At 41.3% G+C, this 110302-nt stretch overlaps 1 protein-coding gene across 1 annotated transcript; it reads right to left on the bottom strand.

Annotated features, from left to right (window-relative positions):
* Window positions 1-33182: 33182 nt before the first annotated feature.
* LOC124551137 (1,5-anhydro-D-fructose reductase-like) lies at window positions 33183-96427 on the bottom strand. The gene is made up of 7 exons (XM_047126099.1): window positions 96288-96427; window positions 82134-82301; window positions 70743-70931; window positions 52863-53122; window positions 45888-46047; window positions 37036-37130; window positions 33183-33906 (listed from the first exon to the last, which is right to left on the bottom strand). The coding sequence occupies exons 1-7, from the start codon at window positions 96360-96362 to the stop codon at window positions 33864-33866; spliced, it is 990 nt and encodes a 329-aa protein (XP_046982055.1). The 5' UTR covers window positions 96363-96427; the 3' UTR covers window positions 33183-33863.
* Window positions 96428-110302: the final 13875 nt, after the last annotated feature.

Here is a 110302-nt window from a genome sequence, read left to right as displayed (position 1 = left end):
CAAAAAGTATGAGCAAATGATGAACGTAGCCGTGAAGCCGGACCACACTGTGACACGTCCACCATACAAAGGAACGTCACGCACAGTGCTGGAAGTGAAGATCCCCACACTGGGCAATTCTGTGTGTTCAACTCAGCCGTCAGAGACAAATGATCTTCGTCTGTCCATAGGATGGTCCAGGGCCAGCCCTCGTCAACTTCAGTCCAAGCGAGAAAGTGGAGATCGAAGTCAAGACGTCGTTGTGCGTCCTGTGTTGCAAGCTGCTGTACAATATGGATCTTGCACGGATCCCATTTCAGAGTGGTTCGAAGCACCGGCCATGGGATGTTCAATTTACGTGACACAGCACGTGCACTGCCTGACGATCTGGAATCGCGCGCAGCGTTGTCTGCCATAGCAACGGCCACTTCCTCAACCAGCTGTGGTGCAACTGGTAGTCGGCATCTTCCCGGTGCGACGCCCAGTTCTCCAGCTGGTGGAGAAAGAGGTCCCTTTCATACTCCTTTCAGCCGGTGATATTCTCGAAGAGCAGCTGCAACATTACTGTTGTTTTGCTAACAGATCTTCACCAACAATGCCCTGCTCCTTTTGTCCAAGCTGATGTTGACACGTCAATTAGCGCACTGCGACTGGTCGGGTGTGTGAGACTGTGAATCACGATGATTGACCACGACACCTGGTGGCCAAGGTTGGAACTGTACGGTGGTACTGGCTGAAGATCATGCACTCCATACTCTGGACATTAATGCTACCAAGTTTGGTACTCGTACGGTAATTAGTTTCCGTGTTATAATGTGTTAAATAGGGAAAGTTTAATTATAACCACCCGGTATTTTTGAAGAAGTGTTTCCTTTATTTGATTGCAAGTTGTGTTCAAAGCAATTAAAATTTAAAGAAAATGGACAATAACAACACAATGCTATAATATCAGTCATTAAAATGAAGCCTCGACCAAATTTTTTTATAGCTTAGGAGGAAACAAAGGAAGAAGCCATGCCACTGAGACCACCACTTCAAGACCAGTAAAATCAGTAAAACTTTATGAAGCTTATTCCCCTATAAACTACACTATTTCCTTATAAACTAACGTGTAGTTTGTCGCAAAGTAAGTGTGAGCATTAACATCCATTAATGTAAGTGAACGATAATAACGAAAATGCATCATAGTAGCAAGCACATTACATTACAAGCTCTGCTGTTCCACAGTAACAAAATAATGTGATCTCGTCTGTTTATCATTTGTCTAGTGCATTCTGAAGGTCATTCGTAATATCAAAGAGCTTCCAGAGAAGAGATGCGTTTCACGGTAGCTTAGATGCACAAGTGTTCAGAGCTCTTATGGTATTCATTTGGAGCCCATGAGTTCTGGACTTTTCCCTTGTTTTGGTCCATACTGCTACCTCTGAAAATACGGAAAACTTTTGTGAAAAAAACACTGTATATAAATAGCGACACATTGTTGGGATCACTACCGTTCGACACTGCAGTTCAGCTCTAGTTGGAGCCACGAACGATGGCAGTTGACTTTAGCCTTGTTCCGCACACCTACGTCACGCGCGTCACGAGCCTTCAGTAGTGTTTTGAGCGCTCTGCTGCGAGTGATGTGTGCGATGCGAGCATTCTAAGCGATCGAAGTGAGTTATTTAGTGAATTTTTATTCAATTTGTTGGAACCTCTCGTGGCTGATGTTGGTGGTGGTGTTCGACAAATTCCACACAAGCAAAAGAGAGACCTAATTTGCTGGATACACGCTTTCATCAGACGCAAAGCACGTTCACGCGCGTACCGCAACTGTCGCTTCGAACCGGCAACAATGCAATCCCCGTCCTTGTCTCGACCTGCGAGAACCGCCATCGTTCGTGGATCGGACTATAGTGCCCTACGGTTGTGCCAGCGTTGATGGACTTTTTTTTTTTTTTTTCAGCGGCATGATCTGAAGGAACGAGGTCACACTACTGAAAAGAGCGCCCCGACTCATCTTGCAGTCGAGCACAAAAATGTGTGCCGGGAGCCTTTTCTCTCGAGGGCAGCGTGGAGGCAAGATTAATGAGGCCAGACTCCGTATAGGCGCACTCGAGCGCCGCATGATGGATGGAGCCGCGCCGCGCCGGCTCCCACGTAAGAAGTGGGCCAGCCACACACCGTATGCTGGCGCCAGGTTGGGCACTCCGTACAGCGCGTACCGTAATTAGTGACGGAAGCTACACCACACGTTTCCAGACTGTTTTCTCTCCTAGAGCACGTAGAACATTTTTCCCGATTTGTGTGGACCCCCTGCCTCTAGTATACGAGGCGTGTGAGAACAGACAATGACGACACTGCGAGCGATCTGGCAACGCTGTGTTGTTCTGCCTCTGTAGACCGGTGCGTTCATCCCTTCCAGACGCTCAGTCCGAGTTCCAGCTCCGTACAGCCATCACGTGATTTTTGTGAGCGGCATCAGTGCAGTTGAGTTTTTGTTGTGTGTTACGAAAATGGAACAGCGGACTAGAGCAACGTTATGCCATCACGTTTTGTGTTAAATGTGGGGAATCTGCGATTGTGACATTTGAAAAGTTAGCCCTAACATTCCTTGTCCGAGCACATGTTTTTTGCAGGTACAAATTGTGGTGTCACCGCCAGACACCACACTTGCTAGGTGGTAGCCTTTAAATCGGCCGCGGTCCGTTAGTATACGTCGGACCCGCGTGTCGCCACTGTCAGTGATTGCAGACCGAGCGCCGCCACACGGCAGGTCTAGAGGGACTCCCTAGCACTCGCCCCAGTTGTACAGCCGACTTTGCTAGCGATGGTTCACTGACAAATTACGCTCTCATGTGCCATGACGATAGTTAGCATAGCCTTCAGCTATGTCATTTGCTACGACCTAGCAAGGCGCCATTATCATTTGTTATTTATCTTGTGATGCATGTACCGTCAGACCGATGTTTACCAATTATGGATTAAAGTTAAGTATTCCAGAAGCTACGTACCTTTTTTTGCTAGTCTCTATTCCTTTAACTGTTCCAGACCTCACGCCAGCCTGCGTGAGCTTAAACGCGTGCCTTTCGGCTTCCTCTCATAGTGGCTTGGCTGTCTTGCCAAGTCACAACACAAATCATTTTTGGAAAGCGGAGAACACGTTGAAGACGAACTTCGCTTACAAAAACGTCGAACATGTGCGTGCTCTTGTGAGACCAGACCTACAGGACAAACTGCCAGTCTCGTGTTTTACAAACATGTCCTAGAAAGGCTCAGGAACAGGACGAATCGAGTGGGACCGGACACTGGAGACAAGTAGACACTGCGTGATGACAACGCCCAATGTCACACGGCAACTCCCATCGCGCAATTTTTTACCTCAAAAGGAATTCCTGTTGTGCCTCAGCCACCCTTTTCGCTTGATGAAAGTCCTTGTGACTTTTTTCTTTTCCCGAAATTGAAAAAATGTCTTAAAGGGACGTCATTTTAGAAGTCTGGAGAACATTAAAACTAACGTGGCTCTATCTGTTGAAGCCTCCCAGCGCTGTTACCAAGATTGGGAACAAGACGTCCGCCGGTGTACAGCTGCCGAAGGTAGTTTCTTTGAAGGCGACAATACTGTTGTAAAAAAAAAGGGAAACATTTGGTGGATAAAACATCAGTCTCATTACTTTTATCACACACTTCGCATCGAATTTTTACAAACTCTGCAACTTCAAATTCGTTTCTGATAGCCGATGTGGTACTACTCACTTTGATTTGTTTACCTCTAGAAGTGTAGAGGGGAAATACTTCAGAAAATCCTGCTAAGTTTTGTGTGTTTAATAGGGAACCCTGAAACACTTCGGAACTGCTAAATATGCACAAAACGGCTCTCAGCACTATGAGACTTCACTTCTGAGGTCGTCAGTCCCCTAGAACTACTTAAACCTAACTAACCTAAGGACATCACACACATCCATGACCGAGGCAGGATTCGAACCTGCGACCGTAGCGGCCGCGCGGTTCCAGACTGTAGCGCCTAGAACCGCTCGGCCACCTCGCCGGCAAATATGCACAGGAATCGTATGTACATCCTAAGCGAGGCTACATCCGGCAGTTGTGTCACGACGCAAATTTCAGCCCCTCTTCGCGACTTTGTCCACTCTGCAAGTATTGAACTCGAAATTATGGTAAATCGTGTAGAATAAAAATGAAAAAGCTCCTTTGTTTTCGTTTTTTGTGTTTTTGGTACTCAACACAATTGCAAAACTTCAGATTATATGACACTTTACAGTTTTCGTGTACTGTTTGGTAAGAGTATGGATTGGGTTTTTGAACTACCAGTTCGTTAAAGGGCAATATACAACCGACCACGCGCGACAAACTCTAATCGCAAATCAATTGCAACATACCTGAGTGTCCGACCTTAATCCCTCTTAATTGTTTCTGGAAACATAACCTTGATTAACTTAAGTTGAATGGGTAATTTGGGTGGAAACATTGGTTTACATAGTATGTGGGTGACCTCTCTCGCTGCTGGATCTGCTTGGATAATTGCTTGAGTGACACAGTTACGCCTAGTTTTAATCTCTAAACAAAGATGTACAAGTTTCAGATTTCGTGGTGGTATTCTAATCACAAGCCGATAAGCCACTTTATCTTTCTTCAAAAAACCTTTTCATCCTCTACTCCAAGGAGTTGGAGCGGTCTGTTCGATATCCAGCTCATTATATAACCACAGTTTTGTTCAGCCAAGTATCAGATGAGCTCATAGTATACAACTATCCTAATAAATAGGTTTTCTGTTAAAACCGATTAGAGGAAGGATAGAAAACCACACATTTTTATATCACAGCCAGCATTTTCTTTCTCGTAGTTGAAGAATTTATACAGCACTTGTGAATTTGAATGTTTCATAAAAATTTGAAGGAAATCGGTGAAGAAGTTTTTGAGATTTTTTGGAAACAGCGTTACCCCTTTACATATTTGACACTGATTGCTTTGAACGGCGAAAACTGGTAATCTTGTAAAATTAATACATAAATGTTTTCAAAAGGGGGGGATGAGCCTGATGATTCATTAGCAAATTTTCAATATTTGATTTCGTTTTAGTTAGGTTTCACCTTATATCTCCTCGGTCTGTGATGTCCGACCTGTTGTTTTTACTTTTTTATTTTTTGAATAATATAGACAACCACAACGAATGCCTTCTCCACGACGTAGTAACAGGTAAATGGCATAAACAGCACGAAAAAATAGTTTGCTTACTTGCACTCCCAAACAATAAGACATTGATTCACTTTAGCCACGGTGTGTTCACACAGAGATGAACGAGGATACCCTAGTTCAGAATCGGCACAATTCAATCGACTTCATCGTGCTCAGGTTTTGTGTCCGACCACTGCCAACCTCAGAGATGTAACACAGGATCTGGCGTATGTAGTCAATGTGAAGTGATTGTTGTGTTGTGTCGCAAATTAGTAGTTACTTGATGAGTGACGTAGCGGCTCCTGGCCCATCACAGCCAGCGCCAGATACTCTTACCAGTCCTTGGAAAAGGGCAACAGGTAGTACAGGATCTGGCAGAATGAGGAGTGCGATATAAAAAGGCTAGAACCTCGAAAGAAAGTGACAAATTTATCGAAACACACGTTGAACTCAAAGAAAAATACATGCCATTACATATAGTATAGATGGTTTACTTGGTTTTGAATATAGCACCATACCAATGTTCGGCATCATGTTCTGTTCATTACTTTATGTGGTGAACGAAAGAATGGGATCTCTCCACAGGTATAAATATCCTTTCCTTGAGTTCAGGCACAGTATCGCCGGCCCGCGTGGCCGAGCGGTTCTAGGAGCTTCAATCTGGAACCGTGCGACCGCTACGGTCGCAGGTTCGAATCCTGCCTCGGGCTTGGATGTGTGTGATGTCCTTAGGTTAGTTAGGTTTAAATAGTTCTAAGGGATTGATGAGCTCAGATGTTAAGTCCCATAGTGCTCAGAGCCATCTGAACCAGCCACGGCATGTGGACATTTAGTGCACACTTGAATCTTCCAATATCCCCCAAGAAGAAGCCAGCGGCAGTCAAATCGGGCGATCGTGTTGGCTAGTGAATGTCTCCAAAACTGGAACTGAACTGGTCAGGAAAATGAAACCCCGAGACGTTCATGGACTGGTGGGCTGTATGAGATTTTGCCCTGTCCTGTTGGAACAGTACGTCACTGTTCAGTCTTGGAAAGAGGAGATCATTTAACAGATGGACATAGGATTCACTAGTAACCATTACTGCATGCCCATGAAGGTCCTCAAAGAAATATGGGCCGACCATACCAAAAGAGGCCACACAGAAGCAAGCAGTCTCATGTTGACACCACACGGGCTCCTCACGCAGCCGACGATGATCACGTTGTGCTGCAATTCTGCGAAAGGACCATCCCGCCACAATTTGACCACTTTTGAATCTGCTCATTTGGCTGTAGTGTGCATGAGTGTGTCTCCTTGGAATGGTTGCCTGCTTGCTTCACGGGTTTGCACCGCTCTGAGCATTCTGACTGTGAGCATTCCTGTCGAAGGGTAGACACAGATGGCGCCTTAGTAACTATGAGACGACGCTATCTGCTGGCGGACGACTTTGAAACCATTATCAAGTGAAACGACTATCCCTCAGGTGGTATAGACCCTCATCGGATCAAAATCGACGTCGTCTTTCCACTTTACCAGTAGCGTCGTTACTCGCTACCTGCCGAGGACTACTGCAGACATATGTGAGCCCTGCAGTGTCACGTGCTGTGACGTACGCGCCTCGGCCCGTCGTTCTTGTGGGCTGTCGTCGTACTCGCGTTTACGAAACGAGCGACCGCGGTCAACCAAACAAACCGACCGAGTTAATCGTAGCAGTGAATATTCTAAGAAGCGGCGGGGGTGGCACCCACTTCGACAGCGTGGCCGGACCGGACATGTGTGACATACAATTAAAAGTTGTGTCAGATACTTTGTTTTAAATCACTTACTGGAGGCAGAACTGAGTAATAAAGTAACTGAGTATGCGAGTAGTTTGCTTCTTGCTACTGAAAAATGCAAGGCCCGCTGTCACCTACAAGAGAACAACGTACCTGAACATTTTACTTAGTGAGAAAAACTTTATTACGTTCGAAGTTTACCGTGTACTTTGTTATACCTTTTTCTACGTGAACCTTTTAAGTTGTAAGACAAATGTGTGCGTGTATGAAAGTAGTTCAAAGCGACTGACAGTTTTCTCAGTCGGACAATGACAGCAGAACACCCCATGAGGGGTGTTACCCAATTGCATACCCCGAATCTTTAAAAATTAAAGGACTTTATCATCAAAAGGACTTAAAGAACTACGACAGTAGGAATCTTCACGCGTTCCGAGAGACTGTAAATATTTACATTTTAAATACCTTGTATTTTCAAATTTTTTTATATGTGACATAAACGGACATGATCTGGACTAGGAGAAATGCTAACTGTTTTTTGGAAACGAAGCAATATCTAATACCTTTCTTCTCCTTGTACAGACATTTGCGTTTTACTGTATTAGGATTAAACTTGGTCCAAAATTAGCGATTTTCACTTACGTGAAGTAAATTACTGCTGTTCACGAATGAATAAAATATGGTGGAAGAGTGGAGAGGTAATCAGTTACGATTTGCAAACAATGTCTTTGTGAATAAGTAACCACACCTCATGTGTGAATAACTGTCTTAATGTTTCTTGAAGAAAGTTATTTGCTCTAACTGCACTAATAAATTCCATGACCATCTAACGTATATAGACAGACAGAATTATATTGAAAAACACTTCGCGTGCGGCTAGTCGTTATAAAGTCATTGAACCTTAGTGATTCAAAAATGAAAAGAAATCATTCACGCGACGTACATGAACCGAGTCACGCGATAACTTAACAAAATAACGGTGTGATTGTATGTCAGTCATATCATGCCTGTCTACTCATGTACAGATGTAGATACGCAAGATATACATTTTAGTAATAAATTGTGATAAACCCAAAACAAAATTATTTCTTAATTTTATCCATTGTTTATCAGTGCTTCTTCCGCGACTGTTTTACTTTCGTAAAATGAAGAACAAACCGCCTTCAGTCACAAGTTGCGTTTATTTACTGCACTATGCATTTCAAGCCCTGGAGGCTCATCTTCAGGTGCTTTTTAGTGATTTACATCAGGTTTTTTAGTTGTTTTCCTGTTGAGATTACATTTTTGTGTTACAACATGGTATATTGTAGATATAAGTTTAACAGCGTTAATAATATGAAACTAACTTATAGTTTATTAACGCTGTTAAACTTGTATCTACAATAAACCATGTTGTAACACAAAAATCAAAAATGTAATATCAACAGGAAAACAATTAAAAAACCTGATGTAAATCACTAAAAAGCACCTGAAGATGAGCCTCCAGGGCTCGAAATGCATAATTCAGTAAATAAACGCAACTTGTGACTGAAGGAGGTTTGTTCTTCATTTTACGAAAATTATTTCTTGAATTAATTATGCTAAGTGCTGTATGTTCTCATGATTTTCAGAAAATTTACTTTGATTCTTAAGATTTTGAATGGATTAGCCAATTATTTTATTTGTAAATAACATTGTGCTAGATATAACCGACGATCGTGGTTTAATCAAAACATGTTCAAAAATGTCCCGCGGAGGTTCAAGTCCTCCCTCGGGCATGGGTGTGTGTGTTTGTCCTTAGGATAATTTAGGTTAAGTAGTGTGTAAGCTTAGGGACTGATGACATTAGCAGTTAAGTCCCATAAGATTTCACACGCATCTGAACATTTTTTTGTTAAAAAATGGCTCTGATCTCTATGGGACTTAACTTCTGAGGTCATCAGTCTCCTAGAACTTAGGACTACTTAAGCCTAACTAACCTAACGACATCACACACATCCATGCCCGAGGCAGGATACAAACCTGCGACCGTAGCGGTCGCTCGGTTCCAGACTGTAGCGCCTAGAACCGCTCGGCCACCCCGGCCGGCTCAAAACATGTTGCTTCATAACTTTAGGACAGTATTTCTCTCTTTTATTCATGCTGTTTGGTGCATGTTTCCTTCAGCGAACGGGAATTTGCTAGGCTTAAACTTGTTCTCTTTTCCGACACGTGGTTAGGTACTGGGATGTTGCTTTTCACTCGCAAAGGTAGAAAAATGGTAACCACGGTATGATGTACACAACGCCATTGAGTATAAAATGATTTCGTCTGTAATAAGTATCAGGCCACGGAGTATCACATCCACAAACACGGCCGAATATTTGATAAAAAAACTGTAGACGTAAACACAATCTTGCGAACACTATACATGCAGATTCAGTTCCGTATTGTAAGAAAGCTATTTACGCTCCAGTGGACATGGAAACACTACCTGGTCCTGAGTGAAAATAACTGCAAATGACTTTCGGTTAGAATGGAGTGCTAAACGGAGTAACGCTTAATTACCGCATGAAGCTTAGAGGATCCAATGCGTTTGCTGATACGTTGCAATGTGCAAACATTCAAAACATATGAAAACAGACAGTGCAATGGCACTCACCTCCGGTGGACTGGATGCTGGATGCAGCTACGTGGATAATTCGTGATCGACGCACATCTTCTGTCTCCAGCAGATTCTGCTGGAGGTGCTATATCCACAAACACCTACGCAGACGTTAGAGAGCAGTGAACCGCGGTCACGAACTAAACCAGCGCTTTGTCAGTGAAACCCGAGAAGGCGACACCACAGTTGTTATTATCTTCGCGCGCTTAGCTCTTGAGTTTGTGCGAGACGTGCCGAGGGCAAAATCCAGTATTCTACGAGACTGCAGTGACATTTCTTCACTGCCTGTGGCGGGTGTTTACGTAAATACTGTTGCGGTGAACACCAAATATGAAACACGAGAACGGCGCGGTTTGAGCTAAGACAGCAAGGCAGGCCACAGCCTTCAGAGTAACCAACTTCAGATTGGTGAAAAATACGTTTCGCCAACTGTCTCGGATCGTACGAACATTTAAATATACGAATTCCGTGTATGTTATAAAATAAATGCACTGCTCTGACTTTATGGTAGGGCAGCTTCTCATTTCAAATCATTACGTAACATTGATGCAGCTCGCCCAAGTTTTTCATGTGCTCCCGAGATGGGAATGTTGATCATTCATGTCTGCCAGCTAACCGTCGCTTTTCCAGCACGGTCACAGCGCATGCGTGAACCAGGACAACACGGCAACGAGGTTCGCCAACCGGCGCCGTCTAACACGCCACAGCATTACTCGCCGGCGAACGCCGAGTAAAGCTCCCTGATGTACACGCCTCGTCCTTTTAAGAACAAATAGCAATCAAAATGTTTTGAAGGAGCTTCATGAGTTACTCAGAGACATGATTTTATTGTGGCCACGAACACAAACTTTTTTTTTTTTTTTTTTTTTTTTTTTTACGCCATGTGTAATGTGTGTGATCTCTGCAGAACGTGTAGTGCCTTCGACAAATTTTTTGGTCGTTGTTAACCCTCCATTACTTGCGCCGATGACACTTGTCACCAACTTAATTTTACGCGCTCTGTTTTGTTTGACTGGGGTGGATTGAGTACGCCCCTTTATCAGTACCTTTCCGTTAACTCTCCGTCCGTTAGCCTCAGCCATTTTTGTCTTTCAGTTAGGCAAGATACATCGTTTATGAAACATTATTACAGCCCGGAGGATATTGGTCATCCGAGCGAGCTCTGGTGTTACAGTCTGAGACAAAGAAAGTGTATGTTAGTTTATTTTTTTCCTAGATTCAATCCAGTTTTCATGTGTACGCATATCGAAACTAATTATAATTAATTTGCATTTTACCTACAATAATTACCTCAAAAAAGTAAATATTTTCTTTACTTTTAGTTTGTGGAATAACTGTCAAAGGTAGAACAGCTTTTAGCACAGATCCTGACGCATAGCTGGAACAGGATCTTGTGATATTAATACGCATGTAACTGGAACCAAAAATGAAGCACGTGTAACAAAGGTAGAAGCAGATATTCTGAAGTTATTCTTGGATGAAAATATAATTCGTATTACTGCGAAATGTACCAATATTTACATCAAGTTCGTGGTATTTTTTTGAAGGAACGGGATGGTAAAGAAACAGGTATTATAGAGATCTGAGCTCTCATTGGTTAATTCTGAGACGCTCTACAAAGAATTCATAGAAGTTGTGGGGTAAATGATAGGAACATGTCTGAAGGAACTTTGCATCGTTCTTATTAACAACACGGGCACTGCTCTATCGTATTCATCCGCCTTTACCAGGCAGCGACTTCCAATTAAAATGTCCTCCCCTGTACGGCAATTTAATGTGCGTAGGGGTACAGGTTGCGACGTAGAAACGACGGCATATGGAAGTTTGCGTCTGATCGTGAGTTGCGCAAGGATAGCCAAAATACTGAAGGAGACAGCTCGCGTAAAGCGAGGTTCGAGTCGCGGTCCGTCATAGATTTTCTCTGTCGTCATTCCTTTACATAGCTGATGGTTGTTCGTATTCGCAACTGCGAATACATTGCAACGTTCTTCTTAACAACACTACTCTGCCCCCTTAATGCTGCTGAATGCTTGTAGAGTATGCTGTTACCGCAGTAACTCCAAGCATTCAAGGGGGCTATAAAAATTACCTTTGGAATAAATTGCGATTTGTATCGATTCATAATTTCAGTAATGGATTTTTGTAAAGTTTTTCCTTCTTGATCGAGAGATGAGAAGTTTGTGTTATTTTTATCGACTCATGTTTGTATATAATATATGTGTTAGCTTTGTACGTTCATCACGAAAAAGAATGAACATCCGCTCTTCTGCTGTCTAAGTTTCATCTTTCTTCCAGAATGAGATTTTCAATCTGCAGCGGAGTGTGCGCTGATATGAAACCTCCTGGCAGATTAAAACTGTGTGCCCGACCGAGACTCGAACTCGGGACCTTTGCCTTTCGCGGGCAAGTGCTCTACCAACTGAGCTACCGAAGCACGACTCACGCCCGGTACTCACAGCTGTACTTCTGCCAGTACCTCGTCTCCTACCTTCCAAACTTTACAGAAGCTCTCCTGCGAACCTCCCCAAGGTCCCGAGTTCGAGTCTCGGTCGGGCACACAGTTTTAATCTGCCAGGAAGTTTCATCTTTCTTGTTGCTCAAGTTCTGTAAGCTATGTATTAAATTCGGTATCCTAGTTAGTCGAATAATTAATGTTATCATCATCTATACTGCCGCGTCTCACTTCAGGTCTCTCACCTAACAAAGCCCTTCTATGGTTTTATTTATTTATTTATAGAAACTAATTTCGGGCTTAAAACCGGAGAGGCGTAAAACGGCAAATGACCAAAAGCGTATCGCTTTCTACCGTGGCATATTTGTTTAAATGAAGTTAAAGTATCCCTAAGACATTTCGTGCCGATCAGTTTTCGATAGTTTAGGTAATATTGTTATAAGAATTGCAGTAAGTTGATCGGTCACTCGCAGTCTAACAAGGGCGTGAACCAATTTGCTCACTGGTCTGACACGAAAGCAGAGGAATGGGGCGTCTTTGAAGTAAAAAAGTGCAAAATGAATGTTGTACTACATCATTCGCACTGAATTGTAATGTCTATTAAATTATATTTCTGGCCCCATCTTCACTGAAGCTTGCTTCCTCGTAAAAGACAAAGGATCTTAACAATGGGTAGCGGTTCAACTTGAGATTCCAGAACGCCTCACACCGCAAATTAAACGTTCGTTACCTCGATAGTTAAAACGTTGTCAGCCCTACCTGTGCCACAATTTTGTTTTAAACGGCTAACTTAAATTAGACAACGAAACACTACATAAACATGTGCAGGTAGCTAACCAGTGAGGGGTTGGGCTGTCTTGTTACCTGAGTACACTGCTCTCCGAGTTCGGGTAAGGGTTCAACTATTTTCGGCAGAATTCCTGGGGTGCTATCCAGAACTGTGATCATAACTGTTTTTTATGTAGTGAAATTGCGTCCCTCATTATTGCATTTATCTCATAATCCATTATCTGCACAAAAAATATCATTAGGGTGTCCTGTATCTTTCTTTCCCAAATTCGGCAGAACTATTCAAGTTTTGTGCTGAGATCTCTCGAAAGAAGGGTGCCAACTTCACATATTTTCAGCTATTCAAAATTGTGATCATAATTTTTTTTCGCGAAATTCTACAGAACTATTCAAAATTTTTATGGAAGACTATAGAACTACAGCACAACTATCAATAACTTTGAAGAAATTATACGTTTCTCGAAAGTATGGTGCCAGCTTCGCAAGTACTGAAAATGAGTCACTCATTATCGCAATTATCTCATTAACTATTATCTACAGAAGAAATCTTCGAGAGACATTCAGGATTGTCGTAATTATTTTTTCGTAAATTTGGCAATTAAGTTTTTATAAGATTAAAATTCTCTCGAGTACTATTGTTTCTTTCGCGAAATTCTGCAGAACTATTCAAATTTTGTGGTTGGTTGGTTGTTTCGGGGAAGGAGACCAGACAGCGAGGTCATCGGCCTCATCGGATTAGGGAAGGACGGGAAAGGAAGTCGGCCGTGCCCTTTGAAAGGAACCATCCCGGCATTTGCCTGGAGCGATTTAGGGAAATCACGGAAAACCTAAATCAGGATGGCCGGATGCGGGATTGAACCGTCGTCCTCCCGAATGCGAGTCCAGTGTCTAACCACTGCGCCACCTCGCTCGGTCAAATTTTGTGTTCAGAACTCTAGAACTATAGCATATCTAATAGGTTCGCAGGAGATCTTCTGTAAAGTTTGGAAGGTAGGAGACGAGGTACTGGCAGAAGTAAAGCTGTGAGGACGGGGCGTGAGTCGTGCTTGGGTAGCTCAGTTGGTAGAGCATTTGCCCGCGAAAGGCAAAGGGTCCGAGTTTGAGTCTCGGTCCGGCACACAGTTTTAATCTGCCAGGAAGTTTCATATCAGCGCACACTCCGCTGCAGCGTGAAAAACCTCATTCTGGTATAGCATATCTATCAAGAATTCTGAGAAAAATGTATTTTTCCCGAAAGTTAGTTGCCAACTTCACCAGAGTGTTGTATGGGTGTGGCGAGACAAGATCCTCCAGCCTAGTGCCTGGTCCCACAGTCAAAGTTTAGGCTTCGGTGACAGGTCCTTCTTTCAGGACAATAATGCATGGCGCCTGTCTCCTGAAAGTCTTCCTCCACAATACGGGAACCAACCTATTGGAATGGACTGCAGTATCTGCTGTCATGAACCAGCCTGTGGTCCCCTGGGACCGTGTGAGACTTGCAGGGCATCGTTGCAGGAACCCTGCCCACATGCTGCATGACGTAACGAGGACTCTCGTTGAAGAGTGGGAAAGGTTCGAGTGCCGCCTTGTGGACGGCATGCTGAGCAGGATACAAGCATGTTATATTGCACTGGCTGGGACTATCGCGTTCACGAAATAGGCTTGTTGCCCAGTGGAAAGATGACAGGAAGACGAACCTCTACCACAGAAAGTAGTCATACGTACTGAGATAGCTTATTATGCACACAACTAATCAGCTCTGTCATATAACAGATTAGGTAGGAAGAGACAGCACAGGTAAGTAATACGTAATACAATTTATTAGCAGAATTTTGCGTAATACTTAACTGCAGTACAAAGGTGAGGCATGGCCATGTGATTAAAAGTACACTCCAGAAAACGATGACAAACAATGCTGTATTGTGGGCCTGCCCCTACTCGGACAGCAACCCACAATACAGCCAAGCTAAGTAAGTAGCCGTCTTCCCAGTTGGCGACACACGACTTTGGTTAATCGTTCACGTGGGCCTTATTTCATGAGGTACTATGGGCTTATACAATAAACTGAACTATGAACTAGCAGTATGCTAAGCCTGCTGGCAATGACAGTGAGTGCACACCGCGGCACTGTCCGTCACAGCGACTCAGACTCTGGAGTCAATGCTTGTGGATGGAGCCGTGCGTCCGCTTCAGTCCGCGGTCAGCGGGCGAATGTTTGTTTGCGAACCGTTTGCGTGATTTCAGGTGGAAGCAGGACATAGTCCCTGCTATGCGCGGCCACTGCAGCATCAGACCCTTAACTTTGGCGGCCGGATAGGACTATTTCAGTGACGTATGGCGGAAGCAATAACGTAGTCCATTAAGTGCGTTCTCTAGGGCGTCAGACCATAGTTATGTGGCGTCACACCGGTGACTTGCCTTCCCATGTAGTACCCTCTCTACGTATGTCTGTTTATTGTATGTAACGGAAGACACAGCAGCAAGAACACCGTATCGAATGTTACCCAGCAGAAAATGGGCATTTCACATGTGTGCAAGGATATGTACGGATAAAATCTTGTCACGTGATCAGCCGAGCTGACACTACAGCGTCACCACGGGGCTGATCACCCAGAATATTTCATCACTGGAATACTCAGAGAAAGCCCACAGTAACAAAGATGTACTCTATGGAAAGGATTGCCTTCATTTTGGTTATTGTTCTGCTTTTAGGCCTATTTCACAGTTACTTTTCTTTATTTCACAAGGCCAGTTCTTTCACTTCCTGCTCGCCTTCAGATTTAGTCGATACGCTTTCTGGGATATGCAGGTCGTTCGAAAGTTTTGGAGCAGTTTACGAACTCTGCATTCTGATCAACGTAAGAGTGTTGCCCACGGTATACACCGATCTGAAAACCAGCACTTTTTTCGCAAGTTAAATGACGCACCCTTCGGTCAAAATAATAAAATACGGTCTGTGAAACCCGGAACTGCCGGCAGCACTCCACCCCGAGACAGCACGCCTTCTCCCCTCCACAAGAGTCCGCGATCGACTCCCAGATTTCGCGAGTTAAGAGCAACTTCCGACATTTCTTAAACATTTAGGCATCTTAACCGATCTACATTTACATCTGCACTGAAGCGCTAAAGCAACTGGTGCAGGCATGCCTATTCAAATACAGAGATACGTAAACAGGCAGATTACGCCGCTGCGGTCGGCAACGTCTATACAAGACTGCAAGTGTTTGGCGCAGTTGTTAGATCGGTTACTGCTGCTACAGTGGCATGTTATCAGGATTTGAGTGAGTTTGAACGTGGTGTTATAGTCGGCGCACGAGCGATGGGACACAGCATCTCCGAGGTAGCGATGAAGTGGGAATTTTCCCGTACGATCATTTCATGAGCGTTCCGTGAATATCAGGAATCCGGTAAAACATCAAATCTAAGACATCACTGCGGCCGGAAAAATATCCTACAAGAATGAGTCGACTGAAAAGTATCCTTCAACATGACAGAAGTGCAACCCTTCTGCAAACTGCTGCAGATTTCAATGCTGGGACATCATCAAGTGTTAGCGGACGAAACATTCAACGAAATCTCATCGATATGGGCTTTCGGAGCTGAAGGCCCACTCGCGTACCCTTGATGACTGCACGGCACAAACCTTTACGGCTCGCCTGGGCCTGTCAGCACCGACATTGGACTGATGATGACTGGAAACACGTTGCCTGGTCGGACGAGTCTCGTTTTAAGTTGTATCGAGCGGATGGGAGTGTACGGGTATGGAGAGAACCTCATGAATCCATGGACCCTGGTCCGCAGCTCGTGGTCGTGCGGTAGCGTACTCGCTTCCCACGCCCGGGTTCCCGGGTTCGATTCCCGGCGGGGTAAGGGATTTTCTCTGCCTCGTGATGACTGGGTGTTGTGTGATGTCCTTAGGTTAGTTAGGTTTAAGTAGTTCTAAGTTCTAGGGGACTGATGACCATAGCTGTTAAGTCCCATAGTGCTCAGAGCCATTTGAACCATTAATTTATGTGGTATATATCTCTCAATTGCCGTGGATGCTACCTCTTTGAAGTCATCCACATATTTTCTACGCTTACGTGATCAGATCGGAAGGAGTGGAGACTGTCTCTTAAAAAGGCTTTATGAGCATTTTCATCAGCTTTTTTATACAGAAGTACTTTGCGATTCTTTTTGATGGTTGTGGGTGTTACAGCATTCAGCCTAACAGCAACTGCCTAGTGGTCGCCAATCCCTGTATTCGTCATGATACTCCCTATTTGTCCAGGATTATATGTTGCTAAGACGTCAAGTATGCTTTCGCAACCATTTACGCTTCGAGTAGGCTCATGAACTAATTGTTCAAAATAATTTTATGAGAGAGCATTCAGTACAATTTCGGACGGTTTTTATGCGTGCCGGTGGCTTGAAACGTATAATTTCTTCAGCATATCGAGGGTAGAGTGAAGTCGCCACCGACTACAATTGTATGAGTGGGGTACCTCTCTGAAATCAGACTCAAGTTTCTTTGAACTATTCAGCAACCGTGTCTTCTGACACGGGGTGTCCGTAAAATGATACAATTAATAGTTAAGTCCGATTGTCAAGTATGACCTCTACCCATACTATTTCGCAGGAACTATCGACTTCAAAAAAATTGTTCAAATGACTCTGAGCACTATGGGACTTAACTTCTGAGGTCATCAGTCCCCTAGAACTTAGAACTAGTTAAACCTAACTAACCTAAGGACATCACACACATCCACGTCCGAGGCAGGATTCGAACCTGCGACCGTAGCGGTCGTGCGGTTCCAGACTGTAGCGCCTAGAACCGCTCGGCCACTCCGGCCGGCTATCGACTTCAATTTCACTACAAGTCAAACTACTTCTGAGAGCAATAAATACTCCACCACCAATTGTATTTAATCTATCCTTTCTGAACACTGTTAGATCGTTTGAAAAATTTCGGCTGAACTTATTTCCGGCTTTAGCCAGCTTTTTGTGCCTATCACTAATTGAGCTTCAGTGGTTTCTATTAGGGCTTGGATCTCTGGTTCTTTCCTAACACAGCTACGACTATTTACAACTACAATACCGATCGTTTCTACTACTACCTTACTGTGTTTTACCTGCCCCCTTTTAGACGGACGCCCTTTCGGTGGTTTCCTGAGGCCCTCTAACCCAAAAAAACCGCCCAGTCGCTTCCACACAGCGCCCGCTACCCGTGTAGCCGCCTCCTGTGTGTAGTGGACACCTGACCTATTAAGCGGAGCCCGGAATCCCACCACCCGACGGTGCAAGTCAAGGAATCTGCAGCCTACACGGTCACAGAACCGTCTGAGCGTCTGATTCAGACCCTCCACTCGGCTCTGCACGAAATGACCACAGTCGGTTCTGTCGACGATGCTGCAGATGGTGACCTTCGCCTTAATCTCGGAAGCAAAATTGGCAGTCTTTACCATTTCCGCTAGTCGCCCGAAACCAGAGAGAATTTCCTCCGATCCAAAGCGACACATGTCATTGGTAGTGGACGCCTGACCTATTAAGAGGAGCCCGGAATCCCACCACCCGACGGCGCAAGTCAAGGAATCTGCAGCCTACACGGTCACAGAACCGTCTGAGCGTCTGATTCAGACCCTCCACTCGGCTCTGCACCAAATGACCACAGTCGGTTCTGTCGACGATGCTGCAGATGGTGACCTTCGCCTTAATCTCGGAAGCAAAATTGGCAGTCTTTACCATTTCCGCTAGTCGCCCGAAACCAGAGAGAATTTCCTCCGATCCAAAGCGACACATGTCATTGGTACCGACATGGGCTACCACCTGCAGTTGGCTGCACCCTGTACTCTACATGGCATCCGGAAGCACCCTTTCCACATCCGGAACGACTCCCCCCGGTATGCACACGGAGCGCACACTGGCTTCCTTCCCCTCCTTGGCAGCCATGTTCCTAAGGAGCCCCATTACGCGCCTAACGTTGGAGCTCCCAACTACCAGCAAACCCGCCCTCTGTGAATGCCCAGACTTCGCAGGCCGACAAGTTTCCTCTGGAACAGGGTGGATGACTGCATCCGGCTCAGAAACTTCGTCAGCCACAGATAACGCCCGAAACTTATCGTCAAACGAACCGGGGAGGCCCTACGATCGGCCCCCCAGAAAGACTTTCGCTGCCTGCCAGACTTTGGAACGATCTTCCACTCAGTCACAGGTGAGGGGTCAACCTCAGTGCAGACAGTACCTGGGGCCGCCACAGCAGTGGACCGTTCGGGGGACACGTGGGTCGTGCTCGACGTCCCTCGCATCCCCGCGTCCGATGCCCCACAGTGACACCTCTTGGCAGCAGCCTCAAGCTGTGTGACGGAAGCCAACACTGCCTGCAACTGTGAGCGAAGGGTCGCCAACTCAGCTCGCATCTGTGCACAGTGCCTATCCATTTCTGAACTCGTAAAGATATGTAGTAAACAAACGGTGTACTCACCTTATTAGTAGCAGGAGCTCGCGGTGCTCTCTCACTGACGGACTAACCCAAAAAAAGTCACTAAATAATCATCCTATGTAACATGTGCCATGACATAAATATGCTCATGTAATTTTTTTTTTTTTTTTTTTTTTTTTTGCTGTCTGTACCATTTTAGTAACTGAATTAAGTTTTACCTTAGCAGTTAAGATTGTTTGGATGTAAATATCTGAACAGACAAGTGTTAAGTGATTGTGGTGCGTATTTTCATGTACTTTGTTTGCCAGACAAACGCATTTTCAGCAAAAATGAAAGTATCGGTGGTTTGATGGTTTAAACCTACAACTCACTTGATGTACGCACTGAACTAAATTAATCCTTCTGTGTAGGGATAAATTTCAGTGCTTCACTTTAGTAGGGCTCTTAGCCAAGAGATCTCCTCAAATACGAAATGAATTTGTAATTAAAAGTGAGTGTACATATGAACTGTAAAGCACCTGATAATGGTATGGTGCCAATAAATATTGGTAAAAGGCGTCAGCAACTGAAAAAAATTGATTTTATAAACGATATGTTATTCTAGGATCATTTATTAACCTGGAAAGACTCATAAAGCAGTACTGCTTAGTGACTATGTAACTCCTCACCGTAATTTACTAAAAAATGCACTTTTTTCCTTCATTCGTAACTGACAAAGCAGCTCTTCTGCGGTCAGAAATCCCTTGCGAGATATCAACAACTTTAATCACATTGAATTAACTGTTGTTTACTGCATCTTCATGCACATTATTGATTAACTCTTCGTTCTTAAGCCACTGAAATCCTCATTCTCATACATTCGTCGCACCAACCTTTCTTTTTTCCCTCTTACTTTCTTACGGTTTTACACAGGTGTTGACCTGTTTCAAAATGGTTCAAATGGCTCTGAGCACTATGGGACTTAACTTCTGTGGTCATCAGTCCCCCCAGAACTTAGAACTACTTAAACCTAACTAGCCTAGGGACATCACACACATCCATTCCCGAGGCAGGATTCGAACCTGCGACCTGTTTGCGTATAGAACCCACACAAGAGAAAATATACGTGTACGACACTTAAGTGTACACAGATTTACATATTTCAGGTAAAATACCTAATATTAACTAAAGAGAAAAATACATGCAAGTAAAGACCGTGGATAAGTTGACAGAACGCATCCCAATGAATCAAGGAACCTGTGACCGCAGCCTTAGAGAGCAACACAGTCAGTGACGACATTTTGCAGAATATTTGGTTATCATGCCTGCCAGCCGACGCGCAGAAGACATTGACAGTGTGCGCCGGCGATCTAGAAGCACTCGTGCAACCCGCGGATCGGATAGCGGAGTGTATCTGTTCGCTTGCGTCGCAGCAGTTTGGCCACAGCCTCAAGCAGGCAACACACTCGCCGCGCTACAAGCACAGGCTGCAGAGCCAACCGCGCAAGTTGCTGCACGACGGACCCAGACAATCATCGCTGATCGCGTCACCACCACTCACCAGGAAAGCGCAGCCTCTCACCTTCGTCGGCAAGTTTTTGCTGGTACCAACGCCGGTACAGACAAGAGGCGCGAAAGCTTAACCCCCCGTGCGAAAAGAGAAACTCAGCAGGAAGTCAGTGGCTCCCCAGATGGCAACCGTCGACTGTTTGCAACAGAACGTGGCACAAAGTGGCAGTTTCTGGTGGACACGGGTGCTGACTTGTCATACTATCCATCTGCCTGTCCGCCACGTCGCAACTTTGATAACTGCCAGGTTTTCGCCGCAAGTGGCTCTACAGTTCCTACGAATATTCGTGTCACTTTACTGCTGGATTTTGGCCTACCGCGAAAATTTGAATGGCAGTTCGTCGTAGCGGATGTGCCGCACTCCACACTCGTAGCGGACATTTTATCTTTTTACGGACTCCTGCTTAACCTCCATCACTACCACCAACCCAGCAAGAGTGCATTGTGTGGAAGACACAGCTGTACGGATGATTACTGGTGATTCTTCGTTCAGAGGGCTCCTCAGACAGTTTCCGGAGATCACACGCTAGCCTCCTACACTGGCACCAGTGCACCACTCGACGGTGCGTTATACAGGGAGTTTCAAAAACAATATACGTATTACAAAGTATTATTTTGTCCAAACTATCAATCGCTGCGCCTCGGCTCGTCCATTGGGAAACGAATACATAGTCTAGTTTATATTAATAGCCGCTAGATGTCAATTGTTTTCTGTTTTACTGGGTAACCGTCAAATGTTTAAAATGGCTACTCCGCAGCAGAAATCATTTTGTGTTCTCGAGTTTGCGAAGTGCAATTGCGTGATTACAGTGCAAACACGTTTCACGTTGAGATACCAAATTGATCCTCCGCATGGATGGAACATTCGCTGATGGTATCCACAGTTTCTACAGGACGTTACAAAAAGGTACGGCCAAACTTTCAGGAAACATTCCTCACACACAAAGAAAGAAAATATGTTATGTGGACATGTGTCCGGAAACGCTTACTTTCCATGTTAGGGCTCATTTTATTACTTCTCTTCAAATCACATTAATCGTGGCATGGAAACACACAGCAACAGAACGTACCAGCGTGACTTCAATCACTTTGTTACAGCAAATGTTCAAAATGTCCTCCGTTAGCGAGGATACATCCATCCACCCTCCGTCGCATGGACTCCCTGATGCGCTGATGCAGCCCTGGAGAATGGCGTATTGCATCACAGCCGTCCACAATACGAGCACGAAGAGTCTCTACATTTGGTACCGGGGTTGCGTAGACAAGAGCTTTCAAATGCCCCTACAAATGAAAGTCAAGAGGGTTGAGGTCAGGAGAGCGTGGAGGCCATGGAATTGGTCCGCTTCTACCAGTCCATCGGTCATCGAATCTGTTGAGAAGCGTACGAACACTTCGACTGAAATGTGCAGGGGCTCCATCGTGCATGAACCACATGTTGTGTCGTACTTGTAAAGTCACATGTTCTAGCAGCACAGGTAGAGTATCCCGTATGAAATCATGATAACGTGCTCCATTGAGCGTAGGTGGAAGAACATGGGGCCCAATCGAGACATCACCAACAATGCCTGCCCAAACGTTCACAAAAATCTGTGTTGATGACGTGATTGCACAACTGCGTGCGGATTCTCGTCAGCCCACACATGTTGATTGTTAAAATTTACAATTTGATCACGTTGGAATGAAGCCTCATCCGTAAAGAGAACATTTGCACTGAAATGAGGATTGACACATTGTTGGATGAACCATTCGCAGAAGTGTACCCGTGGAGGCCAATCAGCTGCTGATAGTGCCTGCACACGTTGTACATGGTACGGAAACAACTGGTTCTCCCGTAGCACTCTCCATACAGTGACGTGGTCAACGTTACCTTGTACAGCAGCAACTTCTCTGACGCTGACATTAGGGTTATCGTCAACTGCACGAAGAATTGCCTCGTCCATTGCAGGTGTCCTCGTCGTTCTAGGTCTTCCCCAGTCGCGAGTCATAGGCTGGAATGTTCCGTGCTCCCTAAGACGCCGATCAATTGCTTCGAATGTCTTCCTGTCGGGACACCTTCGTTCTGGAAATCTGTCTCGATACAAACGTACCGCGCCACGCCTATTGCCCCGTGCTAATCCATACATCAAATGGGCATCTGCCAACTCCGCATTTGTAAACATTGCACTGACTGCAAAACCACGTTCGTGATGAACACTAACCTGTTGATGCTACGTACTGATGTGCTTGATGCTAGTACTGTAGAGCAATGAGTCGCATGTCAACACAAGCACCGAAGTCAACATTACCTTCCTTCAATTGGGCCAACTGGCGGTGAATCGAGGAAGTACAGTACATACTGACGAAACTAAAATGAGCTCTAACATGGAAAGTAAGCGTTTCCGGACACATGTCCACATAACATCTTTTCTTTATTTCTGTGTGAGGAATATTTCCTGAAAGTTTGGCCGTACCTTTTTTGTAACACCCTGTAGATACAGGATGTGTATGTAAAGGAAAGGTTTTGTGCGATATCCGGATCATATGTTTACGGCCGATTCTTCTTTGATAGAAACACGTTTAACGGTCAGCGGTATCTATGTTACAAAACTGGTTGTTTCCGAGGCTGCACGAAGACAACTTTATTTTTCAACAAGACAGAGCACCCCCTCACTGGGGTCGCCGAGTGCGTGAACGTCTGAATGAAACTCTACCAAGGAGCCGGCGACTCAGCATATCTCAGCTGGGCTCCACGGTCACTGGATTTGACACCTTCTGACTTCTTCCTGTGTGGTTTCGTCAAAGACAACGTTTATGTAGCATCACTCCCACAGAACCTGGAAGAGTTCTGCCATAAAATCAGTGACAAAGGACACGCTTGCCTGAGTATGGGAGGAATTTCAGTATCGATGTCATATTGTTCGTGTAGCTGATGGAGCACATATTGAACATCTGTAATCTGAACTTGAGAGGTTTGTAAATATGTGTGTAAAGTTTCATATTCGTATGTCTTAAAGTTTAACAAATATATGCACTCGAAGTACGTATATTCTTTTTGAAACACCCTGTATTTTGACTACACCTGGACCACCACTTCAGCCTCGACCGCACCGCTTGACACCGCAAAAACTGAAGACAGTTAAGCAGGAATTCTCGATGCTTGGGCGAGGAATCTACCGCTCATCGAGCAGTACAACTACAGTGTGTAACCTCCCCACTATTTTTTTTGTTACTGTATGGAATTTACCCCAACTTCACGGAACCTAATTTGAACTGGACTGTAACTGATCTGATTGCAGCTTGACTTTGTATCAAATGCGCAATTGAAGTAAAACGTTTATCCAGCCCTAATCAAAACTTGCACTTAGCTCGCGTCTTCACAACGTTGTCACGAATTTCTCGAAAGCACAACAGCAAACAGCAAGCAGACAACAGCGAAGCTAGATTTTTGTTTCTAAATCCATATTCAAACTGTTGCACGTGGTAATGCGTAATGATAAACAGTGGGGTGGGGAGAGTAAATATTCCTATGAAATGGTATTCAAAGACAACGATTTTAGAACGGAATAGTATATTCAAAAAGACAGATTGAAACTTCACGTTATCTTCACACACGACATGGGTCTAATCAATACTATGCTTAACAAGGTGAACAATGATTCAAAAAGGAGGTGCAAAGTTAACAGAGTATTTCTATAAAAATCAAACCGCTTAACCAGTTGATATCTTAATGCCTGACTCAGGGAAGTGGGGTGTTCTTTATGTCAGCTCTGAGCAACTTAACTGGCTCACAATAATCATTCCTAGCTGCATAGTGCTGTAGGCTTACCTCAACTTCTTCTCTTCAAAAATAATGACATTATTCAAAATTTATATTCCTTTCACCTTTCCTTGTCTACATCATGTTCATTCTTGCTGTCCTTTCTTCATCTAACAGATACAATCACAAGTCCACACAGCACTTTTAAATATGTCCATCACCTATCTCACTTGAACTAAGAATCTATCAGACTGCACATAGGCAAAGAGTGAGCCAGGAAAAGACCATAGATTGTTTAACAGTAACTTAACTTGCTCTGTCTCTGACGCGCACATCGTTGATGTACACAAACAAATGACATGGCCACCTTACACACGTGGTCCCAAAAGAAGACTAACGGGTGGCGTCCACGTGTTGATTACAGACAGCTCAATGCCAGAACCATTCCAGATCGATATCCGGTACTGCGTGTTGAAGATATTACGTTCAGTGTCCACAGTTTGCTCACCTTTTCTGCGTTCGTGCCCTCTACCATATACCTGGGGCGTCAGACGACGTTGCCGAGACCGATACCTGCACGCCGTTCGGCCTCTTCGAATTTACCTGGATGCCTTTTGGATTCTGTAAGGCTGTTCAAAAATTTCAGTGGTTCACAGATGAAGTCGTACATGACTGAGACTTTTGTTCCACGTGTATTGACAGCGTCCTGGCCATGTCAAACTCGGAGGCAGAACACGTCACACTTAGGAGAGATCTTCACCCGTCTACGTGCACACTGCCTGCTCACAGAAGTGTGTCTTCGAAGCAGCTGAAAAGCAGTTCCTAGGCTGCACTACCAATGCACAAAAACATACGGCCACTGCAAGAGAAAGCAGAAGCTATACTTAATTTTCTACAGCGCGCAACAGTTAAAGAATTAAAACGATTTCTTGGCGTAACCAATTTTTGCCGTTGGTTTTGAACAATCGTGCCCTCCTAGCTGCACCACTGAATGAATTCTTGCACGGTTCACCAAATCCAAAGAATGAACTCCAGTAGAATAGCAAGGCAGAGTTGTCATTCACCAAACTGAAATTGCCATTGCAGAGGCAGCACTATCAGCACACAGAGCTCCGCAGGCGCCCAGGGTCCTGGTGGTCGATGCGCCTGCTACTGCAACACCAAACAGACGACCGCTGCCAGCCCTTCAGCCTGTTTCAGTAAAAAGTTATCGCCATCCCAGCAGATTGGTCCACCTACGATCGTGAACTGTATGCTGCCTATGCTGCTATCAAAAATTTCGTCACATCTCGGAGGGGCAGCAGTTCACTCTCGTCGCAGATCACAAGCCACCAACAGCATCCTGAGAACGCGTCACCTCGTCAGCTGCGACATCTCGGCTATAGTGGACAGCCCACTACCAATATCGTTCACGTTGGTGGAGAACCGAACGTGTCACCTGACGCTCTCTCTCTCGGGTCGAAGAAATCACTGATGCAGTTCATTCTGAAGCTCTCGGCACAGCGCACCGATCACACAGTGAGCTACGAGGTTTGTTAATGCAACCATCAGGCCTACAACTCCGCCGTATCACGCTGCCACCGTCACCTGCGCTGCTGTATTGTAACATCGCCGCTAATAAGCCATTTGTGACTACTGACTTTCGCCTCTTTACATAAAATATCGCACCACTCCTGAGATTAATACCTCTGATAACAAAATCAAAACAATTTGGAATATTATTACAAGGGAGACAGGGCAACCAAGAGTACAGGATGATGGCATAAGCAACAAAGCGAATGGGAACTTGACAAACAACAAGCCGGAAGTCAAAAACATTTTGAATAATCATTTTTTAAATGTTGTAAAGAAAATAGGATCTAAATGTTCATTAGAAGAAGCAAGGCAGTTATTGGAAGAGGCCTTACCCACACCATTTGATATAACTGAAATTCCACCCACCTCTCCTTCTGAAATTTTGAAGATAATAAACTCTCTCAAGAATAAAAGCTCACATGGAATTTATGGCATTTCCAGCAGGATAATAAAAGCTTGTTCCCAAGAGATAAGTGGGATTCTTAGCCACATATGTAATAGCTCTCTGAAGCAGGGTATTTTCCCAGATAGACTGAAGTATGCCATTGTTAAACCACTGCATTAAAAAGGGGATACGTCTGATGTCAACAACTATCGCCCAATCTCCCTTCTGGCTGCCTTATCCAAAATTCTTGAAAAAGTAATGTATTGTAGAGTAGCTTCACACCTCTGTAAAAATTAAGTTTTAACAAAATGTCAATTTGGTTTCCACAAAGGTTTTTCATCGGAAAATGCTATATATACTTTCACTAATGAAATATTAAATGCTCTGAGTAACCGAAAGTCATCCATTGGGATTTTTTGTGATCTCTCAGAGGCTTTTGATTGGAATACTTCCAGATAAGCTCAAGTACTGTGGTACGAATGAGACAGCGCTCAAATGGTTTAAATCATACCTAACTAGAAGAGTGCAGAAAGTTGAAATAAGCAGTTCACATAATATGCAAAAAACTGGTGATTTCTCATACTGGGTAACAACCAAGAATGGGGTGCTGCAAGGTTCAGTCTTGGGCCCTCTGCTGTTATTAATATATATTAATTTGCCATTCTATATTCATCGAGACGCAAAGCTGGTCCTTTTTGCTGATGATACATGTATAGCTATCACACCCAACAGACAAGAATTAACTGGTGAAATTGTAAATGATGTTTTTCAGAAAATCATTAAGCGGTTCTCTGCAAATGGGATCTCATTAAACTTTGACAAAACACAGTACATATAGTTCCACACAGTAAATGGAAAGACACCGTTAATAAATATAGACTTCAGTCAAAAATCAGTAGCTAAGGTAGAATATTCAAAATTTCTAGGTGTATGCATTGATGAAGGGTTGAACTGGAAAAAAACACACTGAGGATCTGCTGAAACGTTTGAGTTCAGCTACTTATGCTATTAGAGTCATTGCAAATTTTGGCGATATACATCTGAGTAAATTAGCTTACCACGCCTATTTTCATTCTCTGCTTTCGTATGACAACACATTCTGGGGCGACTCATCATTGAGTAAAAGAGTGTTCATTGCACAAAAGCGTGTAATCAGAATAATTGCTGGAGCTAATCCAAGATCATCCTGCAGACACTTATTTAAAGAGCTAGAGATCTTCACTGTAGCCTCACAACATATATATTCACTTATGAAATTTGTTATTAACAATTCGAACGAATTCAAAAGTAATAGCAGTGTACATGGCTACAACACTAGAAGAAAGGATGATCTTCACTACTCAAGATTAAATCTAACTTTAGCTCAGAAGAGGCTAAATTATGCTGCCACAAAAGTCTTTGGTCACTTACCTAATAGCATCAAAAGTCTGACAGACAGCCATGTATCATTTAAAAGGAAATTAAAAGAATTTCTTAATGGCAACTCCTTCTACTCATTATATTAATTTTTGGCTATAGTAAGTGGGTAATTTCCCCAACCCCAACCAAAAAAATATTAAGTGTCATGTAATATTTTGTATAATGTAATATCTTGTATAGACACCTTTTATTAACCTGACACGTTTGACATCATTACGAAGTGTCGTATTTATGATCTATGGAGCAAGTACTAACTCAATCTAATCTAAACCTGGAGCACGAGCCACTACCAGCACGGCGAAGCGAGCTTTTGTCAGGCCACACACAAGCAAATATTGCAAGTAATATGTGCAGCAATGTGTGGCCTGTCAATGAAAAAAAGTTGGGCAGCACATTAGATCACCTCTTGTCAAGCTTCTTCTTCCGAATCATAAATTTGAACATGTCTACCTAGACCCCGTGGGACCTCTCCCACCACCAGAAGGACACACCTACTGCACTGAGCCAGTTTACACGGTGGCCTGAGGTGTTCCAAATCGCTGACATTACCACCGAATCTGTCCCAACTGCGTTCTTCCGGGGAATGATCGCCCGTTTCGATGTGCCTTGACAGGGGAAGACAATCTGAGTTATACCTCTTCAAACATTCACCGTCCTACCGGGTATGAAGCCTGTTAGAATTACAGCTTACCACCCGGCAGCAAATAGTTTAGTTCAACACGTCCACCACCAACTGAAAGTGTTGCTTCGATGTCACAACTCACAGAAGTGGACACAGGCGTTGCCCTTCATCCTCCTGGATCTCTGTGCATTGCTGAAAGAAGACCTGAAAGCAAAACTTATGGCCAGTCGATACGACTGTCTGTCGAGTTCTTAGCCAATGTGGCACACGACTGTATTGACCCCTCAGATTTTGTACAAAAGCTGCCTAAACAAACAAATCTGGAAACTGTGGCCCACTGCTCCAAGGAATCACCACACCAGACCCATTGCCCTTTTGATTTTGACTTGCTGTTAGAGTGACACTATGTCTTTGAATGGCATGAGATTTCAATTTACCAGATATAGACTGGGACACTCAGATGTTTAGGACGGGTGGTAGGGACAGAGCATCGAGTGACATTATACTGAGTGCACTATCCGAAAATTACCTCGAGCAATTAAACAGAGAACCGACTCGTGGAGATAACATATTGGACCTACTGATAACAAACAGACCCGAACTTTTCGAATCTGTATGTACAGAACAGGGAATCCGTGATCATAAGGCCGTTGCAGCATCCCTGAATATGGAAGTTAATAGGAATATAAAAAAAGGGAGGAAGGTTTATCTGTTTAGCAAGAGTAATAGAAGGCAGATTTCAGACTACCTAACAGATCAAAACGAAAATTTCTGTTCCGACACTGACAATGTTGAGTGTTTATGGAAAAAGTTCAAGGCAATCGTAAAATGCGTTTTAGACAGGTACGTGCCGAGTAAAACGGTGAGGGACGGGAAAAACCCACCGTGGTACAACAACAAAGTTAGGAAACTACTGCGAAAGCAAAGAGAGCTCCACTCCAAGTTTAAACGCAGCCAAAACCTCTCAGACAAACAGAAGCTAAACGATGTCAAAGTTAGCGTAAGGAGGGCTATGCGTGAAGTGTTCATTGAATTCGAAAGTAAAATTCTATGTACCGACTTGACAGAAAATCCTAGGAAGTTCTGGTCTTACGTTAAATCAGTAAGTGGCTCGAAACAGCATATCCAGACACTACGGGATGATGATGGCATTGAAACAGAGGATGACACGCGTAAAGCTGAAATACTAAACACCTTTTTCCAAAGCTGTTTCACAGAGGAAGACCGCACTGCAGTTCCTTCTCTAAATCCTCGCACAAACGAAAAAATGGCTGACATCGAAATAAGTGTCCAAGGAATAGAAAAGCAACTGGAATCACTCAATAGAGGAAAGTCCACTGGACCTGACGGGATACCAATTCGATTCTACACAGAGTACGCGAAAGAACTTGCCCCCCTTCTAACAGCCGTGTACCGCAAGTCTCTAGAGGAACGGAGGGTTCCAAATGATTGGAAAAGAGCACAGATAGTCCCAGTCTTCAAGAAGGGTCGTCGAGCAGATGCGCAAAACTATAGACCTATATCTCTTACGTCGATCTCTTGTAGAATTTTAGAACATGTTTTTTGCTCGCGTATCATGTCATTTCTGGAAACCCAGAATCTACTATGTAGGAATCAACATGGATTCCGGAAACAGCGATCGTGTGAGACCCAACTCGCCTTATTTGTTCATGAGACCCAGAAAATATTGGATACAGGCTCCCAGGTAGATGCTATTTTTCTTGACTTCCGGAAGGCGTTCGATACAGTTCCGCACTGTCGCCTGATAAACAAAGTAAGAGCCTACGGAATATCAGACCAGCTGTGTGGCTGGATTGAAGAGTTTTTAGCAAACAGAACACAGCATGTTGTTATCAATGGAGAGACGTCTACAGACGTTAAAGTAACCTCTGGCGTGCCACAGGGGAGTGTTATGGGACCATTGCTTTTCACAATATATATAAATGACTTAGTAGATAGTGTCGGAAGTTCCATGCGGCTTTTCGCGGATGATGCTGTAGTATACAGAGAAGTTGCTGCATTAGAAAATTGTAGCGAAATACAGGAAGATCTGCAGCGGATAGGCACTTGGTGCAGGGAGTGGCAACTGACCCTTAACATAGACAAATGTAATGTATTGCGAATACATAGAAAGAAGGATCCTTTATTGTATGATTATATGATAGCGGAACAAACACTGGTAGCAGTTACTTCTGTAAAATATCTGGGAGTATGCGTACGGAACGATTTGAAGTGGAATGATCATATAAAACTAATTGTTGGTAAGGCGGGTACCAGGTTGAGATTCATTGGGAGAGTGCTTAGAAAATGTAGTCCATCAACAAAGGAGGTGGCTTACAAAACACTCGTTCGACCTATACTTGAGTATTGCTCATCAGTGTGGGATCCGTACCAGGTCGGGTTGACGGAGGAGATAGAGAAGATCCAAAGAAGAGCGGCGCGTTTCGTCACTGGGTTATTTGGTAACCGTGATAGCGTTACGGAGATGTTTAATAAACTCAAGTGGCAGACTCTGCAAGAGAGGCGCTCTGCATCGCGGTGTAGCTTGCTCGCCAGGTTTCGAGAGGGTGCGTTTCTGGATGAGGTATCGAATATATTGCTTCCCCCTACTTATACTTCCCGAGGAGATCACGAATGTAAAATTAGAGAGATTAGAGCGCGCACAGAGGCTTTCAGACAGTCGTTCTTCCCGCGAACCATACACGACTGGAACAGGAAAGGGAGGTAATGACAGTGGCACGTAAAGTGCCCTCCGCCACACACCGTTGGGTGGCTTGCAGAGTATCAATGTAGATGTAGATGTAGATGTAGTATGCAAGCCACTGCAGCCACCCTGTGATCAACTTTACCATGTCACCAGCAGGGAGACAAGATATTCACCTCATTTACATGGAGCTCCCAAAACCGGATTTCATAAACCGATTTCCCAATACCGCTTCTGGGTGGTCATGTAAAGACTTCAAAATATATTCTGGAAAACCACTTCTAGTTACCTATTTCCCAATTCTGCAATCAATTTCCGCTCCCATGTAAATGCAGCCGGTTCTGAAACGTGCTTGGGATGTCATGTTTCATCTCGTTTACAAAAATTTTCAGGTAAATATTGATGGAGTCGCTTTTTATATGGTGAAGGATACGTAGAAATATTAAGACTAAAGCTGTTTACACCTCGCCTAATTGAAGAGAAATAGTGTTTTTGCTGACTAAGTCAGAAACTGCAAGAGCTGTTTTCCAGACGCCATTTTTAACTGGAGTAGAAAATCTGCTTCACAGTGAAAAACTGTTTCCAAAAATTGGCTGTCGTCTTTTGGGAGATGTGTCGCATGTAAATGCAGTGATTCAAAATGGATGAGTTTCGCATGTCAGCCACCATCATAGTCAACAGGCTTAAACCTGCTTTCCGTGCAGCCTACATTGCTACGGAGTCATCGTCACACACCATGGACTTGATGTATGCTCTAACCATTCCACCGCCCTTTACAGATCAGCCGCAATGGATGTGGGAGGCAACATTCAATATGCCAGTAACAGCCCGTGCAGGACATGTTGTTACCTGGTTTGGACAACATGCCCAATCCAACAGAAAATATCATTGGCACTAAGGGGGGAGTTGTGAAGTATAGTATTGTGAGCCATATAATGCTACGTGCTACTGACGACTTTTTTGTCTGTGATGATCATCTTTGGCGCAGACACTGACTTATGTTTACTCGTTGTTCATATACAGTTTTTATTGTGTTGTTGAATGTCCTATTTAATGGAGATGTAAGAGTTCCAATTTAGTTTTTGAATTGTAATAAAGCTAATTATCTAGCCCTGCAACAACTTCAGAAGAAAAATGACAACTTGTGGAGTTTTTTTAACATCAACACATGTGACGAGACTTTGTGTTATCAGTATGAATCTACCACAAAACGAAGAAGTGCAAAAATTTAAATGGAGAGTCAATGCTTTGAACAACATAACTAACTTTCAAGGTAACATGCAAACGTGGAAGTGTTCCACCACTGCAGAAAACAAATGTTATGTGCTAAAGCGCAGACGAAAAACTGAAGTAGATGCAATGACCATTATGTCTGTGCAGTCCTTGAAAGTGGAGTTATAACTCCAAGACGTGCTGGCTTTAATTAGAAAATAAAATTATTAATTATAATCCCTAAGCTAGAAGTTACAGTCATGGACAGCACAAGGCTAAGCGTCTATTAATATCGAGTATCTTTTCTTCTGGTTAGCAATGAAGACTTGATATTGTAGTTAGTACTGTTGTGGGCTAATAAATTATTAATTTATTCTTAATGAAAACTTAGATATTTCAGTGTTAATAGCTTAAAAAGTATGCACCTTACAAAATGTAACATTGGGAAAAACTAAATTTTGTGAAACAATTTATTTAAAATACGTCTTTGCTCTCTGTTGATCTTGATATCACATGTGTAATTATTTGTATTAATCTTTCTTCATCATGATATATATTTAACATAAATTGTAATAATACCTAAAATTGTGTGCACTGTTGTGATGTTCTATATGTGAATGTGCCTTTCATCACATCAGCAGTAATGGGTAAATTGTTGAGTAGCTGTGGTGAGTGGTGTAAGTAACAAGCTCCAGTTTATCTGGCATGAATAAATGAAGAAAATTAACAGGATAAGTACATTGCACTTTTCTTTATTTCAAAGAGGAGATATAAATCCAGTGGAAACCATCGAGACACAACCCTTCACCTTCTGGAATGAATGAGAATGACTTAACAGCTTGATGAAGAATCATATGCATCAAGATAGGTATCAACACAGTAGTGAACTCTTTGCCACTTTAAGAACTATTTTCGTGTCTTTTGCAGGCAACTCTTTCTTTATTTAGAGTACAGTGCTATGCCTGAAACGATATTTAAATTTACACCTTATAAGTGATCAAGAAGATAATAATGTGTAAGCAAAAATACACTCCAACTTTGTAACTACATTCACATAGAAGATACAGTCTTATGACACAGGATGATTATTTTTGGAACACGTACAATATGAGGTTCTGAGCTGTACATTTAATTCTTTGTCATAATTTACAAATATGGTCTCGATCTTGCTGCATGATGATGATGAGAACTAACGTGTAATCATAGCAATTTTTTGTCTTAGTATATATTTGTATTTTGTTAGACATGTTACTAGATGAAACTGCTGCTTGAACTCAGATTGAAAGGATGAGGTTTTTAGGAAATTCAGAAAAAGGGTCACTCACTACAGTTTCTTTAATGACACAGAAACAGTGGCACTTTTTCTTCCTTTCTTGTTGTAACTACAATTAATGATTCAGAGCAATTTTCCTTCTTGCACACTTTACCTCAGACAGGTCCAGAATCTTCAGAAGAGAGATGTCCTTGCATGCGTGTCAATCATGCTGTTCTCTCTGAACTAGTAGTGCGCATTGAATGGGTATTCTGGATGGTTTGCCATTCTGTAATTCAAGATTGAAAAATATAAAACACAACAAACTAGGTAAAATGGTTTTATTAAATGGGAGGAGGTAAGACATTCTGAGCAATCAGTGTACGTCTCTACTCTGCTAGTGTCATCTTGTAAATGTTGGCAAGACTGTACAGTTCACTGATCCAGTTCTCCAACTGTATCTACAGGACTGCTGAACATTTCCCTTCTGAGGTGGCCACAGACAGCAAAATCCAAAGGACTGAGGTCAGGGTGTACTGGAGGGCAAGGCACAGGCCCTGCTCAAACTATCCATCTTGGATCACATTAGCACATTAAATGTCTTCCTATGTCAGCAGAAAAAGTGGCGTTGACACATGATGTGTCTACCATACTCTTCAATAATGGGTAGTGGGTGAAATTTGAGCCCAATTACACGGGGGACTTGCTCTAAAATTTTACATTCCAAACACATTTTTGCTAACAAGGAGAGTATTTTGTACTAAAGTCAGCTGCAACTGGTAACTACACATTTGCAACTATCTCGAAAATGGCCTGTTTGAAGACCTACATGTACTAGAACGTTTTTCTTTCCATTAGCACAAACTTTCACATCTGCTGGCTGTTGCTATTAATTATGATACACCATGTGAACAGCAGGTTATCCCAGTATGTACACAATGGGGCAATGTGACCCCAAAGATGATCAGAAAGGTCAAGGAACTAGACACCAATTACATGCTTCAGATTATTAAAAGAAAGAAAACTCTTCCAGAGAGGCTGGCATTATAAAAATCATTATACGAAACAGGAACTGAATCAAGTCCAGTCTTTAACCTTGAAAAAATGCACCTCAAGTCAGTGAAAGTGAAGTGCCAAGAAGGAACCAAGGAAACTATATGATATTTAATTGGGTTGATACGGTACGTGACGGTATTTCAATGATTACATAATTGAGGCAAATTTTAAAAAAACTGGTAGCAAGTGACCATTTACAAGTATGACTTCACACCCCCTCTGGTCTGATTAGACACACTGGTTGTATCCTCTCCTGGGGCAAGCTGGCCCACAAGTGTTCTGTCTGGTCCTTGGTACGTGGGATACTGACACTGGGATGGAACTGACATCGGAGCAGATTGCACTGACCTCAGGAGAAATAGCTGGGGATCTTCCAGGTCAAAGAATTACACTTTGCTTGTGAGATTACTGCTCGAACATAAAATCACTAGGGGCATCAAAGGCTTCAATCCGGCCACTCGTCGACCAGGCTGGTATGGCAGTAGAGGACAGTAAAAGGAGAGCCCTAGTTTCAAATCTCAAATTTAAGAAATCATTCACGCAGGAGGATAGTACAAACACACTGAGGTTTGACCATCGTGCAGACTCCTGTATGAAGAACATGGTAATAGGCACCTCTGGCACAGAGAAGCAACTGAAAGCGTTGAAAACAAACAAGTTGCCAAGACTGGATGGAATCCCAATTCGTTTTTACAGAGAGTACTGTGTGGCTCTTTCCCATTGCATTTATCATGAATCCCTCACCCAGTACAAAGCACCAAGTGACTGGAAACAAGTGCAATTGGCTCCTGGATCTAAGGAGCTTAAAAGAACGGACCCGCAAAATTACAGACCAATATCTTTAACATCAGTTTTCTACAGAATCCTTGAATATATTCTCACTTCCAATATAAAATTTTTTTTCAAAGTGGAAAAGCTTCTGTCCACAGGTCAACATGGATTTAGAAACCTTTGCTTGTAGAAAACTCAGCCTGCCCTTTTTTCACATATCCTGCGAACCATGGATGGAGGGCAACAGGCAGATTCCATGTTTCGAGATTTCAGGAAAATATGACACAGTGCCCCACTGCAGACTTTTAATGAAGATATGAGCATATGGAACAGGTTCCTAGACATGTGATTGCTTCAAACACTTCTTAAATAGTAGAAGTTGGTAAAATGTCATCGATGGCGAGTGTTCACCAGAGACGAGGGTATCATCGGGAGTGCCCCAGGAAAGTGTGATAGAATCACCCGTATTCTCTAAATACAAACATCATCTGGTGGAAAGGGTGGGCAGCAATTTGAGGCTGTTTCTTGATGATGCTGTGATGTACGGGAAGGTGTCAAAGTTGAGTGATTATAGGAGAATACAGTATGACTTAGACAAAATTCTAGTTAGCGTGATGAATGGCAGCTAGCTCTAAGTGTAGAAAAATGAAAATTAATGCAGGTGAGTAGCAAAAAACAATCCTGTAATGTTCTAATAAAGCATTAGTAGTGCACTGCTTGAGACAGTCATGTTTATTAAATATCTACACATGATGTTACACTGCAATAAGAAATGAAATGAAGACATGAGGATCGTAGTATGAAAGTTGAATCATTGACTTCAATTTACTGGGGTACTTTTAGAAAAATGTAGTTTATCTGGAAAGGTAGAATGCTAAAGTGACCTGTTCTTGAGTACTGCTTGAGAGTTTTGGATCCACACCACATCAGATCAAAGAAAGACATCGAAGCAATTCAGAGGCAGGGTGCTAGATTTGTTATTAATACGTCTGATTACTGGTAGGTCTGTGAATATTATGGAGGTGTTTTGTGAATTCAAGTGGGAATTCCTGCAGGGAAGACAATGTTCTTATCGTGAAAGACTTTTGAGAATATTTAGAGAATTGGCAGTGAATGCAGAACAATTCTACTGCCGCCAACATAAATTTGGTGTAAGGATCATGAAGGTAAGGTAAGAGAAATTGGGGCTCATATGGAGACATACAGACAATTTTTTCCTCCCCCTCTATCTGAGATTGCTACAGGATTCGAAATGACTAGTAGCAGTACAAGGTACACTCTGCAATGTACCATATGGCTGTTTGCAGATAATATATGTAAATGTAGAAATAGGTGTAGATGAACATTATGCAGACACTTCAGAGAGACAAATACCATGTGTAGGTGAGTATTGCATGAGAAAGTGTAATATTTATGAATGTTTCTTCTTTTGCTTCTGAACTGCAACTAACTGCCGACAACAAACCTCTTATGGGAGTAAATATGCTATGAGGATGTTGTCAGTACTACGACAAAGTGCTTGTGAACTTCAAACAGAAAAAAATAATGCCATTGAATTTTAATTTAATTAGTAAACAAAGTTAGGACTTACTCTGGAATGAAGGCTCGGACTTGCCGTCCAGCTGGTCCCTTATCCAGCTGCTCCAGTGTGTCCATGTCTTCCGCAGACAGCTCAAAGTCGAACACCTGTAAGTTACAAAACGTGTCAATACAACTCACTAAGTGCTGTTCAGTGTAATAGCTAAGCACCACTTTGAGAATATAGTGTTTGATCAGAGCACCAACACGGACAATAACTTGATTTTCTTATGACATACTGCCAGAACTGACAATCTCGAGTGGACTTCAGCACTGTAGTCTCCCGTCTGACCACTGTACACTAGATTAGCTACGTCCACTTCAAACTCTTAGACTCAGTCTCCCTCTACACCTTTTACTTCGCACACTTCCCTCCATCACCGAAGTGACTGCTCGTTGATGCTTCAGGGCATGTCCTTTTGAATGACCCCATCTCTTTCACAAAGTGTGCCATACGTTTCTTTTCTCCTCTGTTTGTTTTAGTGCTTCTTCATTAGTTATCAAATCTACCCATCTAAACTTAAGCATTCATCTGTAGTGCCACATTTCAAAAGCTGTTCTGTTCTCCTCTTGTCAGAACTACTTATCATCCACGTTTCAGTCCTGTACACGGCTACACTCCAGACAAATAGTTTGATTAATCACTTTGTAACACTTAGCACACACATGCATAAAATCCATCATAATTTTGGTAATTGACCAGTCTCTCCCAAATTAAATGTATTTAGTCAGACCTGCTTCTTAACTTCTGCTTGTTTGAAATGTCATATTGTTCATTTACCACACAGTTATTTTGGTGCACGACAGCTGCTTTTACTGCTAACTACTGTCATCAGACAAGATAGTGACACTTTATTTAAACCAGCAGTTATTTTACAAAATAGAAGAGCAACTGTAGGCTAGAACAAATAAAATTGTTTTTGATTGTGTTGTGTGATGTTCAAAACTTTTAGTGATATTTACTGCAAGATATGAACACAGTTGCTGGTTGAATAATGTGCTGGGTATCACTGAACACAAGTCTCTGAGTGTAACCTTTAAAATTAAGGTGACATACATCTAAACTGCTATTAGTGATTCTCACAGAAAGTGGAGTGACATAGAGTTTTTCTCTTGAAGAATACTTGATGTCATTTGACTTTTTGGTTATAACAAATATCTCATCATGTGTTCCCTCACATCACCTCCTTAAGTTTTGGTGACTAAAAGCCATTAATCACTCCAATGATTGTTCTATCTATACCCAGCCCTTCCTCACTCTGTAGTTACCCTAGCACAGATTGGCGCAGTCACCCCATATGTCTTGCTCACTGACGAAAGTGTTTTGTTATGGATCAGAAGTGTAACGGACTATGTCCTTTATAGTGTACTAGGTGTAGAAGTATCAAACCAGAATTTCCCTATAGATGGTGCTAACCATCAGTGTAGGGCCCATGAGACCGCATCTGCAGTGACATCTGCTTCCTGTAACAGCTGACGACGAATGTCAGCACACAGTAATCCAAGTTCCATACATCGGTATCTGTTTCAAACCCATAAACATGGCGAGTTTTGTGCCTACAAACTACGATTTGCGGACAGCATTGGTTTTCTGTTATCATTTGAAGAAAACTGCTGCATAATATCATTGAATGCTTACTGAAGCTTTTGGCGAACATGCTCTTGGGAAAACACAGTGTTTCAAGTGGTTCAAAAAATTCAAAAGTGGTGACTTTGACGTGAGAAATGACGAGCATGAGAAACCACCAAAAAAGTTTTGGAGACAATGAATTGCAGGCCGTACTGGATGAAGATGATACTCAAACTCAACAGGAACTCACAGAAAAATGGAATGTTATGCAGAAAGCCATTTCTCTTCAGTTGAAAGCTATGGGAAAGATGCAGAAAGTAGGAAAATGGGTTCCACATGAACTGAATGAAAGATAGCAAGCAAATCGAAAGACCACTTGTGAAATGCTGCTCGGTAGATACAAAAGAAAGTCATTTCTCCATATAACAGTGACAAGTGATGAAAAATGGATATATCTTGAGAATCCTAAGTGTTGTAAGTCACGGGTGAAACCAGGCAAACCATCGACATCAACTGCAAGACCAAATCGCTTTGGAAAGAAGACAATGCTCTGTGTTTGGTGGGATCAGAAGGGTATCTTCTGTTAAGAGCTACTAAAACCTGGTGAAACTGTTAACACTGATCGCTACCAAAAGCAAAAGATCAATTTATATCAAGCATTATGTGAAAAGAGACTGGAATATGGAAAAAGGCAACACAAAGTCATACTGCTCCAAGATAATGGCCCATCATACACAGAAAAACGGTTCAGGGAAATGATGGAGGTATTCATTTGGGAAATACTAGGGCATACAGCTTATTCTCCAGTTTTGGCTCAGTCCAATTATCATCTATTTGCGTCACTGGGATACGCTCTCACTGAACAACGCTTCAATTCATATGAAAACGTACGACAATGGCACGTTGACTGATTCGCTTCAAAAGAAGAACTGTTTCTTGGCGTGGCATTCATAGCCTGCCGGAGAGGTGGGAGAAATGTATAAATACCAATGGAGATTATTTGGAACAAAATATTGTTTATCAGTTTCAAACAACAACATGTGTAATCATTGCAGCCAAATTGCAGTTTCAATCTTCTACACCTGGTAAGCAATGAAGTCTCGTATGCTGTATATTTTGCTAAATGGTGACGAACTGCAGGAACTGATCCCTAAACAATGGAGCATCAAGTCTGTTCGAAAAATAACGCATAATTTGCATTCTGGCGCGTGTACAATTCTCTGAAGAATGAAAGTTCCAATCAGAGTATTTACTTCAACAATCATTCTTGTTTACCACCTGTGAACGCTAGATCCCCGCCAAGAGTGGGATGAGAATCTATGTACTACGTGCATATACACTGTCTTATCATAAGCATTCGGACACCCATATGCGATGCGGAATTGACCACTTGATGTCACGACAGGCAGACCTGACAGTATAAGAGGATGCACGGAGTGCAGTGTTCTCAGTAGAGAAACAATAACAGAAGAATGGACCAATCAAGAGATCTCAGTCACTTCGAATGTCAGCTAGCTGTTGGATGCCACCTCAGTAACAAATACCCCAGAGCCATTTCAACACTTCTAAGTCTGCCAAACTTGACTGCTGGTGATGTGAAGATGTGTGTGAGCTGAACCAAGAACGGGCACACCTCATATACTTATGGACAGGGACCGCTGAGCATTGTGGATTGTATTTGTAAAGAATCACATTAAATCAGCAGAAGGAGTCACTCGTGAGTTTCAAAATACTACCAGTAGTCCACCAATCACCCTGACTTTGGATAGGGCATTAAAAACAATGGGGTACAATGATTGAGCAGCTCCTCACAAACCACACATTTCTGCAGTCAGTGACGTGCTGTGCTTCACGTGTCATGTATAGCAATGCACTGGGCGGTGGATGACTGTGAGTGAGTGGTTTGGACTGCTGAATCACACTATACCATGTGGCAACCCTAAGGAAGGGTTTGGATTTGGTGAATGCCTGAGAACGTTACCTACCATCATACGTAGTGCTTACAGTCAAACACGGAGGAGGTGGAATTAGGATATGGGGGTGATCCCCATGGTTAGAGTGTGGTTCCTTTATTGTGCTTTACAAAATGCTAACTGCAGAACAAATGAACACATCTTACAGCACGAGTACTGCATACAGTTGAGTAACAGTTTGGACACGTTATTTGTTCATATCAGCATGAGAATGCATTCTTTCATAATGTAGTGTCTGTGAGGCAGTCGTATGTGGACAGTAACATTGCTGAAATAGACTAGCATGCCCAGAGCCTCAACGTGTCATCACGGCATCTTCCCATTCCACATATTGACAGATCATGGGTAGAATCACTGTTTAAGCACTTTGGTGAGCTCTGTAACTAGAGTCATATTGTCCTCCTGATCCCTACAGGAGAAATATTTAGGGGGTTATAAAATATTCCAGGAGCTGTCATTTAAAGTTTATTCTTGAAAATTTGTAAGTAGGTATTCTAGGGATGCCTTTGTCTATCTTCACATACTTTCCAGGTCACTTTTTGCTGCATTTATATGTTGATATCACATGAGTCAGACAAACTTGTGACCATTTGTGTTTCCCTTCTGTGTATCTGTTCAATATCCCCTGCCAGCCATCTCTGGTATGGGTCTCCCATACTTCAGCAATATTCTAGAATGAGTCACACAAGTGATTTGTGAGCAACCTCCATTGCAGTGTGATTTTCCTCAGTATTGTACCAATGAATCAAACTCTACCACCTGCTTTACCCACCAATGAACCTACTTAATCAATTCCATTTCATATCCCTTCAAAGTGTTACACACAGGTATTTGAATGAGTTGGCCAATTCCATTTGTGACTCACTGATATTGTAGGGACTTTGAAATCTTACAAAAAGATCTGGTTGGACATTCATTAAGTATTTTTTTTTTTTTAGTTAGGGGAACACCAGTGAATATGGGGTAGCAGGAAGCAGGAGCACTTGGTGTTTCTCGGGTGTGACATTAGACAGGGAATCTGTGCATGGTTTGGAATAAAGCGCAGACATTACTCTGCAATTTGGTGTAGCTTGACTGATGTAACTGTTGAGTCTGTGCCACAAATAAATTTTATTTGTTCTCAAGTGTTGAAGCTGGTGAATGGTGTAATTTCCAGCACCAGCTATTACTGATGAAGGCAAAAAGTAATATTACAATTCTAGTAACAATATTTAAGGAGACTAATGTAGACTGCATTGTAATAATGAAATCCTGCTCATTCAGGTCAGTGTCTGTTTCTGCCATGTTTTAATGTGTGATGTCACTGGGGTAGTGTGGGTCATACCAAAGTCAGCCACATAAGAAAATCTTTTCTTTGTTTTTAGGGCATGATGCCAAGCTTCAAGAAGAACACTGCAGTGTGGGTGCAGGGATTTGGTGTGAGACTGCAATGGAGTGAACAGTTTCAAGTGTTTTGGAAAGCGAAATGACTGAAACAGCTGCTGTCAATCAGATCATTCTAAAGTTCCAAGAACTGTATGGCAAAGAAGATTAAAATCAGATGTAGGAAATCAGCAGACATCTATGACACCTCAGATGGGGCTTTTATGAACATTGTATTTGGACAACTTAACACTGAAAACAGTTTTTTTTAACTTTTAACTTAAAAAAATTAGGCAAGTGCTGTTGAACTAGCTTCCATTGTGTTAAAGAACCAAAATATTATTGTTCACAGTAAAATCTGTGTTTCTGTTGTACATTTTTATTTTTTTGTTGTATGTTGTTGTATGATTCATACTACCCTACACTTTTATTAATACCCCAAATTGTAAGTCTCACAAAACCTTTTTGTACTATGTGTTGTTTTGGTTAGAAATGTTCAAATAAAGGTTTTCTGCAATTATATCAACTCCAAAATGACAAGAAAGGTTTTATGCCAATTTTAGCTCGAGTGGCCCATAACGACTGATGTTCACCTAATACTTCGTTGCAAATAATTGTATCATTTTTAAAAGACTGAGATCACTATAAATATTGTCTCTCAGGTTATTAATATATGACATGAACAACAATGTTGCCAACATACTCCTTGTTGCACACTGCACACTCAAAGTTACTTCTACATCTGCCGATGACTCTCCATCTGAAATAACACGCTGCATCCTCTTTACCAAGAAATCTCCAGCTCAGGTTGTTTGCTGACCTATTGTTTTCCACAAAGGCTCATCTACAAAAGACATCAATGGGTAACAGTGGCATATTTACTCATATTGTAGCTTCTGATGTGGTACTGAGTTCCCAACAGTTCATTTGGAATCCACACGACTCTCATTTTATGCTACAGCAGTGGCATTAATTCTGGATACTTTGTAGAGACTCATTGAATGCATTCAGGAGTTTATTTCAGTTGAAACGTACATCATAATTTATTAAACATTTTCAGGAAACATGCCCTAATGTCCATAATTTGAAACTTTCAGTTAAAATACAAAATTTTAATCAAATTTAATTAAAAATTAAACAAAATACTCACACCTCAACAGTTTCAGAGAGTTACAAATTATTTGGCACAAAAGTTGTTGCAATTTGACCACAAGTTCTTAATTACAATGAGGTGAGGACTGTTACCGGCCAAGTCAGCACGCTAATGTAATGCTCAGTGAACCATGCAGTTTTGACTCTGGCACTGTGATATGGCACACTGTATTGCTGGAAGATGCACTGATCATTATTGCCTTGTAATAATTCACTAATAGAGGGCAACAATTTCAACACTAATACTTCTTCTCTGTACTTTTTGGAATTAATGTTGCTCTGTAACACTTGTAGATGCCCAGTGATGTGCCTTGCCACTCAGCCCCACACTGTGACACTGGCTGGATGCTTCACAGTGGCAGTGGTGGACTCAGGGGAAAAGTCTTCATCGGGTTGAGGGCAAATGAGCTCAAGTCCATGGCTTCCAAAGATGCTGATCTTAGTCTCATCACTCCAAATGAATCTAGCCTAAGTCTTCTTGCATCCACTACCTCTGTGCTTAAGTCCATTGCAGGCTTTTCTGCTTCTGCATTTTGTTACAGTACGGTTTCCTTCTTTGGATTTCTTGCTGGCAAATGTTGTTCACAAAGTTTTTGTCTGACTGTTCAATCAGAATCTTCAACTGCTGAAGTCTTCAAGGTGGCATTTATATACATCTTTTGCTATATACCAACAACCTTGCAGAAAAGGACAGCAGATTCTATGACAGTCTCACTCAGTCAGTATTGGTATTTTGCTGCATCTTGGAGCAGTTGTACTTGACCCAGTTTCTTCCTATTCCTTGCAGACAATCTTCAAATTTGGTTTTGTAGTACCTCCACCCAAACCTTCCAGTATCTCTTCATAAGTACCACTTTCTTCATAGGGTTGTCTTGCCCTTCTTGTTTTACTTGGCAACTGATAAGCATGTTTCTGTAGAGGAGACATTGTTTCCAATAATGTCTTCTGTACCAACTCAGGTCATTTTAAAGGAATGTCACTCTTCAGTAATAAAAATGTATTGCTGAGTACTGCAGTTACAACAATGATGAGAATGCTTTTTCTCATTGGATAAAGGAGTAATAATAAGCATTAACAGAATAAATGACAACTTAATTGGCAGCTGCACAAGCGTATGAAATACTCGAGTTTTTAAATCATTATCAGCCAAAATATAATATATAATACACTCCTGGAAATGGAAAAAAGAACACATTGACACCGGTGTGTCAGACCCACCATACTTGCTCCAGACACTGCGAGAGGGCTGTACAAGCAATGATCACACGCACGGCACAGCGGACACACCAGGAACCGCGGTGTTGGCCGTCGAATGGCGCTAGCTGCGCAGCATTTGTGCACCGCCGCCGTCAGTGTCAGCCAGTTTGCCGTGGCATACGGAGCTCCATCGCAGTCTTTAACACTGGTAGCATGCCGCGACAGCGTGGACGTGAACCGTATGTGCAGTTGACGGACTTTGAGCGAGGGCGTATAGTGGGCATGCGGGAGGCCGGGTGGACGTACCGCCGAATTGCTCAACACGTGGGGCATGAGGTCTCCACAGTACATCGATGTTGTCGCCAGTGGTCGGCGGAAGGTGCACGTGCCCGTCGACCTGGGACCGGACCGCAGCGACGCACGGATGCATGCCAAGACCGTAGGATCCTACGCAGTGCCGTAGGGGACCGCACCGTCACTTCCCAGCAAATTAGGGACACTGTTGCTGCTGGGGTATCGGCAAGGACCATTCGCAACCGTCTCCATGAAGCTGGGCTACGATCCCGCACACCGTTAGGCCGTCTTCCGCTCACGCCCCAACATCGTGCAGCCTGCCTCCAGTGGTGTCGCGACAGGCGTGAATGGAAGGACGAATGGAGACGTGTCGTCTTCAGCGATGAGAGTCGCTTCTGCCTTGGTGCCAATGATGGTCGTATGCGTGTTTGGCCCCGTGCGGGTGAGCGCCACAATCAGGACTGCATACGGCCGAGGCACACAGGGCCATCACCCGGCATCATGGTGTGGGGAGCGATCTCCTACACTGGCCATACACCACTGGTGATCGTCGAGGGGACACTGAATAGTGCACGGTACATCCAAACCGTCATCGAACCCATCGTTCTAACATTCCTAGACCAGCAAGGGAACTTGCTGTTCCAACAGGACAATGCACATCCGCATGTATCCCGTGCCACCCAACGTGCTCTAGAAGGTGTAAGTCAACTACCCTGGCCAGCAAGATCTCCGGATCTGTCCCCCATTGAGCATGTTTGGGACTGGATGAAGCGTCGTCTCACGCGGTCTGCACGTCCAGCACGAACGCTGGTCCAACTGAGGCGCCAGGTGGAAATGGCATGGCAAGCCGTTCCACAGGACTACATCCAGCATCTCTACGATCGTCTCCATGGGAGAATAGCAGCCTGCATTGCTGCGAAAGGTGGATGTACACTGTACTAGTGCCGACATTGTGCATGCTCTGTTGCCTGTGTCTATGTGCCTGTGGTTCTGTCAGTGTGATCATGTGATGTATCTGACCCCAGGAATGTGTCAATAAAGTTTCCCCTTCCTGGGACAATGAATTCACGGTGTTCTTATTTCAATTTCCAGGAGCGTATATATTTTCTAAAAGTGATGACTATATAGCATGCACATGGTAAACAAAAAGCAGAAGCATAATTCATTGATTTAGTATACCCCAACTTACATTAATCTCATAATGTTAAAATAAATGAACATTTCACTAAAGTGTCCAGAATTAATGTCACTGTTCTATGCACAAGCTGCTGAAGTTGTATTTGACAGCTCAGACAAAGAGGATGTGCACTCACTTACATCAAAGTTCTGCCGGAGGCGGTCCGGGTTGGTGCTCTTGGGTATGGCCGCCACGCCGAGTTGTATGATGTAGCGCAACAGCACCTGGGCATTTGTCTTCCCGTGCTTCTGTGCGATTTGTGAAACCACTGGATTAGTCATCTGGTCTCGCTTTGGCATTCTGAAATTGAAAGTAAAAGTCTGATTGCTTGTTTCAGAAGGATGTGAAGATGTTAGGTGTTGCTACACAGAATGCTGGTCACCTGACTACCCCTGTATAGTTATTCAACAACTAGATATGTGCTCATCAAGTTGCTGTGCAGTGCACAGCATACCACATTTTAATTTGATTTAAAACAGAGTAACTGACATACACTGATTGTTCCATAGATCTGTGGCATGGCGGTACTCTAGGGTATGGACTACATATGTAATACAATAATACTATAACAAAAATACATCCATACACATTACAATAATAATGTATGTGTGTATGTGTGGGTATATATTTATGTTCCACATCTCCTCCTAAACCACTGGGCCAATCTCAACCAAACTGGGTACACATATCCCTTGCTGTCACGCAACAATTGCTATTGGGATAAGAACCACATACCTATCATAGTTCAGGAGATGTGAAGTCATCAACAATGAGATTTGTGAAATCTGCTGCCTCATGCATGATGTTTAAATTTATTACTTCTGTGAAGTTAAAATCTTCTGGGTTGTTATGCCGCATCACATTTCTTCAAACAATCGATGTTTTGACTGCTCTGCTGGGATCTTCTTCAGTATATTGCAGTGTCCACAGTAGATTGGACATTGTCAGAGACCAGTGTTGCCTTTTCTTATTGTTCAGAGGTTTATGAATAAAGCCATATTTGTGTTACTTGTATTAGTTACGTGTGTTACTTGGTTACTATGAGATACAATGGCGATCATAACGGGGTAGTTTCTCCAGATGTTTGCAACTGTGTCCGAGTGGTTCTAGGCGCTTCAGTCCAGAACCACGTGGCTGCTATGGTTGTAGGTTCAAATCCTGCCTCGGGCTCGGATGTGTGTGATGTCCTTAGGTTAGTTAGGTTTAAGTAGTTCTATGTCGAGGGTTCTGATGACCTCAGATGTTAAGTCCCATAGTGCTCAGAGCCATTTGAACCAATGTTTATTTCTATGAATGGTCAGACGGTCTTGCTATGCGGTCACCCTTGCCGACAGTAGCAGCTGACATTTTTATGGAGCATTCTGAAAGGCATTATGTAGTGCTCCTTTGAAACCTTCCTGTTGGCTCCACTACATGGATGGCACATTTGTTATATGGCCATATGGCAAAGAAGAACTCCATGGGTTCCACAATTTCTTAAATGGTATTCACCCCAAAATCAGCTTTACCTTGGAGGTTGAGGGTGGGGTCAGTCTCCTATTTCTGGACGTGCTGGTATATATCTGACAACTCTCGAGGACTAAGAATGTATAGAAAGCCCATTAACACAAAGAGGTATTTAGATGCTACTTTACACCACTACCAAGCCCAGGAGTAAGCACTGCTCAGCACTCTGTTTTCATGTGCCTTTCTCATTAGAGATGACAACAACTTGGAATCTTTTAAAGAAGATAGTGCAGACCAATGGCTATGACAGTTCTTTCATAGATAGGCTTTTAAGCAAAATATTAATTATGTTAATAGGAAGGATGTGGAACCACCTTCTCACACTGTTAAGTTATTTGCTTCTGGGATCACTGACCCCATAAGCAGAAGTCTAAGGAAGATAGTATTCAGACAATTTTCTTCAGTCAAGACAAAGTAAAAGACTTTTCCAATAGAAAATGGATGCACCTGGTTGCCTCCACACTGTGGGCATCTGTGAAATGATGTGTGGCTGTGGAAAAGTGTATATAGGCAAGGTTGTTAAAAAACCTATTATGAAACATTAATTCCACAGACGGCTGAAACAAAGTATGAAAACAGTGCTAGCAGAACATCAAGGGAATTGTGGTCTGGACATCGATTTCAACATCATACATGTGCTGACTAAGGAAACCAACGTCTATAGAAGAAAAATCCAAGAACTGATTGAAATGTCTAAGAATGCATATCACTTCGATAGAGAGGATGGCTATAGACTTCTGGCATTATAGCTCCCCACCATCAAGGGTGGGAATACAGGGTTGTGGCAAGAGAGCAATACAAAGAATACCCTGGAAGCCACCTCTGCAAACAATAATATCATGGCCAAACATTCCCCCTCTCATGCTCTGCCCATTTTACTTCTAGCCAACGGTGTGGGCCCCCCAATGGCAGCAGAAGGAATTTTAATCAATAACCCTTCTCCAGCATAATTACGGAAAAATCCCTTTCTAACCAGTGGTGTTGGCCCACCAATGGTAGCCACAGGAGTTTTCGCTAGTGACTCTGTTCTTCGGCATTAGTGCAGGAAAACTTCTCTTACTTTCCAATTACAATGGTCCATCAGTGGTAGCCCATGATTTTTACCCAACAATCTCACTTCCCCAGCACAAGTGCAGGAAAGCTCCACTTTATAAGAGAAGATGACACTGGTCTCGGACAGTGTTCAATCTACAGTGGATCACCATACGATCTTCAAGAAGATCCCATCCAAGGGATTGAAACAGCAACTGTTTGAAGAAATATGATGCAGCATAACAACCCAGAAGATCTTGGCATCAGTGGCAATGGCCACAAAAGTTTGCAGACATACAGATTATTTCTGTGTTTACAGACAGTACCCACAAATGCCATTAAATGCACCTACAAAATTATATTGTGGTTCCACACATAGTTCAAGAGATATGATGACATAAGTGCTGAGATCTGAGAGAAACTGCTCACTGTGCATGATGTTTAAATTTATTACTTCTTTGCTATTAACTACTAACTCTATTCACTATACGTTCTGTAGACAGTGGCCACATATGTCGCTGAATGTACCTACATAAACACATCATTGTATAACACATATTTCAAGAGATACAACATCCTAAACACTGAGATGCATGAAAAACTGTAGTATATTGTGTGTAGTTTTAAAAATTTATTTTTACTACTAAGACACTCCCACAGTCAAGTCAGCTCCAGGAAATTTCTGACACCTGCAGAAATATTTAATAACCACTTTTTGAGAGCAGCAGAGAAGACAGGCTGTAATGGTTCTATGGAAGAACCATTGTCCCTCCTACAGAAAGCTATTAGCAACAGAATCCCACAGTTGTCCTTACCTCCAGTTACTGTAAGCGAAGTCATAAGAGTAATTAGATCATTAAAAAATAAAAATTCTGCTGGTGTGGACAATATTTCTAGTAAAATACTGAAACACTGTTATAAATTTGTTGGTCCCGTCTTATGCAACATATACAACGCATCCCTACAAGATGGGATTGTCCCTGACAGACTTAAGTTGGCTGTAGTGATTCCTCTCTTTAAAAAAGGGGATAAAAGCATTGTTACAAACTATCGCCCAATATCCCTATTAACTACCTTCTCGAAAATTCTAGAAAAACTCATGCACAGGAGGATTGTAGACCATCTCAACTTCCACAGTATCTTAAGCAAAAATCAGTTTGGGTTTCGTGCCGGTCTTTGTACTGAACAGGCAATATTCTCTTTCAGCAACCAAGTTTTGGAAGCCATTAACAAAAAAATGTCTCCAGTGGGTATTTTTTGTGATCTTACGAAAGCCTTTGACTGTGTAAACCACCAAATTCCTTGGAAAAAGGCAGAATACTATGGTTTAGGTGGTACTGTTGGCTTGTGGCTACAATCATATCTACAGGATCGGAAGCAGACTGTAATGCTAAAATGGCTCTTCTGGAGAACCTGCCTCGTCTGAATGGGGCACGATAACGTGTGGTGTGCCTCAAGGCTCCGTTTTGGGCCCACTGCTTTTCCTCATCTTTATTAATGATCTTCCTCTTTGTTCTGAGACAAACAGCAAATTTACCCTGTTTGCCGATGATACCACAATTCTAATTGACGATTTGATTGATCATGATCTTGAAAAAACTACAAATACTGTTTTTAATGACATCTTAAATTGGTTCTCCTCAAATGGTCTCTCGCTCAATGCAGATAAAACTCATTATATAAGGTTCCATACATCACAAAGTAATCCCGATGAAATTAACATAAAATGTAGAGATCAACCAATACAGAAAGTTGAAGACACAAAATTCCTGGGTGCTTACATAGACAGTAAATGTAATTGGTCAGTTCACATTCTTCATCTACGTAAGAAACTTAGCTCGGCAACATTTGCATTATGGGTAATTTCTTCAGTGGCTGAAGTTGACACTATTAAGGTTGCCTACTTTGGCTACTTCCACTCATTGATGTCATATGCTATCATATTCTGGGGGAACCAACCACTTGCAAAAAAAGTTTTCACCATCCAAAAAAAAGCAATCAGAATAATGTGTGGGGTCCATCAAAGACACTCTTGCAGGCACTTGTTTCGGAAGATAGGTATCCTAACAACTGCCTCACAGTATATTTTTTCCTTGCTGACCTTTGTGTGCAAAAATTATTCCATCTACCAAGACAACAGTAAATTCCATGGTTATAACACCAGAAACAAAAACAATCTACATTTAGAAATGAAACGTCTCACTCTGGTACAAAAAGGAGTTTACTACTCCAGCATTAAGCTGTTCAATGCTCTACCACTACATATCAAATGTGTTCATACAGAACTGCCAAAATTTAAACAAGTTCTCAAAGATTACCTGACAGAGAAATTTTATTATACTGTGGATGAATACCTGAAAGAAAATGTATACCATCACTAAACTTATTGCGTCTAGAAGTAGTTCATTTGATTTTATTGTGCATTTGGGCATTAGCGCACTTTTTGTAACAACAGATTGGCTGTACATGTATTTACTCTTGTAGGCCTAATATCTGATTTAACTTGTGCTCTTATCTTTAACCTTTATTTGAAACTCCTTTTTCTGTCAAATGGTAGTTATGTTATCTAGCTGACATTGTATCTGTTACTGTATTTGTAGTATGTCTTACTTAAACTATGTACAATTTGCCATTGAATTGCCCTTGTATTTATTGTAAGTTTAAATTGAAACCTGTACAATTTGACACGTTCCATATCCTTGTGATTGACTCACTAACTGGATCTACGGAACAAGAAATAAATAAATAAATAAAGCCAAAGGTAAAATAAAATGTTCTAGTCTTTGTCATGTGTGCCCAGCTGGGAACAACATCCCAGATGGGTACACATGGCAAAGGATAGAATGTTTTATTTTACTTTTGACTTGAGCATAACTGCTCCAAATTTTGACTATTGCTTTTCAACAATGTAATTTTATGATTTAGCAACATTTCATTCTAATGAAGGCACCCCCTGTATGTATCTAAACCTAGGTCAATGTACCTACCATTTATGTGCAACCGGTTGGCTGTTCGATCCTATGTTGAAACTAGTATATGGCTGCTGAGTAATCAGGCATGTTCAAAGCTAGAACTATTGGTGTCATTTGAGTAGGGTGATTTTTTGACATATAGAAGAGCATGTGGGCTGTTTTATTTGCATTCACCAACAGTTTACTTCTGTGAAGCCAGAACAGCAGCCTAATCATTGTATCTGATATCTGGTCACTCGTTTCTTGCACTGATGTGCTACTGAATAACATATTTGTATCATCAGCAAATAGCACAGGAATAGCTTTATGAAGGTTCAGGGGAAACCATTAATAAAAAGCAGAAAGAAAAGGGAGACCTAGAACAAAGCCTTGTGGCACATCACAAGCAATCAGGACTTTGCTAGAGCAAGTCCTTTCTTTGCTAGTACTAACGACTTCAGCTAGTGTGCTGTTCGTGCACGAGGGTCACAGAAGCACCCGAAGCAGAGTTTGCGTACAGGGTGTGCCATAATTAGTTGAAAAATCTGAAATTGGTGAAAGAACAGAAGCAAAGGTATTGTAGTAAACATGTGTTTGCAAACAAGCTGTTTGTGAAGTGATAGCTTGTGTGTGGTAATCAGCCACCACTAATTTCAGTGTCAAATGTTGTTGGGGTTAATACAAATGTACATGAAACATAAAGCTTTCGATCAAGTCCCCATGTAACTTAGCTCAAATTTCACCTGTGGCCTGCCTTAACAAGAAATACAGTACTACTTCACCACATCACATGGCACAATTTACTGTACATGTACACATGCTAAAGGAGGTTTCCATATGCTGTGCAGTATCTCTTTTCCATGTTACTCACAAATTTGTGTTTTCCCTTACAGTTGGATACATAGAAATTTTGACCACATTTACCAATTTTAGCTACTTTCGTGGCAAAATTCCTGAAATATATCAATTTACTGGTGAGTTTTCTTGACATGTAACATATAATTTCTGCAGTAAAAAAGTGCCTGCTGCTTAACATGTCAAGATGAAATAGGATGATAACTTGTGTATATTTTCCCCAGTTTTTCCAATGGAAAGTGAAATAATTTGTAAATTATAGAGTCTAAAAAGTGCCATTATTAAACTAAACATAACAGAAATTTTATATTTTTGTTATTTCTTTGCAGTGTAATAGACAGCACATTTGTATTCAGGCTAGAAAGATGCAGTAGGTGTACTTTTTCTGATTTCACTACAAGCTTTTAAAAATCTCAGAAATTAGCTTAAATGGAAACTGTTTCTTCTATTTAATATAAGATTAAGAAACTTATTTGTGTAAGAGAGAACTGTCTGTGTAGAAGTTATTTTAAAAAGAGGAAACAGCCCATTTCCACAATCACTAGACTTAGGTAAAAGTCTTACTGACAGCCCAAGGAAAGGAAGCTGATGCCTGATGGACATTGGAGAAGAGGGGGGAGCACCAAAATAATTTGCCACTTGTGTGGAAAAATGTTCTCCAGCTGCTCCTGCATACAGCGGTTCTTCATCTGCTCTTCTTATGTATCGACATATGATTCATGCTCATGTGATATTGTTGTACATAACGTAAGAAAATAAAGGCATACATACTTGCTAGCATCCACAGTGATGGCCGCACGGCCAGGAGGCCGCACACCTGGTGCCCCCAGTGGGATGTAGCCACAGATGGTGATGTCGAGGGCCCGACAGAAGGCGCGCAGCTCGCTCTGCTGGAAGTAGACGTGCAGTTCCACCTGCAGGTTGGCAGGCTTGATGCGCGCCGACCGCCAGACACGCTTCACCTGCCTCGCGTTGAAGTTGGACAGCCCGATAGACCGTGCACGCCCCGCATCCACCTGATCCTCCATTGCCTGTATGGCCATAAAGTGACATTGAATGTAAAGAAAATAAATGTCACGAATTTCAGTCTTGAGAGTGGAAATGACACACTAAATGAAATGTAGATGGCTTCTCTTTAGACAGTGTAAAAAATGCAAAATTTATGGGAATGAATATTGATTCTCAGCTGGAGTACATGCTTACAAACAGAGTGCCAGCAGCATGTTATGCCTTTGGAGTCCTGTCATCAGTGTGTAAAAGCCAGTGTCTTTTTTTTTTTTTTATTTACATACAATTCAAATACACGCTCGATTCTTAGCTATGGATTTCTTTTCTGGGGAACAAATGAACAAAACATGAACACAGTTTTCAGACTAAAAAAAATGGAAACATTTTCTACCAAGGAATTAAACTGTACAATAAACAACCTGGGGAGATTCAAGAGATTAGTGAAAGAAACTTATTAAAAGGCAGTTAAAAATACATTTTAAGGAATACATTCTCCATTTACATCATCTTCCACAAGCCACCTACAGGTGTGTGGTGGAGGGTACTTTTTGCACTACTAACTGAGCCGTCCAACCCTGTTCCAGTTGTGAATAGCCCGTGGGAAGAATGATTGTCGGTAAGCCTTTGTATTGGCTCTAATTTCTTGAATTTTCTTCACATGGTCATTATGCAAGATGTATGTGGGGGGAGAGGGGGGGGGGGGGAAATAATATGTTTTTTGACTCTTCCCAGAAAGTACTCTCTCAAAATTTCAATAGTAAATCTCTCCGTAAAGCACAATGCGTCTCTTGCAATGTCTGCCAAAGGAGTTTGTTGAGCATCTTCGTAACGCTCTCGCGCTGACTAAAAGATCATCTGATGAAACATGCCACTCTTTGTTGGATCTTCTCTATCTCTTCTATCAGTGTTATCTGATAGGAATCCTAGATACATGAACAATATTCAAGAATCGGTCAAACAAGCACCTTATAAGCCACTTCCTTTGCGGATGAGTTACATTTTTTTAAGATTCTTCCCATGAATCTGAGTCTGGCACCTGTTTTACCCACTATTTGTTTTAAAAGGTCATTCCACTTAAGGTTGCACTGGATAGTTGCTCCTAGATATTTTACAGCAGATATTGTTTCCAACAGTTTGTCACCAGAAGTGTAGCTATACAGTAGTGGATTTCTTTTCCAATGTATGCCCAATATGTTACATTTATTTATGCTCGTGGTCAACTGCCAGAGCCTGCACCATTCATCAATTCTCTGGAGGTCATTTTATGACTCATTACTACCTTTCAGCATTGCTATTTTGTTGTAGACAACCGTATGATTTGCAAACAGCATCAGAGATCATTCGATGCTTTATACTATATCATTTATGTATACTGTAAAACCCCCCCCGCCCCCCCCCCCCCCATTAACCATGGACCTTGCCATTGGTGGGGAGGCTTGCGTGCCTCAGCGATACAGATAGCCGTACCGTAGGTGCAACCACAACGGAGGGGTATCTGTTGAGAGGCCAGACAAACGTGTGGTTCCTGAAGAGGGGCAGCAGCCTTTTCAGTAGTTGCAAGGGCAACAGTCTGGATGATTGACTGATCTGGCCTTGTAACAATAACCAAAACGGCCTTGCTGTGCTGGTACTGCGAACAGCTGAAAGCAAGGGGAAACTACAGCCGTAATTTTTCCTGAGGACATGCAGCTTTACTGTATGGATAAATGATGATGGCGTCCTCTTGGGTAAAATATTCCGGAGGTAAAATAGTCCCCCATTCGGATCTCCGGGCGGGGACTACTCAGGAGGATGTCATTATCAGGAGAAAGAAAACTGGCGTTCTACGGATCGGAGCGTGGAATGTCAGATCCCTTAATCGGGCAGGTAGGTTAGAAAATTTAAAAAGGGAAGTGGATAGGTTGAAGTTAGATATAGTGGGAATTAGTGAAGTTCGGTGGCAGGAGGAACAAGACTTCTGGTCAGGTGACTACAGGGTTATAAACACAAAATCAAATAGGGGTAACGCAGGAGTAGGTTTAATAATGAATAGGAAAATAGGAATGCAGGTAAGCTACTACAAACAGCATAGTGAACGCATTATTGTGGCCAAGATAGATACGAAGCCCACACCTACTACAGTAGTACAAGTTTATATGCCAACTAGCTCTGCAGATGACGAAGAAATTGAAGAAATGTATGATGGAATAAAAGAAATTATTCAGATTGTGAAGGGAGACGAAAATTTAATAGTCATGGGTGACTGGAATTCGAGTGTAGGAAAAGGGAGAGAAGGAAACATAATAGGTGAATATGGATTGGGGGACAGAAATGAAAGAGGAAGCCGCCTGGTAGAATTTTGCACAGAGCACAACATAATCATAACTAACACTTGGTTTAAGAATCATGAAAGAAGGTTGTATACATGGAAGAACCCTGGAGATACTAAAAGGTATCAGATAGATTATATAATGGTAAGACAGAGATTTAGGAACCAGGTTTTAAATTGTAAGACATTTCCAGGGGCAGATGTGGACTCTGACCACAATCTATTGGTTATGACCTGTAGATTAAAACTGAAGAAACTGCAAAAAGGTGGGAATTTAAGGAGATGGGACCTGGATAAACTAAAAGAACCAGAGGTTGTACAGAGATTCAGGGAGAGCATAAGGGAGCAATTGACAGGAATGGGGGAAATAAATACAGTAGAAGAAGAATGGGTAGCTTTGAGGGATGAAGTAGTGAAGGCAGCAGAGGATCAAGTAGGTAAAAAGACGAGGGCTAGTAGAAATCCTTGGGTAACGGAAGAAATATTGAATTTAATTGATGAAAGGAGAAAATATAAAAATGCAGTAAGTGAAACAGGCAAAAAGGAATACAAACGTCTCAAAAATGAGATCGACAGGAAGTGCAAAATGGCTAAGCAGCGATGGCTAGAGGACAAATGTAAGGAAGTAGAGGCTTATCTCACTAGGGGTAATATAGATACTGCCTACAGGAAAATTAAAGAGACCTTTGGAGATAAGAGAACCACTTGTATGAACATCAAGAGCTCAGATGGAAACCCAGTTCTAAGCAAAGAAGGGAAAGCAGAAAGGTGGAAGGAGTATATAGAGGGTCTATACAAGGGCGATGTACTTGAGGACAATATTATGGAAATGGAAGAGGATGTAGATGAAGATGAAATGGGAGATATGATACTGCGTGAAGAGTTTGACAGAGCACTGAAAGACCTGAGTCGAAACAAGGCCCCCGGAGTAGACAATATTCCATTGGAACTACTGACGGCCGTGGGAGAGCCAGTCCTGACAAAACTCTACCATCTGGTGAGCAAGATGTATGAAACAGGCGAAATACCCTCAGACTTCAAGAAGAATGTAATAATTCCAATCCCAAAGAAAGCAGGTGTTGACAGATGTGAAAATTACCGAACTATCAGCTTAATAAGTCACAGCTGCAAAATACTAACACGAATTCTTTACAGACGAATGGAAAAACTAGTAGAAGCCAACCTCGGGGAAGATCAGTTTGGATTCCGTAGAAACACTGGAACACGTGAGGCAATACTGACCTTACGACTTATCTTAGCAGAAAGATTAAGGAAAGGCAAACCTACGTTTCTAGCATTTGTAGACTTAGAGAAAGCTTTTGACAATGTTGACTGGAATACTCTCTTTCAAATTCTAAAGGTGGCAGGGGTAAAATACAGGGAGCGAAAGGCTATTTACAATTTGTACAGAAAACAGATGGCAGTCATAAGAGTCGAGGGACATGAAAGGGAAGCAGTGGTTGGGAAGGGAGTAAGACAGGGTTGTAGCCTCTCCCCGATGTTGTTCAATCTGTATATTGAGCAAGCAGTAAAGGAAACAAAAGAAAAATTCGGAGTAGGTATTAAAATTCATGGAGTAGAAATAAAAACTTTGAGGTTCGCCGATGACATTGTAATTCTGTCAGAGACAGCAAAGGACTTGGAAGAGCAGTTGAATGGAATGGACAGTGTCTTGAAAGGAGGATATAAGATGAACATCAACAAAAGCAAAACAAGGATAATGGAATGTAGTCTAATTAAGTCGGGTGATGCTGAGGGAATTAGATTAGGAAATGAGGCACTTAAAGTAGTAAAGGAGTTTTGCTATTTGGGGAGCAAAATAACTGATGATGGTCGAAGTAGAGAGGATATAAAATGTAGGCTGGCAATGGCAAGGAAAGCGTTTCTGAAGAAGAGAAATTTGTTAACATCCAGTATTGATTTAAGTGTCAGGAAGTCATTTCTGAAAGTATTCGTATGGAGTGTAGCCATGTATGGAAGTGAAACATGGACGATAAATAGTTTGGACAAGAAGAGAATAGAAGCTTTCGAAACATGGTGCTACAGAAGAATGCTGAAGATTAGATGGGTAGATCACATAACTAATGAGGAAGTATTGAATAGGATTGGGGAGAAGAGAAGTTTGTGGCACAACTTGACCAGAAGAAGGGATCGGTTGGTAGGACATGTTCTGAGGCATCAAGGGATCACCAATTTAGTATTGGAGGGCAGCGTGGAGGGTAAAAATCGTAGAGGGAGACCAAGAGATGAATACACTAAGCAGATTCAGAAGGATGTAGGTTGCAGTAGGTACTGGGAGATGAAAAAGCTTGCACAGGATAGAGTAACATGGAGAGCTGCATCAAACCAGTCTCAGGACTGAAGACCACAACAACAACAACATACTGTATACAGTAACAGTCATATCACATTTCCCTGGGGTATTCCAGAAATTACCTTTACATCTGTCAATTCTGTTCCATTAAGAGCAATGTGTTGAGTTCTGTCTGCAAGGAAGTCTTAAATCTAGTTGCAAATCTGCTCTGATACTCAATAAGCTCATACATTTTTCACTAAACGGCAGTGTGAGACAGTGCCAAATGCCTTCCTGAAGTCAAGAAACGTGGCATAAACCTGAATGCAATTGTCTATGGCACTGTGGCTCTCATGGAGGAACAGAGCGAGCTGAGTTTCGCAAGATCTCTGTTTTTGGAATCTATGTTAATTTTTATAGAGGAGATTTTCCTTCCCCAAGAGGTCATAATACTTTAGCATAAAATATGTTTCATAATTCTACAACAGATTGATGTCAGCAATGTAGGTCTATATTTGTATGCATATCCTACAGCCCTTTTTAAAAATGGTAATGACCTGCACTTTCTTCCAGTCACTAGGTACCCTTTGTTGCTCAACGATCTACAATAAATTACTGCTAGAAGGGGAGCAGGTTCTTTTGCATAATTTTTGTAGAATCTTGCAAGTATCTCATCTGGTCCCAATGCCTTTCCATTGTTAAGTGATTGCAGTTGTTTTTCTATTCTGTGATCAGTTCTCTCAATATCTGCCATTTTGATGTTCTTACGACAATTGAAAGAAGGGACCATATTACGATCTTTCACTGTGAAACAATTTCAGAAGACCAAATTCAGTTTTCAGGCTTCTCTCTGTTATCTTCCGTTTTAGTGCCAGTATGACAACTCACTTAATGAATAGATGATTTTGACCCACTTACTGATTGTACATATGACCAAAACCTCTTAGGTTTTTTACTCAGACTGATTGACAAAGTTTCACTTTCAAGGTCATTGAACACTACCCTCATTGTTGTCCTTATGCTCATTTTCACTTTGGCTTTTATTTCACAGCTAGGTTTTTACTTCTCTGGTATTTGAGATGAAGTTCTCTTTGTTTATGTAGCAGTTTTCTGACATGGCTATTAAACCATGGTGGATATTTCCCATCCCTTAAGACCTTACTCAGAAAATATTTGTCTAGGGCATATCACATGATTCCTTTGAATTGTTTTCCACATACGGTCCTCATCACCAAATATTTCATACTGACTGCTCAGATACTCTGAAATTTGTATCCTGTCAGTCTTGCTAAGCAAAAGTATCTTTCTACCTTCCTTAATGTTCTTTGTCAGACCTGTAGTCACAGATGGTATCACAGCTTTATGATCACTGATAGCTTCCTCTACATTAACTGATTCAATAACTTCAGTTCTTTTTGTTTCCACAAGTTGTTACCCTCACAAGTTGGTTCTCTAACTATATCCTCAAAGTAATTTTTGGACAAGACACCCAGAACAATGTCAGATGAATCCCTGTCTCTGGCATCAGTTTTGATAGTATGACATTCCCAATACGTACCAGGCAAACTGAAGTCACCCCCTTTTACAATGGCACGATCAGGAAAATTACTAACAATATTCTGCAAGTTTTGTCTGAAGCATTCTATCACTAGAGCTCCTAACCCAGGCAGTCTATAAAACCATTCAATTACCATTTTTTACTGATCTTTGATACACAATGACAAACATTCTCTAAGGGCATTGTGGCTAATTTATCAGGCAAATCATCTTTGATCACCATATTTTATACAGTGAAGGTTTACTTGGATGACACAGAGTAGGGGTTTGGAAAAATGTTAACAGAAATAAGTAATAATAGTGAGTGACAGTAAGACATCTGCCATTTCTCATAACACTTTCGCACTATGTTTTTTCCTTCTTTTCTCTTTTTCTCCTGGAAACCCTTACTCCAAATACTATGTAGTATACAATACCAGCACCTTATGCTCTTTCTAAGCTCAACATTTCACTCATAATAAAGGGATGCTGACAGTTCTAGAAGCTAGAGACTGGGAATTTATGGTACGCAAAATGCAAACCAAATACTGTCACTATGGTCCTGATGCAACTGATGGAGCATGTAGTCTTACATTGTGAAATAATCGTGTATAGTGTGTGTGTTGCATCTGCAGTGTCTGGGACAGAGAAATGAATGAGCAGTGTAGCACCAGCCTTTTACATTGTTACGTAACGTCTTTACAAAACTACACAGAGGTGACAAAAGGCATGGGACAGCCATATGCACGTGTACAGATGGTGGTATTATCATATACACAAGGTATAAAAGGGCAATGCATTGGCAGAGTAATCAGGTGGTGCACGTGAGAAGGTTTCTGATGCGATTATGGCCGCATGATGGGCATTAACAGGCTTCGAACAGAGAATGGTAGTTGGAGCTAGATGCGTGGGACAGTCCACTTCAGAAATAATTAGGAACTTCAATATTCTGAGTTCCACAGTGTCGAGAGTGTGCCAAGAATGCCAGGTAAGAGGCGTTACCTCTCACCACGGACAACATAGTGGTCTTCACTTAGCGAGCTAGAGCAGCACCCTTTATGTAGAGTTGTCAGTGCTAACAGACAAGCAAAACTGCATGAAATAACTGCAGAAATCAGTGTGGGATGCACGATGAATCCATCTGTCACGGTGTGGCAAAATTGACTCGTGACTATATCGGTTGGAGCCGAGACAACTGGAAAACTGTGGTCTGGTCAGACGAGTTCTGATTTCAGTCGGTAAGAGCTGACAGATAGGGTTTGAGCGTGATGCAGACCCCGTGAAACCGTGGACCCTGGTTGTCGACATGGCACTGTACAAGCTGGTGTGGCTTCATAATGGTTTGGACAGTGTTTACATGGAACTGATCACTGACTGGAAATGGTTGTGTTTGGCTACTCGGAGACCATTTGCAGCCATTCGTGGACTTCACGTTTCCAAACAACGATAGAATTTTTATGGATGACAATACGCCATCTCACTGGGCCATAATTAATTGTGATTGGTTTGCAGAACATTCTGGACAATTCCAGCAAATGATTTGGCTCCCCCTGATCACCCAACACAAATCCCATCAAACGTTTACGGATCGTAATCGAGAGGTCAGTTTGTGCACAAAATCCTGCACTGACAACACTTTCGCAACTGTGGATGGGTGAAGAGTCAGCGTGGCTCAGTATTTCTGTACGGGCTTGCAACAACTTGTTGAGCCCGGGCCATGTCGAGCTGCTGCAGCGTGCCGTGCAAAAGAAGGTCCCACATGATACTGGGAGGTATGCCGAGCCTTTTGTCACTTCAATGCATTGTCCACTAGTGATAAGCAAAATTAATTGATTTCAATGATATCCGAAGGCCACAACTAAACATCTGTCCAATTCTTTTAATAAGTATGCAAATTCCTGGGGTGTATATGAATTATGTTATTTTCATTTTCATTAAATTGCAATACCATGATATGTCCAACCAATCTGTAAAAGTGACTAACTCTTCTTCTACTACTACTACTACTATTACTACTACTGCCTGCACCACCACCACCAGCACCATCACTGCTGACACATTGACGTGTGAGAGACTGAGCAGCTTCTGGGAAAGAATCATCACGTCATCACACTGCACATAGGAACAGCACTAACATGGGAAACTGTAAGGGGAAGATGATATAACCTATTGTGACAGCACTGCTATGGAACATTTGTGATGAAAATGTCCTTTTGCTAAGGTAAATCATCCATCACATGGGTACATGTTCAGGACCACTTTCTAACACACACACACACACACAGTCATGCTATTCCTACTCATTTTTGGTATATTCCGCACCGCAACAGCGGCATATTAAAGGCCCAGCTAACCTCAGTTTCAAATATGGTGACCAACTGCAAATAGTGAAGTTTATATTGATTTATAACATGTTTGTCCTCTGATACAGTGCATTCCTGTCCACACTAATGTTTGTGACTGCAACAGTGCAGCAATTTAATGAACGTAAACTTGTTATGCACTTAATGTTAAGATAAATTATATATAAAAACAAAGATGAGGTGACTTACCGAACAAAAGCGCTGGCAGGTCGATAGACACACAAACAAACACAAACATACACACAAAATTCAAGCTTTCGCAACAGACTGTTGCCTCATCAGGAAAGAGGGAAGGAGAGGGGAAGACGAAAGGAAGTGGGTTTTAAGGGAGAGGGTAAGGAGTCATTCCAATCCCGGGAGCGGAAAGACTTACCTTAGGGGGAAAAAAGGACAGGTATACACTCGCACACACGCACATATCCATCCACACATACAGACACAAGCAGACATATTTAAAGACTTTAAATATGTCTTTAAATATGTCTGCTTGTGTCTGTATGTGTGGATGGATATGTGCGTGTGTGCGAGTGTATACCTGTCCTTTTTTCCCCCTAAGGTAAGTCTTTCCGCTCCCGGGATTGGAATGACTCCTTACCCTCTCCCTTAAAACCCACTTCCTTTCGTCTTCCCCTCTCCTTCCCTCTTTCCTGATGAGGCAACAGTCTGTTGCGAAAGCTTGAATTTTGTGTGTATGTTTGTGTTTGTTTGTGTGTCTATCGACCTGCCAGCGCTTTTGTTTGGTAAGTCACCTCATCTTTGTTTTTATATATAATTTTTCCCACGTGGAATGTTTCCTTCCATTATATTAATGTTAAGATAAGATGAATATACTGAATTACAATTACATACATTTGCTTATATGGTGAAATAAGATCACTGTCTAGGGGTTGAGATGTCCAAGTCATATTTTCAAAACTACAGAATGAAACACAAACTTGCACCACCAGTAACTTATCCAAAATATTTAGAAGTCATGTTCACATCAGTTAGTACAACATTTTGTTTCAGCTTGAGGTACGATATGCATATTTTCTCAACAACTTCACTAAAAACACTCTCATAACTTTATCTAACTGTGGATGACAAACAATAGCTACTATAACTAATTTTCTTAGCCCTGCACCAGTCCTTGTATAAAAACAAAAAATATACATTATATTAAAAACGTTAGTACAATTCATACTCTTCAGAGGTATAATGGGAAATTATATGTTCACAAAAACTTGACTCTGGCAGTAGGTTTTACAAGAAAGAAGTAAACAGTTGACATTATTTGTTTCCTTACACAACTTCTTTTCTATACAAAATTTCATAAAGTATTAAATAATGACAATTACTTTTGAATTATGCAAATTTCTATTAAATTATGTAATTAATATAATAGAGGGAAACATTCCACGCGGGAAAAATATATTTAAAAACAAAGATGATGTAACTTACCATACGAAAGTGCTGGCAGGTCGATAGAAACACAAACAGACACATACATACACACAAAATTCAAGCTTTCGCAACAAACTGTTGCCTCATCCCTCTTTCCTGATGAGGCAACAGTTTGTTGCGAAAGCTTGAATTTTGTGTGTATGTATGTGTGTGTCTGTTTGTGTTTCTATCGACCTGCCAGCGCTTCCGTATGGTAAGTTACATCATCTTTGTTTTTAAATATAAATTATGTAATTATTTTGATTACTAACATTTATTCTTGTTTCAACTCTAAAGTTAAATTTTTTTAAAACAACTAATGACTTTTTAAACTCTGTTAGACATAATTACCCCCACCACCCAGTTGCCTCTCCCATCATGTGCTGATGCTCACAGTCTGGCTACAGCGTCTAGAGCGGCTGTGTCACGTGTATGAGAGTTGCATCTGCACATGTGTGTGTGTGTGTGTGTGTGTGTGTGTGTGTGTGTGTGTGTGTGTGTGTTTTGTCTATTTTTGACAAAGGCCTTGTTGACCAAAATCTTCCACTATATGGTGCGTAGCATCAACCCTTTTCATAATGTTGTCACTAACTATAAGTATGTTTACTATTTTAGTACTCAGTCTTGATATTTTGTACTGTAATTTCTAAACAATACTTTCAAACAAAAACTGTATTACAAAATTGAACTACTGGTTTTTTTCTTTTCTTTTTTTTTTTTTTTTGTCAATTTTGTTTTAACTGAATGCAAATGCGTAAATATATTATTTCAGTTCATTCAGATCTATATCTGAATAAACTGAATAATGGTCTCAGATCTACATCTAACCAACAGAGAAGAAAGTGAAGTGGAAGAGTGGAGAAAGATAGCAGAAAAATTTAAAACCATAATAAATTAATCTAAAAGGCAAACTTTCACTAAATTCACTGGAAATAGAAAAACTACAAAGAAGTCAATGACAGGGCCTATAAATTCATTGGAAAGTTTGAGAAGCTCTCTAATACTAACAACATATTACACACAGATCAAAATAAAGTAAAAGCAAATTACATCCTCATTTTAAACGTACCTAAATAGTTCAAAACAAAAGCTTCTACACAGAAAAGCATGTTGAGATACATCTAATAAATTATTAAATGATGATTTTACTTTAGAATAGCTTACACAAGTGATTTCAAGTTTAAAACATAGGAAGAGAACAGCACATCTGAGTTCTCAAAACATCTTCATCCGGCTGTGATGGAAACATTATTGAAATTAATTAACCAGACATGGAAATGACACATACCTGCTACCTGCAAAAAAACTTATCATTATACTAATATTAAAACCAGGGAAACCAGCAGATAATTTGAACAATTACAGCCCCATGTCTTTAACAATCATCTTAGGAGAAAACTGTGGACAAGATTATAAATTTCTGATTGATGAGGTACCTTGAAGCAGAGAACTTCTTTCTGTGAACCAAAAAAGATTTAGGAAATTCTATTCAACCACAAACCAAATTTTAAATCTTCATGAGAAATAAAAGATGCCTTGACTAACAAGAAAACTTCCCTGGTATTATTTATTGGTTTTAAGGGAGCCTATGATAATACACACAACAACAAAAAGTTTTGCCTCACCTCAGTTCCTAGACTTCTGGAAGCTGTACAGAAAATAGAAATAGAGATGAACATAAACATCATTTCCGCCCTTTTTATTACTCATGAAAACCACACATTGCATGTTGTACCACCACACAGCGAGACCTTCAAGTTGGTGGTCCAAATTGCTGCACACACCAGTTCCTCTAACACCCAGAAGCATGTCCTCTTGCATTAATGCACGCCTGTATTTGTCGTGGCATACTATTCACAAGCTCATTGAGGCACTGTTGGTCCAGTTTGTCCGACTCCTCAATGGCAATTCGGCGTAGATCCCTCAGAGTGGTTAGTGGGTTACATCATCCATAAACAGCCCTTTTCAATCTATCCCAGGCATGTTCGATAGGGTTCATGTCTGGAGAACATGCTAACCACTCTAGTCAAGCGATGTCATTATCCTGAAGGAAGTCACCCACAAGATGTGCATGATGGGGTTGAGAATTGTCATCAATGAAGAAGAATACCTCACCAATATGCTGCCGATATGGTTGCACTATCCAGTTGGAGTGTGGCATTCACGTATAGTACAGCCGTTACGGCACCTTCCATGGCAACCAGCGGCATACATCGTCCCTACATAATACCACCCAAAAACAGCAGGGAAGCTTCACCTTGCTGCACTTGCTGGACAGTGTGTCTAAGGCTTTCAGCCTGACTGGGTTGCCTCCAGGCACGTCTCCGATTGTCTGGTTGAAGGCATATGCAACATTCATCGGTGAAGAGAACATGATGCCAATCCTAAGCAGTCCATTCAGCATGTTGTTGGGCCCATCTGTACCATGCTGCAAGGTGTCTTGGTTGCAAAGATGGAACTCACCATGGATGTCAGGAGTGAAGTAGTGCATCATGAAGCCTATTGTGCACAGTTTGAGTCATAACACGATGTCTTGTGGCTGCATGAGAAGCATTATTCAACGTGGTGGTGATGCTGTCACGGTTCCTCCAAGCCATAATCCACAGGTAGTGGTCATCCACTGCAGTAGTAGCCCCTGGGCAGCCTGAGAGGTATGTCATCGACAATTCCTGTCACTCTGTATTTCCTCCATGTCTGAACAACATCGCTTTGGTTCACTCTAAGATACCTGGACACTTCCCTTCTTGAGAGCCCTTCCTGGCACAAAGTAACAATGCAGACACAATCAAACTGGGGTATTGACCGTCTAGGCATGGTTGAACTACAGACAATGCGAGCTATGTAGCTCTTTCTTGGTGGAATGACTGGAACTGATTGGCTGTCGGATCCCCTCCATCTAATAGGTGCTGCTCATGCATGTTTGTTTACATCTTTCGGTGGGCTTAGTGACACCTCTGAACAGTCAAAGGGAATGTGTCTGTGATACAATATCCACAATCAACGTCTATCTTAAGGAGTTCTGGGGACCGGGGTGATGCAAAACTTTTTTTGATGTGTGTATATTGAGAGCAAAATTGCTACAAAAACTGAAAAATGTAAACATTTCTGGGGATGTTTATGTCCAACTAAGAGTAATAATACATTCAGTAAATATGTATAACAAATCCAAGAAGGGAGTTACTAAACGTTCAGTGACCAGTGCAAAATTCTTCAATACTTTCCTCAATGACCTCTCCTCATACGTATCTACAGCAGAAGAAGTAAAAACCATACTTCTGCAGAAGGGGTTGTTATTTGGGTGTCATTACCAAACAACAAAAGGAAGCAATTATCAGATAAAATGAACCTGGAAATACGGGCAATTTCCAACATCAAAACTTTGTGCCAGACTGGGACATGAACTTGGATTTCCTGCTTGTTGCTACTGGTTGCCTTAACCATTTCAGCTGGTATTGGTGGATAAATATCATATTGCAGTGCAATATCATAAAATGAAACAAGTGACAAATCACCCCAAACATTGGTCACATGAAAACCTTATGGAAATAAATATGTACTAAAAAAACCTTCTAGCAAATATTTTCTTTATGTCACTCTTACACAAAATTAACTTTAAAAATTGGAAGGTAAGATATACAGCAGAATGAATATTTGGCATGTGAATTGATCAAAAATTAAACTGTATCCTGCATAAAGAAAACAGTTGAGAAAGCGCAAAACAGACTCAGTGTACTGAAGACAGTAGCCGGTAGTAAATGGGGATGTTCAAGAATAATGCTCAGTGCCATCTACACAACCTACATGCAACTAATTTTAACACACAGTAGAAAACAATTTGTTATGGCTACTACCAGAAATATCAGCAGGTTAGAGATAGTCCAGAACCAGGCATTAAGAATTATAACTGGTGGAGGAAAATCAGCACATTTAGTATCCAACAGAACTGTAACTAGATTAGAATCTATTGAAATAAATATTCAAAGGTTCAGCATGAGGAACTGATTGCGCTACCCTGCCATATTAATCAACAAAAATAGATTAAAAAAATCTACTCACTGTCAGCAGCAGCAGGAGCCAGTGGCTCCTTCTTCTGGCAGGAGGGCTGAAGGGGGAGGATGAGGGATGAGGGAGGTTGACGCCCAGGATGTACCAGACAGGATGAGAAGGAAAGAATGATGATTGGGGGATATACCATATGAGATTTTAAAACATGAGGACTTAAAGGTGGAAGATAGGGTAACATCCAAGACAAAGATTGCTGACAAAACATCATGAAAGATCAGACAACATAGAACTGTTGTTGTTGTTGTTGTGTTCTTCGCTCTGAAGACAGGTTGGATGCAGCTCTCCATGCTACTTTATCATGTCCAAACCTCTTTATCTCAGAATGACTACTGCAACCTACGTCCTTCTGAATCCACTTACTTTATTCATCTCTTGGCTTCCCTCTACAATATTCATCTCTTGGCTTCCCTCTACAATTTTACCCTCACACTTACCTCCAATGCTAAATTGGTGATCCCTTGATTTCTCTGAATGTGTCTATAAACCGATCCCTTCTTTTAGTCAAGGTGTGGCACAAATTTCTTTTCTCCCCAATTCTGTTCAGTACCTCTTCATCAGTTACATGATCTACTCATCCAGTCTTCTGCATTCTTCTGTAGCACCACATTTCATAAGCTTCTATTCAGTTCTTGTCTAAACTGTTTGTAACCCATGTTTCACTTGCATCCTCCTTTCAAGACAATGTCCATTTCATTCAACAGCTCTTCCTAGTTCTTTGGTGTCTCTAACAGAAATACAATGTTGTAGGAAAACCACTAAGTCTTTATTTCTTCTCCCTGATCTTTGATTCATAGTCCAATTTTTTTTTTTTTTTTTTTTTTTTTTTTTTGTGCTTGCAGAATGCGCGGTAGAGTAACATTGGAGTTGACTGCAATCCTCTCTCATCCACTTCTCAATCACTGTTTGCCTTTCATCCCCCCTCAACTCTTATAACTGCCATCTGGTTTCTACATAAGTTATATAGCCTTGTGTTTTGCTACTGCTACCTTCAGAATTTCAAAGGGAGTATTCCAGTCAACATTGTCAAAATCTTTCTCTAAGTCTACAAATGCTGTGAACATAGGTTTCCCTTTCCTTAATTTATCTTCTAAGAGAAGTCATAGGGTTAGTACTGTCTTGCATGTTCCTACATTTCTCCACAACCCCAGCTGATCTTCTCCGAGGTCAGCTTCTACCAATTTTTCCATTCTTCTGTAAAGAATTTGTGTCAGTATTTTCCAACCATGATTTATGAAACTGATAGTCTGGTAATATTCATACGTTCCAGCAACTACTTTCTTTGGAATTGGAATGGTTACATTCTTCTTGAAGTCTGAGAGTATTTTCCCTGTCTCATATATCTCGCACACTAGATGGAACAGTTTTGTCATGGCAAGCTCCCCCAAGGATATTAGTATTTCTGGTGGAGTGTGATCTACTCCAAGGGCCTTGTTTCAGTTTAGGTCTTTCGGTGCTCTGTCAAATTCTTCTCGCAATATCATTTTCCCATCTCATCTACATCCTCTCCCTTTTCTATAAAATTTCCTTCAAGTTCATCTTCCTTATACAGGCCATCTGCATACTTCTTCCACCTTTCTGCTTTCTGTTCTTTGCTCAGGACTGGTTTTCCATCTGCTCTCTTGATATTCATACAGCTGCTTCTCTTTTCCTATAAAGCCTCTTTAATTTTCATGTAGGTGGTATCTACCTCTCTCCTAGTGAAATATGCTTCTAAATCCATACGTCTGTACTCTAGCCACTCCTGCTTCTCCATTTTGCACTTCCTGTCAGCCTCATTTATTAGATATTTGTATTTCCTTTCATTCACTTCATTTGCTGCACTTTTGTATTTTCTCCTTTCATAATCCAAATTTAATACCTCCTCTGATGTCAAAGGATTTCTATCAGGCCTTGTCTCTCCACCTATTAGATCCTCTGCTGGCTTCATTACTTCATCCCCCAAAGCTTCCTGTTCATCTTCTACCATATTCATTTCCCCTGTTCTTGTCAATAGTTACCTAATGTTCCCTCCAAAACTCTCAAGAAGCTATGGTTCTATCAAGTTATCCAGATCTCATCTCCTTAATTTCACATATTTTTGCAATTTCAACAGTTTTAATCACCAGGTCATAACCAATAAATACTGCTCACAGTTTGCATCTGCTCCTGGATATGTCTTCCAATTTAAAATCTGATTCTGAAATCTGTGTATCACCATTAATTTATCAATACAAAACCTTCTGGTGTCTCCAGGTCTCTTCCATGTATACAGCCTTCTTTCATGGTCCTTCACTTGAGTGTTAGTGATGATTAAATTATGCTCTGTGCAAAGTTCTACCAGAAGGCTTTCATTCCTTTTCCCTAGCCACCCTCTTTCTTTCCTACTATCAAACCCCAGTCTCCCATTAAAATTAAATTCTCATCTCCCTTAACTGTCTGAACAATTTCTTTTCTGCCTTCATACATTTCTTCAATCTATTCATCATCTGTGGAGCTAGAGGGCATATAAAACTGTACTACTGGGCTGGGTGTTGGCTTCTCATCCATCTTGCCTGCGATAATATGTTCACTGTGCTGTTCACACTAGCTTTTCTGCATTCCTATTTTCTTATTCATTGTTAGACCTATTCCTACATTACTTCTATTTTATTTTGTATTTATGATCCCGTACTCACTTGAAAAGAAGTCCTACTATATTCAATTTCAATCTATACATTTCTCTTTTTACTCACCTATCTGCCCAGTTAAAGAATCTAGCATTCTACTGCCCTGAAGAAAGCCAATTTTGTTTCTCCTGCTAATATTAAATAGTGAATAATAAATTTAAGAGAAATATTTTTATCTGTATCTGTGTGTACATCTATTCTCTGCAAACCACCATGAACTGTGTGGCAGAGTGTACATCCCATTGTACCAGATATTAGGGCTTTTCCCATTCCATTCACATATGGACTGCAGGAAGAACAACTGCTTAAACACCTCTATATGTGCTGTGATCAGTCTAACTTATTATCCCTACAGGTGCGATATGTAGGGAGCATTAGTATACTGCTAGATTCCTCATTTAAAATTGGTTCTAGAAACATTTGAACTAGGTTGGTTGGTTGGTTTAAATGGAGTGGGGAGGGGGGGGGGGGGGGGGCAAGCTGCTTGGTCATTGGTCCCTAACTAGGCTTTCACAGGATAGTTAGCATCTGTCTTCAATCATCTGCCAGTTCAGTTCTTTTAGCATCTCTGTGAGACAGTTGAAGTTATGTAGCAGCACTATACTCAATATAATAAGTTGAGAAGTGTACTAAAAGGTGTGTATTGCACACTCCAGCACTAAACATAATGATGTTACATTACTATACAAGGTGTATGAAGAACAGCCACCATGTCTGTTATTCTTTAGGATTCTTAAAGAGTCCTGAGAGCTATGAAACATCACATTACAGGACTGTTTAGTTACAATACTCTTGTAATCTACGGACATTTTAAGTAACTCTCAAGCAATGTGTGGTGCCTATTTTAGGAACTAAATTTCCACACATAAGGTTGTTGAGCAGACATAGTTGCATAATAACATGAATGAGTATTTTAAAATCACATCAGTAGAACCAAAATAAATGAAACATTTTTGTCAACTACCTTTCTATAGAGTCTTCACGAAAATGTTTGGCAGCTTATATACAAACCTTCCACAAGCTAACATGGTCAGTATTCATATCGAGCAACATTTCTTCTCCATTATCCTTTGGATCCAAATCTTGGAAACCAACAGGGTGGTGTATGAGGTACAAGTCAACATAGTCTAGCTGCAGGTCGTGCAGTGACTGCTTGAGGTGCTTCTCCACACATTCTGCTCGGTTTCCTGTCAATGGCAGCTGAAATAGAGGATTTTTTTTTTTTATAAGTAATACTGGAAAACTGAGATAATTTACCTGGTCGTTAAAGTAGGGAGACTCATGAAGGCAACTTATTTTGCATTATTTTCCCAGCAGATGCTCACAAATGCTTTCCATTGTGTGCCAGCATAGTCCACTGTAACTAGCTATGACATCACGAATGTTGTGCAGTACTTTACAAGTAAAGTAAATAATCTGAAAAGTTAATAGCATGTCAGGAACGATGCTAAAATGATAATGTGTTAAGTTTCAGTTTAGTAACTTTAACAGTTTTCAAAATTTGGACATTTTACGTAAAAATCACCAGCGCAACAGTAAGTAGCTAAAAACTTCAAAATTTATATTCGGATTCCTTTTTCATTGTAATTTAATGGAAACAGCATGCTGGATGGTTCATGGTGGTTCATGGTGTGGGTTCGTGTAGTCATGTCCTAATTCATGAACCACAGGCAACATATGAGTGGCCAAGTAAGTGGTCCCGACAGTCGGGATACCAGTTACTTTGGAATAAGGCTGGGCATCTCTGACATATTCTGAGTTGTGGTCACCTTTGTGCTCATATGGCAAAGACTACCAAATCCACAGGTTAGTCCCTCAATCGTTAGGGGTAAAACCCAATGGGACTCGGGGCAAGTAAGGCTAGCAACCTGCTTCCCTGGTACTTTAAATATGATGCTGGCAACAATCAGAGCAAAATGCCTCGGACCTTTGGAGGTGACGGAGTCCCACCTCTAACTGACAAACCAGGGACTCCTAAGATACGACTTGGCAAACAAGTGGTAATGAGATGGGGAGCTATTAATATCAATGGGGGCTACTCTGGGAAGAAGGTAGAGCTGGCAGAGGCTGCAAGTAAGATGGGGCTGGACGTTTTAGCTGTTAGTGACATTCAGGTAAGGGGTGAGAAAGAAGAGGAAGTGGGAGAATACAAGGTCTACCTGTCAGGAGTCAAAGCAGGAATAGTGCAATGGGGTACAGGGCTTTACATCAGGAAAGAAATGGAACCCGGCGTAGTTGCAATAAGGTATGTAAACGAACGACTGAGGTGGATAGATTTGACAGTGTCTAGCAAGAAAATTAGGATTGTGTCAGTATATTCGCATTGTGAAGGGGCAGATCAAGATAGGATGGATAGTTTTTATGCGGCACTCAGTGATGTAGTTGTTAGAGTAAAGGACAAGAACAGTGTTCTGCTCATGGGTGATTTTAACGCCAGGATTGGGAATTGAACAGAAGGGTATGAAAAGGTTATGGGTAAATTTGGAGAGGATATGGAGGCCAACAGGAATGGGAAACAACTCTTGGATTTCTGTGCCAGTATGGGCTTAGTAAACACAAACTCCTTTTTTAAACATAAGAACATTCACCGGTATACTTGGGAAGGCAGGGGAACCAGATCAGTCATTGACTATATAATAGCAGATCAAGAATTCAGAAAGGCTGTGAGGGACTCACGTGCATTCAGGGGATTCTTTGATGACACTGATCATTATTTAATCTGCAGTGAAATTGGGATTGTGAGGCTGAAAGTGCAGGAGGTCAGGTACATATGTAGGAGGATAAGAGTGGAGAAACTTCAGGATAAGGAAATCAGGTACAAGTACATAACAGCGATCTCAGAAAGGTACCAGTTAGTTGAATGTAGTCAATTACAGTCATTGGAAAAGGAATGTACGAGGTACAGGGACACAGTACTAGAAGTGGCTAAAGAATGTCTTGGAACAGTAGTGTGTAAAAGTAGGATGAAGCAAACAGCTTGGTGGAATGACACAGTCAAGGCAGCCTGTAAAAGGAAAAAGAAGGCGTATCAAAAACGGCTACATACTAGAACTCAGGTAGACAGAGAAAGTTATGTTGAAGAAAGAAACAAAGCCAAACAGATAATTGCAGCATCCAAGAAGAAATCTTGAGAAGACTTTGGAAACAGGTTGGAAACTATGGGTCAAGCTGCTGGAAAACCATTCTGGAGTGTAATTAGCAGTCTTCGAAAGGGAGGTAAGAAGGAAATGACAAGTATTTTGGACAGGTCAGGAAAACTGCTGGTGAATCCTGTGGATGCCTTGGGCAGATGGAGGGAATATTTTGAAGAGTTGCTCAATGTAGGTGAAAAATGATCAGTAATGTTTCAGATTTCGATGTAGAATGGGATAGGAATGATGATGGAAATAGGATCACATTTGAGGAAGTGGAGAAAATGGTCAATAGATTGCAGTGCAATAAAGCAGCTGGGGTGGATGAAATTAAGTTGGAACTTATTAAATACAGTGGAATGTCAGGTCTTAAATGGCTACACAGGATAATTGAAATGGCCTGGGAGTCGGGACAGGTTCCATCAGACTGGGGAAAAGCAGTAATCACACCAATCTTTAAACATGGAAACAGAAAAGATTGTAACAACTACAGAGGTATCTCTTTAATCAGCGTTGTGGGTAAAAATCTTCTCAGATATTGTTGAAAGGAAAATGTGAGTATCAGTTGAGGACCAATTGCATGAAAATCAGTGTGGGTTTAGGCCTCTTAGAGGTTGTCAGGACCAGATCTTTAGCTTACGGCAAATAATGGAGAAGTGTTATGAGTGGGACAGGGAATTGTATCTATGCTTTATAGATCTAGAAAAGGCATATGGCCAGGTTCCTAGGAGGAAGTTATTGTCTGTTCTACGAGATTATGGAATAGGAGGCAAACTTTTGCAAGCAATTGAAGGTCTTTACATGGATAGTCAGGCAGCAGTTAGAGTTGGCGGTAAATTGAGTTCATGGTTCAGAGTAGTTTCAGGGGTAAGACAAGGCTGCAACCTGTCTCCACAGTTGTTCATATTATTTATGGATCATATGTTGAAAATCATAGACTGGCTGGGTGAGATTAAGATATGTGAACACAAAATAAGCAGTCTTGCATATGCGGATGACTTAGTTGTGATGGCAGATTCGATTGAAAGTTTGCAAAGTAATATTTCAGAGCTAGATCAGAAATGTAAGGACTATGGTATGAAGATTAGCATCTCCAAAACGAAAGTAATGTCAGTGGGAAAGAAATATAAACGGATTGAGTGCCAAATAGGAGGAACAAAGTTAGAACAGGTGGACGGTTTCAAGTACTTATAATGTATATTCTCACAGGATAGCAACATAGTGAAAGAACTGGAAGCGAGGTGTAGCAAAGCTAATGCAGTGAGTGCTCAGCTACGATCTACTCTCTTCTGCAAGAAGGAAGTCAGTACCAAGACTAAGTTATCTGTGCACCGTTCAATCTTTCGACCAACTTTGTTGTATGGGAGCGAAAGCTGGGTGGATTCAGGTTACCTTATCAACAAGGTTGAGGTTACAGGTATGAAAGTAGCTAGGATGATTGCAGGTACTAGTAGATGGGAACAATGGCAGGAGGGTGTCCACAATGAGGAAATCAAATAAAAACTGGGAATGAACTCTACAGATGTAGCAGTCAGGGCGAACAGGCTTAGATGGTGGGGTCATGTTACACGCATGGGAGAAGCAAGGTTACCCAAGAGACTCATGGGTTCAGCAGTAGAGGGTAGGAGGAGTCAGGGCAGACCAAGGAGAAGGTACCCAGATTCGGTTAAGAATGATTTTGAAGTAATAGGTTTAACGTCAGAAGAGGCACCAATGTTAGCACTGAATAGGGGATCATGGAGGAATTTTATAAGAGGGCTATGCTCCAGACTGAACGCTGAAAGGCATAATCAGTCTTAAACAATGGTGATGGTGATGATGATGATGAGCATGCTGGATCTCACAACGTAATATTTTGGTTGAAATTCATGATTTTCTGTTTTTTTGTCCTAAAAGTTTGGAAGCAAGATGGATTAAGTAAGTGATTAGATAAAGCTAGGATGTTTAGATGTAGGTAGAATGGAGATACGCTATAATAACAAAGATGTGAGAAGTTTCTAAAAGGCAGCTATATAACTATAGCTGTAGCGTCTCTCCAAAGGGCAAGTTCAGAGCTCACCTATTGCGTGCAGTACAACTAAAATAATTCTCTCGCCAAAGGTATTTAACGTAGCCACATCAGAATTTTATTATTACTCTCCTGTGTGCTAATTACACAATTAAATCAAGAGCTTCATTGGCCTTAAGTGCATGAAGCAATTAATTATTTAGTAAACTGAAGTGGTGTTTTGCTAGCCCAGCGGCTGGTCAGTAAGGCAAACTTTTGTCATCTGCGCCTTCGGTGGTCCGCACCACGGCTATATAAATAAGAGCATGCGAGCTAGAGTAAGGGCCCAGTTCTCTTCTAGATTCATATCAGTGCGCACTCCATGTCAGAAGCCGCGTCGCATTTGTGCAGTTGCCAGGAACTGTGTTGGATGCTGTACTATGTAACTTGGTATGCACGTAACAATGAGTTTGCTTTGGGGTAAAGTGTTAATGGTGGAACAACTTCAGTGATTTATCCTCAGTTTGTGTATGTCGTATTTTCACGTGTCACCACAGGACAGACTTTCTTCCATTACTAGCGTGGTGTTTGATGAGTATTAACATCAAATTTTGGCGAGCATTCACTTTGAACATTTACATTGATAACGATTATAGAACGGTTTCGTCTTCTAGGGAAAATAGGATCCACACTATAGACTCTGAACAGCTCTGATAGTACAATAGCTGATGTGGGTAATCATTTGGAATTTTATGCTTTATCTTTTTCAGAATATAGTGAAAATTGTTATAGTAAACTGCATTTTCTATGAATCCCAGACATCATCCTAAATCTTCAAGTAATGAACTTCAATAATGAATAATTTATTTCTCCATCAGAGTGGGCACAGTGAACTCTAATTACAGGCATCACATTTTTGCTAATTACTTTCTGGTTGCCAACATTGTAGCTAGAGAGCCTGGGTTGACGACGGCAACATACCATAATATATCAACTTTTATTTTCCACCCACTGCCCCACAAACAGCCTCACAGTACATTTACTACAGTATGAAGTGTGTTGTCACCAAGCAATCAGTCTGTAAACAAGTGTAACATTCACAAACATAATACTAGAAGGTGAAATGAATTACTGTACACTATCCCTCACTGTATCATCAGTGTGACACCAAAAGCAATGAGGTGTATTCAGTCATAAAAATCTTTGACTGTGTCAAAAGAATTTAATGGATAATAAAACTAACTTCAAATACAAACTGAAATTATACCTTCTGCTCCACAGGAGAATTTCTCTACATGTTGCAATATGATGTGATTGTGACTTTTTTTCTTTTTTTTCCCTTTTTTTTTAAAAAAGGGGAGAGAATTGATAGCTACTACACAAGATAAACAAATGATATTCACGTTCAACAGGGAAACATAGCATTATTCCAAAAAGGCATCAAACTGTAGATGGAAAAAAGTAATGATAGAGAGAAATTAAAATGAGCAGCAAAAGATTACATGAAAGCATATAATGATTTATGTAGTGGATGGATGGATATGTGTGTGTGTGCGAGTGTATACCTGTCCTTTTTTCCCCCTAAGGTAAGTCTTTCCGCTCCCGGGATTGGAATGACTCCTTACCCTCTCCCTTAAAACCCACTTCCTTTCGTCTTTCCCTCTCCTTCCCTCTTTCCTGATGAGGCAACAGTTTGTTGCGAAAGCTTGAATTTTGTGTGTGTGTTTGTGTTTGTTTGTGTGTCTATCGACCTGCCAGTGCTTTCGTTCGGTAGGTCACCTCATCTTTGTTTTTATATATGATTTATGTAGTCAGTTGCCTTTGACAGATCATGGCATATTCTATTAGCCTACAATCTTTATGTACATTCTTGCTGTATCTGTAAATAGCCTTCTAAGCATTGGAATTCCTTAAAAATCCAAACTATGGCTCTGACAATACATTGTTTGTAGTCAGATGGCTGAAAAGGCACTTGCAGATTGCCTATTATAAAATTTTCCATAATGGTGGACAATTGTTTGCAGTATCTTTCTATCTACTGTCTCATGCAAATGCTTAACTTCAGCATATTTCAAGAAATTGTATGTTCCACTGATAAATGACTGGTTGCCCATATACTTTGACATGATTCACGAGAGAAGTGTCAATAAAAGATATTGATGAAACTCGGTGGGTGTATCTAGGGTGCAGAATAATGCAATACATATTTTTTTATTTGTGCCCAATTTCACTTAAAGGGGTAAAAGACGCCCTGAAAAATAATTTGGCATTTTAAGTTTAAAGGGAATTTTTTTGAAACAGTGATATGCAAAAAATGTTTCACATACAAAATCTGATATGTACTTGGTGCTCTTGAAACCTATATAATCAATTATTGTGATAATCTGAAATTTTGCAAAATACCCCACCACTATTCATCAAATCTGAAAAACTGAAAACTTGTGTTACAACATAAATTAAAGAAGCATTCCAGCCACGTACATCCCTGTGTCGTAAAGCTGGTTTCTGAAGTACCTGTTTTGGAAAATAAACTGTACACTATGTACTGTTGGAGTATTTTCAGTGTACATAATTAAAATATCTAAACATTCATTACTATTGTAATAATTTATTTTACTTATATTTTTTATGTTTTAAATTGCTATTTTACATTCATGGCTTTTTTTGTTTTTCAGTTTACTGTTTCATATACATATATTTTGATAGTTGAAAATAATAAGTAACTTATTATTGTGATAGAAAATAAGTACAATAATGATAATCTGTAAGGAAATGCTTGAAACATAACATTTTGTTACACCATGCACATAAAATGAAAGAAAATTCTTCACATAATACGCATGACAATAAGCTTCACATAATATGCATGGCAGAGAAGCCAGTATAATACAAAATTCTGCATGATTTCAAATTTTCAGTGGTGATCTTCTATGTATACTGATTTTTGCCAGGCATATTTCAGTATATTGGTAAGTCATGGTGAAGGGAATTAATTATGTACTGCAGCTTCACTGTATTGTTTCTCAAGTGGAACTGTATTGTTTCTCAAGTGGAGATAGTCATAATCATTCACCAGAACTAGAACTGAAAATCTTCTCACAAAGTTATTCCAAAACAGAAAGCCGTATATGTTCCATGGCTGTACCTGTGCCATCAAGCTCTGCGGGGTCACCAGAGGTTTCTTGTTCTCAGGTATGATGGCCAAAAAGGTGTTTTTTTTTCACACTGACTATCCCACTTTTCATAGTTTTAAAAGAAACTAATGATGAAATACCAAGTGCCCTTGTGGCAGCATCAAAGTCTGGGAAACAAACATCTGACCAGGACAAAAGATATTTGAAATATATTTTCTTTCCCAATGAGGGAGAAATATCCATTTTATTGTTAGGTTTTTGCCGTGGTCAGTGCGAATGAACTTTTTAGAGCATCATACCTCAGACCATCTAGTGATTCCAAAGGGCTTGCCACCACAGTTACAGCCATGGATCATACACAGCTTTCGATGTTGGAAGAAATTTGTGAGAAGATTTTCAGATCTAGTTCTGTTGCATGGTTATGATGTCAATCGCCAATTGATAAATAACACAATCAAGCTGCAGTCACTAATACATAATCAGCTCTTTTCACCAAGGCTCACCGATGTACTGAAATAAGCCTGATACAAATCAGGATATTTAGATGATAACCAGTGAAAATTTGAAATCCTGCAGAAGTTTGTTTTATACTGGCTTCTCTGTCATGTATACAATGTGAAGAAATTTTGTTCATTTTATATTCATGGTTTAAAACAAATGTTATGGTTTAAGTATTCCCTTACAGATTATCATTACTGTAATTATTTTCTATCATAATAATGAGTTACTTATTATTTCCAACTAACAAAATACACGTATATGAAACAGTAAACTAAAAGACAAAAAAAGCCATACATGTAAAATGCAAAATAACAATTTAAAACATAAAAAATATAAGCAAAATAAATAATTAGAATATTAATTAATGATTAGATATTTTAATTAGGTGTGTTGAAACTACTGTGATGGCACATTGTGTACAGCTTATTTTCCGAAAATGGTGTTTTAGAAACCAGCTTTACTACACAGGAATGTATTTGGCTTGAAAGCTTCTTTAATTTATGATATAATAAAAGTTTTCATTTTGCAAAATCAATAAATGGTGGTGATGCATTTTGCAAAATTTCAAGTTATTAAAATAGTTGATTATACAGTTTTCTAAAAAATACAAGAAAAACATTTTTTGTGTATTGTTGTTTTGAAGAAATTCTCTCCAAACCTAAAATGCTAAATTATATTTCAGGGTATGTTTTACCCCTTAAAAGTAAAACTGCCCTCAAACTAAAAAAAAATATACTGCACTATTTTACCCCCTCTCCAGACCTGCCAAGTTTCACAACGATCGTTTACTGACACTTGGGAATCTTCCCCTGTTAGTTGCTCTTGGTACCTGACTGTGAAAGAGGAGCCTATTTAACAGGAATGTTGATCATTCCTTGGAATAAAAAACCGCTTTTTTATGAGGTTCATTCAAATTAAACCTGATGTGTGTCTACCTTTGCCTTACACATAAGGTGGCACCACATAAATGTGGGTATGGTGGTGCCATCTATTATTAAAGAGACTGATGAGTGTCAACCGTTTGATGTTGCATAGCACCAGCATGGTTTCACATAGAAGAGAAGGTGGTCACAGAAGTTATTGCCCACTACCAAACATGAAGGCAAGTAAGCAGGAACAATGAGGAGTGTTTCAATTTTTGGCAGTGGAGGGATTTGGAGGCCATGAAATATATCAACGGATGAAGGCTGCGTATGGTGAGCACAGCCTGAGTCGTTCAAGTGTTGTGGAATGGTGCAAACGATTCCTTGAGGGGTGTGAGTCACTGGAAGATGATGCTCGTCCTAGACAGGCTCATTGTGTCATCACACCAGAAATGGTTGCAGAACTGAGTGCTTTAGTCTTGGACAACCACAAAATCACCATGGATGAGATCCATCAGTTACTAGGTATTAGCATGGGCACTGCCCACACCATAATGCATCAAGACTTGAACTTCCGAAAAATCTGTGCACAGTGGGTTCCGCACCAAGTGACTGCCAAACAGTGCAATACTCAAATGGCGCTGTCTTTGAGTCATCTGCAACGTTATCATGAGGAGGAATATGGTGTTCTGTCACGTATTGTCACAGGTGATGAAACATGGTGTTAATAAAATCATTACCGTTACTTTACACTAGTGAACGGGTTTCGTTTGAATGCCTCTTATAATATTTTTTGATCATATAGTGCTATCCATTACTTTATCTCTCAGCTCACAGTCAACACTACTTTGAAACTAATATTAATCCCATTAGTTTCAAGTTTCTCAGCTGTGAAGTTGTTATGCTTAGTAAATACATTTTGCAGGAAACTAATGACATGTTTTGGGGTTGTCCCACTTCTGACTCTGCTCAGCTAAAACCAAGCCTTTTTTTTTCACTACACAGTATTCCTTGTTCTTGTACCAACTAATGTTTTAGTCATGCTTTTAGATATGGCATTTCCAGATGCAACCAAATTCTATGATGGTGAGCATGCACTCTGTCTGACCCTTTGCAGTGTACTTTTATACGAATGTTCTTCAGCCACAGTTGCAACATTGACAAAGCGTACATTTCTTCTGTTTCTGTGTGCAATTCTTAAAACTGTGCCTCTGCATTCCCAAGTAATAAACAAAATGCCAAAGCTTAGATTTCAATTACAATGTGTTTTGTGCAGATGGCACACATTTCAAAAAGGAGTGGGTGACCTTCCAACTAAACAACAGCTCTTTTTATTTTTAAACCAACTAAACAAATATTTTTAATGTAATAGACCTATTATATTTTATGGATAAAAAGCAGAAAAATTACTTGTACAAAATGCAACGAGTAAAAACATAATTGATTGTATGAATTTTACTTTGTAGTTTTTGTTTTTTCTCTTCTAATTCCACTACTTATAGTACTTGTTGCTCTTTTCTATAAACTCCACAAGTATGAAATAATTTGTTTGCTCTCAGACTGCTATAATTTCAAGTCCACTTTTTCACACTGAGAATTATCTTGTAAAAGAGCTTCACTGTTTTCACTATCAGAAGGTTCATCCAATATAAATTTTCTTGAAGCCTTGCATTTAATTTTTTTCTAATATTCCATCTTCTTTACTCAAATCTATGAATTTTTTTATAATGTTTTAAAAGTTTTCAGTTCAATTAAGTTATTTCGAAGTGGAGCAGTGGTTAGCACACTGGACTCGGGAGGACTATGGTTCAAACCCATGTCGGGCCATCCTGATTTAGATTTTCCATGATTTCCCTTAATCACCTATTCCATGATTTCCCTAAATGACCTCAGGCAAATGGTGAGATGTTTCCTTTGAAAGGTCACAGCCAAATTCCTTCCTCATCTAGGGGGACCAATGATCCCTCTGATTTGATCCCCTCGCCCAAATCAACCAACCAAATAGTTTCACTTTTTGCTGCTGTGTTTGCAAAATGCCAGACATCTTCATCTTCAGGTGCCCTTAATTTGTGTATGTTTTCAGTTCATTGCTTTTTTCAATGTAAGCCTAGGACCACAGCTAAAAAGTCTAGATTTTTGTTTGTTTGTTCTGTGTTCATATTCAGTTGTGCAGTTCATTTCAGCACAGAATGAACCAAGTACAATATCTAGGCTGTATATTCACACTGCTGTGAAATCATCTGAATACACAGCTTGTTCATAATAGTCAACAAATTATGTAAAATTTGCTTTGCAAAAGCTGTTGGTCTTCACAGACTTGTGCTTTGAGATTTTTGTGCAATGGTATCTTAATATTGGCTGATGAAATACTTGATCCTGACAATTCCAGCTATTTTAATTACATCTCAATGACTTTAATATTTTTGAATTTAGCTGTGTTATCTTACTGTCAGGCAGTCCTTAGATCAGACTTTTAATTAATCACAAAGCTTACATTCTTCATCTGCAGTGAAAACTTCATGACTCCTATACTTTGAGTGATAATAATCTGATGTTGATATCTGATTACTACCTAACAGCTTAATGTCAGCTACATTACAGTTTCTTAAACTGTCAAATAAAGCAGAATGGTACATCCCATACTGCAGCACTTCTAAGAGGCTTTTTACCTCTTCCACAGTCTCTGCAATTTTTTATTCATTCACTTCTATTTTAAAACACTCCTTTTTGAAAGTTCATACTATGTTATCCAATTAAATAAGATGACCGATTTGAGAACTTTTTACCTTTGTCACAATAAAAAGATCTTCTCTCTTGATTTTTCCAGAATCGAGCCATTTCTTCAGTGCCCTCCCAATTTGGGCTTCATTGTTATACCTCTGGGCTGTATCTATGTGTCTGTACCCAATCTCCAGTGCTGCATCTATCGCCTTCTCTATATCATCTCCCAGTGCCTGTAACATCAACAATAGTGTGACAATTTGTGTGTAGTTAACAATCATGCTGGCTGAAAGAATAATTTATTTTAAAATAAGTATGTCAGTGGTTATTTTCAGGTTATGTCCATGAATGTGTAACTGAATACAGACCAATTTTATCATGCCATTGACGGTGACATTGGCACTTGTTTTATTCGGCTGTACATAGACAGGCATAATCAGAAAATTATCAACATAAATATTACGTGTGACAGGGAGCTACAAGGTAACAGTCTTTAAAAAAAAATTGTGCCAGTGAATTATTTGTAACAAATATCTTACAGAATAACATTCTGTAATTGAAGATGGTATTTTAGGATATTTTTACCAGTTGTACTTTAAAAAAAAAAAATCTTGTTACGACACATTTCTGACCAGATTTCACAATCCGTAGTGAGGCACGCAAGCTAGCTGCCTACAATAACCCACTGAAGGAAATGGAATATTGCTGGAGCAGCATGGTGAAAGGCTCCAGTCTCGCCCTGGTGGTGAGCTGAATCTCCTCATACTGTGTCCCAGTGTTGCACTGCCTCAGTCATCTATGGGACCAAAGGTGTAGTCCTATCACAGCAAAGCAGTGGAGTGTCACTACAAATACTTGTGGCTCCAAGACCAGCAATACCTCATCTTCAACCACTGCTGAAATCGTGGCATATTCCACGTCAGCCATGTGGCCCAGTCAGCTTCTTCTACATCTACGTTTAGCCACTAGCTCTTGGCATATGAGCCACTACCAGCCCTGACAATCCTCGAGCTGGTGCCACCGGGAAGGGTCAACCTTTAGGGAAATCTCATTCATCTGTGGGTGTCTCCAAAGGGTGCCAAATTTGGGAGCTGTGGCATGCACTTGACTGACCACCAGAGTAGCTATGCAACTACCACCTGCCAAACACGTTCGCCAGGCTACACTGGCTCCCAGTACTTCACCGAGGCAGCTCTCCCACCCAGTGTCCCCCCGCAGCTGCAACCGAGCACTCCGCTGCACACTCTGCTGGAGCTAGCAGCTGTCACCTGGGGGTCTTTGCACACCACTGAGTCACTGTCACTCACCATGTTGCAGCATCTTACAGAATAAAAGAATTGTATTGCTAGTGTTGGATAGACTGTCAGTGACACAGCACCACAAGTAACTGCTGTTAATAAGGCGAGTACACCAGTCGTATGTTACATATCTTTATGAGCTTCAGATGGGAGCAACTTCAGTAATGGATAAGAACTGTGATTGCTGTGTGCAGATGTGAGCTGAGTTAGTGAACATTCACTCACAGCTCCACACGGTGTTGGCTTCCATCACACAGCTTGAGGCTGCTGCCAAGGGGCGTCACCGTGGGGGGTCAGATGTGGGGATGCGAAGGACGTCGAGCACGTCCCTTGTGTCCCCTAATCGGTCTACTGCTGTGGCCGCCTCAGGTACTGCCTGGACTGAGGTTGACCCCTCATGCATGGTCGAGTGGGAGATCGTTCCAAAGTCTGGCATGCAGTGAAAGACTTTCCGAGGCACCGATCGTAGGGCCTCCCCGGTTCATTTGACAAGCAGGTTTTGGGCATTATCTGTGGCTGGCAAATTCTCTAAGCCAGATGCAGTCATCCACACTGTTCCAGAGAAAGCTTCTCAGCCCACAAGGTCTGAGCATTCACAGAGTGTGGGTTTGCTGGTAGCTCCAACATTAGGCATGTACTGGGGTCCCTTAGGGACATGGCTGCCAAGGAGGCGCAGGAAGCCAGTGCACACTCCATGTGCATACCAGGGGGAGGGGGGGAAGGGTCATTCCAGGCATGGAAAAGGTGCTTCCGGATATCATGAGGAGTATAGGGCGCAGCCAACTGCAGGTGGTGGCTCATGTTGGTACCAATGATGCGTGTTGCTTGTATCAGAGGAGATTCTCTCTGGTTTCAGGTGGCTAGCAGAAATGGTAAGGACTGCCAGTCTGGCTTCCGATATTAAGGCAGAGTTCACACTCTGCAGCATTGTCGATAGAACCAATTGTGGTCCTTTGGTGCAGAGCTCAGTGCAGGGTGTCAATCAGAGGCTCAGGCAGTTCTGTGACCATGTAGGCTGCAGATTCCTTAACTTGCGCTTTCGGGTGGTGGGTTTCTGGATTCCGCTTAATAGGTCAGGAGTACACTACACACAGGAAGTGACTACACATGTAGTGGAGCTGTGTGGAAGGGACTGGGCAGTTTTTTTAGGTTAGAGGGCTTCAGGGAACCCCAGAAAGGGCGTTCATGTAAAATGGGGCAGGTAAAACACAGTAAGGGAGTTGTGGAAATAATAGGTAAATTGTCATAGCCATGTTGGGAAAGATCCAGAGCTCCGAGCCCTAATAGAAAACACTGAAGCTCAAATGGTTATGGGTACAGAAAGCTGGCTAAAGCTGGAAATGAGTCTATATGAAACTTTTTCAAATGACCTAACAGTGTTCGGAAAGGATAGAGCAAATAGAGTAAGTAGTTCACCTTCTAGTGAAATCGAAGTAGATAGTTCCTGTGCAATAGTATGGATAGAGGTTGTACTTGACAATCGTACTAAACTATTAGTTGGATTATTTTACCGGCCCCCTGACTCAGAAGATATAGTTGCCAAACAGTTCAAAGAAAACTTGAGTCTCATTTCAAATAGGTACCCCACCCGTACAACTATAGTCGGTGGTGATTTCAATCTACCCTCAATATGTTGGAAAAATAAAATGCTTAAAGCCAGTGGCAGGCATAAAACGTCATCCGAAATTGTATTGAATGCTTCCTCAGAAAATTATTTTGAACAATTAGTTCATGAGTCCACTCGAAGTGTAAATGGTTGCAAAAGCATATGTGACCTCTTAGCAACAAATAATCCTGGACACATAGGGCATATAATGATGAATACAGGGATTAGTGGCCACAAGGCAGTTGCTACTAGGCTGAATACCATAACACCCACAACCATCAAAAAGAAATGCAAGGCACATCTATTTAAAAAAGCTGATGAAAATGTTCTTAACACCTTTTTAAGAGACAGTCTCCACTCCTTTTGATCTGATCATGTAAGCATAGAAAAGATGTGGAATGATTTCAAAGAGATAGTATCGACAGTAATTGAGATATATACCACAAAAATTAGTAAGTGATGGTACTAATTCCCCATGGTACACAAAATGGGTCAGATCACTGCTGCAGAAGCAACGAAAAAAACATGCCAAATTTAAAAGAATGTAAAATGCCCAAGACTGGCAAACTTTTGCAGAAGTTTGAAAGATAGTATGTACATCAATGCAAAATGCTTTTAATAACTTCCACAACGAAACACTGTCTCTGACTCTCGTAGAAAACCCAAAGGGATTCTGGCATACATAAAGCACACCAGTGGCAAGACGCAATCAGTACCTTCACTGCACAATAACAACGGTGAAGTCACTGATGACAGTGACACTAAAGAAGAGTTATTAAACATGGTTTACTGAAACTCCTTCACTAAAGAAAACATAGTAAATATTCCTGAATTCCAATCAAGACAACTGCCAAGATGAGAAACATAGAAGCAGAGATCCTCGGTGTAGCAAATCAGCTTAAATTACTTAATAAAGGCAAGGTCTGCAGTCCACATTGTATACAGAGAGGCGCTCTGCATTGCAGTGTAGCTTGCTGTCCAGGTTCGAGAGGGTGCGTTTCTGGATGAGGTATCGAATATATTGCTTCCCCCTACTTATCCCTCCCGAGGAGATCACGAATGTAAAATTAGAGAGATTCGAGCGCGCACAGAGGCTTTCCAGCAGTCGTTGTTCCCGCGAACCATACGCAACTGGAACAGGAAAGGGAGGTAATGACAGTGGCACATAAAGTGCCCTCTGCCACACACTGGTGGGTGGCTTGTGGAGTATAAATGTAGTTGTAGATACCAGTCAGGTTCCTTTCAGTGTATACTTATACAACAGCTCCATATTTAGCAATTATATACAAACCATCACTCACAGAAAGATCCGTAACTAGATACTGGAAAAATTGCTCAAGTCACACCAATACCCAAAAAGGAAACTAGGGATAATCCACTGAATTACAGGGCCATATCACTAATGTTGATTTACAATAGGGTTTTGGAACATATACTGTGTTCGAACATTATGAAATACCTTGAAGAAAATGATTTATTGACACGCAGTCAGCACAGATTCAGAAAATATCGTTTTTGTGAAACACAACTAGCTCATTATACTCATGAAGTAATTAGTGCTATCGACAGGGGATGTCAAAAGGACCACGTTTTTAGATTTCCAGAAGGCTTTTTACACTGTTCCTTGCAAGCATCTTCTAACCAAACTGCATGCCTATGAAACATCACCTCACTTGTGCGACTGGATTCATGATATCCTATCAGAAAGATCACAGTTCATAGTAATAGACAGAAAGTCATCAAGTAAAACAGAAGTGATGCTTGGCGTTTCTCAAGGAAGTGTTATAGATCCTCTATGGTTCCTGATCTATATTAATGACATAGAAGACAGTCTGAGTAGCCCTCTTAGATTGTTTGCAGATGATGCTGTCATTTACCATCTTGCAAAGTCATCAGATGACCAAAACAAATTGCAAAATGATTTAGATAAGATACCTGTATGGTGTGAAAAGTGCAATTGACCCTAAATAAAGAAAAGTGTGAAGTTGTTCACATGTAAAAGAAATTCGCTAACTTTTGATTATGCAATAAGTCACACAAATTTGAAGGCTGTAAATTCAACTAAATACTTAGGGATTACAATTATGAATAACCTAAATTGGAACGAGCACATAATTAATTTTATGGGTAGAGCAAACAAAAAAGACTGCGATTCATTGGGAGAACATTTAGAAGGAGCAATAAGTATACTAATGAGACTGCTTACACCATGCTTGTACACCCAATTCTGGAATATTGCTGTACAGTGTGGGTTCGGCAACAGGTGAGACTGACGGATGACATGAACACATTCAAAGAAGGGCTGTTTGTTTTGTATTATCACAAAATAGGGGAGACAGTTCCAAAGATATGATACATGAATTAGAGTGGCAATCATTAAATCAAAGATGTTTTTTGTTGCGATGGGATCTTCTCAAGAAACTTCAATCACCAGTTTTCTGCTCCGATTGTGGAAAGATTCTGTTGGCACCCACCTACATAGGGAGAAATGATCATCATGATAAAATAAAATAAATCAGGGCTCGCACAGAAAAATTTAACTGTTCAATTTTCCTGCGCACCGTTCGAGAGTGGAACGGTAGAGAGACAGCTTGAAGGTGGTTCATTGAACCCTCTGCCACTCACTTTATTGTGAATAGCAGAGTAATCACGTACCTGTAGATGTAGATTGATCTCTTTGGGTTCCACAAGTGCTGGAGAGTCAGTAATAAGTGACCCATCGAATTTCACTCACCATCCTGTATTGAGCATCCTGGTATTGATGGTGTCTGAATTCCCTTACCTATTACTGTTTCTACCAATTTTACTTTTCTACAGCTGACAGATCCAATATTGATTCCTCCAAAGTCATTTCTTTTGTTAAAACTTTGGTTCCATATGAGATGAGAATCACTTCATCACATGAGCTATATCTTTATTGCTGAACAAACCAACCATTTTTTAAATACTTTCATACCTTTCAAAGCCATTAGTGAAAACACAGATTACAAAGCTTACAGCTTATGGTGGACCATAATTCTTTCACTGACCTGAGAATTTTTTATCTTCACCTTGCAGCTATTGAATTTCATTACTTCTGACAGTACAGGGTTATTACAAATGATTGAAGCGATTTCATGGCTCTACAATAACTTTATTATTTGAGATATTTTCACAATGCTTTGCACACACATACAAAAACTCAAAAAGTTTTTTTAGGCATTCACAAATGTTCAATATGTGCCCCTTTAGTGATTCGGCAGACATCAAGCCGATAATCAAGTTCCCCCCACACTCGGCGCAGCATGTCCCCATCAATGAGTTCGAAAGCATCGTTGATGCGAGCTCGCAGTTCTGGCACATTTCTTGGTAGAGGAGGTTTAAACACTGAATCTTTCACATAACCCCACAGAAAGAAATCGCATGGGGTTAAGTCGGGAGAGTGTGGAGGCCATGACATGAATTGCTGATCATGATCTCCACCACGACCGATCCATCAGTTTTCCAATCTCCTGTTTAAGAAATGCCGAACATCATGATGGAAGTGCGGTGGAGCACCATCCTGTTGAAAGATGAAGTCGGTGCTGTCAGTCTCCAGTTGTGGCATGAGCCAATTTTCCAGCATGTCCAGATACATGTGTCCTGTAATGTTTTTTTCGCAGCAGAAAAAGGGGCCGCAAACTTTAAACCGTGAGATTGCACAAAACACGTTAACTTTTGGTGAATTGTGAATTTGCTGCACGAATGTGTGAGGATTCTCTACCACACAGATTCACACATTGTGTCTGTTCACTTCACCATTAAGAAAAAATGTTGCTTCATCACTGAAAACAAGTTTTGCACTGAACGCATCCTCTTCCATGAGCTGTTGCAACCACGCCGAAAATTCTAAGCGTTTGACTTTGTCATCGTGTGTCAGGGCTTGTAGCAATTGTAAACGGTAAGGCTTCTGCTTTAGCCTTTTCCGTAAGATTTTCCAAACCGTCGGCTGTGGTACGTTTAGCTCCCTGCTTGCTTTATTCGTTGACTTCCGCGGGCTACGCGTGAAACTTGCCCGCACGCGTTCAACCGTTTCTTCACTCACTGCAGGCCGACCCATTGATTTCCCCTTACAGAGGCATCCAGAAGCTTTAAACTGCACATACCATCGCTGAATGGAGTTAGCAGTTCGTGGATCTTTGTTGAACTTCGTCCTGAAGTGTCGTTGCACTGTTATGGCTGACTGATGTGAGTGCATTTCAAGCACGACATACGCTTTCTCGGCTCCTGTCGCCGTTTTGTCTCACTGCGCTCTCGAGCGCTCTGGTGGCAGAAACCTGAAGTGCGGCTTCAGCCGAACAAAACTTTATGAGTTTTTCTACGTATCTGTAGTGTGTTGTGACCATATGTCAATGAATGGAGCTACAGTGAATTTATGAAATCGCTTCAATCATTTGTAATAGCCCTGTATGTAAAGGGTAAATTCTTATTTGCTATACAACTAATAACAGTTCTGTTTTCTTTTCTCCAACTGCATTGTAAAATCCAGGATTTTTCCCTATCTGATACTGTCTTCACAATGAACTCACTTGTAAGCACCAAATTGTATGAATATTTTGCAAACAGATACCCTAATGCAGGACAAAGGCAGTCATTATAAAATCACATGTTTGTAGTCAAATCTCAAACTTAAGAAGCACTTGATGGTATAAAAGTAACTGAATGGAACAGGTATTCGGAGTGGTTTTATTTCTTGCTTGGATCAAATAGATTCCCATTTTTTCTCTCTCAGAGCTTTGATACATTTCCAGTACTTAAGTGTGTGGAACCCTTACCACATAGGACTAACAGGGAACATTGAAAGTATATGGGGAAGGGCAGCATGAATAGTATGGGTTTGTTTAATCTGTGGGAGAGTGTTACAGAGACGCCGGGGAACTGAAATGGAAGACTCTTGAGGATAAACATAAATTATTCTGAGAAAGTCTGTTAACAAAGTTTCAAGAGCTGGCTTTAAATAATGATTCTAGGAATATATTCGGTGTCAACATGCAATAACCTCCTACACCACTATCAATGGAGAGTATATAAAGCATGTCTGGCAATTGAGGAAAACAGTGCACTCATTGTCATAATGCAGAAATGGAACAATTTATCTCATGTCACAAAAGGACATGATCAATCAGTTTTGGGCTGAGAGTGGGAGCATTTCTTAAACTGCTAAGTTTTTAAACTGTTCATGTGCCACCATGGTTAAAGTATACCACACATGGCAAAAAGGTATTATCCAAACCCAGCGCTGGGTCAACTGTGTTGTACCACAGGCCATAGATGACAGAGGTGAACAACGGCTGGAGAGATGTCTTCGGGTGAACAGACATCCAACTGTCAAGCAGCTGACTGTCCAGATGAACTGAAGGGTTACCAAAAGAGTCTCATCATCGAACATTCAGTGAATGTTGCTGCGTATGGGCCACTGCAGCAGGCACTGCAGCAGGCACCCGTACTGTCTGCTGTTAATTGGCAACAAAGGCTGGAATTTGTACGCCCTTACCACAGTTGAACATCCGCTGAGTGGCGACACTTGACCTTTTCAGATGAATCACGTTTTATGATCCATCAGACACATAGGCATTGGCATGTACAGCATAAAACATCTGAAAGCAAATACCCTGCCACAATGATCAGAAGGGTCCAGGTTGGAGGAGGGAGCATTATGATCTAGAGAAGTTTTCCATGGCATTTCCTGGGTGGTCACAACATTCTGGAAGGCACAACAGGTCAACACAAGTATATATCTATCCTCGGGGACCAGCTGTGCACTGGTGGGGAGCACCAAAGATGACCTCGGTTTGAGGAAGGCCGGCATGTGCCAGATTCCATGTCAATGTGGCAAGTCGTATATTGGTCAGACGATGCGTACCGTCAAGGATCGATGCTGTGAACACCAGAGGCACACTTGACTGATGTATCCAAGCAAGTCGTCGGTTGCTGAACATTGTTTGTCGGAAAATCACACTATGGAGTATGAATGCACGAGGATTCTGGTGCAGACGTCGAGATACTGGCACAGCGTTCTTAGAGAGGCCATCAAAATTCGCACCAATGACGTTCTCATAAACTGTGACTGTGGCTATAATCTTAGCAAGGCTTGGGAACCAGCAATTGGGTTAATCAAGAGTAAATCAAGCAAACTTATAGTTGTGATGACCACGGCGGACAGAGCCATCACACCGATGTCATCCGAGACAATGTTGCAATCTGTTCCACCGCCCGACCATGGCGCGGGGAGCGGACAGCGGAGGGAGTGCGCTGCAGGCGGGGGGGGTAGCAGCCATAGCGTACGGATCTCCGTGCTGGCATGTTCACAGGAGCTCAGTCCGTCAGTTTGCCTGATGATGGCAACACGTATGATCGCCGAAATATTGTGCCCGTTGGACACTGTAGACTGGCAGTACACTAGTGGATATTTTGATTATCAAATACGCCAGGAGAAACTCAAGAATCACAATATTCATACTGATCAGTTCTGCTAAACAAACACTTTGTTTCCTTTAGGTGTACTGCCTCAGAACATACTGCCACAAATGAACAGGGAGTTAAAATATGCAACACTCTTGCCTTTTGGTCAGCACACTGAGAAATGTCTCTCATGGCAGAACAGGCTGAACTGAGCTTTGTGATTTAATTCAATCACATATACACTCCATTTTAATTTGTTATTCAACTGGACCCCAATGAATTTTCCATGTTGGTACACAGTATCAATAAAAAATCTAGCACTGCATGGCTAGGTAGTATTTGTGCTTACACGTATTGTGTTTAATACAGCAAAATTACCAAGAAAGCTGCTGCTTCCTCATTTATACCAGACCATCCTCTTCATTTCTTATCCTTATCTTAATATGTATAAGACCACACTCACACTTATCAAATAATGACACTGATCTTTGCCAGCAAAAAAGAGGCCTGTTTACAATAAACACTGCTACCTACCATGCAGTTAACAGACGTCCTTACTATTGAGTCAGGATAATCAAACAGCTTACAATTGGCATTGCAGTGGCAAACATCAGAAATGTTGTCCTAAACCAAAAGGAAATACTGCAAACAGCAGGGAGGTAGTCATCGTGGTTGCGAAATACTGACTCGCATTTCTCCAAATTAAAAAGCAGATAACGTAACACAACTGACAATCAGGGACTTCAGAACTGACACTTACACAGCCAAGGGACTCATTCCCACAGTACCAGTCACTCCTAGAATCTACTGAGAGCTAAAGATACATTAGGAAAATTTGAGGTCAGTAGTGAACAGGATCAATTCACCTACATGTAATATGGCAAAATGTCTAGCCTGTGAACTAAGATCTCTAGCTGGCAAAATGGACTCTCATGTGAAGAACTCAACGCACTTCATAGAAAGCATAAAGCGAGAAATAATTTTACCCACAGACATCACGGTCCGTTTGAACGTAAGTCATTATTCACAAACTTGCCACTAGACCAAACTGCTGGATCTTACAAGAACATGAACCACCAGATATATGTGACTACGATGAGCTATGTTTGTCTTCAACACATTTCAAATGGTGAGGAAAATACTATGGGCAGACAGATGGTATAGCAATAGGGTCTTCCTGATCTCTATTAGCAGCAGGTATATTCGTGGAGGTCTTTGAAGTAATGGCACTTTGTTTATGTCCCTTACATCCACAATGCTGGTTCAGATAAGTGGATGATACATTAGCCATATGGTCTCATATTTTTGAATAAAATGCACAGGAAAATACAGTTCATGCTCAAGGTAGAGAATGGTGCACTTCCATTTCTGGATGTGGAAGAATACAGGACAATGGACAGCACACTAGGTCAGAGACTATGCCATCACTTGTTATTTAGGTGTCACAGCTTAGCTTGGTGGTGCCTTGGAGGCCAAGGAGTAAAGGAGCATACACAAGAATGTAAATGATCATTAAGAAGTGTCATTCATTCGACTGCTAACATCAAATCAGTTCATGGGTATGTTATAAAATGTCATGAGCTACAAAACAAAAGAGATCATTCAGCTATTACTGTAATTCAAGCGTATGTGAAAAACATCTTACTGCAAAGCTGTTCACTTTATTCAGTAGCTTGGAGAGACTGGAGCTCTCTTTCAGCACCTGCACATCACAACAAGGTGACAAATTCTAGGGGCACACTTCCGTGGCACTGCATAGCAGGAAAGTAATTAACTCTGAGAACGGTGACTGGGAATTAATTATGAGGTAAGTTGATGTACAGACATCAGGGTAGAGATCATACATGATGTTACAAATTCACCATGAAAACACTCCATGTTAAAGAATTTGTTGCCAGGGAAGCAATTCTCAAACACAACAACAGAAATGAGAGAAGTACTGACACTCCAAGGCATAGGCTGCAAGAATAGCAAGCTTCCCAAAAGTGAATACCCTCAAAATTTCTAATAAAATTACCTACTCTCTCTGTCTTATACATGTCATTTAGAAATTTCAAAACAAAATAATGTAACAAGCTGGGAGAAAACAAATTATGGTTATAAAAGAATTCTGTGATATGGATAATGTTGATTTCATTAACCATGTAGATCACTGAATTGCTTCTGTTCAGTTCAGTACCTGAAATCTTAAGCCAGATACCAAATGAAAGATTGTGATTTCGCCAAATTTATTCAAAATTTACTCCAAAACAGGTAATTTTATGCAGACTTCAAAGGTCCACATAGTTGATGGAGAGGTCAAGTAAATGGCTTACCATGAGGAAGGGTTCTTCCACCAATGTCATTTAACATCAGCACCAATGACAAACCACTTTCAGTGAACATGAGTTTCTTTTACACTGATGCTCTTGAATTAGTGTGTTAAGGGAAATCTTTTGAAGACAATGAATCCCACCTGACAGATGCACTGAAAAATTTGAGTTTCTATTATTCTAAAAACCAACTTCACCCAAACTCACATAAAATCCAACTGTGTGTGTTTCATCTTAAGCACAATCATGCACATTGTAAGCTTATAACCACATGACAACAGATACAGTTAGTATACACACTTCAACCAAAATGTCTGGGAGTCACTCTGATCATACTCTGAAGAACAAGAAGCATTGTGAGAGTATGAGAATGAAGCCAGAAATGATATCCTTCACACAATCATTGGTAGCAAGGGGAGATCTTGATCATGAACCCTGAGAATGAAAACACTAACAGCTGGTTACAGTGCAGCAGAGTATGCATGTCCAGCCTGGTAAAAATCTACCCTTGCAAACTTAGTTTATAAGGGATCAAATGAAATGTGTAGGCTAATTACAGATTGTTGTTCGAAACCTATGCCACTTGTAAAACTCTACCAGCTCACAAGCATTAACACCCCCAGATATTCATTGTGTAGTAGCTCACAGTGTGTAAAGAACAAATTGGGATCATCAGACAAACCATCCATTGCATGGGCACATTCCAGTAACTCCAAGGTTGAGGTCGAGGAGGAGTTTCCTTGCAACCACTTCAGTCTAACAAACAGCAGCAGCGACAGCAAGAAAACAGTGGTTGATTTCCCAACATAAGACTAACTCTATCTGGCCTATCCATGTCAGAAACCCTCTCATCTAGGCATGAACAGTATTGAATCATGTGGAGGTCACTCATCCACTCTCATTCTGGAGTTGGAAGATGCGGAGTAACCTCCGGAAAAGGCACTTTCCTGTGTATAAACATCAACTATGATTGCAGAGAAGCACATACCATGAAACACCTACTGCATTCTCGGCTATGCCATGTCTCCTGCACAGAAGAAGACCTGCACTACTATGGTAATGGAAAAAATATCTGATTTTAGTTGATGTTACATTACTCATGGCAGTTAGAAAAATAATGAAAAAAGGAACAAAAACATAATCCATGTCAGGATAAAAAATAAAGTAACTCTGAGAAAGAAATAGGAGAATGATTTTGTGCATGGACAGAGAGTAGTATGCAACTAAAATACAAAACTATGAGCCATCATTATTACAGCACATCAGGTATTTCAGTCAAATTGTCATCAAATTTATTATGAAGCTACTTGCTAATATGATTAATAAGTCCATGGCAGAGAGCTGTTTCATGGCACCTTAAGAAATGCTTGGCTTTTATAACTATGCTTAAAGATTGATTACAAGAAAGGTGAAAACTGCAGCATGTGAGAATTTTACCACTCATGTCATAAATCTTTGTACATTACATAAAATGTTAATAAAATTCTTTGCATTGCAAAATATACTGTCCAGAATTCAGTGTGGATCTGAGAAGAATAAATCCACCACTTTAGCAACACAAGAATTTGTGGACTTTGAAAGCACTGGATAGGGAAGAATCAATAACTGTCATATTCTGTAACATGTACTCAAAATGACAAACTCATATATCAAAGACTGGTATCAAATGAGAGTAGCAACAAACATACAAACATACATGAGGAAGATCATACGTGGAATGCCACAGGCATGTGTGATAGGACCACTGTTTTTCTCAGTCTACATTAATAACCTTCCTGATTACATCCAGAACAATGCCATCCTATCTGTTGATGGAGGCAATATTTAACTAAAGGAACAAGTCTGGAAGAAGTTGTTCCAGGGTCTGAAAGTGTATTACATAATATAGATAAATGTACACTCATGAACTTAAAGAACAACAGAAGCAAACAGTTTGTTAGCAGTAAATGTTAACAATAACAACAAACACAAGCAAGTTGGGCATATAAAATTTTCAATTCTCCATGCAGACAATACATTAACATGAACAGAGCACATCACAGAGTAGTGTAAGTTGTAAATTAAATTCGGCCTGCTGTACCTTATGAATATCAGCCAAAGCAGCTAGTATTTAAACCCCCAAAATGTTTTACCCTGCACATTTCCTCTCCAGTAAGTGGTACGGAGAACAACTGCAAGGACGTTCAGTAAATATGAAGAAGCAAATACTCATTATATAGAAAAGCAGATAGCAGTCGACCCTTTTCATATTGTTCTCATTCCATCCCTAATTTTCTGTTCTTTGAAAAATATTACTCAGTTAAAGAAAAAAAAAGAAAAAAATTGAAGAGTTACATCAGACACTACTGGAAACAGATAAAAGTAGATGGATCTGGACAATCATAACAACAAGTCATGTATGAAATCATGCAATAAATGTCACTAATACAACATAAATCAATTGTAATACAACATAAGACTGGGAAACAGGATACGAATAACAGTATCCCACTAATGACAGGTTGAGAGACTTTACAGTAAATAATGAAGAGGGCATGTGAATATGGGGATCCAGCTGTAGACACATAACAAAATCTAACATACATGTGCTGTTCCAAGCCCTAGAATGGGCATTTTGTGTCCATTGAAGAAAGTTAAGTATTCCATCTTGCCAGTCATCTTGCTGTTCCGGGTTTAGCAAGTAGTGAGTAATACTTGTGTACTGTCTGCAGACTGTGCTGCGGAACTCAATTCCTCAGTACTTACAGCAGTTATATAATTACCTTATCTGTGGCTTGTCTTTTATGACACTACATAAACAGTGAGATAACTCCTATCAGATAGCATCTGCTATTAAAATGAAGTGGCCATTCACCAGTATCTTAACAGAATATGAATGTAGGTTGATAACTTATCACAACTCTGCTACTGGCATCAATTGGTCATATCAACCATAGCCAACATTAATCCTCGGGACTCAGGTCGCTCATCTAAGCCGCCATGTTAATTCAGTCTGTTCTTATACCTTGTACTGTGTGCACATGTATGATAATTGTTGAAATATATGTATGTGCAGATATAAGTGGGGACAGTTTATTCCACATACTGTTATTCGTATCCTGTTTCCCATACTGGTGCCCCCAAAGTTTTAAGTCATCCGCGCTAGGTGTTGTAAATCAACAGGTTATGGGCATGCCACCACGGCCACCTCACCCAACACTTTATTTGAAGATTTGGAAGCCCAACTATGACTGCCGGGTCCCTTCAATCCTTCACCAACAGCCGGCTCTCCATTACTTCATAGTGATTCATGATCTCCAGCCACATTAACCTCAAACTTTGTTGTTCTACAATAGTCGAGTGCTACACCGTTAACTCAAACAATGGACTCTGAAACTTCCTGGCAGATTAAAACTGTGTGCCGGACCGAGACTTGAACTCGGGACCTTTGCCTTTCGCGGGCAAGTGCTCTACCAACTGAGCTACTGAAGCACGACTCACACCCCGTCCTCACAGCTTTACTTCTGCCAGTACCTCGTCTCATACCTTCCAAACTTTACAGAAGCTCTCCTGTGAACCTTACAGAACTAGCACTCCTGAAAGAAAGGATATTGCGGAGACATGGCTTAGCCACAGCCTGGGGGATGTTTCATTCTTGGTTAGTCCAAAAACATTAATTGTGTGTGATGATTCGCCTCTGGTAGACTCCGCATCCCCGACGTGCTTGCCACGTTCACTGCCATATGTGTCGGACAGTGCTTCTAATAACACTCGTGCCCGTGATATGACCATACTCACTGCACGGGCAGCTGCCCTGCGTGTTGATAAACATCCCCCCTCTCTCACGCACAAGCCACGTGACTCGGTGGCTATTGGTGTTCCATGCGCGACGCCAACACTGCTCTCGCCCGCGTCGGGTACCAAGTGCAAGGTTGACAGCAGACAGTCGCCCCACATTCCGACCTGCCCCACACTGAAAACAAAGCTGCCCTCTCCAAACAAGTGCAAGCCGCGCTCACATACTAGGCATGTGACTTTCGTACTGCCTTTTCCCACTTGCACTAACGGCTACGCCTCAGCGTGCCCTACCCGTCCAAAAACAATGCGTCACGACACTGATCAGTCTTGTGTGCAGTTCTCAGTTTCTTCCTTCACTGACAGAACACACAAGATAGTTATCACTGGCAGCCCTCCTGTTACGTACAAGGTTGGATGCCTCAAACCTATTAAGTTGTGTGCAGCCTGGCAGCAAATTAACGAACTTTTGGAGGCAGGTATCCTGCAACCATCAGACAGCAACTGGTCTTCACTGATCCAACTCATCCTCAAACATGATGATTCTTTCCGAATGTGTGGCGACTACAGATGTCTAAACACCCCCCCGTGAACCATGGAGCTTGCCGTTGGTGGGGAGGCTTGCGTGCCTCAGCGATGCAGATGGCCGTACCGTAGGTGCAACCACAACAGAGGGGACAGAGGGGTATCTGTTGAGAGGCCAGACAAACCTGTGGTTCCTGAAGAGGGGCAGCAGCCTTTTCAGTAGTTGCAGGGGCAACAGTCTGGATGACTGACTGATCTGGCCTTGTAACACTAACCAAAACGGCCTTGCTGTGCTGGTACTGTGAACCGCTGAAAGCAAGGGGAAACTAAAGCCGTAATTTTTCCCGAGGGCATGCAGCTTTACTGTATGGTTAAATGATGATGGTGGCCTCTTGGGTAAAATATTCCGGAGGTAAAATAGTCCCCCATTTGGATGTCCGGGCGGGGACTACTCCAGAGGATGTCATTATCAGGAGAAAAAAAAATGGGTGGGTAAGTTAGAAAATTTAAAAAGGGAAATGGATAGGTTAAAGTTACATATAGTGCAAACAAGACTTCTGGTCAGGTGACTACAGGGTTATAAACACTAAATCAAATAGGGGTAATGCAGGAGTAGGTTTAATAATGAATAGGAAAATAGGAATGCGGGTAAGCTACTACAAACAGCATAGTGAACGCATTATTGTGGCCAAGATAGATACGAAGCCCACACCTACAACAGTAGTACAAGTTTGTATGCCAACTAGCTCTGCAGATGACGAAGAAATTGAAGAAATGTATGATGAAATAAAAGAAATTATTCAGATAGTGAAGGGAGACGAAAATTTAATAGTCATGGGTGACTGAAATTCGTCAGTAGGAAAAGGGAGTGAAGGAAACGTAGTAGGTGAATATGGATTGGGGCTAAGAAATGAAAGAGGAAGCCGCCTGGTAGAAATTTGCACAGAGCATAACTTAATCATAGCTAACACTTGGTTCAAGAATCATGAAAGAAGGTTGTATACATGGAAGAAGCATGGAGATACTGACAGGTTTCAGATAGATTATGTAATGGTAAGACAGAGATTTAGGAACCAGGTTTTAAATTGTAAGACATTTCCAGGGGCAGATGTGGACTCTGACCGCAATCTGTTGGTTATGAACTGTAGATAAAAACTGAAGAAACTACAAAAAGGTGGTAATTTAAGCAGATGGGACCTGGATAAACTGACTAAACCAGAGGTTGTACAGAGTTTCAGGGAGAGCATAAGGGAACAATTGACAAGAATTGGGGAAATAAATACAGTAGAACAAGAATGGGTAGCATTGAGAGACAAAATAGTGAAGGTAGCAGAGGATCAAGTAGATAAAAAGATGAGGACTAGTAGAAATCCTTGGATAACAGAAGAAAAATTGAATTTAATTGATGAAAGGAGAAAATATAAAAATGCAGTAAATGAAGCAGGCAAAAAGGAATACAAACGTCTCAAAAATGAGATCGACAGGAAGTGCAAAATGGCTAAGCAGGGATGGCTAGAGGACAAATGTAAGGATGCTGAGGCTTATCTCACTAGGGATAAGATAGATATTGCCTACAAGAACCTTAAAGAGACCTTTGGAGAAAAGAGAACCACTTGTATCAATATCAAGAGCTCAGATGGAAACCCAGTTCTAAGCAAAGAAGGCAAAGCAGAAAGGTGGAAGGAGTATATAGAGGCTCTATACAAGGGTGATGTACTTGAGGACAATATTATGGAAATGTAAGAGGATGTAGATGAAGATGAAATGGGAGATATGATACTGCGTGAAGAGTTTGACAGAGCACTGAAAGACCTGAGTCGAAACAAGGCCCCGGGAGTAGACAACATTCCATTAGAACTACTGACAGCCTTGGGAGAGCCAGTCCTAACAAAACTCTACCATCTGGTGAGCAAGATGTATGAGACAGGCGAAATATCCTCAGATTTCAAGAAGACTATAATAATTCCAATCCCAAAGAAAGCAGGTGTTGACAGATGTGAAAATTACTGAACTATCTGTTTAGTAAGTCACGGCTGCAAAATACTATCCCGAATTCTTTACAGACAAATGGAAAAACTAGTAGAAACCGACCTTCGGGAAGATCAGTTTGGATGCTGTAGAAATATCGGAACACGTGAGGCAATACTGACCCTACGACGTATCTTAGAAGCTAGATTAAGGAAAGGCAAACCTACATTTCTAGCATTTGTAGACTTACAGAAAGCTTTTGACAATGTTGACTGGAATACTCTCTTTCAAATTCTGAAGGTGGCAGGGGTAAAATACAGGGAGCAAAAAGCTATTTACAATTTGTACAGAAACCAGACGGTAGTTATAAGAGTCGAGGGACATGAAAGGGAAGCAGTGGTTGGGAAGGGAGTGAGACAGGGTTGTAGCCTATCCCCAATGTTATTCAATCTCTATATTGAGCAAGCAGTGAAGGAATCGAAAGAAAAATTCAGAGTAGGTATTAAAAACCATGGAGAAGAAATAAAATCTTTGAGGTTCGCTGATGACATTGTAATTCTGTCAGAGACAGCAAAGGACTTGGAAGAGCAGTTGAACGGAATGGACAGTGTCTTGAAAAGAGGGTATAAGATGAACATCAACAAAAGCAAAATGAGGATAATGGAATGTAGTCAAATTAAGTCGGGTGGTTCTGAGGGAATTAGATTAGGAAATGAGACACTTAAAGTAGTAAAGGAGTTTTGCTATTTGGGGTGCAAAATAACTGATGATGGTCGAAGTAGAGAGGATATAAAATGTAGACTGGCAATGGCAAGGAAAGCATTTCTGAAGAAGAGAAATTTGTTAACATCGAGTATAGATTTAAGTGTCAGGAAGTCTTTTCTGAAAGTATTTGTATGGAGTGTAGCCATGTATGGAAGTGAAACATGGACGATAAATAGTTTAGACAAGAAGAGAATAGAAGCTTTCGAAATGTGTTGCTACAGAAGAATGCTGAAGATTAGATGGGAAGATCACATAACTAATGAGGAAGTACTGAATAAGATTGGGGAGAAGAGAAGTTTGTGGCACAACTTGACTAGAAGAAGGGATCAGTTGGTAGGACATGTTCTGAGGCATCAAGGGATCACCAATTTGGTATTGGAGGGCAGCGTGGAGGGTAAAAATCATAGAGGGAGACCAAGAGATGAATACACCAAACAGATACAGAAGGATGTAGGTTGCAGTAGGTACTGGGAGATGAAGAAGCTTGCACAGGATAGAGTAGCATGGAGAGCTGCATCAACCAGTCTCAGGACTGAAGACCACAACAACAGCAACAACCATCATGGACAATTACCCCGCGCCTAACATAAATGATTTCACTCATGTGTTATAGGGCGCTACAATCTTCAGTGTTATTGACTGGAAACATGTCTACCACCAGATTCATGTAGTGCCAGATGACATCCCTAAAACAGCTATTATACCACTGCTTGGTTTGTTCAAATACAACTACGTGCCATTTGGCCTAAAAAACATGGCGCAAACATGGCAGCGTGTCATTGACTCCATCTTACGACAGTTCGAGTTTTACTTCACATATCTGGATGACACACTCATTTCAGCAAGTCAGCTGAGGAACATGAAAATCATTCATCCATGGCCCTCCAGACCTTGAACTCCAACAGCGTTGAGGCCAACAAAGAAAAATTCCAGTTGTGTCAGCCTTCCATCACTGTATTGGGTTACACCTTCTCCATTGATGGAATACAGCCTCCCAAATCTCGCGTGCACGCCATCACTTCAGTGCCACTCCTGGGCTACTTACGTAGAACTTCGACAGTTCTTGGGCACAATAAATTGCTACTGTTGTCACCTGCCTTCTACCGCCACTGTGCAGGTCCCACTGACAGACTCACTGTCGGGTAAACAGACTTCAGAACTCAAACCCGTTCGCTGGACTGCACCTATGCTGGAGGCTTTCAATGCATTAAAGACTTCTTTAGCTCAGGCCATGACACTCGCCCACCCCGACCCCTTGGCCGAGTTGTTCATCACTACGGACGCCAGCGACATCTAAGTGGGGGCAGTACTACAGCAACACAAGGCAGACACGGTTTCCTCTCTTCATTTCTTCTCTAAAAAGCTCTCAACAGCTCAGAACAAATACTCCACATTCTATAGAGAGCTCCTTGCGGTCTACGAGGCCGTTAAACACTTCTGCCCCGATGTGGAGGGCTGGTCGTACTTCATCCTCACGAATCACAATCTACTCGCTGACACTTTCTGCAACCTCTCCGAAGACCTACCCCCTCAGCATTTCCATCACTTTGATCTGGTCTCCCAATTCACTAACTGACATTCACTACATCAAAGGCACGGACAACATCGCCGCAGATATTTTTTGACAGATCAGTGCTGTTTCACACATCACTGACTGATCCAACCTGGCCACCCTACACGCCTTCAACAAGGAATCTCAAGCTGTCCTCATGGACCCTCAAACATCCCTTGTGTTTACTAAAGCTAAATTCCCCAGCATTGTGGATGAGGTGTGGTGCGACTCTTCTACCAGTACCTTACGTTAAAGTGCGCGTCATTTATGTTGGCGGCCGAGCTTAGGTTCGTTCTGCGCATCTGACGTCACAAAACACAGTCAGCCAATGAACAGAGAACGACGTTGCCACATCTCAACTGCAGTGCAGAGCATGGACGAGTCTCTTCAGTTTTAGAAACGTTCAGTCATAAATAGAACAAAAGCAATGTCTTGATAGCAGACATTCTTTTATAGAAAGTTTGGAAAAAGCATTCTTTATACCAATTGCTTCATATTCTATTAATTAATTAAACCAAACAAGCAATAAGACTCCTAATTCAGACGATAGCAAGGAAAGGTGTTTGTATCACTCTCACGAACCGCTTTTTCGCAATAAAGAACAGCGGTAATTGTTTATTTCCTATTGTACTTCAATGAAGCGTGAGTAATTCATAGTCATACCAACAGTGTCTGTCAGTATTTTGCGTGACTTGTTATAGTCCTCATGGCGTTGTGTAGTCAGATGAGGTGCCTTAGCGTGAATATCTCTGGTTAGCAACGTCAACAACCATCAGTTTTCGTGTGGTTCTCGAGAAATATTGAAAAATACAGATAATTTAGTGTGTTTCACCTACAAATTAGTGTTGCCGTGTGTTTTTGCGGTGTCAACGAGTCCCTGAGCAGCGCCAAGTCGTGCTTCGGTGGGCGAGCTGTGCGGACGGGCCTTGTCTACGTGCTCGCTGCGGCCGGCCGCGCGCTGACAAGTAAGTGGGTGCTCTTGTGGCTTACACGCCAATTGTATATTTGAAAATGAATCGAACATGAATATGACGCAACCGCTTCGCAAAGATACTTTGAAGTTCACGTTCGATGAACGCTTTGCACGACCTAAAGCATTCGAAGTAGAACAGTTCTTGCGCGATGTAGTAAAGCTCAGTTCCATTGATATAATTGGGATCCACTTATCGATTGTGAGTAGCACAGTTTATGTAAAGATGGTGAATGCTAAATGCTGTGATAGGATTATTGAAGGATGTGGAGGATCTTTTAAATTTAATCACTGTGATGGAAACGTCGGTGATGTCAAAGTAGATCATGCAGGTTACGGGATAAGAACAGTCCGTATTTTTGAACTTCCCTTTGAAATAACTACGGAACAAATTAATTGCGTCCTCAAAGCATATGGGAAGGTCATTAGTAATGTTGCGGAAAAGTGGACCACCTTTCAAACGTTTCCAGTTTTAAATGGTGTCAGGCAAATAAAAATAGATCTTCAGCACCATATTCCCTCGTATGTTTACGTATGCGGTTATAGAGCTATTGTGATGTATGATGGACAGCCGCGTACTTGCTCCGGCTGTGGACAGACTGGACACGTACGTTCAGAATGTATACAGAGGAGAGTGACGCAGGTACCGGCGGGGGAAGTAGTCCATCCCATGACGATGACGACCTTACCAGTGACATATGCTACGGCCACACGTGGCCACACTGCTACGACATCGAGTTTCGCTTTGGAGAGCAGTGGCGACAGAAAAGACGACGACCAAAACTTGTCAGTGACCACTAGCTCTACTGAAGTAACGACTGTCGTTCCGTCGCCTGAAGCGGCGCCCATTACAAAAGCAGGATGTCTTTCCAAAAATGACGGAACTACTGAGCAAGATGTACAGAGAGACGAGGACGAAGATGCTGCACAAGATCCCAGCACGGCTTCCGAGACTGAAGAGCGGCAGAAATCCGGATCTCTTCCCAAAAAGCATAAAAAACGGAGGATAGCTCCACCTGACGCTCCTCAAAAGGTACAATCAGTGCGTGAAAAGGCACAACAAATTGGTCGCAAAATCAGTGGTATGACATCCGTCAATTTTGACATAGACCCACAGACCCCGCATACAGCGGGAAAAGACGAGTTTCGAAAAGTGAAAACGCAGACGCAACACGATGGTGCAACGAAACGGTCCACAAGTAAAGAAACAAAGAACAGAACTCCATCTCAACGTGGGCCAGAGATAGAGTTGTCTCAACGCAGTGATACGAAAAATTGGGCAGATGACATTGAAGAATTTCCCGCAGATGAGGAAATGAAGGAAGTGTCACACCTACCAGGAGGAAAGATTCCAGTGCAGAAAGACAAGCAAATGAGGGACGAGACATCGTCTCGGCCATAACATGGAAAACCTTAGGCTTTGTCGAAAGTGGGTCATAACGACTTGTATACTTACTTAATTAATCATGAATTCGTTACAAGCTTATAGAATCGGGACTTTGAATCTAAACAAGATCCGTAGCGAATTAAACCTTAAGAACTTGCAAGACATGCTCTACGCCGCCGATATTGATGTTATTATGTTACAAGAAGTAACAGATATTAGACTGGATGCCATCACAGGTTACAATGCAGTCGTAAATCCAGGGAGCGACAGTGACCTCGGAACTGCGATACTCGCCAAAGAAGGAATTATCATCAAAGATGTGGAGAAACTGGTAAACGCCAGAGGTCTAGCTGTCACCATTCACAATACGCGTTTTATAAATATTTATGCACCATCTGGCACCGGGAACAGGAGGCGAAGAGCTGAATTTTATAAAGATGATATAGTTCCCCTTTTCGGTGGCCGCTACGAGCATATCATTTTTGGAGGTGATTATAATTGTGTGCTGTCTCCAAAAGACCAGACGCCGCATTTTAATAACTGTGCAGAACTCGGAGCCGTAATTACAGAACTCCGCTTAATTGACACCTGGGAGCTCAAGAACGGTGCATTGCCGGGTTTCACTCATATTACGAATCATTCCGCTAGTCGCATCGACAGGATCTATGTAACAGTCGACCTGGAAACACACGTTCTCCAGACAGAGTTATGGCCCACTATCTTTTCGGATCACGCTGCATACATATGTACCATGAACTTAAAACGGCAAGAAACGTACAGGGGACGAGGCTTGTGGAAGTTGAACGTGGAACATCTAAAAGACCCTGAATACCACGAAATATTCAATAACGTATGGAACGCGTGCGAGAACAAATTCGCTTCATATACCTCGGCACTGGCATGGTGGATGAAATGTGTGAAACCCGCGATAAGAAAATCGCTGATGAATTACTCCCGCGAGAAAAGTGTTTGGCAAAAACGGACGATAGAATATTACTTCCAAGTCCTTCGTGATCTATATCAATCTGATGAGTCCGTAATCGCCAACTACGTGGAGATAAAACGGATTCAGGCTAAACTTCTCGGACTGAAGCGGAAACAGCTGGAAGGTCATCAAGTAAGAGCAGGACTTCACGATGCTGTAAAAGGAGAGCAAACATCTATATATCATGTGATTAATGAGAGGAAAGGGCAACGCAGGAAAATAATAACCGAACTAAGATCTTCTGACGGTAGGTTACTGACGCAGCAAAGTGACATCAAGAACGAAATTCACAAGTACTTCGCAGAGTTATTAGGCAAAACGACAATGGATATCCCGGTGGACAATGACATCATGACGGGATTCACACGCGGGCTCGACCCGGTAGAAGCAAACAACTTGTTAACTGAAATCACAGAAGAAGAAGTCGCAGACGCTATAACACGAAGCCCGAAAAATAAGTCTCCTGGGCCTGACGGAATCCCGGCCGAGTTCTATCAAATGTTCAGAAGGCAGTTGATTCCCAAATTAGCGTGTATCTGTAACGAATTAATGAATCCCGCCAATGGCGTCCCATGCGACTTCCTAGAAGGAACCATTGTTCTAATCCCGAAACATCCTGCAGGAAAATCTGTAACAAATTTTAGGCCTATCACTCTCCTAAATTTGGACTATAAAATATTTGCCCGCATCATAAACGAAAGATTAAAATCAGTATTGAACACAGTCACTGGATCATATCAATCGAGCGTAGGAAAAGACAGATCAATTTACCAAACACTGTGCGACTACAGAGATATTATTTCCATTGCAGCAGCCTGTAAAATAAAATGCGCCATCGTATCATTGGACTTTGAGAAAGCATTCGATAGAGTCGATCATGCTTATCTTTTTCACACCATGCGTGCCATGAACTTCCCGCAAGGTTTTATCAACATTATTACAAATCTTCTGCAGAAGTCAACATCGATAGTTATGGTAAACGGTCAGTCCAGTAAGCCCATTGTAATGAAAAGTTCGGTGCGACAAGGGTGCCCGATGTCTATGTCACTCTTTGCAATAGCAATCGAGCCATTGCTTTTTCGCCTGAGCCACAACCTACAAGGATTCACTACACGCGGCCGTAGGATTGTCTGCAGAGCATATGCCGATGACGTTGCATTTATTGTCAAAGACAACAACGAGATAGAGAAAGCACTCGACATAATAAACAAATATGAACAAGTATCTGGTGCGAAAATGAATAGGAATAAGTCTGGCATAATGAATATTGGAAGCGGATTAGGAGTTCCCATTCATGGGCCAATAAAGGAAATTGTCACCATGACATGTCTTGGAGTGGAGTACACAAGAAATATTCGGCAGACCATCGCAGTTAATTACAGAAGAATCCTCAACACCATCCGTGCCTGTATACGTCAGCACAATCTCCGTACTCTTGATGAGATACAAAGAGTGGCTCTCGTCAACATCTATTTGTCCTCTAAATTAAATTACGTGGCTCAAGCCCTGCCAATGCCGAGGGAAGTGGCGAACAGGATTTTGGCTGCTTTTGGCCATTTCGTCAGCCGCGGCCACATCTTCAAAGTCAAGTACCAAACATTGACTCTACCGACTGGGAATGGTGGATTGAATCTCACAGACGTGTACAATAAAGCACAAGCATTGTACGTCTGTAAAACAAATAAACTGTGGAAGCGGTCAGTCGACAGTGTCACCGCATTCTTGTTAAATGAAATAGCGCCGGTCAGCCAGGACGCCCCAATAGACGTTCACCACATCCCAAATGAACTTTACCACCTAAAACATTTCTTCGTAGAATATAGCTACATTGGACTGGGAACACCCGAGAAAGATGTCATCAAAGTCAAGAAAATATACCAAAACTTAATGAACTTTCAGACCAAGAACATCATAGAACAAAAATACGTCGGTCACTCTTGGCATGATATCTGGAGGAACATACACCACCCATATTTACCAACAAAAGTGCGGTCATTGTGGTACTACTTTGTGAATAGGAAATTTCCAACGAACTCCAGACTACATTCCATTCACCTGGCTGATTCCCCTTTGTGTACCATTTGCAACCTGATTGATACAGATGAACATCAATTTGTCTGTGGAAATGCGAATAATATATGGTTGTCAATCAGAAAAAAATTAGCAACTATGCAGAGAAAACCGCCGTATTTGATAACGCCAGCGTGCCTTTTATACCCGGAAGAGGAGTTATACCCCACCTGGAAGAAAAATGCCGTCAACTGGTTGAAGGGACACGCGGTATTTTACCTGCTGTCCAGTAAAGAAAGGAGCGAAGAAGATTTTTGGACGTACATTTCCGACCAGCATCACAAGCTACTACGCATGAATAATTATTATGAATATAATAGAGGGAAACATTCCACGTGGGAAAAATATATCTAAAAGAAAGATGATGAAACTTACCAAACAAAAGCGCTGGCAGGTCGATAGACACACAAACAAACACAAACATACACACAAAATTCTAGCTTTCGCAACCAATGGTTGCCTCGTCAGGAAAGATTTCCTTCTCCTTCCCTCTTTCCTGACGAGGCAACCATTGGTTGCGAAAGCTAGAATTTTGTGTGTATGTTTGTGTGTCTATCGACCTGCCAGCGCTTTTGTTTGGTAAGTTTCATCATCTGAATAATTATTATGATACATACGCCAACTTCCTCAGAAGAACAGTCATGTGAACTCCATTTTCGATGATGCGATTCAGAACATGAAGAAACGAGAGACAATTTGATCTTTGAAAAACAAATACGATCAAGTGACGAACATCACTATCTGGTTTAGACTTAGATTTTTTTTCTAAAATGCCAAGGAACCTTTGTTTTATTACTTTTAAATGTCAGTTGAAAAGTATGTACTACTGTAGAATGTTATGACTAAAAAAAAAAAAAAAAAAAAAAAAAAAAAAAAAAAAAAAAAAAAAGCGTAACGGTTAAGGTGTTAGGCTGCAACACGAAAGGTTATGAGTTCAAACCTTGTGCGGTGCTTAATATTTTCATTATTTAAAAACAATATCGAGGTGCCTTACTTCACGAATTATATTCGTTTGGATGCAATTTTTTGAAATTTCTAGTGCTTTGTCTGTTCATTAACCCTTTCGCTGCTGCAGACAGGTGCTCCTTGCATTCCACGCTGTGCGCGATTTTGTCATCACTGCACTGCTCGCCTGTGCAGACACATGGTGTTCCCACTGCTTTGACACACTTATCATTCGATTTCACAAAAACTGTTTGGCCCAAAAATTTGATTTTTACACGTCTTCTTGACTGATACCTTCCCCCCATAAATGACTTAATTTTGTTTCGATGTTCAATGCAGTAATTATGCAGCATTAAATGTAGTAAACCATTGCACGAAATTTTGAAGAGTTTGCAGATGTAGAAGTCCATAGCGTATACTTTCCGTATGGTCGATTTTAGTTGCCACAATGTTGAGAATGAAATGTGGACAAGATACCTAAATTTCATATTGAATTTACTGTATAACAATATCTCATTTAATTTAAGTACGACAAAGGAGTCGTATGTAATATTGAGAAATATTCTGTCTTTCGTGACTGTAATAAAAGTATTATTTACACCGGATGCGTTTGGCTTTATTTTAAAGCACTTCAATCAAGGAAAGGTATGGCACATACACAATGGTACTCATGTTCTCTTTCTTGTTTTTGTTCCACAGTCACAGTTTTACCAACGGTACTGAAATATATTCCTCTTCTGCAACTGTAATAAGGGACTTATTTATACCAGACGCGTTTCTCTCTTTTGAAGCATCTTCAGTGGACAGTATTTTGTCTCCTCCATTGCCAAGTCACCTTTCGTAGTTTTGTGCTGCGGTAACACAATATTCAACGTTTGTGTTGGCAGATCAGTGTTTTAGCAAATAAATGATGTTTGTGTGTGCCACACACAAAAATTATATTTGACATAGCTCAGAGCACTTCACTGATAGACGGTATATTCAAGTCCTAATGTTTTTGTAAGTCCACAGTTTTGTTTAATGTATTTTGTCTACTTCCTTATGATTGATTGAAGTGCTTTAAAATAAAGCCAAACGTGCTCAGTGTAAATAAAACTTTTGTTACAGTCGCGAAAGACGAAATATTTCTCAATATTACATACGACACCTATGTGGTACTTAAATGAGCTATTGTTATACAGTAAATTTTATATGAAATTTAGGTATCTTGTCCACATTTCATTTTCAACATTGTGGCAACTAAAATCGACCATAAGCAAAGTATACTCTATGGACATTTACCTCTGCAAACTCTTCAAAATTTCGTGCAATGCTTTACTATATTTAGTGCTGCATAATAACTGTGTTGAACATCGAAATAAAATTAAGTCATTTATGGGGGGAAGGTATCAGTAAAGAAGATGTTTAAAAATCTAATTTTTGGGCCAAATAGTTTTTGTGGAATTGATTGATAAGAGTGTCAAAGCAGTCGGAACACGATGTGTCTGCACAGGCGAGCAGTGCAGTGACAAAATTGCGCACAGTGCGGAATGCAGGGAGCACGTCTTTATAGCAGCGAAAGGGTTAATGCGGCCGTGGTGGCTTTACTTCATGAACTGCGCACTCCCCCTTACACGTAAGCTTGCAAACTATGCTATACTATGGCGCTGCTTCTATT

This window comes from Schistocerca americana, chromosome 9 (assembly GCF_021461395.2).
Source record: "Schistocerca americana isolate TAMUIC-IGC-003095 chromosome 9, iqSchAmer2.1, whole genome shotgun sequence".
In the NCBI taxonomy this organism is placed as follows: Eukaryota; Metazoa; Arthropoda; class Insecta; order Orthoptera; family Acrididae; genus Schistocerca; species Schistocerca americana.
The sequence above is the reverse complement of the archived record's forward strand: the minus strand, read 5'-3'. Positions and strand labels throughout refer to the sequence as shown.

What these genes read in the sequence shown, in the direction of transcription:
- LOC124551137 (XM_047126099.1), bottom strand. Translation starts at nt 96,362, where the DNA reads ATGACTGGCAAGATGGAATACTTAACTTTCTTCAATGGACACAAAATG. An exon ending in TAGGGCTTGGAACAGCACAT is followed by an intron (nt 82,302 to 96,287) that starts GTATGTTAGATT and finishes TTGATGTTACAG; the next exon opens with GCACTGGGAGATGATATAGA. An exon ending in ACCATGTTAGCTTGTGGAAG is followed by an intron (nt 53,123 to 70,742) that starts GTTTGTATATAA and finishes ATGGCCATACAG; the next exon opens with GCAATGGAGGATCAGGTGGA.